General features: G+C 43.4%; 1 protein-coding gene across 2 annotated transcripts; it reads left to right on the forward strand.

Moving 5' to 3' along the window:
* Positions 1-17,671: 17,671 nt before the first annotated feature.
* Positions 17,672-115,198, forward strand: Rerg (RAS like estrogen regulated growth inhibitor). 2 transcript variants are annotated; one of them, XM_035448851.1, is made up of 4 exons: positions 17,672-17,732; positions 103,443-103,499; positions 113,016-113,089; positions 114,470-115,198. In XM_035448851.1, exons 1-4 carry the CDS (start codon positions 17,672-17,674, stop codon positions 114,875-114,877), a joined length of 600 nt encoding a protein of 199 aa, XP_035304742.1. In that variant the 3' UTR covers positions 114,878-115,198. The 2 variants fall into 2 exon arrangements, with proteins under 2 accessions (XP_035304742.1, XP_035304743.1); XM_035448852.1 differs by lacking the exon at positions 103,443-103,499.
* The last annotated feature ends 26,963 nt before the right edge of the window (positions 115,199-142,161 follow it).

Genomic DNA, 142,161 nt, shown 5'->3' on the forward strand with positions numbered 1-142,161 from the left:
CCACTCTTTACCTTTAGGATGCTAGTGAGGTTCTGTGGCTCAGTTCAAGTCTTTCTCACAACTGCGTGCCTCGCCATCCATCTGTGGTAAGATTTATCCTAACCCATGTACACAAGACTGTTAATGAAACTGCAAGTAATTTAAATGTGGTTTAATCTCTGCTTCGGGTTCCAAAGCCATTGCTTCATATCAAAATGTAGACATGGCTTAATGAGGCTTATCTAATGTCGGGATAACGACTGGAGACTGGAGAATTCTGTATTCTGTCCTTACTTAATGCTCTAACGAAAGAATTCTCTGTTCTAAAATCTGTTGTCACAGAGCTTTAAAAAGAAACCCCTTAAAGCAACCCAAAGTGCCTATTTATTGCTCATGTAGGATAGTCCCGAGGCTACAATAAGAACCTAATCAATACCTGTAAATTGAAGGTCCCCTCACTATAACGTGGACATTCTTATCAGTAATGGATGGTATGTTCCAGGGAGCACCTGCGTCTCAGACTTCTGTTAACTGAGTAAGGTCACTGAAGGGTTTTACAGCAGGCCAAAGCCTCTCTTGCTGACAACAGGAAGGGTAATGGAAGACCTCCCTCACTCAGCAAGACAAGCTTTGAAGAGAAGGAACACACTGACCTCCAAAGGAAACGGTTTGTTCCTTGAGGGATGGATGCCACAAGAACCCAGAAAACTCATCTCTCGTGTGTGTTACTTGACAGGGGCCTGTATTGTGGCTTTGATCTGACCTGCCACTCTGCATTTTGACTATTTGACAGTCCTCTAGAGTTTAATATTTGCATGTTTTCAGTGTGGCTTCTCCCGTCTTTCCCAATGTTCTCTGGTTGGGATGCAAAGTCTCTTAGTATTTGATAAACAATCCTCCTGTCTTGCACCAGCCCTCAAATGTGTCCCAGTTTGCTGTGTGTGTATCATATTATACGAACAATGTATCTTTAACTGATTCTTGAACCTAAGGTGGTTTGTTAAACTGCCGGCTTACTTGGTTTGCAAAAAACGTTCCATGTAACGTTTGGGTGGGCTTTATGTCATCTACATCTTTAGAGGAAGCTCTTTATACTGCATGATTTGTGATGAAGATAATGTCATCTGGGAAGGACCTCATTGCACTGTGGACTCAGGAATAACTCCATGTGTTTGCTTGTTCTTCACAGTAGGCTTTTCACTTTGATGACAATTCAGTTTTGTTAGCGAACCTGTGGGAGGCTCTGTGGCAGCTTGGTGAGCGGAGAGCGCCCTCTTGTTCATTCTGGATTCATTTTCTCACACAGTTCACATTCCATGGACCTTCTGCTAGTGTGTGGTCACTCTTGTTCCCTTCTTGTATCTGAATGGATGAGGTTTCAGTTTTTTCCAGGTCTGGCAATAGTTAAAAAATGGCTAACTATAGCTCTGTAAGCTACTAGAATACAGGAGAAAGTTGGTTGCTTTTAACATTTCCAGGAAAAATAAGGAAATGGTTTTCTATCCTGTTTTCTTATGCCCATGCTTGGATTTACAAAAAAAGTTAATTGGGACTATTTTTGTTTTTAAAAATAATCTCTAGTGGTCCTATCTACTGATGTTATCCTCTAGATCAAAGAAAAAGGAAAAGCAGGGATCAACCATTTCAAAATGTAGGAAAAGGCGCTGACAGCCAGCCACCTAATGATGACTGGTGGAGAATCTGGCTTGGATAGAAATGAGTCCTTGGTGCCTCCAGCGCCTCCGTCCCATAAATAATCCACAGAGCTGCATGATTGACAGCTTCATGCCTGCCACACTCACTTGCAGAGTGAGACAGGGATGACAGCATCTTTTAATTTCCATTCATGCCTGCCCATTATCACCCTTCATGAGCAAGCTGTTAACACACCACACAGCCACCAAACAGTAGATGAGGCCTCTTGGCAGTGATTATGCAAGAAATATAATTGCAAAATGCAGCCATTCTCCGTTCTTATGCTAAGGAATTTTGCTACAGATGCGCCAGTTTTCTTGATCAGCTTTCCCAGCTATCTCCAATACGCATGTATTCCCTCTATTTGCTTGTTTTTAAAGGGGGTAATGTGATCTTTTGTTTTTTTGATTTTTGGGTTTTTTTGTTTGTTTGTTTGTTTGTTTGTTTGTTTTTTGAGACAGGGTTTCTCTGTGTAGCTTTGGAGCCTGTCCTGGCACTCGCTCTGGAGACCAGGCTGGCCTCAAACTCACAGAGATCCGCCTGCCTCTGCCTCCCGAGTGCTGGGATTAAAGGCGTGCGCCACCAATGCCCAGCTGGGTAACATGATTTTTAAATTTTTCCTACTGATATAATTCATATACTCTCATCACAAGACAGAAGAACTGAAACAGACAAAGGAAGGCATTCCGGGTAAGCCTGACTCCTGTGTGTCTACCAGTACTATCCCTAGCCACCTCCCGACAGAGACAATCATCTGTTTGCTTTGTAGCTTCATACATGTTCTGTGTCACAATGCATACTTGCACACAGAAATGACATGGATTCTTTTAACATGGATTACATACAGTTTTAGACATTGCATCTTGTTTGGTGTTGGAGATACTTTTCTGACAGCATATGTGCAGCTATTTATATTTTAATACAAAAGCTTACATTGAGCTTCAAGTTGGTTGATTTTTAAAAAAATATTTTAATATGACGTTTTTATTATGAGAATCCCATACAATGCATTTGACCATACCCACACTCCCCACCCCTCTCCCTAACTTTCTCAGCTCCAACCCCCGCCTTCCTTCCCAATGCCAACTTCATGTCTTCTTTTTTGTTTGATTTTTTAAAAAGAGGTTTATTTATTTTTATGTGCATTAGTGTTTTGCCTGCATGTGAGGATGTCAGGTCCTTTGCAACTGAAATTATGGACAGTTGTGAACTTCCATGTGGGTGCTGGGGATTGAACCTGGGTCTTCTGGAAGAGCAGCCACTGTTCTTCACCATGGAGCCATCTCTCCTGCCCCTTCATAATTTCTTTTTTGTTTGTTTGTTTTTTAAATGATATCCATCTAGTCCGAAGTGTGTGGCCATCTACTGGAGCATGGCCAACCCACCAGAGACCACACACACCCTTACGGAAAACTCATACCCCTACCAAGAGTCCACAGCACCTCAGTCAAGGGTGGAGCCTCAGGAGCTCCTCCCACTGCATGCGAGGGTGCTGACTGGCCTCGTCTTGTATAGGCAACCACAGTTGCCTGACGTTCATGAGTGCAGGGGTTCCCTCACACCCAAAAGACACTATTTGCCTCTGATTTTCCCCAGCATCTGGCTCTGATTTTTCTGCCCCTTCCCACCCTTACAAGATGGTCCCTGACCCTGTGGCAGAGGGTGACATAGATGTCCCACTTGTGGCTCAGGGCACCCTGATTTGTTGGGAGTTTCCTCATTAACCACCCTCCACGGCACATAGAAAGTTCTCCGGATGATGTCTGGGGCTCTAAAGATAAACATTTAGAAGCAGTTTGATACCGTGTTCATTTACCAAAATAGCAGGAGTAGTTTCACCTCGTCCCTATACGCTTCCCCAACCATGGGTTCTTGCCCTCAAATTTATTTTTGACATGTTATTTTGGGTTCCACAAACAGTCAAAATGTTGAGATTGTGTTTCAAATTCACTGTCAGTTTATCACACAAAGATCACTCCTGCCATCTGAGCATATTAACACCCCATCAAACGTACACTTCCATTCGGATTGATTTCCTCACAATTCCAGGTGACGTGGCTAAAGTGTTTTCATAAACATAGTGGTTTCTAAGTTGACTGTGTTTGTCTGTCCCCCAAAACTGTTCTATTGCCTAACTAAAAGCTGACACAATCCATAACAATATGAACTCAGTAATTCTATCGGAGAAATCTAATGTCTGGCGGCCTGGGAAAGCGAGATGGACTACTGAGTACTAAGTGTGACACAGGTTTTGGCTCCAAGGCTTTCTCAGCAGCAGCTTGCTTTTGTGGCCCCATGCAACATGAGATGTCTACTCCATTTATGTTTTAACTTTAAATTCTTATTTCTTTTTAGAGAAAGAGAGAACATGCCATTTTGGAGAGGAGTCTGTTCTCTCGTTCCACCATAGGAATCTAACAAAGGTCACTACAATTATGACAATCCTGCCTACCAGGTGTTGAGGGCCAGGAAAGGCTCAGAGTGAGATTCTAAGCTAGAGAGACACAGAACATTAGCCACAGGTTGTGTTTCTCTAAACACCTTTGTTCCTGTATTCTTGTGCTCCGTACAGAGGAAGGACAAGGAAGATGTCAACCTTGTCGAAGGTCAAAATGGTCTTAGGGGGAGAGGAGCTCATGTAAAATATAAAAGTCATGAGTAGAAGGGTCAAGAGTGTGAGGCTGTGTGTTCAGCTGCAAATTAGGCATTAGACTCCCTCCCTGCCAAGGCTCAGGGGACATCTGTAGGAGTGTGTGGGAAGACTGTTGAAAGTGACAGGGTGAGGAAGACCAGAGAAAAGCCTAGTCATCTGGACATGAGAGGAGGCTGCATTCACAGACTCACAGCAGCCATGGTTGCCTGCACAAGAGCCCCACAGATCAAGCCAATCAGCATTCTCACGTGGGGTGTAGAATTGGGTGCTCCTGAATTCAGCACCATCATTTCCTGATAACCTACTGTTGGCTTCTGAGGTAGGGACAGACAGGTTTGTTTGTTTGTTTTTATTGGTGTGGCACTTGGTAGTTCAACCATGCTGATAGTCGCAGACCTAGGAGTGCATGGTGAACAAAATTTGGACTCAGCGAGTTATCTGAAAACATAAGAGGACATGAAGTTGAGAGGAGATGGGGAGACAGGGGCTGGATCGGGGAGGAATTAGGGGGAGGAGTGCGGTGAATATGACCAAAATACATGGTGTGAAATTCTCGAATAATTCATAAAACTATGGTATTTTAAGAAGAACACAAGTTTCTGGAGGTAACATATATAATAGTGTAAAAAGAAATTGTTTCAAAAAATTGCTCCTTCTTTGTGCTTAGTTTTTCAATGGCACAACCTTTTTCCGTTATGTTCCTGTGTCTTTATATTTTTCTGTGTCAATATATTGGAAGTGTTTCTTACAGACAGCATATGGTTAGATTATTTTAACACAATCTGAAAAGTCTTATTTCTTAATTGGAGTTTTTGGTACATTTACATCTAATAGAATTACTGAGATAACCGAGCATAAGCCTATCTTGCTATTTTCGTCAAGTCACTCCCAATGTTTCTTCACTTCCCCACTATTTATTTATTTAATGTGTTTGCCTGTGACCACATGTGTGCCTTATCCCTACAGAGACCAGAAGGGAATGTTGGATCCCCTAGAACTGGAGTTATGGATTGTTGTGAACTGCAATGTGGGTACTGGGAGCCTCCGAACCTTCTCTTCAGCCCCATTCCTCCTTCCTTCTTTCTTACATTGCTTTATAGTAATGAAATATTTCATTTTATCTGCCCCATTTGCTTTTGCTTTTCAGGGCTGAGTATTGAACCATGTCCATAGATGTGACAGGAAAATGCTCCACCATTGAGCTACATCCCCAGCCCATTGTTTCTATTTTATGCTTGGATTTTCTAGTATTTTCCTAGAAATAATCAAAATGCATTCTTAAATTATTTGTCTATTTTACATTAATAATCTTTTCACTTCTCAGAAACTTACATCCATATTATTTGGGCTTCTTACTAATGTCATAGGTTTTTGCCTACAGGTGTTATTTCATACCCTTAGGACATTTTAATGCTGTGGCTTTAATTGATTAATGTTCATTTATTTTGACTTACGTACTGACATTAATTGAAGTTGCTAATTATTGCTTAATTCTTTTCTTTCTATCTGAAGTCATAAACTTAAATAAAAATTGTTCTGCAAACGATTAATGAACTCTCCCAAATTGTGTTTGAGAGAATGACCTATTTCAGCCAATGTAGAATCCTGGTATGGAACTTTAATAACGTCACTCTGTCCTCTTACATCTTCCATACATTATGCAGAGAGACCTTGTCATCCATTCTGATGGGTTTCAAGATGATATCTCCCTGGTTCTTTGAATACTTTTCTCTCCATCTTTATTTCTGCAAGTCGGTCAGGCTGTGTCTTTGTAATATTCTTCTGTCATTGGCCTGTTTGGTGTTCGTGGGGTTTCTTACACTGGAGCATTCCCAGTTCTCAGTAGACTTGCAAAACATTTGCAAAAACGCCTTTCAGCCATTGAGTTCTGAGATCCCTCCTCTTGTCTCTTTCTCACCTCTTCTCTGAGTAGGATGATGCTTGTGTTGGGCTCTAGCATCTGAGTAGGATGATGCTTGTGTGAGGCTCTAGCATCTGAGTAGGATGATGCTTGTGTGAGGCTCTAGCATCAAGGTCCGAATTCATCACAATATTCAGGTTTTCCCATTCGTTACTTGCCTTTATTGTTTCTTCCAGATATTTTCTAATATTGAATCTTTGAATTTACTAATTCCTTCTGCTTTTAAAAATTTTACTTTTTCTGGTAATTTTATATATGAGAATTGTATTTATTTCGTCTCTTGGATTCTTTCTTTTAATCCTGTATTCCACAGGTGAACTTATCCAAAATGCTCTTAATGTAAGGTATTGTATTTATAAGGGTTCCCCTTAGCCAATTGCATTCTCTCCATTCGGTATCTGTTACTTCCCTGCTGCTGTGATAAAACACCATTGACTAAGGCAACTCACAGGGAGAAGGGTTTATTTCAATGTACAGTTCCCAAGGGATAGGAGTCCACCACTGTCATGGCAGAGGGCATGGCAACAAGCAGGCATGGTGGCTGGAACTGAACGCCAAAAGATCACATTTTCAACCACAAGCAGGAAGCAGAGAGTCAGCACAGAACTATCTAAAGAGTCCACCCTCAGGGACACACTAAGCCTGCCTCATTGTCATAGTTCCTGCAGCAAGGCCACACCTACTGAGCCTCCCCCAAACAGTATCACTAACTGGGGATCAAGTATCCAAACTCCTGAGACTATAGAGCAGGACTCATTCAAACCAATGCAATTTCTTTGTTGAGATAACCACACACGTGAAAACATTACTTTATGGTTTTACTGGGTTTTGTCCATTATTTCTCCCATTGTCTTCAGTATGCCGAGCCACCCCAGCAACCCTAAAATTGTACTTAAACTCCAGCTCCAGATTGCCTGTCCGTGGTAGCATCTCATTAATGTTGTTTTGTCTCTTGGGCTTTGTTACTGTTTAGTAAATTTTACCAGATGTGTTATGGATGAGTGTTTGTGTGCTCATAGACATCATACACTGATGCCATGACTCCCAGAATGAGTGTATTTGGAGAAGGGCAATTCCCCCATGGTCAATATGATTTCTGATAAAAAGAATGAGTCATATAATAAATAGGAAATAAATAATTGTATCAGTCAGGGTTCTATGTAGGAGCAGAATGAATATATACACATATATGTACATATATGCATACACCTGAATATGTATATAGACACATATGTGTAAGTATCTGTGTATATGTATATATATATATATGCATGTATATATACAGACTTTTATGTGTGTATATAGACTTTCAAGCTGTGGTCCAGCTAGTCCAACATTGGCCATCTACCAACAGAAGGTCCAAGAATCCAGTAATTCAATCCATGAGGCTGGATGTCTCAGCTGGTCCTCATCATACATCAGAATCCCAAAGATGTAGGCTCTAATGCCAATAAAGAAATGAATTTGCCAGCAAGAGCAAGAAGGAAAAGAGAGCAAGCTTCCGTCTTCCATGTTCTTTATTTAGGCTGCCAGTAGAAGGTGTGGCCTGGATTAAAAGATTGTACCACTGGAGGCAGATATTTCATTGGAAATGTCAACTCCCCAATAATGACATGGAGACTTATTATTAATTATGAAACCTCGGACGATAGCTTAGGCTTGTTTCTTATAGCTCTTCTAACTTAAATTAACCCATTTTATTAACTTACTTTGTGCCTCGTGGCTTTATTAGCTCATCTCTATATTGCTCATCCTGCTTGTTCTGCATCACCTGGTGTCTCCTCCTTTTTTCTTTCAGCAGCTTCCCTGCCCCCCCAAATTCTGCCCAGCTATTGGCCATTCAGCTTTTCATTAAACCAATCAGAGTGACACATCTTCACAGTGAACAAAAAGGGTTAGTCCACAACATCCCTACCTAAAAGATCTGGATTAAAAACAGTTCTTCCTATTTCAAATGATTTAATTAAGGAAAAAAAAAAATCCCCCACAGCTGCGCCCAGACACTTACATTTTAGTTAGTTCCAGATGTAGTCACAATGACAACCAAGAATAGCCATCTCAACTGTACAAGAAAAGATGATGGCAGTATCACTGTAAGCAAAAAATAGCTAACAAAATAAGAACAAAAGGAGGCAGCCATTGTCAGATATACAGAGGCTTGTTGTAGGGCCTTCAGGGAAGCACGTAATGAGTCATAGCAAAGAGCCAATAATAGAAAAACCATGAGAATAGTTACTAAATGAATTTCTTCCAATTAAATATAGAACTACATTTAAATGACTGGGAGATGGAGACTTTTAAGTGAAATGCAAACGAGGTGCATCTTGACAATGAGTCGGTAACACCCCAGCAAAACTAGAGAGGAGGCTGGGAGGGGCGAGGGCACCTAAGAAAGCTAGTCTCCCCATTTTTAAATAGCCAGAAGCCACTAGACACTGAGCAAAGCTGAAGCTAGCTTAGGCACCACGAAGACAGAGCTTCGTCATGTAATCATTTTGACTTGGAGGAATTGTAAGGAAGGGAAAGCTGGTAACAAGCGCCAACCTCTTCAGTCCACTCCTCTGTGCATTCACTTTATTTATCATCTGCTGGCTAAGTGTAGTTTCTTTTTAATGGGAAATGTCATTTTCGGTACTTAACAGATCTTCCAATGAGACTATGCTCTATGGTACCTGGCCTGACAGTGAGTATAACTATTGTCCCTTGGGGTAACAGTGGCCATTTCCTCCATGCTATGATCTTGGGTTTCTCCTTCTTTGTGTTTCTCCACCTGCTTTGATTATTTATGATGACTCTATTTTGCAGCTTTCACATACAATTTCAGCTTGGATTGTACTTTGTGGTTTTATTTTCTCTCTATCTGTTAACGCCCAGTTAGAAGTTTAGCTTAAGTCTGTAAGCCAGGGAGTATGTATGACAAAGCCCATCCCCAGGGGAGAGAATGCCCAGGCATCAGGCATCATGGGACCCCACCTGCTCCTGTGACTGATCCCTGAGGTAGGTGGCATAGGAGGAGTGGGCAATTTTTGCGGCTTTTGGTATAGGATACATTCCATAGAGCAGAGGACAGTACGGCACAGCACAGTAGATGTGAGGCTCCAATGGAGCTAGCTCATCTTTCCTGGTCCACGCATCCGGAACTGCGTGTGTGACATTTGTTCACCCATGTCCAATTGTGTTCTCCTCATAGCAACAAGGACATGGACCCTGCCTACATGCCTACTAAGAGAAGAATGGATCTCAAAAATGTGACTTCACGGGCAATGGGATTTTAGTCATCTGTCAAGAAAAGTGAAATCATGAATCTCGAAGGAAAGTGGATGGAACCAAAGGATCTTAAGAGAGCTGGCTCAACCTAGAAAGGTGAAAACCATGTGTTGTCTCATAGGTGGCTCCTAATTCCTGACGCTCATATGCATGTAAATAAGGGGTTGTGAGAGTGTGTGTAGACTATGAAATTAGATAGGAGACCATGAACAGGGCAGCAGAGAGGTGTTTGAGGTACCAAAGGGTGGTGATGTATTATTTATGATTTATTAAAGCTTGCCTGGGATTCAGAAAGCAAAGTCAGCGTCAAGCTATAGAGATCAGGCAGTGGTGATACACACCTTTAATCCCAGCAGCCAGAAGCTAGGAAGTGGTGGTGCACACCTTTAATCCTAGGACTCAGGATTAAGAGATAGACGAATCTCTGTGAGTTCAAAGCCACCCAGATCTACACAAGATTGATCCAGTCCTAAAGAGAAACAGTTCACACAAAGGTGATCTCAGCCTCTGGGATCACACGCCTTTAACCCCAGCACTAGAGGGGTATAAAAGATACCTGAGATTCATTCAGCCATACTGAGGATAGGAAGACATTGAAGTCTCAGGATTCTCCAGCCACCCTGAGGAGAGGGTACAGTCTGAGGTTTGGTGGAGCCAGGGTCACCTTTCAGTCTGAGGTAGAGCGAGAGCTAGTGCCCGGATGCTTTACTTTTCTGATCTTCAGCTTGAAGCTTGAACCCCAATATCAGTCTCTGGGTTTTTTATTTATTGAGCAACACCAAAGGTCACATGTGACATGAAAGCGGAAAGGTATTGGAGAGCACAAAGGAGGGCGGGAGAATGATGAGGGAAGAAAAAAACAACAAAAATTTTGTTTGAAAAATACCACCCAATTCTTTGTAGGCTAATACAGAATTTGAAAGACGTGCAGGAGTGCACACTAATGTCTCTCGTATTGAGTGATGAGCTCTCTTTTATAAGGGTTATCCAAGAGAATAGAGAGAAACAGCTTCGGAGACAAGATGATAAAGAATTGTTCACACGAAGCCTGCTGGTGGGCTTCTATCCTCTTCAGTAATATCTATTAGGTAGAAGTGGTAAAATGGGAACCCAAACTTAAGTCATTGTAAAATACTATATATAAAATCTAAGTGTTATGTTATATGTGAAGTATATATTCATAGTACTGTATGTATCATATATTCAAAGACATTTTTATTAAATACTGGTCAACAAAACATTATGGGAATAGAAATTAGATTGAAACTTGATCATATTAACGCTATAAAATTCCACACAATTTGAATTTTATAGGATTCTGTATTATCTACATAATTATCTTCTTACTGTAGGCCTTTTAAGATATTTTGTATTCTGAGATGCTGAAATCTCCACGTCTCAAATATGGCAAATATGGCACCCATTTCTTCAATCCCACACTCTAGCCAAATCAGCATATAAACAATTCAGATGTATCTTGTCTCAAGTTGTCTTCTGGTGGTATTCATTTCATCATTGTGTGGCAGGGCCTGCAACAGAGGAACGGCACACACACATACACACACACCACACACATCACACACACACACACATTCACACACACCACACATACATCACACACACATATCACATACTCACATACTCACACACCACACACATACACGCACACACACACATACAGAATACACACATACACCCCCCACACACAGAGAATACACACACACACAGAATACACACACACACACACACACACATTCACACACTATATTCCCCATTTTTCTGGCCTCTGGAATTTCAAGGGTTAGCAGAAGACTGAGAAAACTAGAGTGAAGGCAAAGCAAGCCCATGCTGGCCGGGTGGTGTGAGGCGTGGAATAGAGGGTCTGATGTAGGTCAGACCAGGGGTCCAGGGCAAGGTGGGGTACCCGGGAAATTCACTGTGGATGAGGTGTATTAAGCTTTCTCAGTGAGTTATCATGACACATCTTACTGAAGGAGACACATCCCAGGACTGTCACAGACCCAACCGTTTTATCCAGCCTGCCTGCCAAGTCCTGCCTCACAGTGACCTTTCTTCTGTCGGCTTGGCCTACTGATGGTTTGCATCGCCCTGGGCCCCTGCCTGCTCGTGTTGCCTTGCTTTCAGTAAGCCACCAGATACCCTGGTAAGAAAGCCCGGATTTGGAATGAGGAAAGAGACAGGCATAGACATTTCCTGTTGCTTTGTTCATGCATATCATTCTTTGGGAACCCTTTGACCTCTTTGAAGTTCCCTTCCCCTCTGAAAGACAGCAATTACAATAGCCATGCTTACCTCAAGGGAGGTGACTATCAAAGGAGATGAGAGATGCAAGCCGTCTTTGCATAGCTTAGCATAGCATGAATGTTAATTATCTTTGTTGGGGTTTGAACTCGGTGGGTTCGGACGCCAAGGCAAATCTCATAAATGCTGGTCTTGCGGAGAGAACTTGAGCGCGCTGGGGATTTTTTTTTTAAACCATATATACAAACACGAATTGGAGTTGAATTTGTTGTTTATATCTTTCGAAGTGTATTTGTTTCCGATCCGGTCCGGATTTTCTCCCAGCTATTTATTTATTGGCTTGGACCAGTTATCTCTCTGTCTCTCTCTGTCTCTCTCTGTCTCTGTCTCTCTAATCCTCTGCTTCCTCTTGAATATCATGAGAATAACTGAACAGATTCCCAAGGCGTATTGGCAAGATCCTTTGAAACAAGGCGCAGAGAACACTGCGTAAGTGATGCTTTTTAATCAAGAAAGGACTTAGCTGGAGCCTGCAGGCCTGGCGCTGGGCAAGGCTGGGTTGTGGGGCGCTCGGCTGGCAGACTGGTCCAGCAGGGGACGCCCGAGCGCCTCACTGCAGCATCCCGGCGGCGGAGCGCGGCGGCGGCGGCGGCCGGCAGCAACTCGCGTCCTGCCGCAGTCTCTCGGCAGCTAGTCTGGGCGAGCGCAAGGAAGGAGGACCCCCACCCGGAAACCACCCTCGCAGCCGCGGTGACTTCCACCCGCGATCGCGGCCCCCCGGCTCTCAAACACCTCCCACAGCCTGGGTGGGTCAGCGTGGGAGGGCTTCCCGATCTCTTGGGCCGGATTGCGAACTTGGAGAGGACCGCGGCTCGCTCTCTCCGGCCTGGAGAGTGAAACAGGTGAGTGACACACACGTGTCCAGGTGGCTCCCTGCGGACAGGGTGCAAGTCCCCGAGAGCTCAGCCCCTGGATGCGTCCTCCAGGGCTCGGGGGTCCCTCGCCAAAGGCGACTTTGGGGTTCTCCGAGAGGGACGTGAACGCCAGCGCCAGGCTTGACAGCGCGTCCCGAGCTAAGGGCGTCCTTCTGATGTAGGGGACATCCGCTCCCTGCTGTGGAGCCTGCAGTCTGCAGGAGCTCAAGTCCACCGTGGGCTTGCTCCTGGCTGCAGACCTGTTGAATTCAGGGTAACGAGGTAGCCCGGGGGCTTGCACAGTTACAGCCTCTTTGCTGTGCGTGTTGCGTCGTGATAAGACGAAGGAAAATTCCTAGCGGAGAAACTGAGTGATCTTGATTTCAGGAGAGGGTCTGGCCCGGAGGGAAGCGATCTCACTCCCACCGTCGGCCTGGCCCCATTGTTGCCCTGCACAGCTTCACTTTGTTTTTGTTGCTGTTTTTTAAGGAGGCCATAAAAACATGAAAATGTGGTTATACAGATGCCCCCACCCCCATCAGAGGAAGTGGAAAACCCTGACCTTGATAAGCGCAGTCTGGGAAACGATTTATTGGGAGCAAACCCTTTTGATAAGTAAATAAACAGATGAATGAAGCTGTATGAATGTCAGCCTAACAGAATCCCCACAGGTAGCCGCCTTGGTTTGTATATACTTGCGTGCAGCCAGTCAATGAATTCATCAGTAGTATCAAATACAACAACGCCTTTCTTTCCTTTACCCTAATATTTGCTCCAATGACTTTATGCATAGAAAATAAAAAAAACCCTCAGTATTTCATCTTCTAAATATTTAGGTGTGACTTTATGATTGGGAATGCTAGGAACTTGAGTCGTTTGTTTATTCGTGTTGCCCCCACTAAAACGCTCTGCTCATAGAGTGAACTTCTGGCCATGGTAGGAATACTTCCATGTGTTAGAACCAGTGAGTTTTCTCAGATTTGAGGGCTAGAAGGTCTCCAGTTACTAATTCAACAGAAACTTGCCTGCAGGTTACTATGACAACAGTTGACATGTTGATGGTTTCTGTCAAATTTTCATGTGGAAATAAAATGTGAAGGCATCTCTAGGGGTCAGTTTTGCATCTTCCCTTTGGTTTTTCTAAGCATATTACGAGGCTGACAGTAGCCAGCTGGATCTTTATTCTGTTACAAAGGGGGGGGGGGGAAATTAATCCACGTAATTTCTCTTTCACATATGAAATCCATGAGCTTCACGGGCTAATAGGAGTTGCTGAAATATTTGACTTGGTTTAAAAAAAAACAAAAAACGTTTGACAATTACTTTTACAAAGCATTAATCAAGACTATAACCACATTTTAGACACATGGAATGACACTTTTACATGAAATAGCAAATTATTATTTATGGATGCTCCTCTTATGAAGATGCTCTGTTCCAAAGAAATGCAAGCCAGCAGCTATTCATAAGTTAAAAGACGCTAACAAGTTTAATATGCAGACCTTAAATATAAGGTCATTCCTTCGTGGATGCATATAAAATGATGGATAAGGAATTTTGTATTATTTTGGCACACTGCTTAGATGACCTGGAATAGCCTGAAACTTGTGATGTAGCCCAAGCTGGTCTTGGATTCAAGGTCTTGCCATTCCAGCTTCCTAAATATTGGGGACACAGGCCAGCACCTAAGGAAATACATATCTTTAGCCAAAAGAATGGGGCCAGACCTGTAAGATCTTTGAGGATCACTGAAAAGTTCTTATCCTCATTTCCTGTTTGGAGTTGGAAGAAAAGGCTGGAGGAAACACCCACCTCTTCTTCGCTTAGAAGCACCCACACTTTAGAAACCTGCTCATCAAAATGTGTTAGGTCCACATTAGCGGCTCAAATACATGAGCGATAAGAGGGAAATGGAAACTAACTTCTCTTTGTGGGATTTGCATTCAGAGGGAGCTGTTTTCTCTTTCCCTTTCTTAAGGCTGTTTCTTAGAATCTGTATATCCAAAGCACTAGACCAGACAGGATCAGTTAACATATTTAGGAAACAGATTGTGACATCGTGGTTGAGAAAGGTCCTGTCACCCAGGCTGGCCTCAAGTTGGCTCTGCCGCTTCGAGTGACCTTGAACTTCTGAACTTCTTCCCAAATTCTGGGATCAGAGGTGTGTGCCACCATGCCTAGCACAAACATAACTTTACAAAGGAGAACAGTGAGTGAATTCTGAACACCGGTGCCACCGAGTTTAACACATACAAAAATGAGATTTTGAGTTTATGGTCATAGTCTGATGGAGGAGTTCAGACAATGGGAGTCCTTAGCCCTTAGCCCGTGGGAAAGCTGTAAGGCTTCCCATGATTGGCTGTACTAGAGGGCAACCACAGCGAACATGTCAGAACTTCTGTTGTGACAGTTTGTCAGGCTGTGTGTCAAGTTGTGAAGACCGGAACTCCATGTTTTTAGAGTCATTAAAGCAGCCAGAGCCTGGGGACAAATGTGCCTAGGTTGGGGCTGGGGGAGGGGAGTCAAGAACTTAAGCAAGGTTTTTTTCATTTGCTGTGTGTCCCATGAAGAATGTGTGGACAGCTGGCCCTCACTTTCCTAGAAAGTGGAAGCCTAGGTTGGGAAAGTGTCTTAAGGGCTGTCAGGCTGCACAGCCCCATCTGAGTGAAAGAAATGACTTGTTTTGATGGAGAAGAACCAGGGCATCACAGGCACAAGGGACAAGAAGACACATCATAGCTCAGTACAATAGGTGAGGACGTTCTCCTAATTAGAAAACGCTGCCTAGGAATGACACTACTTACAAAGGAAATAAACGGATCTTGAAGACCCAGAATTGACCAATCGGACACAGAATGGTTAGCTAACAGAGGAAAATCTACAATAGCGAGGAGATTCCCTTGACTGGTCCCCTACCCAAGGCCTTTCCCAAGTTTACATTTCTTTGGGTATTAGGAACCCAGATGCTGAGCTGACAGTGTAACCTGTGACACAGATGCCTGCCTACCAGCATGAGTGAGGCCGTAGATTCAATTCCCAGCACAGCATAAAATTCAGTCAACAAGAACCGCAGACGCCGTGACTAAGCAGCGCCCCGTGTACAACGAGCAAAGGCACATGCTGGTGTGTGTGCACCATTAGTGTTAGGACCTGGTTATAAATGGACGTGCCTGAGATCATCTTTAAAGAGGACTTGGAATGTGCAGCCCACCACATTCCTTTTGTGTACTAGGGTATCACACCCAGCAAAACCTAGAAGTATAATTTGGATATTATGTATGTATTGACTTTTGAATCATGTGTACCTGCTATGTGGCTTACCCTGTGATCCAGTGTGAACGGAGGTGAAATGTAACCTTGAAATCAACAGCTGAGTTGCGTGGCGATGGAGTTGACTGATACGAATGTGTATGGTTCATTGAAGAGATCCCAAAGTGCCTCTCCCCATTGTGTGGTTTTGTGTGTCAACTTGACATAAGCTAGTTTCATGGGCTAGGCAGGAGCCTCAATTGAGGAAATGCCTCCATGAGACCCAGCTGTAAGGCATTTTCTCAATTAGTGATCAATGGGCTAGGGCCCAGCCCATGGTGGGTGGTGCCATCCCTGGGCCTGTGGTCCTGAATTCTGTAAGAAAGCAGGCTGAGCAAGCCAGGGGAGGCAAGCCAGTAGCAGCACCCTCCACAGCCTCTGTATCAGCTCCTGCCTCCAGGATCCTGCCCTGTTTGAGTTCCTGTCCTGACTTCCTTCAGTGGTGAACAGCAATGAGGAAATGCAGTCTGAACAAACCCTTTCCTCCCCAGCTTGCTTTATGGTCATGATGTTTTGTCAAGGCAATAGAACCCATAACTAAGACGATGTGTATTTATGTGTTGAGAATTTCTAAGCAGTAGTAAATGCATTTATTCACATAGCATTTATTATCAACTATGCCAAACAACAATCTATTCATAAGAACATAGCAGAGGAAGTATTTTAAAGGAGATGCCATTGCCGGGCAGTGGTGGCTCAGGCCTTTAATCATAGCACTCAGGAGGCATAGACAGACTGATCTCTGTGAGTTGGAGGCCAGCCTGGTCTATACAGCAAGTTCCAGGACAGGCTCCAAAGCTACACAGAGAAACCCTGGACATGCTTGATGGTCTTTGTGTCTCCAGATCCATGGCTACCAGCTGACACTCCTGTAACAACATTATGTGTACACATATTTTAAAACCAAACAGTTCTAAATTATTTTTTAAAGATTACTTGTATTTTTAATTATGCATTTGTGTGTTTGGAGCTGTGTTCCCATGAGTGAAGTACCATGGAGACCTGAAGAGTACTTTGGATTCCCGGGCAGTTATGAGCCACCCAATGGGGTGCTGGGAGCCAAACTCAGGTCTCTTGAATGATCAGTGTTGCTCTTAAGCATGACACTAACCTATGCCTCCTGCCCCAGCTCTAAATTCTTAAGTGCCAACTGTACCTTACTCCGTGGTTTAGAGTGAGTTCCTATGGCCCTCTCACAGGGCAGTGGTGAAAACCAAACTAGAAGATGCATACCTCATGTGGTTTGGTGGTAACTGACAACCGGATGGAATTCTGGAAATCACCTGGGAGATGGACCTCTGAGCTTGTCAGTGAGAGGTTAGCTTCGTGGTGAGCAGCAGCAGGCTGTGTCTTCTGGTTGTAGGTGTGATGTGACCAACTGTATCACACTCCTACTGTCTTGACTTCCTGCCTGCCATGAGACTATACATTGCTTTTGCCACCGTATTTCATCACAGCAACAGGAAAAGAAACTAAGATGAAGGGTGACTGGTGTGTACCTGGTGTTTCACACATGTTAGTTTCGTTTCTCACTTAGAATCCCAAATCTCTTTTCTTTTAAGGACTGTGGACCCTTTGGTGATTGACAATGACACAGTGAACCTAAGGCCTGCCAGCAAAGCCATCTTCTCACATCTTGAGTCTGATCAGTACCTCCCGTCATCACCAACCATGGCTAAGAGTGCAGAGGTCAAACTGGCCATATTTGGGAGAGCAGGCGTGGGCAAGTCAGGTGAGCTCCTTCTTGTGGCATTTATAGGATCTGTGAGTTTGTCACGGCTTTGGGAATGGGGTAGGTAAGTAGCCCTGCTGTCCTCCCTCTGTGTCTACAAGTCTTATTTTTCACAATCAGCTCAGGAATTCTTCTACTTACTTATGACAAAGTAAATTTGCCGATAAAGTACAAGGCACTGAATAGGTCATAGACAGCATCCAAAGAAGTCAAATTGTGGAAATTTCATAAAATATCTGTTCTTTCCTCATTATGGAAGACCTCAAGGGGTCAGTTATATGTCTCGTCTATTTGTATACTCTCAACAAAATGGTCCAAGGTCAAGCAGATGTCAGGGCCCCAGTAAGTGCTTGTTGAATGAATCTATCTTTGTCGGTGACAGAATTGTTTTCTTGCCCAGTCTTCTATTGAGGAAGAAGGACACTTGAAATTAGGCGTGCAAACTTCCAAGCCAGAGGGCTATGGCCAGGCCTCCAGAGCGAATTTAAATTAGCAATTCTGATTAAGATCAATAATTGAGAACCCTCTTTTATTTGTGGTGCTAAGAGAATGTTCAGAGCTCTCTTTTATTTGGTAGTGCTAAGGGGGTGAAAGCCAGGACCCTGTACATGTTAGGGCATCACTCTATCCCTGAACAACAGCTCCAGCCCTGGGTTCCTTGAGACAGTCTCATAAAAGAGACCAAAAATCATCACTTACTTCCAATGCTTAAAATTAAGCATCTGCTAAAGGAGATGTTCCCCCACTGCCCAGACAGACACCTGCCCAGAAATAAACGGGCTAATCCCCACACAGGTAATCTAGATGCTCTTAAAGAAACACACACACACACACACACACACACACACACACACACACACACACGCCTTCCTTCTAGTTCTGTGGCCGGCCTCCTTCTAGCCATCTTCCTGGCTGTCTCAGCAGCTATCTGCCCTGCTGTTAAGTCTTGTCTCTGTTGGGTTTTTCTCGGCTCTTTTTCTGCCACCTTGCTTCTCCTCCACTGTTCTTGCCTCTGGCAGAATCCAAACAAGGGAAACAGCAGGCCAGGACTGAAGATGCCCAAGCTCCTCCCCTTTAATCTCCTTTGGTTTCCCAATGGCGTGAGAACCTCAGTCTGTAGCTGGTAGAAGGAACTGGAGAATGAGGAAATTGCCCCAGGGAGTGTCTCTGGTGGAAGGAATGGTGTACGTGGGATGGAGAGAAAGAGAAAGGTGCTCTGGGAGCGGGGTGGGGTGGGGGTGGGGAGTGGGGGGCTTGGGAAGATTGTGTTGTTAACAGTGGCTTCAGTTTGTGTGACTGAGGGGTTTGGACATCCATTTTCCTCCCTCCCTCCCCCTCCCTCCCTCCCTCCCTCCCGCCCTTCCTTCCTTCCTTCTTTCCTTTCTTCCTTCCTCTTCGTACCTCCAATAGGAGAATAAGAGGAAGAGTTCTTCCAAGCCTTCCTGCATGGTTTGAAAAGCTGAACATAGGGCTGGCAACATGGCTGGAGGGTAGGAGGGCTTGCTGCTCAAGCATGGGACACCTGAGCTGAATCTCCAGCACCAGCGTAAAGAGCTGGGCGTGGCTAGCACATGCCCTGCCTTAGCTATAGGTGATGGAATAGGATTGCCTGGGCTTGCTGGCAGCCAGCCTCGCTCCAGGCTCCATGAGCCTTTCTCGGGGAAATTAGACAGTGAGAAAGCAGAACACCTAAGGCCTTGCTGCTGCTTCTGCACACGCCACACCCCACACATCCCCGCACGGCCTGCACACACACCGCTCCCCCAAACACGCCACACCCCACATATCCCCGCACCGCCTGCACTCACACCGCTCCCCCAAACACGCCACACCCCACAATCCCAGCACGGCCTGCACACACACTGCTCCCCCAAACACGCCACACCCCTCACATCCCCGCACGGCCCACACATCCCCGCACGGCCCACACATCCCAGCACGGCCTGCACACACTGCTCCCCCAAATAAATACACATTTTAGTTTCCAAGATAATACAGGCATGAGATGCAGCCTCAGGGAAGAAGTGCCCGGTTTGTGAATTCAGCCCCTCAGAGTGAACCGGACCCCCCCCCCCCCATCCAGCCGGACTCACTCACTACCTGAGATTCCTTTGTGGATCTCCAAACTACTTTCCATTATTGTAGCACCTGGACCCATCGTCCCCTCCCTGAGCCACCTACCATCTGGGCATTGTGTTCCCATCTTATCTTTTTGCTCATTCGCTGTTTAAACATGTTGACCTGCTGCTGTAGCCATTCCACAGAAACTGCTCTGCTGCTGAGCTCACTAGACATCAGTCTCCAAGAAAGTGATTTAACAAACCTATCATCCTTTTAAGATTCTTTCAGTGACTCTTTGTGACCTCTCTTCCCCAAGGTTCCTTCCCAGTGGGTTGGGGCATTGCCCTACCTTCTGGCTTTCTGGGTTCTTCTGTTGACTCTAACTAGCTGTGCTCTGCCTGGCTCTGACCTTGGGTCTTCTGGGGGTCTGGATGATAACTAAGACCCCAGACTGTTCCTGTTTCCCATGGGTGATTCTCCATGTCCCGGGAGAAGATGGTGCCCGCTCTAGGGGAACAAGTTTGGATAATCTGAGCTTTTTTATTTTTCATTTTGAAAGCAGAGGCTGAAACTGCTCGTGAAGGTCCTTACCAGATGTGTATCTTGATTGTGAGTAAATAAATCTTTTCGGATCCACTTCTGTGTCCTCACTGCAGATATGTTCCTCACTGTTCTCACACAACATTGTAGGGTGTGTGTGTGTGTGTGTGTGTGTGTGTGTGTGTGTGTGTGTGTGTGTGTGTGAGAGAGAGAGAGAGAGAGAGAGAGAGAGAGAGAGAGAGAGAGAGAGAGAATTTGTGGAGATCAGAGTATTTGTGGGACATAGTTCTCTCCTAAAGGAGACGTTGAAGAGGGGAGTTGAACTCAGGATGTCAAGTACCCATTGCCTTTGAGTCATCCTGCTGGCCCAGTCTCATCCACTTTTGTTTCTTCCTGTTGCAGTGAAAATGACAAGGACAGACAACCTGTCTTTAACATAACTCTGTAGGCAGACTAAGTGTTCTTATTTCAACATCTGAATGCTTCCTTGAGACCTGAACCACGCCCCTCATTGAGAAGGCAGCATAGTCTAGATGGAGGCCTGGGAGACAATTCTGAACTTTTCCACAGCTGGGTGGAAACAACCACAGACTGATCTATCAGTTTTGAAAATACAGTGTAGCAATACTGAGCTCATGTTTACTCTCCTTTCTTAAACTGTCCCTACCTGATTTCTGCCTGGTCATGGTACCATATAGCTACCCTCCAGCCTAAAAGACTGATTGCATTTGTCTTGTAAGTAATCTTAGCTTACTCTCCTCTCTCCCTCCCCCTCTTCTCTCTCTGTCTGTCTCTCTCACACACACTCTCCCTCTCTCCCTCTCTATCTCTGTATGTGTGCCCACGTACACTCTTGTACATATGTGTACATGCATGTAGAAGTAAGAGGTCAACCTCAGAAATCTTGTTTTTTGAGACAGTTTCTCTTGTTGGCCAGGAGTTTGTTATTTGGCTAGGTAACTAGCCAGTTGGCCCTAGGAATATGCCTGTTGCTAACTCCCCAATGCTGGGATTACACCAGCATGCCATGGGTTTTGAGTTTGGAATCCGGGGTCTTCTTCCTTTGCAAACCAGGACTTCATCAGCTGAGCCATTTTCCCAGGCCAACTTTTCCTTGTTTAAATCTGTAAGAAATCATACATACTGCAGTGTCCTCCAGTCATGACTTACTCAGGTAAGCCTGCAGAGCCTAGCTTGATCCTCCCCTGAGTCCACACAATCGAATCTTTCTCCAGGTGACTGGAGTACCTCCCAGGGAGCCAGCCTTAGAGACTGAGCATCTCTGATTTGACTTGGTCTGAATTGTTTCAGGGGCTTCAGGCTCACTTCACCCCTGTGCTTTCTCACCCACTCCCTGATGTCTTGGTACCCAGGGTCTGTAAACCACGTTGTCTCTGTCTCTGTACTGTTTGGGATTTATATCATTCTGAGTCTTGAGCTCTGGGCATGTGCTATGATGTTCGACTTCTAAGTCCCCCCTGTATTTGCTCTGCGAACTTGGCAATGTGAGGCAAGCCATCCCTCAATTCTTTAAGCTACGGGAAACACAGTGTAGTGTCTATGTCCATCTCTGTGATCAAAACTGAGCCATTACATGCAAGTGTTTTAGTGCAGACATGACACACAGCAGGTGTGTGTGTGCTATCTCATATTATTAGGATGTTTCATGTATGCTTTTGATTTCTAAGTTCCATGGTGAATAAATTATATCTAAAGTAAATGTATATTCTACTGGGTATTTTGTTTTATCGCTGAAAACCAAAAGTCTAGAGTAAGGTAAAACTATGTCCTTACTCAGCAATACCAACACACACACACACACACACACACACACACACACACACACACACACACACGCACACAGAGAGGGATGGGGAGAAACAGACAGAGAGACAGAGAAAGATGAGAGAGAGAGAGAGAGAGAGAGAGAGAGAGAGAGAGAGAGAGAGAGTTCTCTTTTATGAGTCCAAGACCTGGTTCATGTCAATTACAGCTTGGCCACTGATGGTTATAATCCTACTTAATAGCTTTATATTAAACCATGGGAAAATAATTAGAAATATGAAGTTTCACCAGTATATCAACAGTCTTGCATTTGAAAGTGGAAGACTTTCTAGTCCCAAGTGATAGACAAGTTTTGGGTTTAAAAAAGAATTGAACAGAACTTCCCAATTGACAGGTTGACCATGGAAGCGTCAGCAAGGGCACAGTAGACCAATAACAGAAGTGAGGATTGCGTGTATGACCCGTATGTGACAGCATGCTCGTGGCCTAGCGGGGGACACAGACTCTTCACCCAGTCTAGCTTCACCATGCAGGCTTGTCTTCATGTGAGCTTGCTGGCTGAGGGACAGCATGCTGAGCACAGTGGGGGTGTGACAAAGTATAGGCTATGGTTTCCCAGCCTTTCCAGTCTTCTGCCCCAGCAGGGTAAACATTTCCCTTCACTAGCCAATGGTAGACCATGAGTAATGTGGCTTGCACACTTCCCTCCTGAGTGTCTCAGTTTATATTTTGACAGGTTTCAAGTAATTAAGCAAAAAGACATGCCAAACCCCGAAAGACACCAGACATACACTTTATTAAATTCTTCCTAGATGTATTCAGATTTTAGTAAGTGTGGGAAGGGTTGATTAAAAAAAAAAAAGCTGGAAATTTAAATTTGGTTTCACAGTTGACACTTTTGTTTCAGAACTGAGACATTCTGTGCCATCACAAAATGTATTTCTTGAAAGGGCCAGGCTAGTTGATTGAGTTATGTATACTTTAACTCAAAAGGCAACTGATGCACTCATCCGTGCAAGCTTAAATTCAGATTTCTGAGCCATAAACTGGCTGCCAAATCAAAACAGCTTGTGATATTTTTGTCCCTTGGCACGAGGGTATTTTTCTCCTTAGTCTTGTCTGCCACTTTTTACTTTAATGGAACAGCAACACATTTTTTTTTTCTTTTCTTCTCTTTTCTTTTGGATATAGGGTCTCTTGTAGTCAAGGTTGGCTTCAAATCCATTGTCTAGCAGAGGATGGATGCCTTTGAACTCCTGATCCTCCTGCCTCTGACTCTCAAGTGCTGGAATGGAAAGTGTGTGCCACCAGGCCCAGTTCTATGTGCAGTGAGTGTTAGGAATGAAACCCAGGACTTGATGTGAGCTAAGCAGGGATTCTGCCAAGTGAGTCACATACCCCATCTCAACGATTTCGGGTTTTAGATGGGATCTTTTGCTATACACACTAAACTCTTTTAAAATATGTGTGCACATATGACCAGAATTTACTTGTGAGTCTAGGTGCAATCAGGTCAGTCTCCTTCCGCTTCTGAGAAGGTTTTGATGGCCTAAGTGGCTATCCCATGCTGATTCTTGGTCTTTTAGACTTTTTGTTGTGTAGGGTGCTTCTTGAACAACATTGTCAAGGCACTTGACAAAAAGAGAGAAAGATGTAGGGGACTGGATGGCTTGTTAGCCTCTCATAATCTTTTTATTCTTTTCGTATTTCATATTTTATAAGAATATGCATGCAGATTCATAGTAAAATAAGGTCTAGCTATGTTTGTACTGCCCAGGAAAATTTAACAAGTTGATTTTGGGCTGCAGTTTCACCATGGAGGCATCGGACCCTCTATATCTTGACTTGTGAGTCCCCTAATGTGGATGCTAAGAGCTGAACTCTCTGCAAGAGAGTATGCTATCTTAATCACTGAGCTGTGCCTTCAGCCCTCCACCTTAGGTTTTGAAACAGGGTCTCTCACTCACTTTGGAGATCAAGAAGACTGGTTGGCCTGTGAAGTGCCTAGGATCCTCCTGTCTCTGCCCTTGGCCCCCAGGGCAGGGATTACAGGTGTTTGCTACCACACTTGAGTTTTTAATCTGAATACTAAAGATTCTAACTCTGGCCCTCGTGCTTATGGAACAAGCACTGTGAGCCATGGTCACAGCCCTTATCCCCTCAAATAGTCATCATTCCTTTGTGGTGAGAACATGTAAAATGGCCCTTCAGACATTCTGAGTTATATGTAATTAACTTATTAATGAGTTAGTAATAAAGTCACCATGTTAGTAATAAAATATTGAAGTCACCGTGGTGGGCAATATGCCACCAGAACTTGTGTCTCCCGAATAAATCAAACTTGGTGCCTTTTGATCAGCACCTCCTCTTTTCCTAGCCACACCCCTGTCCTGACCCCCAGTAAATGCCATTGCTTCTGTTCTGAGTATGTGCTTGGCTCTTTTATATTTTCCATGAAGATTGGTTGGTATGGCCTTTGCCCTTCTGTGGCTGGTATTGGTCTTTGCATAAAGTCCTCTGGCTGGCAAGGTTGTTGGAAGGACAGGATTCCTTGACACTTGTCAGGCTGCAAAGCATTCTGTTACGTAAATAAACCCTCTTTTCTTTAGTTGACCATTGATGGTTAGTTAGTTTGATTATTTAATATCCTGGTAATTGAGAATAATGCTGTAATGAATTTGGGATTGCAGGCACAGATTATATCATTTTAGTGATAATTTTCTAACAAACATTAGTCAGAGTAAAGAAAAGGGTAGATTAGATTTCCTTTTTCCTGTGTAAGAACTTGTAAGGTGTGTGTGTGTCTGCGAGCGCGCATGCTTATACATACATGTGTATATTTCCTTTCTTTTGCTTTGTTTTTGTTCTTGTTTTGACATGGGATCCCTTTACATGGCCCCAGCTGTCCTGGAACTCACTATGTAAACCAGATTGGCCTTGAACTCACAGAGATCCTCTTGCCTTTAGAAGAACGGCTTTTAAAAGATTGCCTCCAGACGTCTGAGTGGGACTAGAAAAACTGCCTCCTGAGCTGTCAGAGAGGCCTGTCTCTTCCTACATCCACACAGACAAAAGAGCAGGAGAACGAAAATGCATCTTTGTTTTACCCATCTGAATGGCACCCAAAGGACATTTTCAAGTCCCAAGACTCACTTACACATGGGTATAAAGCCAGAGTTCTGTATAAGTTCAAGTAGTGCTTGGCTAGTCTTGCACGCCCAAGCAAGGGAAGAGAATGAGTTTCTTCTCTCTTTGCTGTGACTTAAAAACCTGACCAGAAGCCATTTAAGGAAGGGCCAGCTTCTTCTGGCACCCAGGTCCAGGAGCTGCAGCTCCTTCCAGCCAGGGTGGTGTGGCAGCAGGAGCTGCAGCTGCAGGGCTCTGACAGGAGCTAGGGCAGGACCATGAGACCTGGGGCCTCCCTCCTCCAGTGAGGCTCTCCTACTGCTTCTACAACCTTCCAAACCAGCACACATGCTGGTGATCAAATGCTCAGACACAGGAGCCTGTGGGGCAACAGAAAGACACTTAACCTGTAACAGGAAGAGGGGTAGGGAATGTGCCTCCAGAGTCCTGGGGGAAGAAAAGCAGCAACAGTTAAGTGGTGAGCCAGCAGCCAAGCGCTTTGTCTGCCTCAGCCATCAACTGCTAGCTAAACTTCCGTCTAAGAACTGTTGCAATATCACATGAAAACAGCGCGCTCTCTCTCTCTCTCTCTCTCTCTCTCTCTCTCTCTCTCTCTCTCTCTTTCTCTCTCTCTCTCTCTCTCTCAAATAATAAAGGCAAGAACATGAAGGGGGCAGAAAGATACATTCTTGGAAGAAACAATACAGGGAAATAAAGCCAAATTAAATCATGAACCCTTTTTAAAAGTCAAACGTGCATTTTCTGCTTCTAGTGATTCTATTGTGATATATAATTACATTCAGCCATCTTTTACTTTTAATTGCCATCTACTTTATTCATTGGAACACCATCTTGTCTCTGTAGTTAAGTGTCAGGCTTTTGTTGCTTCTCATTCAACTTGACCTTTTTTTTGTTTTATTTTTTATTTTTTTGCTGCTGCTGAGGGCTAACTTTTGAATCATCTCTTTTATTCTCTTGTTATTCTTGGTATCTCTCCAGCTTATGGGTTTGGGGAAATAAGCCAACTTTTCAAGGTGGTACCGGCCTTGAAGCCAAAATTCCAGGGCAAACGCATCGCTCTAGCCCCAGCTGCCTTTGAAAATTGATGTGGTTTCTGAAAAAAAGGAGCCGTAATTTCTTCCATCCCATTAAAAATAGGAGTGCAACATTGCAGAAGCAAGGCAATCTGAAGTAGGTGATTGCCGCATACATAAACGGATATGCAAAGCTGGTGTGCGTATCCATGAGCTGCAAATAGAGAGCCTGGCGGTCATGCAGCTTGCTGGTGCTACAGCTAGCTAGCCCGGAACCCCAGTTTAGGACTTTGCAAAGCTCTTGCGGATTGCTTTCATTTGGCCCCATCTAACTCTTCTCCACATCCTCTCAAACATTTTCTTACGAAAAGAAATGATCATCAGAGTTTCACAATACGATCTTCATGAAAGCTAATGTTTCATTTTAGGAGGACTTTCCCAGTGAATAAGTGGTGTGTGCCAATGATTCCTGGGGATGCCAGGTATGTTGTCAATCATTTGGAGTGCAGACCTTCCAGTAATGGGATGAAGACCACCCACTAGCAAGGTCCCCTCCTTTCCTCCAAGTGCCCGAGTGAGTGCAGAGTGGATGTTTGACATCTGTGTAGCGGTCTGGATCAGCACAACTTTGTGCTGCATGACTGCACTTGCTGTTCGCGGCTTTGGGATCAGAGATTTCAGCCTCTGCTCATGGCATCGCACAGAGCGTGCTATTACCCTCTTCCATTTGGCAGTCCTTCACAAATAGTCCTTTCTTTCCTAGTCTAGTGACAGTCACTTCATTCACTCCCCAGAGAGCATGACTTTTGGGTCACAGCCTGCTGACCTGCTCAGCCTGGTTTCTCTGAAGTCACAGGTCTAGGATGGATTGTAGCCCTTAGAGAAGTTTGCTTGGTTTGCCCCAAACAAACGAGAGTGAGACAGTTTTGCCTTCTAGATACACACTCTGCTAAGACATCCTAAGGTCACAGCTGATCTTGGGGTAGATGTGACGGTGGCTTATGGGGACTTCACTGCAAATGAAGGCTTTGGGTTTGCTGTGTGTGGTTTTGGTTTTTAATGTATACCCTTGCTGAGCTAAATATTCCCTAAGCAGGGTGTGTGCCTTTAACCCAGGTGGAGAAGTTTATTTTCACCCTCCTAACTGTTGTTTTGCCAGATTTAGTTGGTTCTTCTGTCTGTCAGGAGACCTTTGATCTGAATATGTGTCGGCCCTCCCAATTTTCTATCATCTGTATGTATGTTTGTTTGGGAATATTACAGGCCCGTGTGTGTGTGTGTGTGTGTGTGTGTGTGTGTGTGTGTGTGTGTGTGTGTAAAGGCCAGAGGAAATCTCAGGTATCATTACTCCCATGCCACCTACCTTTCTTTTAAAACAGGGACTCTCACTGGTCTGGAACTTGCCAAGCAGGGTCTGCCAACGGGCCAGCCAGCCCCAGGGATCTGCCTGTCTCCTCTGTAATCCCACTGGTGGGGTTGCAAGCTCATACCACTATGCCTAGGTTCTAGGCGCTGACCCCTAGATCTTTGTTGATTGACCAAGCTATCTCCCCAGCAGTCATCAGACTTCCTACTTTGATATTACTTGACTTACTGAAATGATGAGAATTCCTAATGATATTAGGCCATTGCACATCTACACAGTTTTTATTTATTTGTAAAAAAAAAAAAAAAGAAAGTTTATAGATCTTTGACTCTGTAGACAGATATTAGCACCATGTCACATTATTTCCACATCTTTTAAATAACTTCTGGTTGGGAGTTAGTTATAGCATTAAAAAGTGAGCTGTGTAGGAACCTTACATTGCTAAGTCCTCGTTTATTATTGTCCTCAACCTCTCTTGTCTCTGCAACACATGCTTTTCTCAGGAGTCAAGGTCCACTGCTGTATAAAGTGCCCACATGGCCCAATGAGATGAGTCCCAATATCTCTTCTAGCTAAAAAGCCAATTTTCAGGGAGCCATGTATGTGTATGTCTATATAAAAACAACCCAAACTTGCTTGATTGAATGAAATTGATGCTGCAAACCAGAGCTGAGTATGGGCTAGAATGTTCTTTTCTAATTTACAAGCTATCGTTATGAAATCAACCCACAACTCAGAACCACCTGGAGGGGTTAGGTCAGTGGGTTTCCAGAAACCTCTGCCAGACCCTTGATTTACTAGGGGGGTGGACTCAGAGAATTCAAAGTTGTAGTAGTTTGCTACAAGGCTGATTCTCTAAGTACCTCATTCTGGTTTGGGAAACATGGTGCTGCTTGTTCATGTTTAATTTCCGTTTAGAGAAGAGAATTTCAACTTAAAAACAAAAATAATAAACCTGTGGGCATTAACCAGCTGCATTGAGTGGCAGACAGGCAACATGGTAGGACATATGACAGCACTGTAGAGAGAGCAGCCCAAGGAGTCAAGAAGAACCCTGTGAAGGAGAGCAAATGTAGCGCTTTTCTCCTGCTCCCACAAAGCAGGACTCTCTCTCACATGGTAGGAGAGCAAGGATGGCTTTCTTTCCGAGAAATGCACACCTCAATTACTCTGATATGAGGAATTTTGACTTTTAGAAAATGAGTTACTTGGCAGTAGTGGGGACAGATGGAGCTATCATGTAGTGTGTCTAGAAGTCAACCAAGTGGGTCAACTATGACACAGGTTAAGCACCCCTAATCCAAAAACCCAAAGCTGGAAGTGCTCTGAAATTTGAAATGTTCTGAGTGCCCACATAAAGCTCAAACAGTCTCCAGTGTCAAGATAAAAGGTTCTCACCTGATAGTCGGTGTAAACATTCCAATAGCAAAAACCACCTATAACGTCTGAAACACTTCTGGGGAACGCATTTCAGATAAGGGACGGTCAGCTTGTCCCAAGTTTTCCACAAAGATCACACAGGAATCGAACCCAGAACTTGGATCTTAACACCACATTGCATAGTTAAGTCTCAGAGAGAGCCAGACTAACAAAGGATAGCTAGAGAGTTAAAGCAGGATTTTACGTTGCTCTTTGGTAAATGGTGTTTATAATACTTATTAAAAGTGATGTCAAAAGAACTGCCTACATTTTAGGGGCATGAGTAACATATTTTCTTCAATGATGCATTTCCTGTCTCCTTAAAAATACTTTTAAATATTTCTTTCTATTTTCTATCATGGGGCAGTAATTTAAGAGGGAGAGACAAAAATAAAAGAATTTTCAAAAATTGTGAATATTTGTCTGAAAAGTCACTGATTTCTTTTTGCATCGAGAGCTCTATAAATTATAACTGAAACAAACAACAATACAACAAAGCTTTGTACTCACTTGGCTACAGGTAGTGGGATGATTTGAAGGGTGACTCAGCTACATACGGTAATAGAATACAGATTGTTTGCTACAGTGCCGAGAAGTCATCCCATTACAATATTTAATGTCTTACCTTTTTTTTAAAAAACTTTGTTTTCTTGTTTTGTAGTTTTTTTGGATTTGAGGCTCACTACTTAGACCTGGCTGGCCTGGAACTTGCCATGCAGACTAAATGTGCATCAGTCCTCCTGCTTTGGTACTTGCTGAGATTACAGGCTAAAATATTTTGTGACTTGTCCATGTATATTTGAGACAGGGACTCATTGAGGTTGGACTGGCATTGAACTCACTGTTCATTCTAGGATGACCTTAAACTCTCGATCCTCTTGTATCCACCTTCAGAATTTCCCAATTACTCCGGCAGTGCCACTGTCTCCAGTTGTATGCAGTGGTAGGGTTTGAACCCAGATCTTTGTGCATGCTAGACAAACACTCTACAAACTGAGCTACGTCTCTAGCCCAATGATAGCCTATTTCTTTCTTCTTTCCTTCTATTAATCACAACACATTACTGACACGGATCCTGTGTCAACTGTTTGACCTGTTATACCACAAAGCTAATCTTGAAATGATTTATTCTTAATGCAGTTCATTCTCAGGTCCCATTTGAAGAGATAATTGGGAAGGAATGGGGAGTATCTTGAATAAAGGATAGAGCTTTGGAATTTTTGAAACATGAACTCCAATAGACAGATTGCTAATAACAACAACAACAAAATTGTGTTAGGCCAGCAAGATGGCTCAGAAGGTAAGGGTGGTTGATGCTAAAACTGATAAGTTCTAGCCCCAGAATTTGTGCAGTAGAAAGAGAGGACAGATGACTACAAGTTGTTCTCTGACCGTCACATTTTCACTGTGACACAGAACAAATAAATTATTAACCTTTCTTTAAGGAGATTTCAGCTCCAGGAATGTATGTGTGTACACTCACTGCTGGGATCCTTTGGGTCACGAATGCTAAGGATGGAATTGAGGAAAAGAGTGCTGGGAGGCTTTAGGGAAAGGCTAAGTCCCAAATCCCATCATCCCTTTTCTACAGCTGAGCTGACTCTGGTTCAGGTGAGTGGGTGGCTAGGGCTTCCGCTTGCTTACAGCAGGTCCACAGCACCACCAGCTGGGAGCCTGTGCTAAAACACTGGAGCCTGTGAGGACATTTCGCACAACCTGAGAATCCTGAGCCAGGCTCAAACAGAGTCTACCAAAATGTGTTTTTACTTTGTTTGAAAATTGCTCGAGGAAATGGGAACCCAGAACAAAGGAAGCTGCAATTAAACTAAGAGATCTTAGAGCCTTATTTTTTTAACATTCAGCTCTGTTTTAAAAATAGTTTTTTCTGTTCCAAATCCCACCTATGATTTCATGCTAAAACCTCTTATTTGGCTTTGGAGGCTGCACAGTAAGTGTGTGGCTAGGGAAGGAAGATGGAAATTATATATATATATATATATATATATATATATATATATATATGGAAAAGCAGAACTTTAGTGTGCAAAAATGTGAAGCTTGTTAAATATTCTCACTGGAAACAAAAGAAAGCATATGCTGAAATTTGACTCTAAAGAGCCCCAGAAGCAAAAGTAGGCGTCTCTTCAAAAACACGAGAGACCATCCTTTCAATATTAAGGAAAATATGTAGTCATATCAAAGATTTTAAAATTATGTTCAACATCAGAGAAGGAGATTCCATTCCCTCACTGAGGTGGGAGATGGTCTTGTGAGCTGGGGGAGGGGAGGGGGTGAGCTGGGGGAAGCAAGCCTCACCTGGGGAAAGTGCCAGTGGATTCCAATAGCTGATAATCGGGAGCCTATCAGATAGCTAGCTAGAGATCTTCTATCTGCCGTGAAAAATGCATGGTTAATTATTGCTGGAGCCTTGGAGTCAATATGTACTTTAAAAAATTGTCATGATTCTTATAAATACCTAGGATCACTGTTTTTATTGATATTAATATTTTATTCTACAATGTAATATTCAAAGTTATGTGGACATTTAATGAAAATTTGACATGCAGATCCTTGATGGCAAAGTGGAAACTTTACTACTTTGGGGACCCTTCCCCACTCCCCCGTAACATGGAAAGAAAATTTTCTTCACTGAGATGACATAAGCTATTGTGAATGGATTTTAAAAAAAACTTCAAGTCTCATGAAGCAAGGGTTTTAAAATTGTATCTTTTAAAAGATTTATCTTATTTTTATTTGTGTGCCTGTGTGTATGGCATGCGTGTGCATGGGTGCCCATCCAAGCCAGAGCTGCCCATCAGTTCCCCTGGGGCTGGAGTTGGCTATGAACTGCCCACTATGGGTGGTAGCTTCTCTGCAAGAGGCTGAGCAATCTCTCCAACCCCTTCACAATTAAATTTGTGCAACTAGTATTCCCATTGTTTTCAGTATATAAGTACACGGTTTCTGTCTTCTTTGATCATCTGTAAAGATACCCAACATACCAGATACCATTGTCTTTGTTCAATCAAGTTCATTGACAGACCTGTGAACATAGCTTGAAGTTAAAACACCATTGCCATAAGCTGTAATTTGAATAGTTCCACTTTTAAACATTTTTATTATGATGATAAAATTTTCCTTTTTACTGAAGGAAAGGAATTGTTAAGAAATGGCACGTTTATTTTTACACTAGGATGCTTGGCTATGGAGACATGCTGATGCAGACCAGTAGAATTAAAGCCCAACTCCTCAGGTACAAGTTCAACTAGCTCCTAAGTTAAATTCACCACTTTTCAGCACTCCAGTGTTTGGAGGCTGGAGGCATGGCCCAGAGAATGGGCCATCATGACACTTGATAGCAAACTTGACAAGATGAATTCAATCCCCAGAACCCACATGGTAGAAGGAGATAACCAACTCCTGAAAACTGTACTCTGTACTACAGACAGACAGACAGACAGACAGACAGACAGACAGACAGACACATAGATACACAGACACACAGGTGCCCCCTCCCATGCACACACAGGAGCAAGAACACACACACACACACACACACACACACACACACACACACACACACACACACACCAATTTTTTTCTTTAATCCCCAGTTTGTGATAAATGGATATGTCTAGTGTGTGTCTGTGTGATGGTTAAAGCTAAAGTTCCAGGTACTCCTAGCCAAGTAGTTTGTGAATTAGCATGCTTTCCACCTTGTAAACTAATAGAAGTTTTTAAGATACAAAGAAAGTCAATACTTAGTTTCACATTTTGTTTTGTTCCTCCATGCAAGGCAAATCCTGGCCTAGAGAATGGGGACGTAAGAAGAATGTGAAACTGCCTCTATCCTGGATCATGATAGCCTGATACAAACAAAACCAATGACAAGAACAAAAATTACTCATGAGCATTCAGTAAAAATGCCTGGGAGTGGCATCACACAATGGAAATATCTCATAAAATGTGTGTGCTATAGAACTCACAGTAACTCAATTGTCTCTCAACAGCCACACTGGGAAAAGATAAGATAAACGGCGTTGCTGCCCAGGGCCTCACATGTCTGATGTCATGAAGTAGATGCTGAAATTCTGTACATTTGAGCTGGTGACATTTTGGCCAGACTTGTGAATGAATATGTTGCCTTCCATGGCAAAGGGGGCTTTGCAGATGGGACTGAGGCTATGGATTCAGAGATTCGATTTTCCTAGGCGTGTCCAGGGGAGTTAATCCTAAAAGTCAAAAAATGAAGGACCCTTACAGACTGAGGTCAGAGGCCGGGCCAGGGCAAGCTGGGACTATGATGTAATGGACCTGGGAACATAGCAGTTTCAAAAGACTTTTTTGACTCTTGAAAGGGCCTCTGACAGTCAGATGTTTTGAACAACTTCCCCAGATGTTTTGAACAACTTCCCCAATGCATGACTCTAGTAAATGACAAGGAGGGAACCCAAGTGAGGTGTGCAGCTCACATGTCAGATCTTTGTAGTTTAGGTCCATCTCCCGATACCTTATGGCAACAAAGCTCAACTCAGACACTCTGCACCGCAAGTGTCTCCCAGTTGTCTCCCCTCAACCTGCTTATTAGTTGTGAGGTTCTCATTGGACTCCCAAAGAGCCTGATCCTATGATACCCAATCATTACGATAAGGCTATAGCCCAATAGCCAGACTGGGATCTAAATCCTGGTCTCACTGCAGCTCTGGAATGTGAGTTACAGAGGTGGATAAGTGTGCAAAAGCTGACCTGGTCAGTGATTGTCTTGTTGAAGTACACAATAAATACCTAGAGAAGAAAAGACTGCCTCAGATTGATACCGTGAATGTCCTGTAGAATAACCCATGGAAACAGTTTGGGGAAGGCAGCGCAGGCTGTTCTCATGCACATGAGTCCTGTGTGTCCGTGGTTGGCTGGACCTGTAGTCCTTGGGATGCTCGCATTCTGGAGTTATGGTTGTTGTGTGATCAGCACCTTCTCTTGTTCTTGGTCTTTCTCACCTCTCATTCCCACCAGGACTGTTTTGTTTCAGTGGCAACATTTAAGTAGGATTGTACACTGCTTATAAAATGTAAGCTCAGTTATGAATGCTTCAGAGTAACTTCCCTCTTCCATTATAACCGTGTATAGAAAATGAACTGCCAGCAGTAGCTTAGTAGGAATCGTCCCTCTTAGAGGTCTCTATAAATGAACGCTCTGCCCGGCGAGGTGACGTGGTCTTGCTTTTCGTATTAACTCCCGTGCTTTCCCTGGTGATTGCTCTGCACCGTCAACCCGGCTAGATGTAGAATCACAACGGAAAGACAATTTGGGGTGTCGGTGAGGTTTCTCAACATGGTTTAACTGAGGTGGATAGTCCCACCCTACTAAGGGTGGCAGCATCAAACAGGTTGTGGACCTGGACTGGAAGAAGGAAGCCAGCTGAGTGCCATCATCCATGTCTGTCTGCTCCCTGACTGTGGATGCGGTGTGACCAGGCACGTCCTGCTATTCCCATGATACGATGGACTGTACCCTCCAGCCACAAGCCAGCGTAATCCCTTTCTTCCTCAAGTTGCTTTTGTGAAGTATTTTGCCACAACAATGAGAAAAACAACTAAAATCCCACAGGTCAGCAAATGCTTTTCCCTGCTCCAGTGTTTGTGTTGATCCTCAGCATATTTTTGGTGCAAGATCTAGTTTTTCCAGCGTGGACCTAATTGACGGTGACATCAGGCTTTTAGATGCGAGCACAAGTGACGGTAGGAAGCCCGAGCTTGAGGTTGCTTGTATTTGAGGCTGCTTTGTCGCTAGGACAAAGTATGACTGAGACTTGGTATCATTTTTTGGCATGTTTATGCCAGTTTTTTAAATAAGCTAACAGTGTTAATTATGTCTGTTCAGGAAGCGAGGGTCATCTCTTCAGTCAGCAAAGCTTTGCCTGAACATGACAAAGGGCTCCATCTTCCTGTTCTCACGAATAAAAATATCCTGTCTATACTGTTTCACAAGACTGTACACTGTTTAGCCCTACATGCTCCTTACTGCTCCATCTTAGGACTAACCACAAATTCTAGTAAGAAACCATTGCCCAGTGAGGGCTCACACATGCTAACTTGTGTGGCAACACAGTCTTATTCTCCTGTTCTAAACGGGTTGGGGAGGAAGGTCTTTTGTCTCACACTCTTCAAGTGGCCAAAGATCACATAAGTATTTGGCTTTGGAGTGCTGGTAGAATAGCACACCCCATGGGTTCCGTGTCGGGTGTGCTAAATGGTTTGACAGCTCAGCTCCTTTCATATGCCTCTCCATCCATGTTGTGTACCACTTAGGAACGTGAAACAGGGACCATTGGTTGAGCTCTTATTGTTTGGGCACAGGCTGGACCTTGAAGCTGTCTGTTTTCTGGGGAGGAGAGTAGCACATTAACTATGTATTTATTGTGAATGATGCAACTTGGTGTCTCTACCAACCTTGGTTTTGTGCCATGCTGCTTTCCACCCACTTGCCCGATGTGGTTTTCATTTGACCTCCGTTCAATTCTAAACAAATGAATGCTAATGGCTTTGGGTAATTAATGAAACAAACTAGGAGAAACAAAACCAGTTAAGCTTGCTATGCTTTAAGGAGACCAGTGGAAAATTTCCATAGGTTACAGAAGGGGAGTACATCATCATTCACAGAGCTGTGTGAGGCCACCTACTTAGCAGGAAGAAGAATGAGTGGGCAGGAAAGAAAGATTAGTGGTGACCTTTCTCTGAGCTCCCACTCTGCTTCCTAAGCAAGCTGAGAAGTTGCCCTTGAGGGAGAGAGGAGTAGCCTTAGTCTGTTACAGCACGTTAGTGGTGTTGGACTTTACCCAAATCAACACTCCTAAAGGCTGCTGTGGAAATCTCAACACCCCTTACCCCACCTCTCCATGGCTAATTAGACTCTTCTCCAGTCAAGGTTATTTATTCATTAGTCGTGATTTGAGTGGTGTTCACGAAGACTCTTCGTCTCAAGACTTTGCAAACATTGATTTGACGAGCTCCTCAACTGTGGGGGTAGTAGGTGGGAACATTTTAAAGGATTTATGTTATTTTTCTTTATAAGTGTGCATAAGATTATGTGCACATGAGTGCAGGTGCCCACAAAGAGTAGAAGAGGGAGCTGAAGTTAAAGATGCTTGCAGACAACCTAATGTGTGTGTTAGTGAAAGGCCTAGGCTCTCCTGATAGAGCAGTGTGCGCTCTTTACCGCTGAGCTTTCTCTCCAGCCCTACGGGTTCAATCTTCCTACAGATTGTACACTGGGAGATAATTAATGTAGATATTAGCAACACAAAAGTCTCCACTTCTGAGGAGCCATGACTGAATCCTTAGTGTAAACTACTTTGTGACTGACGTTAGGCAAGCTGAAAATCAGTTTTACAGACACAGTGGACACCAGGGTGGTTATAAAAATGATGCCCAGAGGTTGCGAGGCAGAGGCCAGCCTTGTCTACACAGAGAGTTCCAGACTCTCTTTGAGTGAGAAAGAGAAAAGGGAGCATGTAACAAGTCTTCCTCTGTCCTGCCAGCCAGCTCCTGAATTGCTACACGGAGACTTAATATTTTTAATTGTGAAAGCTTGGCCTTACTTAGGCTTGTTTTTAACCAGCTCTTAGAGCTTAAACCAAACCACTTCTATTAATCTTCCACCATCCTGCTTCCTCCATGTCGCCCGTTGTTTCTCTTTCGTGCCAAGATTCATTTATACTTCTTGTTTCTCTGCCTCCTTGCTAGCTAGCTATTGGCTGTTCAGCTCCTTATTAAACCAGTCACAGCAATACATCTTCACACGGTGTATAAATACCCCACAACAGGAGTGGGGAGAGATGGCTACTCTTCTGGAGGACCTGGGCTCAGCTCTCAGCATCCAGGTCAGGCAGCAGCTGTGGGCAAGTTACTCCAGAGGATCCAGATCTCTACTCTGGGATTTGGACACCTACATTTATAAAAACAAAGGAAACCTGTTTTTAAAATATAATACCCAGGAATGTGACACTCCTCAGTAAGACCCCCCCCCCAGCCCCATCTTAGCAGGTTCTTAGCGCTCAGACACAATGAGCCCAAACTCAGCAACCAGAGGGAAAAACCAAGGCCCTGCTGTCTTAGCTGGAATCACTCTGAACCAGTAAAGCCAAGAGATCCAGTTTCTGGTTTCTTGGTGACTAGAGGAGACATTGAGCATTCTTGGGGGAGATGGGCTCCAGTCTTTTAAACAGCACCAAGATTGTATACACAGTGTGTGAATCTGAGATAAGGGCCTGCTAGCAAAATGCACAGGGTTGCTTTGTAACAAAAACTCCTGCATTAGGGCGGCCATGCTCCCTTCAATTTTAAAATCATAAATGATTAGTTAGATAAAGCTGATATTTCAAAGCCTGTGTTCAGAGGGAAGATATTCCTATTTTTTTTTATTGGAAATGGTTTTATTTCGTAGAATATATTCTGATTACAGTCTCCCCGCCACCACAACTTCTCTGTCCAGACCCACACCCTTTCTCTCTCTCATTAGCAAACAAATATCTAAAGGACACTAACAAAATAAGATAAAGCTAAAAGCCTACAGTTCAGAATAGGACAAAAGAAACAAACAGAAGAAAAAGCTAAAGGAAAGTACAAGAAACACATAAACACACAGAGACACACACACTGGGACACATAGGGATCTGCTTTTAAGCCCTGGGAAGCTGCAGCGGGGAGTGAGTGGCTAGGACTAATGTGGTTCCAACCAGGCCAGCTTTTAGTGACTTCAGTGTGATCCTACCAAAAGGCCTCCGCCTCCCCTCCCACCCTCCAGCCCCCAGCAGCCAGCCCTGGAATGCACTGCAGAAGGAAGTCTGTGTTTGTTAGACAGAGACCAGCCTGCACCCTGTGAACATGTGCTGGGCAAGCCATGACGTCCCCTTCTGAAACCAGCCACGTCCTCTCCACCCTACCTGCCTGTGATTCTGCATAATCCCCTACAGGTTCCTCACGAGGGGGAAATAATCTTAGAGCCTGTGACTCACTGTTTTCATTGTTCTACAGGGACTGGCTTTTTACTTCTTCTTTTCCTCCTCTTGCAGCCAAGTCTCAGATTCAAACTCTTTGGGGGAGGGGTGGGAAAAAAGAGACTAAGAAGAATCCCACTCCACCCCACCCCCTTCCCACTGGCTCGATTTCCTCAAGGTGACAATAACCAGAAGTATTGCTAGCACCCAAATTTAGGGACAGGAGGAGACAGTTAGTGAAACAGTAGTCAAAGGTTTGGGAAAGTTTCTGTCGTTTGCAATTATACCCACATTTTTTTTTTCTTACTGACAGAAACGTTTTTTTCATTCAAACAAGACAGAGTCAAAAATGCCAAATGATTGGGGACATTCCTTGCTTAGAGAGTTCAGCACACATTCAGCTGTATTATGTGGTCGTTATTAGGTCATATATGTTCATAAAACTCAGCTTTCTGGCTTGTTTTTCTTTACGGGGAGCCTAGGAGTGAGGATGGAATTGAGATTCTCACAGTCTTCAGAGGCAGGCGTAAATTCTTCTGTAGTCTTCCCAAGGGAGGCGCACACCAACTGGTTGTCCAATACCAAATGGTCAGCCCTAAAAACATATTTACAAGTAACATTATACAGACTGAACTGTATAATGGGAATATATACACACATGTATGGAACAATAACTAATACAGAAAGAGCCTTTGAATTTGAAAGAGAGCAAGGAGGGGTATATGGGGGACTTGAGGGGAGGAAAGGAAAGGGGGAAGTGGTGGAATTATAATCTCAAAAAATAAAAGGAATAATTAAACGTGTTTTTAAAGTTTAAGAGTCAGACTTCCATGGAGAATTGGTTGCTTGTAAGGGTGCTACATGGATATGAAAGCTTAATGTGGAATACCTTGTGATAGCAAAAGGAAGTGTAGTGGAGGCATCATTACAAAAGAAGTCTGTTGTTTCCTTGACAGCAGCCTACCAATGTTAATTTCTTGTGATGTGATGAACATCCGATGGTTACCTGAGATGTTGACATTCATGAAGCCTGGCGAAAGGCAGATGGGACTCTTACACTGTTCCTACAACCTTTTCTAAGTCTAGAATAGTCTGAAGTGAATTACTGTAGGTTGATATTTTGTTATCTTTCTACACCTTTCAACCCTAGGAAGTAAGTGACTGCTCAATACCCAGGTCAGGGCCAAGGTAGCTGCATCCAATGCAACGTGTCATCCATCGGTCATTCAGCAACCACTCAACAGTCAACAGATCAATTGCTCTGCCAGTCTTCTGGGCTAAAGGGCTCACAAGTTAAGCAGACCCTGGCAAAGCTATAGGTACCAGGGTGAGGGAGGTGCATGGGCTGTCAGAAAACACACAAGAAGCTAGCTAAGAAGACCAGATACTCCACAGCTGCAAATGAATATGATTAGCCAAGATGACCCTGACTGAAGAGAGAGGAGAGGTGGGGTAAGAATGTGTCTGGAAGAAATAGCCCAGCAGAGATGAGAGATAGATAGAGACGTGGGGTTGGGACAAAGCGAAACAACAGTGTCTAGATTATGGAATTCAGTGGGGGGAGAGATGAAGCCAGAAAGATAAGCAAAGTCTAGATAACACTAAGAAGTTGATGGTTTAACTGAAATGTGATGGGAATCTAAGGACGAGCTTAAATCAGCACCTGGGGAGAGGGCTCTGCAGGAGGATGCTTCTACACATGATCCCTAGCACTCACATGCAACGCTGAGTGTGGCAGGGAGCACTCCATACAACACTGAGCATGGCAGGGAGCACTCACATGCAACACTGAGCATGGCAGGGAACACTCACATGCAACACTGAGTGTGGCAGGGAGCACTCAATACAACACTGAGCATGGCAGGGAGCACTCACATGCAACGCTGAGTGTGGCAGGGAACACTCACATGCAACGCTGAGTGTGGCAGGGAACACTCACATGCAACACTGATCATGGCAGGGAGCACTCAATACAACACTGAGCATGGCAGGGAGCACTCACATGCAACACTGAGCATGGCAGGGAGCACTCACATACAAAGCTGAGCATGACAGGAAGCACTCACATGCAAAGCAGAGCATGGCAGGGAGCACTCACACTGCTGAAGTGGTGGAAACAGAATATTTCCACCTAGATAGTGTGGCAGATTGGTGAGCTTTAGGTTCCGTGGGAGACCCTGTCTTAAAATTGTAAGTTAGAGTAGCAACTGAGCATGTTGACCTCTGACCTGCACACACACACACACACACACACACACACACACACACACACAAAGATTGAATCAGGAAGTTTAATAAAATATTTCTGTTTGGGCCAAAGTCAAAACCTCTGGCTTCCCTAGGAGAGAAATCAATTGCTTGGGGGCAGGAGAAAAGGCCAGTGAGAGAGCGGTTGCAACTGTCTTAGTAAGTGATGTCAGAGCCTTGGCGCCCTGATAAAGGATTGGAATTGATGGGGACAGATTCAAGGAGCCCCAGAAAGCACAGACAATGGAGGCCGACGTTTGATATGAGAAGAACCCATTCAGATAACTCATCTCCACAGCTAAGGTCTGTAAGTCATTTAGTCTATACGGTAAATCCAAGCTCCGCTTGTGGCTGTGGCGTGTGGCTGACATGCGGCTTTCTAGAGATGCACATGAGTATATGGAGGTGTGTCAGACATACCCTAACAGGGCCCCTCATCAGTCGTGTCCTCCGCCCTTGAGTTCAAGCAGAATCTGTAATTAGCTTCTAGCCAGTAGAAAATGACAAGGCCGGTAGAGTGGCACTTCTGTAATTAAATTGCATTATATAAAACTATGACCTAGCTGACAGCATGAGAAAGACCTTTCCTGCTCTCTTGGAAGTTTCTGCTGTATGAAAAGGTGGCTCCATGGCAAGGGACTATGGGTAAGATCTTAGGTGTGCAAGTGGCCAAGGGTGACCACCTTTACGAAACTTTAAGCCTACAAAATCACTTTGAGGTATTGAGTTCTGCTATCCATGTGAAGAAGTTTGGAAGCAACTCTTTCCCAAGTCAAGTTCCCAGGGCAATGATACTTTCAACAGATGCTTTGGTTGCTTGGAGCTGAGGACCTCTGGCTACAGAAACCAAGATGCTGGGTCTGGTGGTGTGAACCTGTAAACCCAACACTTGGGAGGTGGAGGCAGGAGGATCAGGAGTTCATGGACAGCCTTGGCTACGTAGTGTGTTCAAGAGTAGCGCAGCATACATGAAAGAAACACTGAGATAAAGTGTATTTTTCTGAGCCCTGAGTTGGTGACAATTTGTTATGCAACAACAAAAGGGGACATTCTGGATGGCTCTGTTGCTCCCTTTTCTACTGCCTCCTTTCTGTCTCTGTGTATTATCAGAATCTTAACCCGAGGGCTCTTCCCTTTGGCTTTCACTTACCCTTTATGTTTTCAGCAACCTGCATAGTCTGGATATTCTAAGAATTGCAATTTCTCATCAGCTGTATTTATCAGAACTGGCTGATTTACAAATTAAGAGACATCTTTGCCACTATGGCACAAACCTAGACTGCTGGTGTCAATGTGGAATATTGGCTTCCAGGTGTTAGAGCACTGTTGTGGCTTCCTGCTGCTTAAACCCTGGGAGCCCATCATTGACCAGTGCTGGTCCCCATCTTCTCTTTGGAGCCTTGGCACAGCCCCGTGCACCTATGGTGCTTAAAGGCTTTATGTAAACCACCGCTATCCCTTAGTTTTTGTGCTTCAGAAAGCTGTCTTTAACCCCCAGCAAACCCTCTGACTGGCCCCTATTCCCATGCCATTGAGAACAGTGATATACTGTGAATTAGCCCTGGAGAACTGATAGGAAATTGTGAAAACAGCATGTTTGGGAATGCACAAAGTCTAAGAATCCATGAACCTCCCTGGTATCCATGTCAAGCTTTGCCTGACATTGGTGATAACCAGGCATTGGCTTTTGGACTTTTCCATGGATTTATGAGGGCAGATTTAACAAGAAACTCCATAGCAGGGGGAACCAAAAAAAAAAAAAAAAAAAAAAAAAAAAAGCCCCAAAGCTATTTTTGGCTCTCACTTTTATTGAAGGCCATGTGAATTTATCTCCCAGCAGACCCCTTTTCTAATCCTCTGGTTGTAGAATAATTTTCAACTAATGTTTGTCACTTTCTCTAAGCCAGTCTCTGCCTAGGGCCTTTGGGATACAGCAATGAACAAGCTGGTTGAACTCTGAGGAATTTGTCTTGTAAAATGGAGATATATATCACAAGAAAATTAATAGCTACAGCACATAGCGTTTCAGAAGGGATGGCTGTAATAAGCAAAATAAAGAGATGGGACTAGAAATAGAGCGTGGACGTTTATAAGTTTAGACAGAGTGGCCAGAAGATATTTCAGTGGCAACAGCGTACTTACTGAAATATATGAAGAGCAAGAAAGTGGATGGTTAACAGCTGCCCCACGTGAAGGGAACCCCGTGGAGAGGTCCTCTATCTTCAAAGGGGAAGACCAGCTGAGGGGACCAGAGTAGAACAGAGAAAAGGGGAGATGTCAGAGAGTGTCTTTGGAGTGTTTGGACTGTGCAGATGTATAGACAGCAGTGCAGTTGGCCTAGAACAAGATGAAAAACCACTGAAAAATTGCAAGCAGAAGAGTGAGAGAAATGGCTTCCATCTGATGGCATGCTATGACTTCTGAATGTTTGATGTGTTTGCAGGAGTGAGAGTGAAGACAAAGGAAGAAACAGACGCTGTCTAGGAGACTACTGCCATAATATACAATAAATTCAGAATGTTTCTGTCACCACAGAAGGTCCTGTTGGACTTCTGGGCAGGAGGGACATGGGAGTGTTTGTTCTTTTTGAAAGATAGCATCTCTCTCCCAACTCTATGAGGACATGGTGGTCTGGAACATTCTCTTCACTACTACCAATGGAGTAACGAAAATGATGACAGGAACAGTAGATCCTTCCTTTGCTCAAGAAGGACGTCTCTATGGGCTGCAATTTTAGTTGAAAAAAAAAAACCTTTAAAGGAAGCAGAAATAAACTGCTCATTGCTATGTGGGAATACAACTTTCATATGCTTTGGGTATAAGCATGCAATATGTCAACCAATTCAATGTTAACAGTGCTTTCGCTTCTGTCTTCACGCCAATCGTGTAAACTGCAGCTCCATCTGTACCAAGTGACTGCTCAGCAACGAAGGAAATCTCAGGGCAGGAACTGGTTCCCAAAAGTCCCCCCTTTTGAGGGGTGTCCTTTACACTGCTGTCTCTGAGCATTCCTTCATGCCTGGTAGGTTAAAGGAAAGTCAAGATTAAGAACACTATGCTTTTGTATAACCACATGGATATAATTGTAGAGACCCTGTGACCACCTTCAAGTAACTGGTTATTCAAGCGTGGATCTCTGGCCAGGAGAGCTTTCTTCTTTTCCCCAAACCTAACCTAATAGAGTACAGGGTAGGTCTGTACCAAGAAGACATGAAATAATGGTGGAAATATGTGAACCCTGGGCAGGGTAGCTGTGCGGGGAAGTTATAGTCTATTTGACCACTAATTAAACATACGCCCTTAATGAAGGAAATGAACTTTCTACCTAGATGTTTCCTGCTCATCCCTCAAGTATTTCTTGTTTAGGGACCCAATACAGTTCTGGGTTCTAGCCCTGGATAGCTCAGCATGATGTTTTCTGTTCTATTATCCAGGCTGTCATTATACTGTTGTATATGTGTTTTATGCAGAGATCCCTAAGCAAGTCTTATAAAATTGACCTTAAAATTCATTCCCATGGAATTCACCTCACAGAACTCAGTAAAAAGAAGCATCAGTGCACTTAGTTTTCCGATTGAAAATAGTCAAATGGTCAAGAAAAAGCAGTGAATATTCATTCGCTTCATTTGCATTTGTGCCTGACTCACTCTTCAGGGTTAAAGTATCAGTGTTCGCTTGTCACAGGCACCTTAGCAATAGTATTTAGACCCTGGCGCTGGCTTCCAGTGCAAGCCCGCTTGGTCTGCCCTGGATGTGGCTGCATGGGTGCAGTGAGCATTGGCTTTTGTTTGGTACTGCATTTACTCCAGGGCACACAGTGAGATTTGCTCTCCCAAAGAGTGGTGCCTTTTACTTACTATTTGTCCTTGTGCCTTAATCCAATTTGTTGTCCCAAGAGCTGGCTTCCACCACCTCTCAAAGGTCAATTTTTAACAGTCTCTGTTCTCTCCTCCTGTCTTCATAAAAAATGATCTCGTCCTAACTCCCAAGTTGGCCTCAGATAGTGGAAAAGTTCTCCAGGCTTGAGACTGGAATAGTGAGAACTGACCCAGACAGTCTAACTATCTCCTCGGGGATCTTAATTGAAACCAAACTCCTTCTCCATGTTAATGTTTTCCTAGTAGGAAGAGAAAGAGGAAGCCAGACCCAGTGCCCAAACCCTCCTCTAGTTTCTACTTAGCAGTGAAATTAACAAGCAACCTTTCCTGGGTATTATGCATTGGCTGGGAATCATTTGACTGTCCCCAGAGCCATCCACTCGTCCCAGCTGCTCCATTAATCTCTGGGAAATCCCCAGTGCTGCAACTGTCACTGTATAATTAAATGCTTTGTTATTTTCTGCATGGCCCTGTACTTTGGCAGCATATTTTTATTAAGAGCAGGGCCTGTTGTTTGTCATTTGTTCCATATGGCTAAGAAGAGGTAGCATCCCAAATGTCCTCTTTGTTCACTGTTTCTTCTGAATTAGACAGTTTTCTCATTTTCCTTCTTTTCCTCCTTTTCTACTTCAGTCTGTTCATATGGAAATATATACATATATAGATTTCAGCACACACACATATATATATATTTCAAAACACACACATATATGTATTTTAACACATACACATATATATTTCAAAACACATTGCACATATATTTCAACACACACATATATACACACACACACACATATATTTCAAAACATACACACACACACACATATATATATATATATATATATACATATATATATATATATATATCAACACTATACATATATGGGTTTTTGGGTTTTGAAATGAGGTCTGGGACTCATGATGTAGATCAGCCTGGCCTTGAACTCACAGACATCTGCCTGCCTCTGCCTCCTGAGTACTGGGGTCAAGGTGTGCACACACCTTTACTGCACACACACAGTACTGGTTTCATAACAACATTTTAGTACAGGTCTATGATGTACTTTGGCCACGCCTTTGGTCTTTGTGTCTTCTTCATTTTCTTACTTAAAAGCCAGATTCTCTTATGCATTAGGTCAGCATCAACTGTCTTCTCCCTTCTAATCTCCTCAGAGAAGGGAATGAAGTTTAAAACATTGGAATTAAATGTCACTGCCACCCACAGGTTAATCCTTAACTTAAGCACACAACCCCCAAATATCCAGATACTACAAACTGTGACAAATTCTGAATAGGGTAAACCACTATTTGACTTCGTGATGTTGTCATTATGCTAGTGTTTCTTAACCATCACAACAAATGTCATATCGTATGATAATACAGAAAGAACTTAACATCATTATTTTTACCTGAAACAAGACTTTCTCTTGTGACCTTGAATTACCAGAAATGATGCAGCTGCTTCCACAGGAGGAGAGATTTTCATATAAAATGGGTTTCTTGGCTTGGTGGGAGGTTATGTATCTCAAGAAGCAAATCGTCAGGGCTGGAGAGATAGCTCAGTGGTTAAGAGCACTGGTTGTTCTTCCAGAGGACCAGAGTTCAATACCAAGCACCCACAAGGGAGCTCACAAACTGTGTATAACTCCAGTTCCAGGATAACTGACATGCTCACACAGACATGCATGCAGGCAAAACACCAATGCATATAAAATAAAGATAAATAAGTTATATAAAAAAGAAGCAAATAGTCCTCCACTCTGGATTAACAAGAGCATTCCCCCATACTAAACCCCGTGTTCATTAATTCTCAAGCTTTGAGGGTATATTGCAGTTGAGTTGGAACCACACCCAAGGCTGATGTGAGGATGGGGGTGCTGTGCTGGGGAGACAGTGACAACAAAGGAGACAGTCACAGGAGAAAGCACTAAAAGCTCCCGCTGCTGTTAGAAGCAGTTACATAGCCAGCCGAGGATTTGATATCTGTCTGGAAATCTCATTTTTTAAAATGGAGATGGCATAGAGGAACAGATATACCTGTTCTCTGGGATCAGATCTTAGCACAGTGTGACCCTGCTGATTCTCAGGCCTCGGTTCTCTTTTAAAAAAACATCAGAATAATGCCATTCGTTCCATATTTATGTCATCAAGTTCAAGAAAACACTCATGAAGCATGCCACAGAGTGAGGCACTTCCTAATAACCCCACAAGTGGGTGGTAGTTACGGTAAAGGTCCTGTCTAGTACGACATGGTGGTTTGAAAGAAAATGGCCCCCAAGGGAATGCCACCATTAGGAGGTGTGGCCTTGTTGGAGGAAGTGTGTCACTGTGGGGGAAGGGCTTTGAGGCCTCTTCTGCTAAAGCTTCCCTCAGCGTGACTGACAGTTGACTTTCTGTTCTCTGCAATCCAAGGTGTAACCGGCACCACATGAGCCTGGGTGGCACCATGCTGCCCCCAATGATGATAATGAACTGAACCCCTGAAACTATAAAAGAGCCACCCCAATTACATGTTTGCTTTATAAGCGTTGCTGTGGCCTTGGCGTCTCTTCACAGCATTGAAAGCCCTGAGACTCAAGGTAGCTGCTAAAGCCTTCCTCTCTCTCTGCCCCACACTTCCTCTCTACCCACACAGTTGCACCAGGTGAGCCTGTTGTTCCTGTTCTCTTCCACACTTTCGTAGTTTTACATGGTTTTCCCTTCTAATTACAAGTGTCTTTCCCTTTGATGGATTAATTGGTAAAAGTTTATCCAGTGGTTTTTCTCTTCCATTCTATGATAATAAAGAGAACCAAGTAGGTAATCAACTCTCCTAGTGAATTAACTGATGAGAACATCTTGCTCTGACATACACTATGTCTGTTTGAAAGAGTCAGGTATCCGAAAAGGAAGATGCTGAAAACCAGTTTTGAAAAGGCTGAGTTTGGGTCAAATAAAAAGAAACTTGGGAAATAAGGAAGGATGGAGGGAAGGAAGGAAGGAGGCAGAGAGCGGGAGGAGGAAGGAAGGAAGAAAAAATGATAAATAAAGAAGAGAAAGATCTCTCAAGTGCTGTTAGTCTCTGATGGAAAAGCCTTTGATTGTTGAGAGTTCCCTACTGACTTCAGCCAGGGGCCAGGGTGGGGACGCATTGCCTAGCACAGAGTCTGTCTTAGGTTCTTGCCCACAGGAGCTGAGCATTGCTTCTGACTGCATGACTAACCGAACCTTTTATTCATTGCCCCACCCCCTTATCACGCTGATAATAAGAGCAAATCACAGTGTTTCCCAAATACTGAATTAATCATTCCTACGAGTCTTCAAAAACAGACAAGAGAACTAACTTGTAGCTTCAAGGAAATGGATCTTTGTTATCCCTATTTTTGGTGTGAACTAGTCTTTGCTGTCAATCTTTAAGTTCTTAAAGTTTTTAGAAAAATCCTGATTCTGTGTGGGGGTGAGGGGCAGAAAATGATGCTGTAGACATGGAAACAGAGTGATGTTCCTGCCAAGTGACTGTTGGGATGTCTTGTTACCCTAGCCAAGGAAAAGAGATGGTCCATAACCATCCCAAGTAGAGAGTAGCTATTTGGTATTCTAAAGATAGGTTCTAAAAAGGCCCCCAAGGGCCAAGTAAGAGGTATGCGGGAAATCACTTTGTCACCAAGCAGACTCTGCCATATTCATCTCTCCATTCCCTCCTCAGCTGCCTGGAGAACACACCCTCTGTCAGCACGGTTTGCTACCATTGTTCTAAACCTAACTGTTGGTCTCAGTGTGGAACTGTGTGACACTCACACAATGAAGGAAAGAATTATGCTAGGTTGATCATGATAGTCTTCTCTCCTAGATATGGCAGTGTTCATGACGCCCTGAGGATGGGGGTGAAGGAAAGGGGAGAGAGGAGCTAACTTTAATTCCATCCCTCTTTCCTATCTTGGAAGCTACGGAATACTGACTTTATCCGTATTGCTTCTTTCATCGCTGTACCACACTGGACAAAAGGTTTCTTTTGACTCATGGATTGGAGGAATACATTCCATTGTGTTAGTGAAGATACAGGCATGAATGGCTAAGTGGCAACAACAACAGGGGAGCAGCAAGCAGGTCAGGTCAGGATACAGAGCCAGGCTCTACAACTTCTTCCAGATGGCCCCAACTCTCAAACACATCAGCCTGGGGGAGCATTTTACAAACCAAACTCTCACCCAAACTCCAGAGCCTAAGGATTCTGGTTGAGACAAGAAAGGCCAACACACTTGCTGTGTGTTTCTGGAACACTGGCACACCACACAGAGAAATCTCTAGAACCTCATCTTTCAGCAGTATTTCTCAAGCAGGTGGAAAGGATGCTTCTTATAGATTGACTCTGAAGATGATCATGAAGCAGATGACTGCCCATGGCTCAGGAGTGATTCCCTCAGAGGAAACCGTCCCCTTCTTCCCTTTAAGGACGCTTAACTTAGTGCCGAAGACCCATGCAGTGCAGAACATGGCGCCATTCATATTATATTGTATTAATGTATAAGAAGTTACCCCTAATGTAGTGATGTGTTCTCTTGGACCAGGAGTCTGAACTCAGCTTTGATATGCTCTATGCTAAGGGACTCGTAGGGGGTCAGCTGGTGTTTACTCTTCTCAAAAACCTTGAGTAAGAAAAGCTCTGGAGCTCCTTTGGAGTCTTAAAGATTTATTTTTTGTTTGTATGTGTGTGGGCCCGTACACACCATTAAATGAGAAGAGGCATCAAGAGTAAATCCTTCTTGTGACTCAGTGGTTCATTGTTTGCTTTATCTGGAAACATCACTTTGTAGTTCGTTTTCCCTGGAGTGTGAGCTCCTATAGGCAGGGTCAGGCCAACCTCCTGCTGAGTCTTCCAGGACTGGGTTATGGAGAAAGGAAAAGTCATCAAACAAACAGAGTTACCATAGTTACTATAAACCTGGCCCCTCCCCAGGAAAAGCATGAAAGAGACATTTGTATCAGTGTGGAGAGATGAAGTCTTAGATGATGCTAGACTTCTTAGACTACGAAAGAGCACATCGCAGACTCTCATCCCAGCCCGAACTGTCCTCTGGGGACTCTGCTTGAGGTTGGGGTATTCACAAGCAGTATTTCAGGAATGTAGACCACCTCTTATTTACAAAGAAGCTGTGTCGTTTGTGTCTGTATTCTAGTTGTTGAAACATGGAGAAATCGGGACTAGTTTGTGTGTATCCTGGAAATTGTGGTGATTCTCATAGGACTTGTCTTAGGGTAATGAATGTCATAGGTATTTAGCAGGGTGTGTGTGGGCAGAGGCTGGGGGTGCACACACTTTCCTGTGACTTTGATGGCAGGGAACGAGACTGAACTGGGAAAATGACATGGAGGCAATTTATGCCACGCTTAGTCTGTGCTTGACAAATTGCTGGGGTGGTTTTCTGTTCATTTCCATCAGAGAGCTATATTAGGTTAAGGAAAAATAAAGTTACCATAGAACGGAATGTCCTGTTCTCGCCTGCTCCAGTTCTGATGATGTGTTACATAAGGCCATCTAAAGACCCCCTAAGTACCATACCGAAGATAGGTTCTAAAAAGGCCCCCAAGGGCCAAGTAAGAGGTATGCGGGAAATCACTTTGTCACCAAGCAGACTCTGCCATATTCATCTCTCCATTCCCTCCTCAGCTGCCTGGAGAACACACCCTCTGTCAGCACGGTTTGCTACCATTGGATGCCATTAAATCCATCATTTCAAATACACTGTGTTCCTGTGTTTAAAGCTTGAAATAATGATCAAGGTTTCTGCATTCTTGATAAATAAGGTCATCACGATCACGTAATATGCACTGGGAAGGTTTGCTGGGTTAAAAAATATTTAGATATTCTAGTTTGATACATAATGCTAGTGTTTCTTCATTGGGTATAGTTTTCTTTTCTGTCTTAAATCAGCTAACTTTGAAAAGCAAGCAGTATCTATTGCAGGAGCAAGACTGCCTTCCACACAAGACTAGTCTCACACACAAAGAAACATCTTTGCCTCTTGTCAGAACTAGGTGCATTCAGAATTTCCCTGCCACTCCTGCACATTATAAAAATATAAAGGACTAGAGATGGAGGGGAGTTGGTAGAGCGCTTGCCTGGCATGCAGAAAAGAAAAGCTCGAGTTCAGTCCCCAGCACCTCATAAAACTCAGAGCTATGCACATCTGTAGTTCTAGCCCTTGAGAAGTAGAGGCAGGAGGATCAGAGGCTCAAGGTCATACTCAACTCCATAGCAAGTGCAAGACCATGTTGGGATACACGAGGTCCTGCCTCAGCTTCCACCCCTACCCCTAATAAAGTACAGAAATTTCAGAAGGATGAAGTGCAAATCAGTGGGAACCAACTTGAATAATTCCTACCTTATCCCTTTGGAGACTCACAGTGAGATGAGGAGTTGGATTTTGGTTTGTTTGTTTTGTTTTTCCCAGTTGCGTTCTGTTGCCTTCTGATCTGATACATGTGCTGCTGGTTTTCTGTAGGATCCAGGTGGTTTTTCCTAAACTCACATCACACATTTCACTTTTAGAAATGTTACAGAAATATCCAGTGTTTGCTTCCAGGTTCCTCCTCCTCTGCATGGATGGTGAGGAGATGCCTGGCTCTGATAAGGCCGGGCAGTCATCCCAGCTGAGTTCATGGCAGGTCAAGCCCCAAACACCGGACTCTGGGATGAGTCAGACTGTCCCTCTGTCAAGCACCTTGTGCCTTTTCTGATCTGAGATACATCAAAATTGTTTCTCTAAAGTAACAGGAGGCCTGTTCTTAAGGAGAAGGAGAAATGCTAATAGATTCCAGTTTCTGGACATCTCAGAAAAACAGATTTCGGAATAAACACGCAGTACACGTCAAACTTTACAGTCCATCATGAAAAACATTCTCTGTGACCAGGAAGTTTGGGTTGAGGGCCATATTGCATGTCTCCATTGATTTTTCTTTGGATGAAAATTTGAGATAAATGTCTCCTTTTTTTGGGGGCTGCCAAAACAAAGACTTCTCATATTCACATACATGTGTATGTATGAGATGAAAAAAACAGTTTTAAAGTTAGTTTGATTTCACATCTATAACTTTTAAACTTCTAAACTAAGTTGAGAAGTCTAATTTAATATTCTTCAGTACTCGGGTACCTAGTTGATCTTGGTGCACTCAAGTTCTCCTGCCTAAACACAGTCTCAGTTTGAGATTCTAACGATACCAGGTATCAGAAGGCATTCCCTGGACCATGAACACTGACACCATAGCGGCTTATTTTTTATGACATCTCAAAGATGTGCCACAGTTCAGGACTTGAGTTCTCCTTCTCTCTCACCCCACCTTTTTATAATGTTTGGGCCAGAATGTCTGACTAATACTTTCCAAATGCGATGAACGTCAGTTAGTGTTCTCAGATCTCTGGGGACTCAGTCAGGTTGTGGTAGATGTGACGGTGATGTTGCTGCTTTTGTTGCTCTAAAATCAACATGACTATGGAGAAGGCAGATGCTTTGCAACCTGGAACCTCACAACTGAAATAAGGGTGGCCTTCTCTCTCCTAGAATCCTTGCTGGTTTTTGTTTGTTTGTTTGTTTGTTTGTTTGTTTGTTTGTTTGAGACAGGGTTTCTCTGTGTAGCTTTGGAGCCTATCCTGTCACTCGCTCTGGAGACCAGGCTGGCCTCAAACTCACAGAGATCCTCCTGCCTCTGCCTCCTGAGTGCTGGGATTAAAGGCGTGCGCCACCAACGCCCGGCCCTTTCGGTGTTTGGTGGTTTTAAATGAAGATGGAAAAGATAACACATTCCCCTCCTGTGTGTGTTTCCAAATTCAATTATTTTGACCTTGGAACCCGTTCTTTGCCTACTGTTGTCCCTGGGTCCCTTTAGGATTAAGGCTTGAAGAGAAGTATCTTGATAAGGATGAAGAGTTCTTTTGGCGGAAAATTAAGAGATCCAACCAAAAATTTACTTTAGTTTTATTTATATGTATGTGCATATGTCTGGGTAAGGGTGTGTGCATGTGCCCTTGCAGGCCTGAAGAGGAAGTAGAGCCCCCGGAACTGACGTTATGAGTGGTTGTCAACTGTATGATATGGGTGGTGGGAACCAAACTCCAGCCCCCTGCAAGAGCAGGAAGTGCTCTTTAGCACTGATGTGTCTGTAGCCACAGATGATCCTTTTCAAACATTCCTTAGTTGGTTTCCTGTTGCTCTGACTCAATAGCCCAGACAGGGGAAATTAGAGAGAAGACAGGTTATCTCCTAATGAGTCTGGTTCTGAGAGGATGGAGTTGACATCTGGGAGGGTGTGGCTGGCACCTGGGAGGGTGGGGCTGGCACCTGGGAGTGTGGGGCTGGCAACTGGGAGGGTGTGGCTGGCACCTGGGAGGGTGGGGCTGGCAACTGGGAGGGTGTGGCTGCCACCTGAGAGGGTGTGGCTGGCACCTGGGAGGGTGGGGCTGGCACCTGGGAGGGTGGGGCTGGCACCTGAGAGGGTGTGGCTGGCACCTGGGAGGGTGGGGATGGCACCTGAGAGGGTGGGGCTGCCACCTGGGAGGGTGTGGCTGCCACCTGAGAGGGTGTGGCTGGCACCTGGGAGGGTGTGGCTGGCACCTGGCAGAGTGGGGCTGGTACCTGAGAGGATGGGGCTGGCTTCTGGGAAGGTGCGGCTAGCACCTGGCATAGACGTTCTTGCTGGACCTAACCTGGTGGAAGAACAAGTGAGCTGGAAAGAAACAGGGAGAAAAATGTGTCTGAACCCCTGTGGTAACGAACCTACTCCCTTAATAACTGTGTTGCTCTCTTCATGCCAGCAAAGCCTGAATCCACCAGTGTTCTCTGAAAGATCTCCCATCTTGATACCCTCACAATTGAATTAAACTCCAGTACAAATTTTAGAATTCAAGCCATATCAAAATTTAATGTGTTGCAGGTTTTCCCGCTCTGGGATAGAATTGTGCCACAAACTGTAATTTGATTCTTCAAGGTATGAAAAACAGAAAATGAGTTTCCACATGGCTCCTGATGGTCGTTGTCAGGATATTCTTCAGTTTACTCTAGAAGGTCATATGTGACAGTGACCTCAGGAGACATTTCACCTGGTTGAAATGTGACTTCACATCTTGATTTCTCACCTCTATTTTCTTCTTTCTCTGTGTTGATGTCAACTTACACAGCACCCCAGGTGTCCAGGTATTGCCTTTGGTCCTACATGGATGGAGACTAGGTTTACACATGGCTAATGATAAAACCTCACATTTACTGAATTCTTAGGATGTCCAGGAATGGTTCTGAAGAATTTACATACATTCATTAGCAGTCATAACAGTATGTGAAAGAGTAATATTGACCCCCACACAGGTGGAGAAACTGAGGAGAAATAGGTTAAGCATCCTATCCAAGGTTACCCAACTAGTGAGTGGCAGGGCCCGGACTGTACACCAGTAACAGGTACTGCCGGTGCCCTACACTAACTTCTCAACAATAACTTAGTCTTCCTCAAGTCTGCGGAGCACAGCCATCAGCAAACCTGATGGATGAGACATCTGCAAACACAAATAAAGGAATAAACCCAGTCTCGCTTTTCAATTAAATATGGAATTTCAGAAAACTACTCTACCCTTAGTATTTTGTCCCTTGTTCAACTTATTAAGATTTTCTTTCTCTCTCCCCCTCCCTTATGAAAACAAGCTTGCCAACTGTCGAGTTCTTGGAGGAAATCCACGTGACTTAGTCATCATGAGACTCCCTGGGGGCCTCTACTGTTCTGGGTAGACTGAAGGTTTTCCACGGACTGCCATGTTGTTTGCTAACTTGGAGTGAAACTGGAGTCTCAATGGCAGAAGGAGAAGCAAAAGCGTGGTCTTAAAAACTCCCGATGCCTGTGCTTGCTTTTTTGCAAGCCAAGAAAGTTTTGGTGCTTAGGGGAGGGGGAGGCAATTGGAAAACAACTTTGTATTTGTCTGCAGGAGCCTGGCTGCCATTAATCATCTGTGCATGCTGCAAGAATTGGGATCCAGAGCATATGAAATATCTTAGCAACTGGAAGCAACCTGGCTGTGTGGTCTTTCTCCGGTTTGGGGAAAGGATTTTAGGAAAGTCTGCTTTCCACTCATGAAAACCGGGAGAAAGTACATCTCTGGGGAGCCAGGAGCAGGGCTGGCAGATGAGCCACAAGGCTTTTTTTTTTTTTTTTTTTTTTTAAATCAGTAAGTCATGTAAGGGGTATGTAATGTCCTTGCTGGTTCCCAGCAGAAAAGAGGGTTTCCCATTTTCCCAGTGCGACTTCTGTCTCGGGGCCAGGGAATCCAGTCAGAGGGGTCCCATGGATGATTTATTAGGCCTGTCTCTTGGGTGTGGGTGTGGCATTTGAACATTCTTGGCCTCAGTGCTAAGAGCTACTGCTTGCAGCAAGCTGGCCTCTGGCTGCTAAGCCTGTGAAGAGAGGCCAGGCCCCTCTACACATGGCATCCATTGCCAGTTCTCAGCCTTTTCAACCGAGGTCCCTGCTGCCTGCCTCTTACTTCAAGAAGGCTCTTGGGGCAGTAAATGACACAGGGCATCCTCTCCCAGAGTCTGTACTGGATGTGACTGGAGGGCCCCCTTCACGACGGAAATAGGGTACATCTTTCCTTTTGGCTTCCCAACGGCAGTTTTTGTTGATTTCACATATCAATCTTTTATAGTAAAATTCCAAGTCTTCAGTTGCTAGCAGAATGATGTTTTGAGTTTGACAGGGATTTACAGCGTTATACGCTGTGACTTTCCGAGTTTAGAAAAAGTTAGGTTTTTAGGGAAAGACTTTTATTTTCTTTCATCTTCTTTTGTTTTCCTAAAATAGATTCAGATGAGTGAGTGTCATGTTTCGGCAGCCTCCATCTCAAATTTCTAAATTCAATCCACTGCCTTTAAGCTGTTCACCTTTGGCCTGGCCCTAACCCGAGTGGTCTGGGTGGGAGCATGAGACGCCCTATTTGGTGTCCTCCATAAAAACTTGGGTGGACTTTCTGAGCTCCCGGTGCTTGATGGGTAAGCTGCCCACTCCATCTTTGCTGTCTCATTTTGCTTTCTCTGTTGATTGGTAACTTTGCCCATGACAAGTGGTGAATCACACTGTTGTCGTTTTCAGGAATGGCAACTGGAATAAGAAGCCCCGAGGGCATTTTCTCACACATCTCTTAATGCCTCGGTATTTTGGGATGCTACATGGCAGCCAGCAAATGTTTCCTAGCAAAAATTTTTGAGGAGAAAAATGCAGTCTACATATGGAAGATAATGTATTCAAAAAAATAAGCCAGAAACTTTGAAAGGGTTTGGTGTAAAATCAGAAAATCTATGTTTTAATTGGAGCAATTTGGGGAAAAATTACTTTGGACCAGGTCCAGACCCTTCACCCTGAGTGTCAGCAGTGACTGTTGACAGGGACTTTAATGCATTTCTGTGCCCCAGTTTAGTCAAGTACAAGAGATTTGGACTTTATTGGCCTTTGACCCTTTTGTCTTCTGAATCACTTTTAAGACTTCAAAACGTCATGGCTGATGGCAGGAGAATTGTCTCTTGAATGCACCGTACTGAATAAAGGGCAGTCATAGAGTTGAGCCTGCCCTTGGATAGCTAGGAAGTACCCAGCCTGAGCACCAGGCCCAGCATACCAGCTCGCACACTTATTCTAGCCACTTTCCCTGCCCCTGAAACACGCTTCCTTTCCTGTTCTGCCCTTTTCCTTTAGTTTCTGCTGCTGGTTTCCAAATAGAACAAATGTGCAACTCTAGTAACAAATCTTTTTTGACTTGGGCAGAGGGAAGCAGTCTCACGCTGGGCGCCTTAGTAGCCTGAAGAAGCGGTAATTTATAGTATCCACTCAATCTGCCAGAGAGCGGATCTGAAGTGGCTTTCTGGAAGGTTCTGTCCTCAACACTTGATCCCCAGCAAGGCATGATTGTGAGACGGCAGAAACACGCAGAAGGCTGTGACACTGGGGTCATTGTTTCAAAGGGCTGAAGGCGACTGTTCTCTCCCTCTGTCTTTCTTCACTACATGGTGAGCAGTTTTATTCTGTCACACTAACTCATCATTACTGGGGGACACACCTACCCAAAAGCAGTGGCTCTAACTCTGGTTCTCAGCCTGCCTAATGTCACAACCCTTTAATACAATTTCTCATGTTGCAATCCCCAACCACCAAGTCGTTATTCTTGTTGCTACTCTTCCTAACTGTAATTTTGCTACTGTTATGAGTCATAACATAAACATCTGTGTTTCCCAGTGGTCTTTAGCGACTCCTGTGAAAGGGTTAGTCATTTGACCCCCAGAGGGGTCACGACCCACAGGTTGAGAACTGCTGGCCTAACTAATCAGGACTGAGACTACTAACTCACTACGTGGCTGAGGATGACCTTGAATTTTCCTCATCTTTTGACTTCCAACCCCAAAGTGCTGGGGCTGCAAAAAGAACCATCTTTCCCTGTACTGACCAGACACTTTAAAAATCATTTTTATTTTTAAAGTGTATGTGTATGTGTGTCTGCATGGGTATTTGTGTCTGTGACTTCAGTGCCCAAGGAGGCCAAAGGAGATCATCTGATCCCTTGGACCTGGAGTTACAGGCAGTTGTGAGCTTCCCGACGTGGGTGCTGGGGATTGAACCTGGGTCCTCTGGAAGAGCACAGTGCTCATAACCATTGAGCCATTTCACTAGCCTGGCCTGATTCTCTAAAGCACAGTGTAATTGTAGAAATGAAAATAATTATTATAGTGACTGAAAGAATCTCTTCTGGTGAATGCACCTTTCACAGTCCCAGGGACCCCTTTCTTGGATCTACACACAGGATGAGGACCCTGGAGGATGTATTGGCCGTGTGTCCTGGGTGGAAGTCTTGGAGGCTTACAGATGTTAAACTCTCCTTTCCATGCAGTCATTTAATTTGTCTTTGTCACTGGGTCCTCATGGAATGTTTTATTATTCTTTATTTTTCAATGAAGGAAATTTAGGTTTAAATATAAGAAGAATATATGTAAAATTGAGCTTGTATGACGTGAAACTAAAATGAAGAAATTACAACTATAAAACTAAGGGGAAAGAGAGGTGTTGCCTTAGACCTTTTCCTAGACTGCATCTTGTTTATTTCTGATGCTTTATTTTACGTGGTATGTCAATTCCATTCATCAGTCACAAGGTGTTAGTGTTCACATTTCTAGCAGCAACTCAAATAAAAAGATAGCATCAAATAAGGCAGGCAAACCCAGGAGTGCTGTTTTTGGTGGGATTGGAGGTAGCATGCCTTAGTTATGAGAATGGCTGAAATGAGGAAGAAGAATGTGGCCGTCTGTAGAGGGCAGATCCCCTCTCAAAAGTCAATTTCAATGTGGAATGAAGTTCCTCTCAATGCTTTAGTGACACAGTGACAGTACTGTGTAAGAGGAGCTTCCTTCCCTCTAGGGTCTGTGTTTGAGACCCTCCGCCTGTAGGTGGAGTTTTCCAGTGCCGACAGCCACTTCCAATTAATGACTCAGAAACTTCTTTGTAAATGCTCGGCCAATAGCTCAGACTTGTTACTAGCTAACTCTTACATTCTAGTTGACCCACATTTCTTAGCTATGCCTCACCATGTGGCTTGGTACCTTTTCTCAGTATGGTATGCCCATCTTGTTTCTCTCTGCATTTCAAGACTTCTCTGACTCTGCCATTCTTCCTTCTAGCATTCTCAGTTTGGCTTTCTGGCCTAACTTTACCCTGTTTAGCTATTGGCCAGTCAGCTTCTTTATTAAGCCAATCACAGCAACAAATCATCAAGGTGTCCAAGGGGATTATTCCACAGTAGCTGCCTCTCTCACGTCCACTGTGACTATGGCTCTGCTGGCTCTCAGGGCTACTGTAGAGCTGGAGAAGGTTTGATAACAGCCGAAGAAATTCAAGTGCCTCAAACAGTCAGCAGTTTGTTTTAGTGACTAAACACTTTTAAGATGGTTACAGAACTTTAGTTAATTCTACGGGTCTGAAACCCTGTCACGAAAGCCTGCTTTATAGTCTGCAGCAACCTCATTGAAAGGGTATTGTTGCAGGGGTTGATTTGTAACCTCAGGAGAAGCCCTGTCCACAGGGTACTCATGAGGAATAATGAACTGTTTAACACCACAGACAAACAGAGCATGGCTAGACTTGGGAGAGGTCTACAGAGGTTTCTGGAAATCTTGGTATATCATGGGCATGTAGTAGGGTGCATCCATGTTCGAGGCTGTATACATCCTCAACAAAGATGTGACTCCAGGATGAGGACTCCAGGATGAGTAAGAAACGAAGTCAAATTGGCTACCTGCGCACTAAAGGAATAACCCAGCATGCACACTTAGAAACAGACAGCTGACCTTGTGTCCTCTGCTAGGGCAGTCTTCACTTTCAACTGGAGAGCCGTCTCCTGAGCCCCATCGCCCTACATTTTCAAAACCCCCAAGACAATCTTAAGTGTTATTAAAAAATCTATGGCCCCAGAATATGTAAATGATATTTAAGAGAATGACTAAATTTGGAGATGCATACACCTGATTCCTAAACTTTCTACAAGGACTCGGTAATCAAGATAATACAGTACTGGTGTGGGGACTGCCATATAGCTGAGTGGGACAGAGTGGTCCAGAAACAACCCTCTGTATTAGAAACCAGTTATCTCTTGAGGTGCTGAATACGTTAGTAGAGAAAGCATACTCTCACCAAGTGGCTCTGTAACCACTGCCTGTTCACGTGCAATAAATGAAGTGAGAACCATGCCTCACGTGTATACAAAATTTGGCTCACCATAGGCTTAAGTAGAAATTCTAAGAAACAAATCAATGAGTTAGAACTTGAGGCTGACTTAAGTATGTTTCTTACATATGAGACGAAGTAAACATAACAAAAGAGATAGTTCCCCTTGGAAAAAAGTAAGACTTCATGCATCAAAGGACACTATTAAAAAAGAGAGCTGGTATAGCATACCCCTCAACCCAATCTGTGGGAGTTTCTGAGCAAGAGGATTGGGAGTTGAAGTTGTCCTTGTCTATACAGAAAGTTTGAGGCCAGCCTGGACTGTGGCTATGTGAGACTTTGTCTGAAGAGAACAGAAAGAAAGGAAGAGGGAAGGGGGGAGGAGGAAAGGAAGGAAAGAAAGTGCAACTCATAGGATAAGAGAAAATACATTTGAATGAAATATTAGTTAAGGATGTGTATTCACTTAGGAAAACACTATGACAATATCCATAAATAATGCAGAGAAGGGTGTGAAAAAAATGATCTCTGGATGCTGAGAGGATGTAAAATAGTGGAGCATCTTTGGGAAATAATTTTACAGTCTAAAAAAAATGTTGCATATGACTAAAGTGTACTCTCTCTCTCTCTCTCTCTCTCTCTCTCTCTCTCTCTCTGCCTCTCTCATCTCCTCCCCCTTTCCTTCTCTCTCTCTCTCCACACACACATAAACACAAAAACAGTATAAATAAAATACCTACACAGAATGCTCCATACGTATATATAAAAGAGAATGTTATCCCTAAAGTAATAAGCATTGGCACATGCTGTAACATGGATGAATCATGAAAACATAATGCTAATCGAGGCAAACCAGTTGAAACAGCTGCATGTTGTATGACAGCATGTAAGCGGAATGTTTGGAGAAGGCGAAGCAGAGGCAAAGGGGTTAGTAGCTGCCTGAGGCAAAGGGGAGTGAGGGTGGAATGAGGTCTGACAGATAACTGGGTATGAAGCTTCTTGGGGGATGATGGTTATAAAATCAGATTCTGTGGATATTGCACAACTGTGGGTACATTAAAAACATTGACTTGAGTAGGAGAACTTTGTGCTCTGTTAATTATGTCCGCTTTATTCTATTATTGAGACAGGCTCTGTCTGTGTAGCCCCAGCTGGCCTTGAATTTGTTATGTAAACCAAGATGTCTTCCAGGGATCAACCTGATGCTGCCTCATGAGTGCTGGGAATAAAAGATGTGTGCCACCATGCTAGACCCACCATATCTGCTTTATAAAGCTATTCAGAAAAACTGTATGTGGGTCCAAAAGGAATAAGAGGCGTTAGTATTTTGGGTACCATTATTAAGACATTTTAATTGTGCAAGTCAACATTAGGTGCATATGTTAAAATACTAATTATACATATATGGTGATTTGAGTGAAAATGGTCCCTATAGGTGTGGTGCCCACGCCACAAGCAAGTCCGAGTATTGGTGGAAAACCTGAAGATTTTGATGAACGACAAGACGTTGGGTGGTTTTCTGAGAGAATGTCTCTCTCACCTTTATTATAAAGCAGCCTTATGTACAGACTTACAAAAACCCCAGGTATAAGGCTTCACAACAGGATGCTGATGCTAGTGGGGCGAGGCTGGGAAAACAGGAGGTACCTGTGGTTTTGCTGGAAAACAACTCACGGAGACCCCCTGGGGGCTGGGTCCCAACAATAGGTACACAGGGAGTGGCACTATTAGAAGTGTGGTCTTGTTGGAGGAAGTGTATCACTGGGGAGGGGCATTGTGAGGTTTCAGAAACTCAAGCCAGGCCCAGGGTCACTCTCCCTTCCTGCTGCCTGCCAATCTGGATGTAGAGTTCTCAGGTACTCTCTAGCAACATGTCTGCCTGCATGCTGCCATTCCTCCTACCCTGATGGCAATGGGCTAAGCCTCAGCATCAATTAACCTCCTTTATAGGAGTGGTCGTGGTCATGCAGTCTCTTCACAGCAATAAAACCCTAACCAAAACAACACATACCCTATCATTTGTGCATACTAACTGTGCATACTAATGAAGTCATTGTATTTACTTATGGCATCTGGGACAATTTCAGACATGAAGATACCATGCTTCAGTCACACCGTTTGCTCAGCTTCTCCCATCCTCCCCTTCCTCCTCACTTTAGGTTCCTGGTACTCACACACACCTGTGTTTTGTGAAGGGGCGCCCTTCTATACCACCTGTTTTCTTTGTGCTGTGAAGCAATGATGGCTCTTACTGTAAAAAGTTTATTCTGTATCTCCCGGGATGGTTGTATGGTTTCCACCCTTGGTTCCGTGCCTGAGCTATGTTGCACTCATTGATCTGTGTATGTTGCCCTAGCCTTCCACCTCCAGACTGAAGCCAACTATGCATGGAATATGATACTTTTAATATGTTTTTTAAGTTCAATTTTCAAGTATTTTAATTATGATTTTCATGTCTGTGTTTATCAAGGCCATGAGTCTGTTTCTTCTTCCTCCGTTTCTTTTTCTTATTGTTACATCTTTGTTGATTTTAGACATTAGGTAATGTGGACTTTGTAGACTGAGTTTGGAAGCATCCATCCCTTTTCTACTTGATGGGATAGTTTGAGAAATATTATTGTTAGTTCTTCTTTAAAAGTCTAGAACAATGCATTTTGAAATCACCTAGTCAGGGATTTCCCTTGATGGAGCATTTTTATTGCAACTTTAACCTCATTATTTATTATTGGTTTTTTACTTATTTAGATGTCATATATTGTTGGTTCAATGTTTGTGAATCATCTTGGTCTAGAAATTTCTCTATTTCTTCTTGATTTTCCAACTTATTGTCATAACACTTTTTAAAATATTCACTAGCGATCATGTGAGTTTCAGTGGTGTCTACAGTAGTAGTCCCTTTTTAATCTCTAATTGTATTTATTTCAGGCTTTTCTCATTTTTTAAGAAGAGTTTGGCTGAAAGTTGGGCAAGTTTTACTACTGTTTTCAAATCTAGTATTTGCTCAACTTTGCATCATTGAACTTTGGCATTTTTCTTTTCATTTCTATTTTTGCTTATTATCTAACTTTTTCCTTCTCCTAATTTTGACTTCATTTGTGCTCATTTTTCTAAGCCCTTGAGCTGTATCATTAGGTTATTTATTTGAGATATCTGTTTTAAGTATAGGCACTATTACTATAAAATTCTATCTCTGAATAACTTTGTTTGTTCCTTTTAATTTTAATGACTTTCTCAATTTTCCCCACCAGCACAAATTGACAAGTTTTGTTTTGTAAAAACTGGAGGAGTAAATATGATTAATGATTGACATGCTTCATTTTGAGGGCGTTTGGTCAATAACCTCTATTATTCTGATGGATTATACTTTGTATGTCAATACTCTCTATATAACACAAAATACCCTTGTGTGTGTGTTCAAGGAAACTGAATAATTTTACTGAACACATGACTAGGTAAAGAAAATTTGGTATATGAAGCAGATAGAATTTTGGCATTCTTGGGACAAATAGATGAATTACAGATCCATATGTTAAGTGAAATAAACCAGCCTTCGAGGACAAATCCCACGCGTTTTCTCTTATATATGGGATCTAGTTTTAAATGTATAGATGTGAGAGTGGAAACTTGACTAAGAGAAGAGAGAGGAACTTCTAAGTGGGGGGAGAAAGGGAGAATGTGAACAAATACGCATGAAATGAAGGCCGGAAGGGGTTGAAGGAGATGAGTGTAGGAGGCACGAAGATGAGAGGAAGGAACAAAAGAGCATGGGAGAGGGTAGGGGTAGGGCGAAAAGCTACAGCACACAAGAATATGTGCATGTATGAACTGTCATAATGAGATTTAGTACATGCCCACTCATGTTTACTCGGTCATGGTGAACACCATGACGGTAAACATGGAGAACAAGTGTATCTGTGTGTGCTGACTTAAATGGAGTTTTTTTTTTTGTTTTGTTTTGCTTTGTTTTTTTTTTTCATATTTCTAGGTGTGGTATAGCTGTGTCTTACTGTGGTTCTAATTTCAGGGTTTATTTATTTATTTATTTATTTATTTATTTATTTATTTATTTATTTATTTATTTTAGGAACCTCCGTAGTTATTTCCAGTAGGCTGCTTTAGTTTACATTGTAACCATAAATTCCCTTTAAGATGGGGGGGGGAGGAGCCAGGTTTTGTAGAACTCATGTATAATCTCCAAGTGGGGGATAGAGAAAGAGGCAGGCAGGTTTTGGAGGCTCAGTGGCTAGTCAGCCTAGACTAATTGGAAAGCCAGTAACAGACTCTGCCAAAAATAACAGATACAACTCCTAAGGTGTCTGTTTTCTGGCCTCAATAAGCAAGCACAGAAATGTATATACACCCCCTGCATGTGCACCTATAAATACACACACACACACACACACACACACACACACACACACACCCCTAAAGTGTCCTCTGGCCTCCACAAGCAAGCACACAAATGTATATACACTCCCACACACATGCACCTATAAACATACACAACACTGACTCACATACTCACACACAGATATAACACACATGTGCAAACACAAAGCAAATTGCAAGCCTGGCTTTACATATGATTGTTCTGAGTTCTTGCATTGCGGATCTCTGATTTGACCCACACATTCATACAGAATCTTCGGTCAGTGATACGTACCTTCTCTATGTGGGTGCATTCCTGTAGATGGCTTCTTTTAATATCCTTGATCCATGGTCTCTGTAAGGACTGTGAATTAATCATTTAGAAGGGAAGAGTCTGGCAATGACCAGGAACCCGTGTCACATAATTGCCCAGCTAGGAGCTCATAAAAATAAGAATTCTGTATACATAGGGATTTGCTGTGTTAGCATTCTCTGGAGGAATAGAACCAATAAGATATACATTTTAAGTGAGATTAATTACAAGGAATGGCTTACATAATTAATTCCATGGTCAGCTATCTGCATTTGGAGGCCCACCAGGGAGTCTCACGAGCTGGTTCATATTCCAGCACAAGCCTAAAGGCCTGTGGACTGGAAGCACCAAGAACAGGAGTTGAGTGTCAAACTCAGAGACAGACAGAAGAGAAAATCCCCCTTTCTTGTCTTTCGTCCTAGTCAAACTCAAATGGACTAGATGATGCCCACCTAGATAGATGAGGGTGATATTTTGTGTGTGTGTGTGTGTGTGTGTGTGTGTGTGTGTGTACACATGTGTTTGAATCTGTGTCTAAAATCCAGCAGTCAACCTCTAGTTACATTACTAAGGTCCCACAGTAATGACTCCAGTTTTCTTAAGGAGCTCTGTGGGACTGAGCTAAGGTCTTCTTGCTTGCACAGCAAACACTAGCTGAGCCATCTCTCCAGCCCAGTGATGGTTTGTTTTTGCTTAGGCTCTTAATTCAAACCCCGAGTCTTTCTGAAAACAACGTCATGGACACACCTCAAAATACAACGTTTAACCGACTATCTGGAGACTCTTTAACCAAGTCGAGTTAATGAATGAAGTTAAGCACCACACCCTTGTATAGCCAGAAGGAACACTGAAGACCTGCCATTACAGGGCGGCTTCTCAGAACTGTCAATTTCCACTTGCAGAAGCAGAGCACTCTCTCATTTGATTTTATTCTTTGCCTTGGTATCTCCTTGATTTAAAACCTTCCCCCAGATGTCATTAAAATAACGCCACTTTCAACGGACAATGGTTAAGTGTATTAAATAACATATCCTGAGGTTGGGGATGTAGCTCAGTTTGAGGAGTGTTTGCCCGGCATACACAAAGCTCTGGGTTTAGTGTCAAGAATCAGAAAGAAGAAATAGGACTATCCCCTTTAGTTAGTTATTGTCCTAGTTACTTTTCTAGTTCTATGAAGAGGTGCTATGACTAAGGCAACTTACAAATGAAGCATTTGATTAGGAGCTTGCCCACAGTTTCAGAGCGCTAATCCATGACCACCATGTTGGGGAGCATGGCAGCAGACAGGCAGGCATGGCTCTGGAGCAGTAGTTTAAGAGTTTACATCTGATCCACAGGCATGGGGCAGACAGGGGACTAGGCTGGGCTTGGTGAGATCTTTTGAAACCTCAAATCCCATTCCCCAGTGACATACCTCCTCTTAACCAAGGTCACTAATTCTTCACCCTTCCCCTCCAAATTCTACTAACTAGAGACAATGGGGACCAATCTCATTCAAACGGCCACAGGTATCTGTCTTCCCACCTAACTATTTGTTTGTATGTTTGAATATGATTTCCAAACTGAAAATGATGCTAACACATACCTACAGGTCCAGCTCTTGGGAGGTAAAGGTAGAGTGGTCAGATGTTAATTCCTAGCCTGGACTACATGAGATGTTGTCATTTGTGTGTGTGTGTGTGTGTGTGTGTGTGTGTGTGTGTGTGTGTGTGTGTGAGAGAGAGAGAGAGAGAGAGAGAGAGAGAGAGAGAAGAGAGAGAGAGAGAGAGAGAGAGAAGGAGGGAGAGAGAGAGAATATATATACATAACAACATACAAGGAAAGACTTCTATGAATCCATATCTGCATTTTGCCATATGAAAACTAGGTGAAAATACTAACTAATTAGTTTATCAGTTGCCACGCAGCACGCATCTGGAAACGTCTTTGTACAGCAGGGTAGTGTGAGAATCTGGAAATGTCTTTGTACAGCAGGGTAGTGTGAGAATCAATATCATGATGGTAAATCAGTGTGGGACTGCCCGAATTTCTCATCAGTCTCCAAGTCTGAATAGAGAATTGCATGCTTGAGAAAATGCCCCTGGAGAGTGAACAGCCTGTGTGCACCAGGGCAACCTACTCACCCATCATAGAGAATATGCCGTACTCAGAACAGGACAGCAAGAAGGCCACACTGACTCTTTGAAAGATCAACAGCCTGAAGTGTACTTGCTCGTGTTATCTCATCTCGTTCTGGTCAGTAAAACAGAAGCAGCCCCCCAAAGTGATGTACTTTATTATCGGTCTCATCATATGATAAAAATACCCTGGGGAGTCAAGGTGCTGCCTCCAGGTTCTTGAGCCAGAACGTATCAGAGCTGAGATGGAAGCTGAGTCTGTAGGCTTGCGCTGAGTGACATCCTGGGATTCACGGGGCCAACTGAAGTATGCCAGAGGCTAAGCATGGCTTAGAATAATCAGGATTGTATTGTAACTGAAGCTACAGGAACTGGATCCAAGTCATTGTTAACGAACCTGGGAATGGCACATGGCTCTTGGGAAACAGGAATCTTTATTGAGAAAGTTGGGTGCTGTACTTTCAAAGAGAAGCTTTAAAGACGCCAGTGGGAGAGTAGAGAAGTTCAGAGGCTCTGGTGTAACAGGAAAAGCAGTCACAAGGCAGACCTACAGGTGTCATGAAGGGGAAACCGAGGATAAAGAGGATGTGGATCTCACTTCTCTTGGGGACATATTTCCCAGTTCCTATCCAGCTTTCAAAGGACAGTTTGTAAATCTGTTATCAATCTGAAGGTCTTTGCCTTGATTTGGACAAAGAACCAATTAAAACTTTGTTAGCCCAAGGGAGAGTAAAGACAGGGGAAGGACCAAAGCAGTGTGACTTTGTGTCTTCTGTGACAGATGCCCATATACACAAAATGCTTTGTTTTGCTGGGGTTTTCATAACTAGCCTATTTTCTAAGTTAAAATCCACTTCTACCACCTCTTAAACGTCATCTAGTCTAGGTCCCATGAGACCCAGCTGATAGGCCTGCCTATTTCTGTGGTGTATTTATGGCTTACTTTAGATGGTAGAATTTAGGGGCACTCCTACAGAGACTGCTCACTACAGAGTGATCCTGAGTGTGTAGCCTGATGACCTGTCAGTAGCATTATCAGTTATTAGATACCCCCCCAAAGACCTGCTAAATCAGAAATGGGTTCCCAGAAGTCTGCTGCACTTTGAGAACACTGTTCCAGGAAAGGCAGGCCTATACTACAGTTTGGATAGAGATTTTCAGTTGGAGAAATCTCTGTTCCCTCTGTTTTCTCTACAGAGTAAATAGGGAGGGCCAGTTTGGAGGTTGAATCCTTCCCAGAGACATGCTCAACAGAGAGGAAGTTTAGTCTTTGGAAGGTTCTGATTTGTCTACCTGGCAGTGGGAAAAAACCCCAGACATCGTTATGTGTGCTCTACACTCAGCAAGAAAATCTTTCTTCTGCACCAAGGCTTGCTTCACATTGTCTCCTTAGTAAGACAAACCTTGTTTGCATGACATTATTTTGTCATCAGTGTTTTGAAGTTAGAAGATGAAAGGGCTCATGAACACATAGAGCAGGCTGAAAAACCATCTCACCAGCCTTTGTCAGGAGTATATCGGTTGAATATAGCATTCATAACAATAATGACAGTAATAACACTCTCTAAACGCTGTATCTTTTATAAAGTTATTTATACATGTTAATGTGATTCTCAAACAGCATGTGCATTGGGAAGGTGTATGGCAGAGATATTACCCTTGCTATCATCATGAGTGCCACCATCAGGAGGCAGGTCCAGAGCCTGCATGAAATGGAAGATAAGGCTAATTTTGTTTTCCCAGCCCTCTTGTACAGCATCTTCACAGTACCCTGGGATGAACCGGATTATGGAGGTTTTATTTCTAAAACATCCCTGTTGATCACTTTTGCCATCCCTCATGCTGCCAGGAACCCTGGACTCACTATCGATCCCCCGTCCTTTCCTGTCACCCTCCTGTGTCAGTTCTACCATACCTCATTGCCCAAGCAGCCAGCAGGGCCATGTGCCATGCTGATAACAAAACGAGCCCCTTTAAAATCCCTTCACAAATGAGAAGTTACAGTCTCCCACAGAGTTAAGTCCTTCTTCACTCTGTGACTACAAAAAAAAAAAATTAGTCTTTCAATTAAAAAAATTGATTTATTTGGCACCTGAAATGATGGACTTCCTTGACACTTTAGTCCACAGGCACCACTAGGCTTTTCTCGTGTTTACCGCTGCCCTTTCCACCAGTCCCCTTTCTCCTCCTCAATGGGCCCCCTCTGCTTTCATGCCAGACATATTTGAATGGTTGAATCTAAGCCCGCTTGTATGAGAGAATGAGGTATTTTTCTACCATCTCCACTATCCTGGCCCTCCTCCCACCCCACCCCCACTCCTGTTCTTTCTCGTCTTTTAAAACAGGTTCTCCTGAAGCCCAGGCTAGACATCATCTTGCTTAGTAGCCAAGAGTGACATTCAACGTCTGATCTTTCTGCCTCCACCTCCCTAGTGCTGGGATTCCAGGCATGAGAGGCTCAGAGGTGGGGGTGGGTTAGTCAAAGCCAGGGCATCAAGTGTGCTAAACAAGCACCCTCCCAATGTATCCCCACCTCATTAAGTTCTTTTGTTGGGAATTTCACATATGAGATCGCCTCTGATCAACAGCAAGCTGATGACCAGTCCATTTTAGTCGGGGTGTGGAGGTTACACTGCAGCTTCAGACAACCGGGCATAGTGGTGACTTTGCAGGACCGATTGGCTTCTTGTTGGTACCTCCTGTCTGTGACTGCGACAAAAGCGTCTTTCTCACCATTGCTGCTCCCAGGGGCCCAGTCAAGTCCCTGTGCCAAAGGGAAACAGAACGGAGGACATCTATCTGCAAAACCTAGCGGTAGTGACTCAGTGCTTGACCTAGGACTTGAAACTTCCGCCCCCATCTCACTGGCCCTGAAACGCATTTCTTCACTGTTTTCTGTAGTGATAACAGCACAGATGCCCTGCACACAGATGCCTCTGGAGTCTCCTGTAAGAAGACTTCTACCTACTGGGTAATTGTGGGGCTCCTCATAGTCACCCTCCAACTGTGATCCAAGCACGCCCAAGTTTTGTCCACCTCCCACCTCTACAGTGTTGGTGATGGTAGCATGTGAGTTTGTGCATGCGTGTGTGTGTGTGTGTGTGTGTGTGTGTGTGTGTGTGTGTGTGTGTGTGTGTGTTAAAGAGGGTAAAGGGTGACCATTTCTACGGGGTAATATTGGGAGTTAGATGGGTGGGTTGGGTCTGAAAATGCTGCCCTGGGAATGTGACAGTCATCATCACTTCACAGACGGTTTGGATCTTCCTGGTACATACTCCAGGCCACCGTGACCCCAGTTTAAAAATGCATCCTGCCAGTGAAAGCTTGCCAGACGCATCTGAGTAGGGCTGTTATTTCAAGCCACTTCAGTCACTGCCTGCTGCAAATGAGTGTAACTTGCATGTGGCATGTTTTTCCACCTTCTGTATCAGCTTAAATAATCTGCCCAAAGGCAGTTGGTCTATGAAATGGCTGAGCCCTGGATTACTCCTTATCCACTCTGAGTTCCCCAAGGGAAGTACAAAGTGTATATTTTCTGGAAGTAAAGTTTATTATGTTGTTTGAAAATGTTGCTCTGAGCAACAGATGTTATTTTTGGAGCCCGTGCAACTTTATTTTAGAAAAAAAAAGTCTTGGCTGGAGTTAAAAGCTCTCTGGCTGTAAGTGATTGGTATACAGGCTCCCAGTCTGCTTTCTTTAGTTGTGCCATGACCGCTTGCAGGCAGAGGCAGCAAGTAGTCTACTGGTTTCCACCGGTTTCCAGACTTAGAGTGGTCACCACCCTGCTGTGACTAATGCACCAGGGACTCAGAGATGCTCCTAGACGCTGCTCCTTGCCGTAACTTTCACTTTGAAGAACCGCAAGGAAAATGACAGAGAATCCGTTGGTGTCCTCAGAATCAGTTTGGATTCGGTACAGTTCGTTCCTCTTCATTTGGCTGTGAAGAACAGCAGTTTGGAGCCTCAAAGGGAGAGTGTGTGAGCCCCTGTGCCAAGAGGATTATTCACAATTTCCTCTTACGTGAAAATTCTCAGAGTGGCACTCTGGCTTAATGAAGCCAGCACTCCTGGAAACCTTCAATAAGACATCTTTGGATTGTCTCCAGGGGACAAAGGTCAAGCTTCCAATGGAAACCTGACTTCATTTTTGCTTCATTCGCCTAGACCTTTGACTCTTTCATGTTAGGCATCACTCTCTTGTGGGTGGCTCATTACCGTGAGAAAGAAAAGGAAGCATGAACAGTTGGAGATCAAGTGAGGTCCATGCCCAGGGAAGTGACAGTGGCCCTTCTAGTCCAGGACTAGGTCTAGAGTACAGGGCAGGGTGGTGCTGGTGGCTTCTGCTGTTGACTGAGAGCCAGCCTGTGAGTAAACAAGAAGTCTAGGGACACTTGCCGCTCGGATAGTGGGCTCCTATTAGGTGGCTGCCCTGAGGACCCAATGGTCTGTTGTGGATTCCTATTTCCTCTCCAAGGAGAAGGTTCAGTTCCTGCTGCTGGGTTAAGCACGTCAGTGAGCTTCACAGACTGCTGTGGGTGCTGGCAAGCAGAACCTTATACATAAGCCCCCATGGCGAGCACAACGGACAGTCTGGACACCTGGGCTGTGGCAGAGACTCAAAAGTGTGGTGACCACATTTTGAGCTTTGAGCTTACTTTCAAAAGGAGGGGAGAGGGCCATGGATGAATCCACGCTCAAGGAACAGTGGTGGAGCCATTCTCGTGACCCTTTTTGGAATCACATTTGGATCATAGATCTACAGGTCCTTTAGGGTCAGACCTGACTGACTAAGTGTGCCACGGGCTGGCAAACAGCCGAGCAAGTCCCTGCTTGGTTCCCAGCCTTGCAGCGTCATCCCTAGAGTCCTCCTTCCAAGTGTGCTAGCTGGGTAAGAGGCAGACTGTGAGAGGCTGAGGGATGACAGAAAGGAAGGAGAACCAGATGTTTCTCTTGATGCTTCCTGCAGTGGTTCCTGCAGCATCTGCATCTTGGCTAATTCTCTTATAAAATTAAAAAAAAAAAAATCTCTGCCTCATGTGTGAATTCCTCTGACCCCCGATTTTGGGAAAGTTCCTCTGGCTACCCCACCCCCTCACACCGTCTTCCCACTTGTCATGCATCAACCCCCTTCCGCTCTTGACTTCATGTGATGGTTGATCGTCACTGCCAACTTTATTGAATTTAAAAACCACCTAGGACATCCGTGAGGTGCTCTTGTAGATGATTTTGTGCTAGGGCGTTTCCCCAAATGGCTAACCGAGAGAAAGACTCGTGGTGAATGCGGGCAGCACCATCCAGCCGGCAGGAGGTCTGGACAGAACAGGGCGGGGCTAGTCACCTGAATCCCAGCATTCCCCCCAGCCTCACTTCCTGTCACCATGATGTGAGCAGCCTCGTCTGCCGCATTCCCGCTGTCAGCGATGACGGAACCCTGAGAAATCAAGAGCCAAAGCAAAAATTTCCTTCCTTATGGAAATTTCCTGTTAAGTATTTTGTCACAGCACTGAGGAAAATGACTCGGGGAACCTCCCAATCAGGGGCTGGGCCCTCAGGTCTTCCCTTACTTTAGATAATAATGTCCCTTTATCAAGTGGCCTCTATTTGGAAGACCCAGAGCCATTACCCTTTCCTGGAAGATCTCAACTGCAGGAGATGTCATCCGCTAAATTACTTCTTTTCTTCTAACAGACATTTGTGCCTCATCCCTTCCTCAAAATATTCCTCCTTCTCACCCCTTTGTTTTCTTCGCACTCCTGCTGAATTTCACTTCTTTGGGGGCATTTTGCCTTTCCACTCAAATCCCTATTTTCATCTGAAAGTTAACAGGCACCGTTTGATGTATTGTTCAGGATGCATGATTCGAAGTCACGGAATGAAATTAAAAGTCTTAATTGGCATTCTTTCCTCTTCCCTGCTGTCTGAGTCATCTACTTTTCCTAGTGTTCCTTCTCTCTCTCTCTTTGACTCTCAGGCCACCTGCTGGGGGTGACCTGCCTGGCTTTTATGTGCTGCTTCTGATACTATTGGCTTGAAGCCACGGAGACAGCTCATGATCCCTGCCTTATTCTCAATCATTTTGACAAAAGGCAGAAATGGGGCCTCATTAGCAAGAGCAAACAATGCGTCCATCTGGCCAACCAAGTTTCTCAATTCTTAGCACAGCTGTTGTCTTACCGATGCTTTAAAGTTGTTACTAACAGGGGAATGCAAGGTAAGACACCAAGGTCTGATGTATCATTGTCAGGAGGTCCAGGCTCTTCATCAACTGTGTGCTGAGAGGCAGGGGACCACTTTCAAAATAAGAGCTGGGGAGATAATCTCTAAGAGTCCATGAACAGAAACTGTAACTGTAAGGAAAATATGGTATATGGTTTTTAAAAAACAATTTCTTGGTGATTTATTTATTTATTTATTTATTTATTTATTTATTTGTCCTTGAGAACAAAAGAGATGTTCAGGAGCCCTGGAAAACACATGTTCTCTGCTCCTTGTCTCACCGAAATACTCCCATCTATGTCACTCTTCCTGTTCTCACCCATGGAGAGGTAAAGTAGGTACTGCCGATTCTCTCTCACAGGTAATGTGCTTGAGATGGAAGGATTAGCATAGCTAAGATCACACACACCTTCTATTATGTTATTTTTTTTGGTTTCCATTAAGCATGGAGCCCCTATAAAAGTTCCCAATGCGTGGACTTGAAAAAGCCATGTTTCCATGGAATCTGCACTGGCCTTCCTTCCTCAAGCCCTGCCCACTTAATCTCTGATGTCAGCTGGTTGGCACCTAGACCGGTTACTACAGCCAGTGAAAGAGCTTTGACCCTATCATCAGCAAAAATCACAGTCTAACACTACTCCTGTGTTTGCTGAATATGCATCAAGAAAAGGGTTTAAAATAAATGACCAAACTCTGATTTAGAGAGAGACGAACACACACTAACACACACACACACACACACACACACGCACGCACGCACGCACGCACGCACGCACGCACGCACGCGCACACACACACACACACACACAGTGTACTGACCAGTTACACGGAACCGTACAAACCATTACACTGAAATACACCTGCAGTCTTGTACCAAACCAAGTTGGCTGTAGATGGTATGTGGTTTGGTTGATCTTTTTCCTCTTCTGTTCTCCAACATTTGCAATGATCCCTGAGGCCATCATTAAGATGCCATCAGCAATGGGTCAGGGGGGTGGCTGATGAGGATCCAGACATTTGCCAAGCATCCTAGCATCTCTCCTAGACCCTATGGGGAAGTTTTAGAGTTAGGGGATCATAATATTTTCAACACACCTTCAAATGGTACAGAAAAGTGTAAATAGTATAGAAAGTCCGTGTGTGCAAATGCATGTATTTCATATCATCTGTCTAAATTTGTGCACATGTACACATATATGTATGGATAATTGTTATCTGTGTGGCCAGTATATAGCCATACAGCTATAAGAAATAAAATAGTAGATAGATGTTGAAACAAATGGAACAAATGTAACATTTAGACAAACAGAATATGAGAATCGTCTGTTCTCTTCTCATAGACTTGCTTGAGAGTACATCAGAAAAAGAAACAGAAAATGCTGGAAATCAAAATGGCCATGTGTTCCATCTCAGTGCAAAGGGAAAGAAATGCTCTATTTCCTGAAGTGACCAGCTGGAATTCCATTTCCTGGTCCTTCATTACCTTTGTGCATTTTTAGAGCTAAAATTCTATTTCACTTTTTTCTTTATTTCATGTTTGCTATCGTGTCGCTTCAGGGACGGGGAGACATTGGCAAGTTTTAGGAGCACATCCTCAGGAAACGGGGAGATGGTCGTTTCCAAAAATGGCCATGAATTCCACCCTTCAAGCTGGTCTCACATAGTGGGAATTTGTTTGAAAATGACTTGCTTCTCAGGCTTCTTGCATATCCCATGTGACATTTTAGCATGGAAACACTCAGGGTGGGTGGATTGTAAAATATTTCCCCAAATTACAAAATATTTGAAAGCTGATACCAGACTTACCCTCTTATCTGTTGATTGCAGATAGTTGGGAGCTATTTTGGTACGCCTGTGGGTGCAGTCTGAGTAGTGTCCACTCCCTGGGCCTTCTTAAACAGAAGAGTCCTGGAGTACAGAGTGGGGGACACAGCCGACCCATGAGCAGATCATCTAGAAGCTCCAGAAAAGAAGCTGATGGGAAGACAGGCCAGAGAAGTTTGACCCCTCCTCCCAAATGGGCTGTGGATTATTTCCAGCACTTTGCAAAGTCTAACACCTCTTCAAGTGTTATCTGGCTTAATCCCCTTAAAAGCTCCATGAGATAAATACTATTTTTATGCACATTTTGTGGCTCAGATACCTGAAGCTTAGGGAGGCAGCTTGCCACATGTGTGTGGTGGTTACCAAGCTTGGGCTGCCCTCTACCTTATGACAAGTCCATCTCTCCACCCGGCTTCTCTCTCCTGGGGACTCAAGAGGCAACAGCTGAAACACACCCTGCATGCCCAGTTTGTTGTATACCCTAGTTTAGAAATAAAAAAGCCAATAGCAGCCCATACTTTTCTGAACCCACTGATACCTTTACCAGGCTGCAGGGCCATCATGTTTGACTCTCATGGTCTCTTCTTTCTGAAGCTGCTGAGATGAGACCTCCAGTGAACTCTGACTGCAAAATTGGTACTCAGTGGATGCAACTGAAAGAGCTGGTGTGGGATCCATGAGAAGCTAGATGAGTGTGGTGGTTTGTGAAGACGGGGTTTCTGTCCCACCTGGTCCCACAGCCACTTAGCCCCAAATAAACAAACAGAGACCTATAATAATTATAAAGTGTCTGATGGCTCAGGCTTCTTATTAGCTAGCTCTCTCTTAATTATTAACCCATTTCTATTAAACTGTGTATCTCCATGTGGTTTTGGTTTTTCGGAGAATGCTCTAGCATGTTACTTTTTCAGCCACTACATGGCATTACCCAGGCAGTGCCTCTCTGCCTTCCTCTCCCCAGAATTCTCCTGGTCTGGTAACCCTGCCTACACCTCCTGCCTGGCTACTGAACAATCAGTGTTTTATTCAACAACCAACAAGCAAAACATATATATATATATATATATATATATATATATATATATGGACAGCCCCCATCAGGTTTTAATGTAATTGGCCCCCATAAACTCATAGAGAGTGGCACTGTTAGGAGGTGTGGCCTTGTTTAAGTAGGTGTGGCCTTGTTGGAAGAAGTGTGTCATGTGGGGGCGGGCTTTGAGGTTTCTTTTGCTCAAGCTTCTCTCTCAGTGTAACATAGTCCACTTCCTGTTGCCTTCTGATCAAGATATAGCCAGCACCGTGTCTGCCTGCATGCCACCATGCTCTCCCACCATGATGACAATGGACTGAACCTCTGAACTGTAAGCTGCCAACACATCTAAATGTTTTCCTTTATAAGAGATGCTAGAAGCTGGGCAGTGGTGGTGCACGCCTTTAATCCCAGCACTCGGGAGGCAGAGGCAGGTGGATCTCTGTGAGTTTTGAGATCAGCCTGGTCTACAAGAGCTAGTTCCAGGACAACCTCCAAAGCCACAGAGAAACCCTGTCTCGAAAACACTCACCCAAACAAAAGAGTTTCTAGAATCATGGTGTCTCTTCACAGCAATAGAAACCCTGGGTAAAACAACAAGGAAAGACAAAGCTCTTCAGTGGGTTCTGAATCTGAAGTCTTGATTTACTCAGGAGCCCGTGGACAGTTTCTAAGGGAGCATGCTCTGTTCCTGCTAACCTCTCATGACTTATAGTGTGCTCTGCACTGTGGATGCTGAAAATCATTCCAGTGTTGTTAGCAAACCTGTGACTTTGTCGCCAAGAAAAATCTATTAATTTCAATCATAACTGATGCTACCTTAAAATGTCACTTATACTTCCCTTGAAGATAAAATTAATGGTAGCTGTTAAATTCAAACCTAGATTTCCATTTAAGAAGCTAATAAAGACACAATTGCTAAGTTGCATTTTAAAATTATTTTTACCATTATGTCAGTTTATTACCATTAAACAATGGATGTAATAGTGATATTTCAACATAGCTAGTGCTGTCTGTAATTATACATAATATATCCTGTAAAATATTATTATTATAATATAAAATATTATTATGGTATTTCAACATACTGGTTTATTTGTAATTATGCATGTCACACATATTATAAAATATTACTGGGAATATGAGTCACAGGCTCTGTAAAAATGACCCACAGCACAAAAGTAGTTGAGGATTCTATAGCAAAGACCACATTGTTTTTTTTTTGTTTGTTTTTTTGTTTTTTGTTTTTTTGTGAGGGGTGGACATTCTGGCTTAACACAAGCTGCTTCAAGAGCCCCCTGAGAGCTCTATAGTACAAAACATTTGAAATCCCAGATGAAGGTAGCAGATAGATAATGATCACACATCCAGGTATTTCCCAGCCACAAGAAGGAAGACACCATCACAGTGCCCACCTCCTTCTGGGTCCCAGTTTCTTCCCACCCCCAGTGCCTCCTCTCCTGCCTACTCAGTTTTAATGCAGGTATGTCTTCTGAAGCCCAATGAGATCCAGTGTTGTGGAAGCCGGGCCTGTGTTAGCAGGCCCAGTGGGTGGATGGAAGCCAAGACTTTTGTGACTCTCTCTGCCCTAGTTTTCCTGTGGAAACAGCTCAGGAGGCCTTTGCTGGAGGGTTGATCCACCAAGTTTATCTACTCACTTTACTGGAGACTCATGTCCTTCTGTGTGACGTTTTCTCCAATTTCACCGGTTGTAATCATTTATTGTGCAACAGGCAGAGTTTGGTCGAATCTCCACAGGTTGCTCCAGGTGTATGTATATTTTTTCTGATAGCTCTGACACATTATAAATACTTACTGGGAGCGGAGAGACCACAAGCTGCACAGATGGTGTTTATAAACACAACTTCCAAGGATCGTTGGGGTAACTGCTAACTGTTGTTTACACTGTCTGACAGGGGACCGATGAACTGCCCCATGTTCAAAGGAGCAGAAGCCTTTCTGTGCTCTGGAACCACCAGTAAATGACCGTGACAGCTGTTTGTAATTCCCCTGTGGTGGTTTTTTTTTTTTTCTTTTTTTCCCTTTTGACCAAATTATTAACTAGGCTACAGAGCTATTTGACCAAAAGACATCGCTGAACTCTGAATCTTTTCTGATGATCAGGTTCCCCTTCATTCTACTTTGATTTATGTTCAAAGCAAAATGTACTTGGCTTCATAATGGACTGTGTGAGTGTTTATAACAGATTCTCCGTCCTGGTTGCTTTGGTCTGGCAAAATTTGGAACTGGCCTCACATAGATGGCCACATGGAGTGGACCAGGTGGTCGGGTACAAAGGCAGTCTGGGCAAAGCTGCTGTTCTCCTTGGAGTGCCAAGGAGACATGGTGACCAAATTGCAACCTCAAAGACACATATTAAGAAGAGAATCTGCATGTAGTCCTAGCACAGCCATCACAAAGAACCATGAGCTAGGTAGCTTAAAAAATCAGAAATGTATCCCCCTGTAGAGCTGGAGGCAAGACTTCCAGAATCAGGTGCCAGCACTTGTTTTCTTCCAGAGATGAAGGGAGAATCTGTGCTATGTTTCTTTGCTGGCTTCTGATAACCCTGAGTGCACCCTGGCTTTGGGCTTTTAGATGGTATTCCACCCATGCCTATCTTATTAATTTCTTCCATTTGTCCATTTTTGCATATGTTCATACATGCACATTGCATAGGCACATTGTGCATGAGCCTGGAGGCCAGAAGAGCCACTGGGCATCTTTTCTACCACCCCCTTCCGGTTCTTTGGAGGAAGGGTCTATTCTTGAACTTGGGGTGCACATTTTTGTCCTCAGCTCTGCTGGCAACCAGTAAACCCAGCTATCCTATGTCCACCTCTTGAAACTGGTGTTATGAGCATGCACAGGGCACCCAGGGTGTTTACAAAGATGCTTCGTCAAAACTCCGGTCCTCATGATGCCGTAGCAAGTGCCCTGAAGTCCTGAGCCACCATTCTAGCCTTCTGTTTATGTCTTAGCATCGTCTCTTCTGTATGCTTCTGTTCCTCTGACCGAATTCCCCCTTTGGAAGAGCACAGTCGTAATTGATAACAGCCCACAAAGCCATCTTAACTCGGTCGAGTCTGCAAAGGTTCTGTTTCTAGATAAGGTTACATTCATGGGGGTGAAGACTACGCTGGGGAGGATACAATCCAACCTGGAACATTATCCACCTTGAAAAATTCCCAAAGATTTTTGTAGCTGGGAGTGGAGTATGTAGGCTCAAATAGTTTTGCATTTAGTGAATATTTTATTCTAGATGCCTTATCTTGGTAAGGAGATTCTGAAAGTATCAAATTATAGACCTCTTTTTCTCCCATAAATTATAAATGTCCTTTAATCCCACATATTCCAGGGACTGTTTTTTTTTTTTTGCTAGTTCTTCCTAGAACTTGTTGGCATTTTTCTGAATGCTATTGTTTCCCTTTCTTTTGTAAACTTTAGAATCTCTCTTGCTCTTTAAACACATGTCTGAAGATCAGGATAAAGAGTCTCTTTTGTGAGCAAAGTATGTATCTCTGGCCCTGTTGTAAGGGAAATTTAATGAAGAACATTCATTTGAAAAAAGCAAAGCTCACACTCCAGATGAACAGAGCTCACACTCCAGGGGAACAGAGCTCACACTCCAGGGGAACAGAGCTCACACTCCAGGGAAACAGAGCTCACACTCCAGGGGAACAAAGCTCACACTCCAGGGGAACAGAGCTCACACTCCAGATGAACAGAGCTCACACTCCAGGGGAAACAGAGCTCACACTCCAGAGGAACAGAGCTCACACTCCAGGGGAAACAGAGTTCACACTCCAGGGTAACAGAGCTCACACTCCAGGGGAACAGAGCTCACACTCCAGGTTCCTACTTGACACTTGCCAGAGCAGCAGCCTTCACAGTGGTTGGCTGTGTTGTTTATAAACAGCAGATAATTTTAAAATTCAAGATGAACACATATCATGGTGCCCCCTTCCTTCAAGGAAACCCTGGGTGACCCCAAGACTGCAGAGTGGCTGAGAAAACACTGACCTAGAAAATAAATGTGTAACACGTCACATTTCTCCCATTCCTTAAGCTGTGGTGTTAATTTTCATTCTTAATCTATCTGCTAAGTGTAAATCTATGAATCACTGAACTTCGTCCCTCCTACACCATAAATATTAAGACTTACAAAGAGGTTGAGTCCACACGTGATGAGCAAATACTTTCCTGTGGTTATTCACTCACAAGGGAGGGGGCATTTTTCTAAGCACCAGCAGAAACTTCAATGTCATTAAAAAAGCAGTATTACTTTCAAAGGAAAGTTATACTAATAAAAGAATCTTTTTTTTCAGATAATAATGTAATTACATTAGGCTTTCATACCTAAAAGCATGCAAACTAGATCTGGATCTAATAATAATAATAAAAAAAAAACAGCTCTGTTAAACTTCAATACTATGTGAAGGCAATTAAAACAAATGTTTGATTCTGGCAGATGTCTGTTCCTAGCAACAGGGAACCATGCAGCAGAAATCCCACCTGAATTGGCTTCCTCAGGTCAAGTCATCACACTGCATCTAAGGCACATCGGAACTTGGGCACAGTGCCACAGAAGGGACGGAACACATGTCCTCTGTCCTTCCCCAGCAGCCTCTTCTTTGTCCGACCTAGACCAAGGAGCATGGAATAGTAGTCTGCCATCTCCATGAGGTGCCTACGCTGTCCAAAGCAGGGGCCTCTGTTTCGTTTCTCTCTGGGCGTTTGAAGTTGGAGGGGAGGGTACCCTGTGCACAGTAACTTCAGAAGATAGCCCGCATGCCTTGGTAGAGGGGGCAGAAATGCCAGTCAGTGTCTGAGGTGGGTGCACCCATATGTTTAAAAGCATCCACGTCCTCTTGGGACGGAGGTACGAAAGGAAAGGCTTCTTAGCCATGTGATTTCAACATCATTGCATCTTTGCTAACAGTTTTCCGCTCCCCTTTCTGCCCACCCTAGGGTGCCAGCCTCTGTGCTTTCAGTCAGAGGGACTATCATTTGCCGCTATTTCCTGGTGAAACTCGCTGACTTTTTTCAGAATCTCCCTGTTTCCTTTTGTTTATAGAGATTAGGTTGTCTCCCCTTCTTTGGTATACATTGCCAAGACTGTAGCCACTGTTCTCCCAGTGGATAGCAGTGGTAGTTAAAGCGCAAGCCAGTCCCCACCTTCTGTATTTTATAATCCCAGAGTCAAAGCGCAGGCTGAAGATGCTGGTATAGTTCATTTAAACCATCACGGGACAAGTCAGAACTCTGAGATGACACTCAGCATTTATCGCAAAGGCACAGATTTTGCAACCAAATGGTTTCAGCAATTGAAGGGGGACCTACCAAAAAGGGTAACACAGACCCCAATTTCCTGTAAGTGGGGGGAAAGATCTTACCTGACTCATACAGTAAGGACAAGGGCAATAAAGGGGAATTCTGGTAGCACCTCACTTGCTTCCTTTGCACATAAAGGAGGAAAGTGGGGAGGGCTTTCAACACGTCTTCAGACAGCTTCGTGCATTCTGGTGGTGCCCTCTGGTGGATGGATGGAGGGCTCAGCTGACACCCCTTAATTTGGGGGCATTTGTTTCATCTCGGTGTGTATGTCCTTTGCTACCATACAGGACTTGCCCCTGTATCTTCTCATCCCAGGAGTTTTCTGTGATAAGATGGACTACAACAAATGTCCCCGGTTCATGGTCTGTGGGGAACGTCTATGGTAAAGTCAGCCAAGGAGGAGAGCAGGTTTTTACTGTTGCCTCAAAGTAGCCTGGTCGGTGTGGGTGCGATTTGGCTGTTGCGTGCAAGCATCGGCCTCCATTATGTTTTTGTAAATGGTTCAAAGCTGTGGCCTGTGTCTCTGGCAAACTGCTTATGAGGAACAAAGGAGAAATAGGAATGTTTTTCATTTAAGAAGGCATGTGGTTCTTATTGCCTTCCTGAGATTAGGTTTTGTTTCTCGTCCCTTTTATTTTTAAAGTTAGTTTTCCACTGTGAGATGAAGTGATTTTCGTCGGAAATGTTGACAATATAGAGAGAGGGATCAGCTGCAGTAATTCCAAAGCGAGGACTGATTTGGGATGTAGCCAGTGGTGCAGGCTACTTCTTGGAATGTGCCTGGGAATTGAATGGGATGAGCTTGTTTACCTATCTGCAGCACAGCTGCTTCGCCTGATTTAAAGATACATCAACAACATTGCATTTATGCATTTTCTGACTCAAATTTGCAATGGTATGGTTGGAATACTAACTACAGAAGCTACCTAGTCATGTCAAAGCCTTACCTCTTGTCTCCCGGGGAGCATCCTTCAGACCATGGCTAGCCATTTGCCACAATCCCTGCCAGAGCCTGTTCAACTTCTCTGGTTCTTATCACACCAGGATTCGTTTGTGTAACAGTAATCAAATATAGCTTATTTGGTCCCCACCCCATAAAATCATACACAGCCTCCCCACCTAGTATCTGTGACTTCTTGGATGAGCAATGTACGGACTAGGTTCCAGATTATTCCTTTTATGTCAAAAAGAGGTCCTGAGGCCATAGGAGAACATAGAGGAAAGTATGCTGTCATCAGCTAGTGGTGCCTGGCACAGGCACAAATGGGGATGGTGTCGGTCCGCAGGCTCTCGTCAGATGTCACAAATATACTTTTGCATGCATACTTTCTTTCAAGTATTTTGTTTTCTAAATCCGGCCTTTGAGTGCTGCATATTGGAAGCGGAGGCAGGAGGATAGTGAGTTTGGCGGTCGCCCGGGCTAGTAGCAAGACTCTGTCCAAAAATAAGTAAGTACATGAATAAAGAAACAAACACCTCTGCTATTAAAAGACTCTAAAAATGGGCTGGGGTTGTAACTCAGGGATCGTGCAACTGCTTAACATGTAGAGGGGTCTGTGTCAGTACACAGTGATAACATACCAAAACACATAGCTGAAAGTTCCCATGGCTGTTAGGAAACAAGCAGGAGTTAGTGAGATTTCTCAGGAGGCAAATGTTACGATAAATCTTTCTGCCAAAAGCCACCGAGCCCCATCGCCACATGTACGCTTTACGCAAGCTGCCCGCCCGAGTTAGACCCAAATGAATACACAGAAACTTGTATTAGGTTTAAAGCTGCTTGGCCAATGACTAGGATTCTCATCTGTTAGCTCAGTCTTAACTATCATAATCTATATATTTTATAAGACTTATCTTATCGGACGCCTTATTTGCGTCCCTCCTTGCCGGTGGATCACATTGTGCCACTGGAGCAGGAGCGGAGGGGAAAAGAGGGCCCTTCCTGTTTTTCCTTCACTTAAATATGAGTCTCCTTGCTATGTCACTTCCTGCCTGGATCAGCACTTCTCTACTACATTTCCCAGAATCCTCTTTGACTCCTAGTCCCGTCTACTTGCTGTCTCATTGGCCAAATAGTATTTTATTCAACAATCAATAAGATAAACATACACAGTACATTCCCCATCAGGCAAAGACACTTGTCACAGTCCTGACCACCTGAGTTCCATCCCAAGAACCCATGTACAAAAGAGCTGAGTCAGTTCTAGCCGGTTCTTCTCTGCCACAAAAATGCTGTGGTGGGTGTGCCTGTATGAGCACACACACACACACACACACACACACACACACACACACACACTATAATAAAACATCTAAAATAACCAACGAGCAAATAAACAGAGCCCCTTGTCACAGTCGTTATTAGAAGCTAACATTACCAACTAAAAAAGTAACTGTCTATTAAAATGGGCACTGTAGTATACATCACATCTCAGCACTTGGGGGTTAGAAACAAGGGGATCGGGAGTTCAAGGCCAGACTTGTGGTAAAATGAAGGGACGGCTGGGTTTCAGAGTGAGACCCTATTTTGTTAAAAAAACAAAACAAAACAAAAACAAACAAACAAAAAAAACAACTAAAAACTAGAGGAAGGAGATGGCTAATGGCAGATAAAGCTGGCGTCCACAACACTGATGCTCATAACCTCAGGTCTCAATAGACATACTAACACAGGGCTGCCGCTCAGAGCTCACGCCTGCAGACTGCTGTTGCCCATCAGGTCTCACAGGTTGCTGTCCAGTTCTTCATTTTGACCTAGCAGAAATGACCAAAGCATTAGCTTCGGTTTAAAGGAAGTATCTGTTTTTCCCAAGCGGAAGGCAGTTCGGCGGTCGCTCTTCCTGGAGCAGCATAGTAAGACATGAGCTTGTTTAGTTGACCTGAAAATGCATCCAGATCTCAGCTTTCATTCATCTGCTCAGAGTGACGCTCTTCTCGTTTGCTGCTGAGTGACACCAAGCAGTTCCTCTCTCCCTCCCTATCTCCCTCCTTCCCTCCTTTCTGTCCCTCTCTCCCTCTGTCCCTCCTTCTCTCCCTTCCTTCCTTCCTTCCTTCATTTTGGGTTTAGATGTAAGTCTAGAAAGCAGACGTTCCAGGTTCTAGGGTCTCTTTCGGACACATTGTGCGTAGACATGTGGACACTTGTGGGGAAGGGTATCGTTTATTACAGGGGAGACACAGAGGGAGACACCTGAGGCCTGGCTCCAGGAGAGCAACAAGAGACAGAAGGGATGAAGCGAGGCCCCAGTGACTTTTTCTGCATCCTTCACAGAATTCTCACCTCTCCCAAGTCCCTGTGCTGCAGGATTTTCCGGGAGACGCTGCTTTGGCTGAAGGAGGCTGGGGACTGGCGGGGGCTGCCAAGCTGCCAATCCTTCGCCTGCCGCTGTCCTTGTGTCTTTTCTGGAATTTTGCCCTTTACTGTTTCCTGCCTCATTCTGGACCAGTGGACACAACCGTACCTTTAGGCTGTATTTATGTATGTGTTATTTTATTTTGCACTTATGTACTTTGTATGTTTGTGTGTGTGCGCTCATGCCATGGTACACATGTCATCAGAGGTTTACCTATAGATATCATTCTTTCCTACTGTGTGGAGCCTGTGAACGAGCTCCGTTAGCCTTGGGAGCAAGCTCCTTTACTCGGTGACCCACTGCCATCCACAGAATATGGGTATTAAACCCAAATTCCAGTTTTTCTTGTCATTTATTAGTAGAAAGGGGATTTAATCTGTGTCATCACTCTCCTTAAACATAAGCCTTCAGAATCGCAGTGGTTAAAAATAACCCCACTCTCCCTCTCTGTATTTAAATTGCTTCAGCCTGGATTGACTGAAGATTGTTCCTACCTTCTGCCTCATTTGGCTCTTAAAGGTGCAATTTTAATGAGAGAACACTATAAAATGCTCTTTTTTTTCTGAAAACAAGTTTTACAATAGGCATTATGCCCACTATAGACACAGATTCTAATCACTTGGATTCATGATGCTAGAGTGTGGGTCACATAACTCTGTGAACCCAAGCCCAGCAGCCTCTCTGCTCACCAGTGTTTCATTCCAAGTTTACAGAGAGACAATGAAATCTTTCTTTTTTTTTTTTTTCTAAATAATACCCGGCATTAAATGTCACCTGAGCTGAAATAAACATCACCTTAAACCAAAGAAAGAGAGAAGGGGAGAAGGAGGTTGAGGAGGGGAAAAAAGGAGAGGGGAGAGGGATGACGGTGATAGGGAGGGGGAGGGGAGAGAGAGAGAGCAGTTTCAAGTTTCAATAACTTAGTTTTAGAAACTGGACCCAAGATCTTTAAAATGATATGAAAAGGGCAGATTTAAGGGAGATACGGGCTTTCTATTTAAAAATATTTGAAGAAAACCCAAATTAAAAAAAAAAAAACTAAAGCAAAGGGTCACGCATGTAGTGTTCCTAAGGCATTTCCCGTCAAGTTCATCTGTCTGTGATTGGACTGTTTGCCAAAGCTTCGACCAGGTCCTTAGAGTAAACAGGGCCAGGAAGCTGCCTGCTCAGGAATTCAACACCCAGGCTTCACCCCGCTCTTAGCCTGTGAGGCCCAGTCAAATGCAGCCCTTGCTTTGCACTTCAGAGAAAGAGGCCCATTCCACACTGTAAGGTTCTAATGCAATGGGAAGAGTCACACTGGGCCTTGTATACTGGCTTCACAGTAGAACAGTCTGGCCTTCCACTCACGAGACCAGACTTGCTTGATCCTAAAGCAGTGTGACCAGCTGCAGGCTACTAATTCAATCTGGGTGAGCATTGTGACCCTCGCTTTTGAAAGGGAAACAAACATTTGCGTTACCTTGAAAGACAGAGAACGAGGAAAGGATATCATAAAACTTATTACCCCAAGCAAACTGTCTGCAGATAAAACAGTAATTATTTAAATTATCCCAGGAAAATATCAGTCAAATAGCTCCATCTCAGTCAAGCCAGAAATCAAATAAAATGGTGTAATAAGATATAGGACTAGAATACCACAGCTCAGGGTGCCAAGGCCAATGAGTAGAGGCAGGAACTGAGGTTTCTGCCGCCATACTTTCTTCAGTCAGCATTCTTAGAAAACAAAACATCTGCTTTGCATCTCATTTCCAGCCAGCAGACCCTGTAAAGAATGATGGGCTTGGTGAACAAAGGCAGCCAGTCAATGCCCAGTCACATGTCTGACACTTGTAGTGTCTGTGGCCCTCTTGTGATCACTCCGTCCACTCTTCCCTTGTCCTCTGGTCTGGGCTCAGGCTCCTGAATACTTGCTAGTGTCAACCTTGTGCTCCTCCAGGACAAATGGCTGAGGGAGGGGCAAAGTAATATCAAACAACCCATCAACACTCTGTACACCCTTAGCTATTAGCAACATGTACCTGCAAATTCCTTTCTAGAATGTGGAGTAAGCACACATATTTCCTTATAATATAGAGCATGAAAAATGCCCATACCTGTTGTGCCTGTCCCTTACCATAATACATAATATATCTGTCCTAGTTAGAGTTTCTGTTACTATGATAAAGTACCATGACCAAAAACAACTTCCCCTTCCTCATTGCAGCCCTTCACTAAAGGAAGTCAGGGCAGGAACTCAAGGCAGGAAACTGAAGCCAGGATGTAAGAGACACAGAGGCCCTTGTGCTCACAGATAAGCACTAGGGGAACCGAGTGTTAACACATAGGTTGTTTCTTCAAGGGAAGGAATGTATGACCTGTTAAATGCCCAGAAGGCTGGGAGTGGATGTGGTTAATACTTTGAACCTTCAGATGCCAGCATGGCCTCAGGTATTTGCATATCCTTCGGTGGTAGTAGGAATCACAGACATGGATGCAGACCCTGGGTGCTGTAGGGCCGTGGACCCAGATATGGCCCTCGACAGCAGCTTGGGCCCAGACAACACCATGACCCTGGGTGGCAGTCAGGCTGGCATGGCCCTACAGTGGCATATCATCACTTGGACCCCAACATGACCACGGGTGGCCTTTGGTGGCAACACTGGCCATGGACATCAACACAGACCCCAGCCTAGGTAGGACCATGGACCCAGACATGGCCCTAGGCTGCATGCGGCTTAGGCTAGAATGATACCTTGGTCCTGGGTGGTAGCACAAGGCACTCAGATCTACATGGCTGTGGCAGCAGAATGGCCCTTGGACACCAACATGGCTCCCTTATGCAGTTCCCCTCCTATTCCAGGCAGGTGGCTCAGTCTAAGGGAGGAACACAAGACACCATCACCGTTTCTCTCTGACTGTGCTTCCTTCCTGGTCTAGCGTGTTTATCCCAGGCCTCCAAGTATGAAGGGTCCAGACACAGAGAGGGCACAGAGGTCTCACTAGAATCTGGCTGTCAGTGCACCTGATACTTTCTCTTCCCTTTCATATTTGAGCTCGGGGTGCAGAAGTCAAGGTCTCATGTCAAGAGGAAAGAGAAAAGTGGAGGAAAAGCTACAGAACTCTTTAGTTGAAAAGGTCTCACCTCCCTTCTGTAACCTCCACTCATTTTATTCTAGTCTTGTTTCCACGGCAGTGGGCACTTATCCTGTATTTGGTACCAGTGAATAATAGCTAGAGAGATCATTAGGTTTGGATGGATTCAGTCTTATGGTTGAATAAGATAATTGGCAATGCATGTTTAAAATGAGAACTGACTATTGTAATTTAAGAAAAGCAGTGCACGAAAGACTCCACGAGACAGGGTTCAAGCAGAGTTTTTTTTTTTTTATTTTTATTAGGGAAAGGGATCCTAAAAAGGAGAAAGGGGAGCGGGGAAACCAGCCTCGAGAATGAGAGCAACAGGAAAGAGGAAAGGGGAGAGATAAGGAAGAGGGGGGAACAGACAGAGAGAGAGAGAGAGAGAGAGAGAGAGAGAGAGAGAGAGAGAGAGAGAGAGAGAGAGAAAGAGAGAGAGAGAGATGTGAGTGGGCAGTACCCTTTAAAAAGGGGACATAGCGAATGTGCACAGGTTGTGCTCTTAGTGGCTGCAGCTGAGGGCGTATCCTGTCAGAACTCCAAGGCCAGGACAGTCCAGATACCTGAATACTAACAACTGTGATTGAAGAACAATTTGATAACGGTTTGAGGCTGAAGTCCACTGACAATTTAGCCTCTACATTTCCCAAGTTCACTCCAATGAAGCTGTTATCCATACCAATCCATTGCCAGTGACCTCACACACTGGACCCAATTCTGAGCCCTAGTGTTATCTGCAGTACGACAAAAGGGTGTTGAATCTGTTCTCTGTAGAGAATGATCATCCAGCAGCTTCCAGGAGTCTAGACTCCTGGTTTTCTTCTTGCTTCACCTTCCCAGCCACCCCTGCTAGTTACCCCCTCATTAAAAGTGTACCATTGGCACACAGTATAGGATGTTTCTCCATCCTGCTTTCCTAGTGACCTCATCCAACCATGAGGTTTTCAATATCGTGATTATACTAACAAATATCAAGCATGTATGTATCTTAGGTATCTATCTACAACACCAGGCTTTTTTCTTTTTCAATTTGGTGTATATTTGCTGTACATAGCACTCAGCTCCATGAGGACATTTTCATGAAATATATAACGTACTTTAATCCTATCCTGTTATGCTCTGACCCTCACTATCCTTTCCCCCTCACTAGCTGCTTTATCCTGCTTAGAAAATTTCATTTCTACCTTCATGTCGTATGTTCGTGAGTTTATGTCTCTGTATAAAATCTAGGGTCCAAAATAAGAAAAAACTTTGCCTCTTAGAGACTGGATTAATCCACTTAATGTGATAATCCCCAAAGATGACATCATTTATTTTTGTCTTTACAAAGGATTAAAACTGTATGGTGTGGATATTCCACACCGTTTTCTGCCATCCCAGCCATAGGCACACCTAGGTTGTTTCCATAGCTTGGTGTTGAACTGGATCCCACAGTAGATCTAATTTGGTTTCCTTGGGAAACTGACATGGATTTCCACAGTGGCGAACTAGTTTACATCCCCAGGAGCAGGGTGGAGGAGTCCCCTGTCTCAGTGTCTTCTCCAGCACTTGGTGTTACTCTTTTTTGTAATGGTTGCCATTCTGGCTGGAGCAGATGGAATCGCCATACATCGTTCCTCTGATAACTAATGATCTAATTCCAGACTCTGAATCCTTTTGCCCCTGCATCTCTATTGCTCTTCTAAAAGATGCTGCCATCTTGTAAAGATTTTCCCTACACTGACTTCTCATTTCCACCCACACCTTTTCTCTACTTCAGGGCCAGGATTTCATTCTCCTACTTCCTTCCCTCATAAAACTGTTCCCCACTCTTCCCTTACTCTCCGTGACTGGTCCTAAACTATCTGCTCATTTCCCACCCATGGCTGTTCCCTGGTCCATGCGGCATTCCAGTTGTCATAGTAACCTTCCAACCCTTCCTCCTCCACTTCCTTGCTCTCGCTGTCGTCGGTTGTCTGAGACCCACAGGAAAATCAAATCCTTCCTTATAATGACCAGATGCTTCCCACCATCAAGTCAAAATGTTTTCATTCATCTGCGAATTCTCTGTGGTCTCACAGCCTCTGCCTGGTCGCCTTCATCTCCTCCTACCTTTCCCTTTGTTCTCGCTCCATTTTCGGTGTTGCTGGCTGAGTCTCTTCCTTACACACACCAAGTGCATTTGTGTATTGGGGACTTGGCACACAAGCTGCCTTCTGCTTTGTATATTCTTCGTTCTTCTCCCAGATATGTAGATAGTTCAGTTCACTGCCTGCCTTTAGTCGCTGTCAAGGCACCTTCTCCGCAAAGCCTTTTGCAGCCACTCCCCCTCCCATAATGCATTGCTGCAAGTCTCCCTGCTCCTCTTCCTTTTCCTTTTCTGCACTTGTCACCATGAAACAAGTTAAAGCTTATGTTCTGATTTAATCTGCGTTTTCCTGAATTCTAAGGATCGTGAAACACCTGGGGTGGACCTTTTGTCTGTTGACACTTCTAGGACCCAACACAGCCTGGTGTATGACAGTTGCTTGAGAAATGAATGAATGAGTGAATGAATGAATGAATGAATGAATGAATGAATAAGCAAAATAGACTCAGGGCCAGTAGAATTCCTCAGCAACGTCCCGGTGCCATACACTCAATTGTTACGTGTAAGACTGTGTTACATATTGAATGAATGGATACAATGGGTTAAATATGTGAGCAGTTATCTTGGACTGAACAGAACACATGCACACATACACAGAGTACCTCATTTATATTTTCTGTAGGGTTTTTTTTTTTTGTCTTTGTTTTGACTTTTTTTAAAATAGAAAGGACCCATTCACTTTCATGGAATTAGTCTTTACTGTGTTTAAACACAGCCTTGGTATGCCTACCCGGCAAGAGGATTTGTGTTAGTTGCCATTGGCAGCTCATGTATACACCCCAGCACAGTCTGAGCTGGTGCTTACATGAGGAAAAAGGTCCCATGGTACTCTCCTGTGTGTAAACATTCTCCCTCAGTGCAATTTGTTTTCCTGCCTCATAGTATAAAAAGAGTGTTTAGGACAGTCAAAAGAAAAGCTGGGGAAATAAATATAAATATAAACTCCAATGGATTGTGAAGGTGACTTAACTACCTTTAAAAGAATCTGATGAGCTGGGTGTTGGTGGCGCACGCCTTTAATCCCTGCACTCGGGAGGCAGAGGCAGAGGCAGAGGCAGAGGCAGAGGCAGGCAGAGGCAGAGGCAGAGGCAGAGGCAGAGGCAGAGGCAGGTGGATCTCTGTGAGTTCAAGGCCAGCCTGGACTCCAGAGTGAGTGCCAGGATAGGCTCCAAAGCTACACAGAGAAACCCTGTCTTGAAAAAAAAAAAAAAAAAAAAAAAAAAAAAAAAAAAAAAAAAAAGAATCTGATGAGAGAGATCAATGTTACATATTTATTTTCGCTCTCATTTCTCTCTCCCTTGAGATCCCAAATGGTCTTATTATTCAGAGAAATGCTAAGGAAAACAGATGCAAAATAACTCAGAGACTAATTGACAAATCATCACCAACTAACTAGATTGATATTTGCACCACACCACATGAGTCTCATCAGCCGCATATCTGTGTTAGGATCCCATAAATGATTGATTGATATTTGCATCACACCACATGAGTTTCATTAGCAACATATCTTTGTTTGGATCCCATAAATGAACACAACAGTGGCTTGATTCATTTCAACATTCCATTATAGGGGAATGGTAGGAGGGAAACAGACGAGGCACAGTTTTAAATCTTACAAAATACTCCAGAGAATCCACAGGAAACACACCCTTTGAAGATCGGGCTCTAGCTGTTAAATCCTGGAGATTTACCCTTGAATAGATCTGCTCTCTGAGTTGCTAGAAGGAGAATCTTTAGTGTTATTTGTGTTGAAAAGAAAACGAGACTAAGCATGTGACTGTGAAGTGGAGCTTCCAGTTTGAACAAAACAACAGTCTGGTTGTAAGGGCAAAAGGCAACACACATTAACAAAATTTTAAAAGAAGACGTGTGTTTTAGGTTAAAACTTTGGAGAAGATGCAGAAGAAAGCATGAAATCTTTTGTGTTTTTTATTCTTTGAATGATCTTTTATGACCCTTGTTCAAACCATGATAGTAACAATGTGTACCATTGAAACAGTGACAAGGGCCAATGACAGGCTACGCTTGAGGAATTGCTTCTGGCACAGAAGCTGACCGAGGTGTGCTGTATATTTATTGCAAGCTCTAAGAAAATCACTCCCTTTTTAAAAGTGTAGTAGACATGCCAAAAGAGACTCAAAAATGTTTAAATAGGCCTTTACTTTTATGTGCATTGGTGTGAGGGTGTCAGATCCCCTGGAACTGGAATTATAGACAGTTGTGAGCTGCCATGGGGATGCTGAGAATTGAACCCAGGTCCTCTGGAAGAGCAGACACTACTCTTAACCACTGAGCCATCTCTCCAGCCCTGAGAATCAAAGTTAGAAAGGGGCAAAATGTTCAGGTAAACCAAAGACTCCAGGAAAAGGGGGAAGGAGACATGTACAGGAGAACGAAACAGACAGATTACACATGGACACTGCAGGAGTGAACGAGTGTGGATCTGAGCGGGACGAGCCATCCAGGGAGGTTGTCCTTGGTAGCACAAGCACACCCTGGCTATAAATAATGCTGCTTGGACTGATCTTCAACTAGCAGCAATCCTCCTGCCTCAGATTCCCAAGTGCTAGGATTACAGGTTTTAGCCATTTTGCCTTACTTAGATAATGCGATATCCTATTGATGAAAAGGCTATAGACATAAGAGTGCTGTCAGCCACAATCTTAGAACTGTAAAATGGTGCAGACACATTGGAGAACACTGGGTAATTTCTTACAAGACTAAAGGTATAGTCTCACCATAATCCACCAACTGTGCTCTTGAATATTTATCCAACGGTTATGATGCTGTCTCTCTATATGATACTTGTATGTATGCGAAATCCCTTTACTGAGCTGTATCTGCCCCCAAATGGGATCAATTAAGTTATTCATCAAATAGTGGCTGGTTTGAAAGGCCTAGGTACTCATAGACTGGAGTATCCAGCAACAGAAAGATGTAAGCTATTGAGCCACACAGTGAGATGGACGAACCCCCAGCGTTGCTGCAGAGTGTCAGAGTTAGTCTGATAAAGCCACCTATGACTATTTCTAAGTCTGATTCTGCACAGCTGCTGAAGGTGGAGGGAAGCGAGGCACCAATCTGTCTTAACTTTGTTGTCCTTAATGTGGTGCTGGGGACATTTTAGTCTCACCTGCCCCACCCAGTTCACTTTGGTGGTGAAACAGCAACCACATAAATTAAAAACATGACCTTTCAGCTCTATGTTTATGATGCTTCTATTTACTTTTATAATTTTAATTGCCATATATTCAGTGTACATGGAATGGACTTTGTGGCATTTTTTGCAAACACATGATATATTTTTGAGCTTACTGTGGTTTGTCTTACAAGCTCCTCATGGGTGGTTCTCTAGCCCAGTTGCCCACAGTTTCTCTACGTACACTCTTAGATTTGTGAGCAAGCCCTAGATACCTTTGGATCCAATTTTTTAATGGAGCTCTGAAGACAGCTTCAGGATCGGGTTGAAGCTCACGGAAGACTCCTGCTGCCTACAGTTATACCTCATCACTAGTTGTAATCATTTAAACCACTAAATGCCACATAGACAAGAAGCAAGACCAGAGTGGAGCAAAGGACTTCTTTGGCCAGAACCCTATGAGGTCCATGGGCTTTTCCATGACCGGTGTCCCCAAGAGCATCATGCCAGTGTCTCCTCATCTTCCTTGGGACACTTAGTCCTTCAGAATCTCTTTTATGCCCACAATAAAATCCAAATGTTTCCAGCTGTCAAGTTCTACTGCTATGTAGCTATAGACACAAGGAGGAAAAGAAATAGACATGAATACCACATGTGTTTCCTTTTCCAGCAAAAAGTATAAATTATAAACACAATTTTTATTTAAATCCTTTGATAACATAAAAATGCTTAATTCCGTGCAGATAATTTTGGTGAAACCCATTGTCTTGGAATGAAATGTTGCTTTTGATAAGCACACAACAAACTGGAAAATTGTAAATACAAGTCCCAATGTTGAAAAGTTGTCATTTATTTCTTAATTGTCATTCTTATCATTAAAGCAAATAATTTTTGACTTGTATGAAGCTAGTTGGAAAGTTTGGACCAAGAATGTATAGATTAGCCAAGTAGTGGTGGCACAGGCCTTTAATCCCAGCACTCGGGAGGCAGAGGCAGGAGGATCTCTCTAAGTTTGGCGCCAGCGTGGTCTACAGAGTGAGTTCCAGGACAGCCAAGGGCTGTTACAAAAACAAACAAACAAACAAACAAACAAACCTGTCTTCAAAATAAAAAAAAAAGAGGAGATGTGTAGATTTTGATTGACATTTGATGTATTAACCTTCAGATTCAAAGGCAAAGCCTGGTGACCTCATCACAGTATTCCAAACTGGTCTCTACTTGTTTGCTCTTTCAGTTTCAATTGGGCAATAATAGATCACCAGACAACCATACCTATTGATTTTGCTCTTGAAAAACATACTGCTTTCATTTTATAATCTTCATTAGCATCCCCAATCGTCTTATCAAACATATTGGGAATTTTAAGCCATGCTCCCACAGTCTTTCCTACTCTTACTTGTCACCCGAAGACAGTCACCATTATCAAATTCATCCTCACCTAGACACTTCCACAGCAGCGTGAGTCACGATTCATGATTTGAATGTACGGAAGTGAGACCCCATAGCTAGGGGTTCGGAAACAAAATGTTTCCTGACAGCTCTTGGAAATCATATTAAGAGAAGCCTTTCACAGAAGGCTCCCATCACCGTGGTAACTCTTCTCCCTCAGGGTGATAGTCTTCTCAGAATGCCGGACAAGTCCACATCTTCGGGCTTAAACAAACAGTCATTTCAAAGCAATTCTTCAGCCCCATCTGGATCTAATTTCCCTTGCATTTTCACTCCTAGCTTATAAAGCGTGCATCGTTAAGCTGCATTCATTTTACACATCCATTACGTTACTCTGCTTCTGTTTTTTTTTTTTTTTTTTTTGAGGCTTAAGGATCTTTGTGTCAATTTGTTTTGACCTTCACAAGAGAGACAGCAAGGGTTCAAAGTGATAAGGGGTGGAGGTTGGGCCGCTTCTGAGGGTACAGCTATAGAAACAGATTGTATGAATACCTGCCTCGACCGGTCCATTCATTCTTTTGGTGCAGCTAGTAATCTGAGATTAGGAAGGGAACACAGGAAGCAGGAGAGGCTGCCATAGTTATGAGAAGGCGCTGTTCTGGACAAAGTCTCCGCTTTCTTGTATGTAAGTGGGGAGTATGAGTACATATCTGTGTGCATGCACACGTGTGTGGAGTCTAGATGGAAGCCAATGTTAGATGTCTTCCTCAATTGCTCTTCAATTATTTTTTATTTTAATTTTTATATGTAGGTATTTTACCTTGCATGCATGTCTGGGCATCAGATCCCCTTCTGGGTGCTGGTAATGGAACCCAGGTCCTCTGGAAGAGCAGCTAGTGCTCTTAACCACTGAGCCATCTCTCCAGATTGACCCCCCACATACATACACACAGTTAGGGTTTGTCACTGAGCCTGGAGCTCACTGATTAAGCTGGGCTGGTCGCCAGCAAGCTCCAGTGATCCACCTGCCTGTGCTTTCTCAGGGATGGATCTACAGACACACACCACCAGGCTAGCTTTGCATGTTGGCGCTGGGGAATCCAAACTCAGTCAGGTCTTCATCCTTGCAGGGCAGGCACTATACTCAGCTGTCTCCCCAAACCTAAAGAACCTCTAAAGGACTGAAGTCAGTTATCAGGAAACACATCTGAAATTTGATTTTCAGGTCTATATCTTTTCGATGAGCCTTTCTCCTTAAGTCCTGACGTTTCAAAATCGTGCAATGGTTTCATTTTATCTCCAGTCCAGCAAGTGTTTCCTTCCAGCATTGTTACAATAAATCTTTCCGCCAAAGCCGCCCAAGCCCCACCACCACGTGTGCGCTCTACGCCAGCCGCCCACCCGAGTTAGGGCCCAAATTAATACACAGAGAGACTTGTATTAGGTTCAAATGCCACAATTCTTATCTGTTAGCTCAGTCTTAATTATCATAAATCTATATATAAGACTTATTTTTATAGAGGATGCCTTTTGCTGGCACCCTCTCTTGCCGGTGGCTCACATCCTGCCGCTGGAGGAGGCGAAGGGGAAAAAGGCGGCACTTCCTGTTTCCTTTTCTTAAATATAAGTCTCCTTGCTATGTCACTTCCTGCCTGGATCATGACTTCTCTACTACATTTCCCAGAATCCTCTTTAACTCCTAGTCCCGTCTAACTTGCTGTCTCATTGGCCAAACAGTATTTTATTTAACAATCAATAAGATAAACATACACAGAAGTACTTCCCCCATCACAGCATGGTTCATCAGTTCAGAAATTATTTATGTTTTCCTTTGACAAAAGTCGTATCATTGGTCTAAACTATTGTCAACGCCTGATAAACCAAGGCTTCAAAGAGCTGTCCTTGCTCTTCATGGAAGGCCACACCAGGCTCTGTGCTGGGGCATCAATAATTCTGTCCTTCCCCGGAGGCACAATGGCTACTGTAGGAGGAAAGACAGCCACAGGAAGTCCCACCCAAAGGAAGAATGTGCACGTAGAAGGTGGGGTAAAATCAAGACCCAGGTCTGGAAGAGAAGAACTGTGGCAGGCCCAAGCATGCAGGGGCAGGGACCTTACATTTGGAGCTTTGATTTGACCTGGATGGACAAAGGAGCAGGTGAAAGGCGGGGAGGTGCCCACAGCTCATTAATCTGTAGTCTGTGGTATGTGGGGGTCCTGAGTAAGAGGATGGCTGGATGTGAGCTGGTCCCGAGATGTGCACTAATTTTATGTGAAGAGTAAAGCAAAGAGATAGGCGTATGTGTTCCATAGGATGAAAGCCAGCACATGCCTGAGATCCCAGTATGCAGGAGGCTAAGGCAGGAGGATTGCCACCCCTGAGTTTCAAGTATGACCCTGCCTCAGAAGAGAACAGAGGATAGGAAAAGGGAGGGAAGGGAAGGGGAGGAGACGGGGACAAAAGGGGATGAAGGGAGCAGACAGGAGAGAGAGGGGAGGTATTTTATTGTTATTGTTATTCGAGGAGGAATATAATAAGGAAATTAAGTCTCTGAACTTGAACATGTGGCATTTCCAAAAGCTATAGCTTGGTAGAGAATCGCCAGTCACCCCCCTCTAACTCTAAGCCAGAGCAGAAGCATCAGGTGGGCCTTCAGAAAATGTGACTCCAGGTCCGTCTCTCATGTTTCACACTCTGGAAAACACAAATGCTATTCCTCTAGGGCACCGAAGTGAGCCAGGCTCTCCACCGTCTGCCCTTGTTTCTTTTTCTCAGTCCTTGCAATAAGGACACCATGACAGCAGGACTTGGGTTATGGTTTAGTTTGGACTTGAGTCATATTCTAGATTAATTATCCCACTACCTTCACCCCATCTTAGCTTTTCCCAGGGCATGCAAGAGAGCAGATTCTCAAGTCTTTTAAGAAAAAAATTCATGTGTTACTTTCTTTGCTGAGGTGGTTGCCTAAGATGGTTCCTGGCATTTTTTTTTTCCTGAAAGAAACTGGCCAGAAGACAGCAGCTCACCACACCCTGCCTGATAGCTGCACCATTACTTACGCATTTCCTGTCTGCCTGGTCTGTTGCATAAATAAAAAGCCTTTTGAAGAGAGAAACAAAAAATCTTACTTATCTTAAAGTTTCCTCTTTGCTTCTCAAAATTTATAATCTCTCACTGTGTTGCCATGGTTTTGGGTCATGGTGATTTTCTTCAGTAAAGAAGAAGTTGAGTCATCAACCAAAAATGCCATTCCCAAAGCCTGCTCCTCCATAGGGTGTACACGAATATAGAACAAAAAAATCTCAACCATGTAGAATTAAGTCATGTGTGGGAATATTAAAATATAGTAGTATCTATTGCATATTGCTAAAAGTTTGTGCTTTGAGATTTAAAGTCACTGGATTCTTTCTTGGCTCCTCCGTTTAACTGCTCTGTGAAATTCATCCAATTTCTGTTCATGTTCTTTCTGTATAAAATAGGAACATTAATTCCTACTTTCAAGAGTTTGTGTGATTAATAAATATACCCGTGATCAATATCCATTATGTCATTTGGTCCCCTTTGAATGCTCAGAAAGTGCCATTGCTATCGAGGGTCTAGGAATGACAACCGGTGGAGACGATGTACACAAAATTTCATCTCTGACCTCTGACGTAATAGGATCAACACTTGAACACTTGTGAACACTGGATAGGACATAGGAGCAATAAATATTTACAAAGTCGCTGGGTATATTCTCTAACAGAGAAAAAAATGAATGACAGTGTCATGGCACAGTAGAGGAAGTGATGTCCTGGCAAGGCCAGGGAAATTTTTAAATGGGAGATGACTGCTTCCTCCTTTACTGTCGATAAACACGCTGTCTGCTATATAATGACGTTAACTATGAGTCTTCTGTGTCCTGTATGTCCCTTGTCTCCCCTTCACTTGGTGATGTTTCAGTCTTTATTGCCTACTTACTATGCTGATCACTTATTAGCTTGTCAGAATTTTAAGGAAGCCAAGTTCAAATAAAATTGTCAGGAGAGGACGCTGGAAGCAGCCCCACATCTCCCCCCGCTGCTGCCATGGCGCTCCTGAACCAGACTTAAAATATTCAACCCCAAAGGAAACAAATAAAGTCAACTAAGTGAAGATGATGAGGCGACGCCGTGTGGAAGGGTTGTCAGAACACCCCCGTGTGTGTACCAGTGCATTGTGGGTCACAGAGGTGAAAAGCACATCTTAGCTCCACACTGAGAAGTTATGGGACAATAGCCAACCCTCAACCTTATGTCTAGAGGAGTAATTTTTCTTAGAGATATTCCAGGTTGTATTTTCATCGTGGGTTTGACTCTTTTGTAACAAAGGCAGTGCTGAACAAAACCATTGTTTGGGTCTCCCCGCCCCCAAGATGGAACAATGCAGTTAGCGTGTGGGTAAGAGCACTTGTATGTGTAGCTTACATACGGCATCCTCAGGAAAAATTTCCATCTATAGAACAGTGACCGTAGGGGGGTGGGGCAGCCTCTGAGCACCTTCTTTATCTGAACCCCCGTGACTGAGCAACCAAGGACAACGAAGCCGAAGGTCCTGCTTTCTATGAGAAAGAAATGTGGGGCTATTGAAATGGCTTGTATGGGTAAGGGCACTTGCATCCAAGACTGAAAATCTGGGTTCAATCCCCAGGCCCCACATGATGGAAGGAGAGAACTGACCCTCAAAAGTTCTCTGGCTCCCCCTCGTGCGTGTGTGCATACATAGGCGCATACTTGGGCAAGCCAGAGAACACATACAAAAATAAATAAATAAATAAATAAATAAACAAATAAATAAATAAATAAATAATCGGAAACTGCAAAAAAGAAATGTGTAGGTTATCTGAGCTTTAATTTCTTCGTGTTACACGGGGAGGAAAGACGTGCTTGCAAAGGCCTAGCACGGGGTCTGAGCTCCCAGGGCATGCTCAGTAGGTTAGAGTAGGTAATTCTAACACGACTACCTCCTTTTCCCATTACAATTTTTATGACACTCAAGGCTGTGCTTGGTGAAATGAGCAAACAATTCAGGGTGATATGAAAACTCATCTGTCTGGCATGATTTTTAGTACTTGCTTTATTATGACATTGTAACTACAAACCACAAATTCAACTAAAAGCAATCTCGTATTGATTCTGCAACCCATGTAGGCTTGGCGATGGGTATCATAGCCTAGGGTGTGAGTTGGTATTGAAGTCAAATAATGATATTGTGGGTGCTGAGGAGAAGGAGAGTTAGGAAGAGGATACAGTCCCATCTTAAGAAGCTCTACCTTTAGGATATTATCTAAATGTACTAAAATACCCTCAGGTGGTTTCAAAATTCGGACTTTTGTTGAGGTAACAAACTTGGTTGTAAGATAAATTGGGAAAAAAAATTGACAAAAAAATGGTAGAGTTCTTACCCCAAGACTAATGGACAACAAAGGTGCTATGCAACAAGTTTCCCTTCCATTTTGTGTAACAAAAACAATTGTTTTTCACAGAACAAGGTTTTTACGACAGCAGTTAATAAAGTGTGTAAAAGTCATCGTAAAGTGATGCGATTTTATGTGGTCTTAAAATGCCGAATGTTTTCACAAAGGTCTTGCAGGTTATAGAATGAATACAAGAATTCATTTATTTATAGCCAAACCTTTCACTATCGCATGAGTTAGGAAGGGTAAGCACTAGGTTTGAGCCTACATTAAATTAAGAGTTTCCACCGAGGTATGACCAGGATGGAAGACACAACTTAGGTGCGTGGTGACCAGGTGGGAAGCAGGAAGCAGCGATGGTTATGAAAACTTTGACTTGGGGGCTGACAAGATGGCTTGGTGGATGAAGTGCTTTCTGCCAAAGCTGAGGATCCGAGTTCAGTCCTCAGAAACCTACATGATGGAAGGGGAGACCTGACTGCCACAAGCTGTACTCTGAACTTCACATGTGTTCCATGGTACGTACACACACACACACACACACACACACACACACACACACACCACATAAATAAATAAGTGAAAGTATTCAAAACTTGGTATCTTCAAGACTTACAATGTAGATTTTTCAGCCCCATCAGTGTGTGTTATTTTTCTCTGCTACTCTATAATAAATGCTTATTCCTCCCCTACACACTGCTGAGATTTGAGTCAATTTGTTGCATCGCTGTGACTGTGTGTCTGAGGCCCTGCAGAGATGAGCAATCCCATTTTTAAAGTAGAGTGCCTGAACTTAGGCATCTTAACAACATACAATGCAAACGCTGCGGATCACAGCCACGTTATGAACTTACTGCTTAGCAGGAGCCTAGACAGTACTATCTGGAGGTTCTGTCTGTGATGCTGTTGCGTTGAACTCTTGTAATTACCAGTGTTGAGTTTGCATTTGACTGGATCAGTTTATTTCTGTCTAAAAAGTTTTATCATACAGAACACAAACTGTTAGAGGAAGAGTCTGTGAGACTTCTTTGGGCAGGGAAGGTCGCAGTATAACATTGTGCTTCAGAAAAACAAAAAGCAAACTCAAACTCTGCCTGAGTGAGATGGTGGGGATAGAGAAAGCAAGAAGGTTAAACTGATGGATCCTTTTAGTAGCTTTCTCGGGGAGGAGGCAGTGCTGGGAACTACGTCCAGGGCTTTGCATGTTCCAGGAAAACACTCTACCCCTGGATCACACCCCCAACTCACTCACACACACATTTAAAAGATGTTTTCATCATTATTTATTGTTAGTGCATGCACACATGTGTGTCAGGGTATTCCTGTCACAGCACGCATGTGGAGGTCAGAGGACAACTTCATGGACTTGGTTCTCTCCTTCCACTTTAATGTGTGCGTTCCAGGGCTCTAACACAGGTCATCAGGCTTAAACAGCCATCACCTTCACTGGCTGGCTGCCCCTCTAGCTCTCAACAGTACATATCAATAAACGGTAGAATAACAAACTTTATTGTGACCATAAAAAAGACCTTATATGCCTCCCCCATGCTGCTAGAGTTCTGCCATTATATATCCATATCTCTCGTTTTTTTTTTCCTTTTATTTTATGTGCATTGCTGTTTTGCCATGGGTGTTGGGTCCCCTAGAACTGGAGTTACAGACAGTTGTGGGTGCTGCAAATTGAACCTGGGTCTTCTGGAAGAATAGTTAGGGCTCTTAACTGCTAAGCCATCTCTCCAGTTGCCCATGTCACTTCTTAAGGGAAGGTTTTTACAAAAACGCGTGGTACTATTGGGAGTTCCCTCAGGCTGTTTTTTTCTGCTATGTCTTTCAATGCTTGGCTGTTAGTTCCCTGTTAAGAATGAGTCATCATTATTACCATCACTGATCCTTTTTGTCTTCCTAAAAAAATAATCTCTAAGAAAAAAACAAGGCCACATCTCTAAATGATGCATGCCACTGTCTCTGTGTGCTTTCCCAGCATTTGGGATAGATTAGTCTTTTAAATGCACGCTCCTATTGCTAGACATAACCACTGTGTGCAGCTTTGTAAAAAGAAGACTGACATTGCTTGGATTGGTTACACTACTGGAAGTAGGTTATTTTGTATAGTTGGCGGTAGGAATTCAGCCAGTGTCCCGGGAGTCAGCAGAAACAGTTTACCAACAACAAACACGATGTCTTGAAGGTAGATGAAAGCTGCACTTCATTACTGTGGTTGTGTTGTATTTTGCATGTATGTGAACATGTGCATGCCACGGTGTACTTGAGGAGATCAGAGCACAACCTTGCAACGTTGTTTCTTTTCTCCCACCGTGGGATCCAGGGATCAGACTCAGGTCATGAGGCTTGGGCCATGAGATGTTTCATCCACTGGGCCATCCTGCCAGCCCCAGTTACGTTTTTATGGATGTAAGAAACTTCTTTGGAGTTAACACATCCAAATTCTTCCTGTATTATATACAAGTTTCTTAATAGGGTGACAAATCTTTGCTGTGATAACAGTGGCAGCATGGATGAGCAGTGTGTCATTAAGAATGGTCCCAGTGACCACAGCTGAAGGACAAAGTAACGTTAAGTAAAATATGTGTGTACATATTCAAAGCCTCCAAACGTTCCAAAGCACCAGCATTCTGGATGTCTTTCGCACATCTTCCTTATAGCTTCAAACCATATTGCCAGACCCAGACATCATCAAATGATGCAATTATGCTCAGAATATTTGATTTTGAAAGGCAGTGAAGTGTCTAATACAGTTCAGAAATATTTTGAAAAATGATTAAATTTTAAATGGTTTTTGGATTTGAGAAGCACCAGTTACATTTTTTTAAGTAGCTTATTTGAATAAGTCATTCCTTACAGATACAAACACTTCTTATAGAATGGCCTTTAGAGTTAAATTAAGCATTCCAACTAAAGACGGGGACCTTTAAAGCCCTTGGCCAGCTCTGTTTACTAACATGGTTTTGTTTTTGAGACAGGGTCTCACTATGTGGCCCTGGTCAGCCCACAACTCTCAGAGATCCTCCTGCCTTGGTCTCTCAAGTGCTGAAATTAAAGGCATGCACCACCATACCTGGCTAACATTGTTTACTTTTAAAAGAGAAAAGTGTCTGTCTTTACTTATTATTTCATACATGCAAAAGAAACTTTAAAAATGGAAGCCTTATTCTCAAGAGAATTTCCAGTGACAGACTGAGGGCACAGCTGAAACCACAAGCATACTCCCTGTGGGAAGGTTGACAGGGTCAGTGGCCGTGCTACTTCGGGCTCCGAGTGCACATTGGCTCCAATTCATGCTCACCCTCTGCATTTAAGAAAGAATATTGCTGTTTTCCCTCTTTTGTCATCAGCAGTGATGTCACATATGGCTGTGGCCTATCTGACAGTGTCCACGTGGCACTGTGCACTGTGACAGCTCACAGGAGACAGGAGGGAAGAAATGGACAGGCTTCTCTGCTGTTCCTAAAAGTGACGACAGACACAGCGACCATGGCCTTCTACCAGTTAGCTTTGTCCCTTCCGGGAATATCTGTGAGCAGCTCAGGCAAGGCATTTTTGTAAAAGTTAAGATATAATTGGTGTTTTAAACCAGTAGCCATGATTTTTGAGTTAAGTTCAGTGGAGTCTGAGAGACCACCCAGGGTCTTCAGGGAGCTTCTGTGCTGCTGCAATTATTCACCAAATAGTATGAATGTGCTTCTTTTTTTTTTTTTTCTTTTTTCAGGGAAAGGATCCAATATTCTTTGTCTATTTTTAGCATCCATGACAGCCTCCTTCAGAAACTTTCTCAAGTTTGACAAGCACTCTGTGAACTGGAAAGGGGTGCAAAGGGACTCTGACATGAGCCGTCAACTTTGAGGACAACTGTGTCCATGTGTTTAAGTGCATTTGCTTTGTTTTTTGTTTTGTTTTTTTTGTTGTTGTTGTTTTGTTTTGTTTTAATACATGGGCCAACTATTTACCTCAGGATATCCTGGAAGTTGCTATATAGCCCAAGGCATCCTCAAACACACTATCCTCCTGCCTCACCCTCCCTGTGCTGGGATTACAGGCTTGTGCCATCATACCGACCATCACTTCTCTTTTTCCAAGCCTGTATTTCCAGCCACAGATCATCCAGATTGCCTATGACTTAATATCGGTGCAGAACAATGGAGAGACTGTAGGCATTTCTTTAAGACAGGTTCTATACTGAACAAACCTGGGACAAGACAGCCAGCAAACCCCCATGATCTTCCTGTCTTTGCTCCCCTTCCCCTCCCAGCACATCTGGGGATACAAACTTGCATGGCCACACCCAGCTTTGAGCACTTTCTGATGAGCGGTCATGAATTCCTAATCCAGACTTTCAGGTAGCTGCATTACTATAGCCTTGTCAGCTTGTAGCTAGTAATGGTGATGTCTTTTATTTTAATTCACCTTTGTCAATCTCTGCTAATACTCGAATTCCAGAGACTTGTAATGTGGTACTTTGCATCTGAATTAAAGACTTTGTAGACATTTTTTGTGTGTGCATTTTCACACTGTGCTGGTTCGCTTTAAGCCTGTCACTAGAAGACTAAATCTAAGCTGTAAATTTGTGAATGACAAGCATATTAAAACACCGCCCAAGTTTGAGGCCACCATCTGAATCAGAAGTGCACGGAGATAATCACAGGTGAACCGGGCCTTTCGCCAAGGAAATATGGGTGGTGTAGGAGCCTCTCCTTCTGTAGAAGAATACGAAGTCCAGCAAGACCTCACTTTTGACATGTTGTTCTTTTTCTTCCACAGCTATTGTAGTGAGATTTCTGACCAAACGCTTCATCTGGGAATATGATCCAACCCTCGGTATGTCACACGTTATATCCTCTCTTCCTTCTCCAATATGTTTAGGACCCTCAAAACGGGACAGCATGTCTGTGGCACCCTTGCTAAGCCCCTTTTGACTGTTTTGAAGGCATAGTGTTGAATTTGTCATACAGGAAGCCCTCCTAGAGGCCACCACTGGGCATCACCGCTTGTGTTTCGAGCCCTACAGGACTTAGTGCAGAAATGAAGAATTTAAGTCCATTATCAGAGAAGAACCAAATGGCTTCCTCTGGACAGATTTGCCTCTACTTTCATGCCATATAGACCCACACAATTTTATGCATCTGTATAAAATCTGTGACCCACCAGTGAGGGGGAAAAAAAACAACATGGATCTATCTCTGAGGATGCCTTGATTTGTTTAATACAATCATCTCCAGTTGCATCCATTTTCCTGAAATGGCATATCTCTGTTCTTCTGGGTTAGTAGAAAGCATTCTGTTACAATAAGTCTTTCTGCGAAAGGCCGCAGAACCCCACCACCACGTGTGCGCTCTATGCCAGCTGCCCGCCCAAGTTAGGGCCCAAATTAATGCACAGAGAGACTTGTATTAGGTTCAAAGCTGCTTGGCCAATGACTAGGATTCTCATCTGTTAGTCAGTCTTAATTATCATAAATCTATATATGTTATAAGACTCATCTTATCGGACGCCTTATTGGCATCCCTCCTTGCTGGTGGCTCACATCCTGCTGCTGGAGGAGGCGAAGGGAAAAAGGGAACACTTCCTGTTTCCTTGCTTAGATGAGTTTCCTTGCTATGTCACTTCCTGCCTAGATCACCACTTCTCTACTACATTTCCCAGAATCCTCTTTGACTCCTAGTCCTGTCTAACTTGCTGCCATTGGCCAAACAGAACTTTATTTAACAATCAATAAGATAAACATACACAGTACATTCCCCATCAGCATCCCATTGCATGTACACACATTGCTTTGTCTGTTCTTCTGCTGTTGGACAGTTAACTTGCTTCCATAACTCAGCTATTGGGAACAGTAATGAGCTCCTTCACCAGCTCCATGCTGCACTTTGATGAATGGGAGAGTGTATTGTCCCCCTCTGCTCACTGTGGTGCATTTTTCTAGGTCAGTTTCAGAGACTGGGACAGGATTGGCATGACTGATTGTAATTGGCTGAAATTACGAATTATTTCGAAGCCTCGTATTTTATGACGTTCAATCTTTTAGACAGGAGTTTGGCTTATATCCATTTGAAGGATCCTCCTCTGCCTTTGCTTTTTAAAAGACTATCACAAGTGACTTTATTAGTAAATACATAACCATAACTTTCCAGGTTTGTATCTGGATGGAAATATCATCAAATACCTCTGTGAAGATGCACAGAAAAATGAAAAGTTATATGTCAAGACAGTAATATTAGCTATTGAATGAGATGAGAATACAAGGCAATATTTTCTGATTTTGCTTATCTATCTTTCTAACACAAACAGGAAAAGAAAGACACACAAAGACCCACATTTGGAATATAATACGTCTTAGTTAGGATTTCTATTGCTTTGAAGAGAACCACAACCACAACAACTTTTATAAAGGAAAACATGTCATTTGGTTAGCTTACAGTTCAGAGGTTCAGCCCATTATCATCCTGACAGGAAGCATGGCAGCGTGCAGACAGGCACGGCAGCGTGCAGACAGGCAGACATGGTGCTGGAGAAGGAGCTGAGGGCTCCACATCTTGACCCATATGCGGCAGGGAGTTGCCAGTCTCGTTGGGCATGGCTTGAGCATATGTGAGCCCTCAAAGCCACCTCCACAGAGACACCCTTCCTGGAACAAGATTGCACCTACTCCAACAAACAGGCCACACCGCCTAACAGTGCCACTCTCTCTGGGGGGAGGCATTTTCTTTCAAACCACCCCACAATACTTCCCTGGCTTAAGTTTAAAAAGAGGAGTTAACTCTAATATTTAAAATTTCTAAACTTATTTTATAGGCATGCATTATTGAACAATTCTGTGGGTAGGAACATACAAAAAGTACCCTTTGATTTTGTAGCTTTCTTCTCAGTATATTCTCTGATATTACCACAGGGTTAGGGAGAAGAGTGATTAGTGATTATTTCCTGAGAAAAGACGTTTTCAAATATTTTGTTCATCAATTTTTTTCAGTATACCAATACTCTATATCATTTGGACATAAAGATGAACCTGGCTTTTAAAGGGCACAATTATCTCTTGTCTTTCCCAGCTGTGTAAATTCTCTTGCATTTTTCTCATTTACATAAGTTTTCTAATTGTTATTTGGAACTTCCCACAATTTACGGGAGTTCAGTTGAAAGCTACTTATTCTCCATTCTATCCACACATCACAACAAAGGATGAAGCTTAAAAAAAGACGCCTTTAACTTTCTCTGGGCGTGTTCTAGTAAGGAACGTAACTATTTTTAATTAGTCTTTGGTGAAGCCTGTTCCTTTACTTTTATTCATTCTCAATAGTCACAGATATAAATAGGAATGAGCCTGTGCTGGTTATCTGCAGGCATCCTTCCCTAGGAGGCAGAATGCCACACAATAACCTTGCCCTGTGCTGCTCAGCGAGGACCCTGGCTGCTAAGCAACCAGAGCCTTCTTCCACCTCCAGGAGGAACAGGTGCTTAGCTCACTGGCAGGTGAAGCTGTCATTAACTCACACACTGCAGACTGGGTCTGTGTGGGCGTGTACATTGAAAGCCCGTTAATTTTCTAGCACTCAGGAAACCTCAATCCAGGGGATTCAAGAGAAATTAGCATTTTGGGGCTTAACTTCCCACTCCCATGGGGAAAGATTTGATGTTTGTGGAATTCATGGTTACTTTACAAGTTTCAAAACAACCAGCAACCAAAATAGCTACATTTCAAAGCAGAGTGGCATGTTCTTGAAGGGGAAAGATTAGGGAAGATGGGGGCGTTGTCCTCTTGAGTTTCTGAGTTCAGTCACTTCCTCAGAACTTGAGGAAGTGGGTTTCTTGCTTTGGACTTTTGTTGTTGTTTCATGAAGATCTGGGAACTATGAACACCATCCCACATATTAACAAACGGAATAGAGCCTGCTTTGCTCTTTGTCCTAGATTGGTGTTCTTAAGCTGCGATAAACACTATAACCAAAAGCCACTTGGTGAGGAAAGTGTTTATTTGGATTATGTGTCCCAATCACAGTCCACCCTGAGGGAAGCCAGGAAGGAAACCAAGGCAAAAACTTGAAACATAAACCTTCCCCATGGCTTGCTCAACTATCTTTCTAACCCAGCTCAGGCCCACCTACCTAGGGATGGTGCCACCCACAGTGGTCTGGCCCCTCCTGCATCAATTAGCAATACAAAAAATGCCTCACAGACATGCTTATAAGCCAGTCTGATGGAAGCAATTCCTCAACTGGGGTTTCTTCCTAGAGACAGTGGCCTTGTGTCTACTTTATAATATCCAATCAGAAGACAGTTGTAGTGGCCGGGGAGTCAAGGCTGCTAGACTTCAGAGCCAGTGATTTTATTTGTTTCTTGTTGCTGTTGTGTTTTGTTGAATTTGTTTATAAGAGGGTCTATTATGAGTATTCTAATTAGAGGTACAAGCAAGGGATGGAGGGCGGGTGAAGGGAACCGCTCCTACACTGGGCACCAACAGACTTAAGCTCCCTTTTTACAAAGAGGGTTTTGTTTTGTTGTTGTTTTTTTTCTTTTTCTTTTTCATTTTTAAAATGCAAGTGTTTTGAAGGATGGAGTCTCAGAAAATCCCACAATCCTTTATATGGAATGATTTTCATTTCCCTCAACTTCTTTTCATCTCATTAGCAGATTCTTTGCCAGATTGAGCCCTGGTTTGTTGATAACACCGAAAACTACCCCTGAAATTCATCAGATTTTGGATGTGGCCCATTAATCAGGGAACAGCCTCGAGGGTGGGTAGTGGATTATGGCTTCGGACTAAACAAAATCCATAAATGTCTTGTCCCAATCAAGAGTTGAATCTGTCTTCCAGAGTCATGTTACCCTCAGGGAATGCTGTGAGACACAAGAGTCCAGAGAAAGGCTTCTAACCACACTGAACTGTGTGCATGTCCCTGCTCCTGGGTGTGTGCTGGAGGCCTGGAGAAAGTCAGAGACAGGGTGCTTCTCAGTACTAGTACTAGTGTCCTGGGACAAACAAGATGATGTCCATGGTGTCTGAATGCAGAGTTGCTGTCCTTGTGCACAGCAAAAGTTCAGCCCGGAACAAGAGAAGGAGTCTGGAGACAGAGTAAACCCACTGGCTCATTAATTCTGTTCTTGGTTCCTCTTGCCTGCCTTACAGCCTCTCTGCTTGGAAAGGCTCAGGCAGAGAGACAAGTTCTCCTGACTGGGTGCCGAAGCAGAAGCGCTCAGGCATTGCCATAGAACTATTTAGTACCAATACTGCAGGAAAATGGGAGATAGGCATTCCACGAACAAGACCTCATACAAGATGGCATGATGGGCTTGTAGTCTGGCCAGAACATAACTCAGAACAATTTCCACTATAGCATCAAGCCATGTTGCTAACTGCTGCTGTCACAGCACCAGCCAAGAGGCCATCCTAACATGTTGAAGTGTGATAAAACAGTGTAGTCCAAGAATCATATAAACAGCCACATATAAACAGCCGAGTGTCCAACCTTGCTAGAGTGTGCAAAATACACTCTGTACACGAGAGTCACGGGATGCATGTTTTTCAAAGGTTTACGTTTATTATTTTTGGTTGTATGTTGGAGAGGGTGGAATTCGAACATGAGTGCAGGTGCCCATTGAGGCTAGAGACATCTGGTTGACCTGGAGAGGAGGTTTTCAGCTGCCTGAAATAAGGGTTTGGTACCAAACAGGGTGCTCTAACTCTTAACCACTGTGCCACTTCTCCAGGCTACTAAAGATGTTTTACGTTGTGTTCCTTCATACATGGGAATCTGAAAGATAATTTTAATATACAAAATTCAATTATGAAACTGATGTTTGTTTTAGAATATAAATTTTTGGGTGCATTTGGCCATAGATCAATCAAACATACCCCCAGCCCTCCAAAGAAAGTACTCCTGCTACCATTCTTGTTAACATAAAGAAAACAGAGCATATGGAAAAAGTGCACACATGCACATCATTTGGTTGTTTTTGTTTTGTTTTATTATTTTTGAGACAAGGTCTGTCTAAATATCCTTGGCTTTCCTGCTACTCACTATGTAGACCAGGCTGGCCTCACCACACCCAGCTTTCTTTTGAATTTTAAAAGGAAGAGTAGAAATAATGTGTTTCGTTAGAATTATGTCAGATAGGCTCACAAATTCATATCCAATACTTTATCTCTTTTGGTAATGTTTTTGATGTCTCGCATGTAGAGAAAATGAGTTCATAGTTAGAGAAAGACACATGAAGGGAAAAATGCTCAAAACAGTGTGAAGACAGTATTCATCTTGGACGAAATTGGTTCACCACCACCCGCTGCTATGTCTGCAGCAGACATTCCCTCATTTCCTGTATTTCATCCCTTTCGTTTCAGTTAACAAACAGCCAAAGAATTGCACAACTTCATGCAAGTTTCATTCTATTCTGTTGCCCCCTGTGGTGGCCTTCTGCAGTTGAGACCTGAGCCCATTTATCGAGGGAGCCACAAAGAGCAGCGCCCTTTCCTCTAAGACAGATTTTGGTGCAGAGCTGGATGGGAGTGTGGGTTTCTGTTTTCCAGGCTGCAAGGCTGATGCCAGCCATTTGAAAAGGAGAGTCAGTACAAAAGGCACAGAAGAACAGCCTGGGGGAAAAACCAGAAGGGCGTGGATGCCCAGCATGTGTGCAGCCAGCTGGACTTCTCCTCGGGCCCAAAGGCTCAAGAAGAAGAAAGGAAACTATTGGGAAAACACTTGCAGAAGACTGGCTGCTGTAAATGGCATTTCAAAGCATTCAGTCACCAAACTAGAACCTCTCATTTAATATAAAAGAGTGCAGGCCTAGGTACTCTTGTTACGTGAGAAACACACAGATGCTACATTAGTTATAAAACTGATGGCCGCTGGCTTGGGCTTCTTATTGGCTAGTTCTATCTTAATTATTAACCCATTTCTATTAATCTATGCATTACCACATGGTCTTATCTTACCGGAGAAGGGTCAGGACCTCTAACTCCTTTGGTGCTTCACATAGCAACTGTACTGGCGGGCCCTTTCTGCCTACCTTTTCCAGAATTCTCCTAGTCCTGCCTGTCTTCCTGCCTCATTGGCCAGTGTTTTATTCATCAACCAATAAGAGAAACATATATACAGGAGGACATCCCCCATTACACTCTTCCCATGAGGCCCCCACATGCTCTCAATGTGTGCATCGAGACTTCCAGGAGTAGGGGGAGAAGCAAAATACATTTATTTAAGTATATTGAATGTAGTCTCATTTTAAAATGAGTTTAAAGTTTAAAAAGGCTTGAGTTATACAGGTTCCGGTGGTGCCCATTCACAGTATTGTTGCTAGATGGCTAAGTCTTGCCCATAGCAAGCTTCCTTTCTGCATTTCATGCCTTAGATAGGCAATTGTTTCCTGTAAGAAAACAGGAAAGTGGCCCCCAAATGCTGCAAAAAGTAGGTGATAAGAAATGAATGAAGGCTGGACGGTGGTGGCACAGATCTTTAATCCCAGCCCCATGAGGCAGAAGCAAGCAGATCTCTGAGTTCAAGGCCAGCCTGGTCTACAAAGTGAGTTCCAGGAAAGCAAAGACTAAATAGGGAAACCCTGTCTTGAAACATCAAAAACAAAAAAAGGAAGGAAGGGAGGAAAGGGGGAAAGAAGGAAGGAACAAAGAAAGGGAGGAAGGGAGGGAGGAAAAGCAAGTCTGGAAGGCAGTGAGATGTGCTGAAGAAAGGAACAAACAAAAACACTGCTTTCTAGTCTAGTCCCCACGAGAGGCAGGCAATGCCAGGCTCATCTACTTGCTTGACTAGCTGTTTCCGAGATCTGCATGCACAAATATGCACTTAGTAATTGTGTTAGACACCTTGCCATCTCTCCAGCACCCTGAATGGAGAGTTTTTAAGTTAGAATTCTTGGTTTTATGAGCCTACAATTTTCCTCAAATTTTGTTTTCTTGTTACTGCTTTTGTACCACTGGCCAGTGGGTTTGGCACCTGTGTCGTGATGCCTTTGTGCTCCCTCCTCGAATCCTTTTTTAATTAATTAATTAGTTAATTAATTAGCTAATTAATTAATTCTGGTTTCCCTCTCCGACTTCGTGGAACTGAGTACTTAGCTCACTTTTCCTAGGCCCCCCACACCCCTTTTCTTTCCTGAAGTGTTTGTTAGTTAAACTTGCCTTTGATCTTTGCCTCAACTTCGTCCTGAAAGGACACACGAGGATCGCCTAGGATGCATTACAATTCTGGATTGCTTCTGATGTAGTTTCATTGACTTCTCTTGTGCCACCAGTGTCCTGAACTCGGTTTCACGGAGGGCTTTTCTCAGAGGGCATCACTTGCTGATAAGACAGAAAGCACAATTTGAAATTTTAGTAAGAAATGCGTATAATACATTGATCAATCTTGTTCTTTGTGAAATAAGCCTCGGTGGAGAGAATCAAAGCTACAGGATTGTGGAAACAGGTGAGGTTGTGATGGCTAAGAATTTCCAGGAACAAGAGACAGTAAAACTCTTAAGATAAAAGTATCCAACAGAATGTACCCATTACAGTAAAGGATATTGATGAGGAGTGGGGAAGCCGGGCAGAGTCAGAGAAAAACAGTACACTTCCCATGAAAGGGCGTGGCTCAGTCAACTGGGAGGGGGAGGGAGGGGAGCCCCCAGTGTGACCTCGCCCAGCTCAGTCAGTCACTCTTGACTCCTCGGTCTGCGCAGCAGTTTTCTTATATGGCAACAGTGGCTGATGGTGCTTTGTTAGTGACTCCACTTACACGATGAAGGGTGTATCCGTGACTATCCAGGCTTCAAGTACCTGGCACTGTCTCATCCCTCGGGGTTTTTGGGGACCACTAAGGACCCAGCAACTGCAGCTGGTACAGAACGGCTGTTATGTTCCGCTTTGATCAGGCAACAAGGAGGAGGAACCTGCATTGTTCCATCTCCCCGCCGTCTGCTCGGACTCTTTATACTTTGGGTTACCACTCTTTAACCACCAAAACAAGCTCCGCTGCCTCCTACTGTCTCAAGGCCCCTGGTACTTTCTCATCACATGTTCAGCCTGTTCCAGCCCAGGGGCCTGATGAGGTTTGGCTTTTTGTTTGTTCATCTGTAAGTTAAGGAAATAAACGGCCCAGAAGCTCAAGTGTGACAGGAAGCAGTGGGGGAATTCTCAAACCCAGCAGACATACTCAGCTAGTAAAGACAGGCTTTTATTAGCGGTGGGGAAATATGCACAATAAAGCAGACATACAACAGTCATCTGCATCCCAGAGAGGGGACTTCTCAAAAAGGCTTTGAAGGGTTCCCCTCCCTAATCTGGAGTCGGTTGGTTTGAACAAAGACACGATGGCTGATTAGACCACAACTGTTATGTAAACATGTCCTGATCAGTCTTGCCTTGTCAGGTCCATCAGCCAGCAGTGGCATCCTACTGGTGGGAGAAAAAAAAAAGAATGTTTGTTTTAAGCTGCTAGACTTTTGCCTCACTCAGGCCCGGGAGATGGGGACGAAGCCAGCATCTAGGAAGTTCACCATCTTTATCTGTCTGCCTACCATGAAATCTGTCTAAGACCTATCTCTCAATCCTACCCACCTCCCTCTAATGTCTGTGATGTTTAGAGGGTTGAAGTTAGGAAGAGACACCATAGGGTTTTCTGTTATTCTTTTTCGCTGCAGCTGCGGGTGCACAGAAAGAAAACTAGGGATGAACAACCTACTTGGAGTTTATTTACAGGAAGAGGGGGCAGGATGGGGTTGGATTGTCAGCCAACCCAAGAGGAGACAGAGAGGGAGAAGCGGGGAAGCCTGGACCTTTTAAAAGGAAGGGTGCACCTGCGCACTGGGGTTTCACGCATGCGCAGAGTCCTCACGCAGGCTGTAATGGGTGGCAGGTGACGTGGTGATGACTTAGCACATTTTCCTGTGTGTGCCCCGCCTATCGTTAGGGGGGCGGGGTAATCCAGGTGTATGTTCTTACATTTTCTGTAAAAAAGCAAAAATGAAAGCAAAATAAAACAAAACTGGATTTTAGGAGTATCAAGGCTGAATATGTTTTTGTGTAGAAAACGCCCTTTTTGTTTTAGAATGTAGATATCTCGTCCAATATAAGTAGAAAGAAACACTAGGGCAATGGCCTCATAGGAGAACAAGATGCAGCCTTGAGGAAAGGATAGAGGACTGGGGAGGAGACAGCTGGAGTTTGGGCCCGGATAAAGCTCTGGCGAATATTGTGCTGCTTCTTTGTCCTTCCCCTCTTCCCTGGGCAGCCCCACCCCCACCCCTGCATTGCTACAAAGGCAGAAATGCTCCTCCCAGGCCTAATTTCTGACTCCAAGGATCAAATTAAATAGCATATGTGCCTTCTTCATGTTCTCATTCTTTTAGAGTCAACCTACCGACACCAGGCAACCATCGATGATGAAGTTGTTTCTATGGAGATCCTAGATACCGCTGGCCAGGTGAATAGGAATTCAGCTAAGTATTTTCTGCATCAAATAAAAAAAGAGACATGTATGATATGCATAACATTTAAAAAAAAAAAAGCTAAGGAATTTTTCTGGGCGTGACTTTTACATGCCTAAAACCCCATACCTTCCATTATCCCAGCACTTTGTATGTCAATGCATGTATACTACTATCTTTGTGCGGATGACCCTGTGCTTCAAGAAGGTACTAGAAATACTACAACATTCACAGACCATCTAGTGTAGACTTCCCCTCTATATTTGGGCGGGGGGAAATGTATTCATATGCTTTTAAAATGCTCAGATGAATTTAAATAAGCTTTCTCTATTGAAAAGAATTACTAATATCCTATTGTAAGGGAAGTCGTTGAGAGAGCACTCTGGTCTGCACTGCTCTCCAAGTCTCTGTGGCCACACATAGGTCTGTGTGTTTCACACTACAGTGTGGAGATGCTTACTTGCTCATTTGGCTGGCAAATTTCCTTTGACATTAGTCAGATCAAATCTTACCAAAGTTTTCGCAGTCTCAGTTCCCAACTATAGAAATGACTGCAAGGGTGAAAGTTAGCTGGCCAGGCATGTCCGTGGAGCTGTAACAATGACCTGTGACCGCCAAGAAGACTTGAGTTAAAGCGTTTAATCCAGGAATTTGTCCTGAAATTAATTATTCCCCTTTCTTTCTCATGAGTCCCTCCTTGTGTATGGACCTCTGTACAGTACTGAACACAACAAGAGGCAGAAGCCTCTAAAAGCAACTGAGCCTATGAAAACAATGCTTTCTTTTCTCTCCTTCCCTTTCATCTTGTCTTTTTCCTTCTCCTTCTTCCTCCTCCTCCTCTGTCTCTCTTCCCCCCCCACACACACAGTCTCATCATCTCACCACGTAGCTCAGGCTAGCCTTGAACATAACCTCCTCTCATCTCTGCTCCCCAAGTACTAGGATCACAAGTGCATGGACCTCCAGACCCAGCCAGCAACCTTTCAGGCAGACTGTGCCAGTTTTCTCTTCCTGGAGAAGTCACCACTCTGACAGTCACTGCAGGAGGAGTCGTTGTTACCACTACTGTATAACTCAGATTGGGGCATCTGGGTGTGTGGGTGGGGATCCTAATCCCCAAGTTTAAGCAGTGCAGTCTATATGTCATTGGTTGTTTTATCTCTAGGGTTACCAATCTTCTACCATCCAAATAGAGAGGATGTTAAAACAATGGGGGTGGGTTGTACTTACTTTCCAAACTAATTAAGAAAGTAAGCTCAACCAGGAAAACAGCCAAGACATGTAATGATAAACAGATACGAGGAGGTGTAATTAAGGGATTATTATGGCAATAGCAGTGCCCAGGTCTCCTGATTGCGGTCTTTCTTTGCCCACAGGAAGACACCATCCAGAGAGAAGGGCACATGCGCTGGGGGGAAGGCTTCGTGCTGGTCTACGACATCACGGACCGAGGGAGCTTTGAAGAAGTGCTGCCGCTGAAGAATGTCTTAGATGAAGTCAAAAAGCCCAAAAACGTAACTCTCATCTTGGTCGGAAACAAGGCCGACTTGGACCACTCCAGACAAGTGAGTACGGAAGAAGGGGAGAAGCTGGCGACAGAATTGGCTTGTGCGTTTTACGAATGTTCTGCCTGCACGGGGGAAGGGAACATCACCGAGGTATTCTACGAGCTCTGCCGAGAGGTGCGTCGCAGGAGAATGGTGCAAGGCAAGACGAGGCGACGCAGCTCCACCACACATGTCAAGCAAGCGATTAACAAGATGCTCACCAAAATCAGTAGTTAGAGGCCCTGCCAAGATGTGCTGAAAATTGAGAAGTTCTTCCTGGCTCTTCTTTTGCCCTTCCAAACACAAGCAAAATATTCTTCCCCTAGTTCTGACTTTGGGAAACATGAGGGTTTCTTGTCTGTTCCTGGTCTGTTACATGCCGGGAAGTTCTCCAGCGTCCTCTTGGTCCTGATGCTGTGACAGTCTCTCCCTTTCCTGCTTGCGTAGGATCCGTGCTAATGTAGTCTGAAGATGTAACCACCAAAGACGCTGAAGTGGCTGGGTTCGCAGAAGCTAATTTTAGGCATCCCTGCCTTGCTTAAATAAGTTGAAGTCTTTTCAAAGGCATTTTAAGATTCTGTTTCTTGTAGGATACTGCAAAGGTCGCCATAACATTTTGTGATGTCTAGTGAGAACTTGAGAAGGGTAGCTGAGCGATTACAATGGGAATAGAACTCTAGTTCCCATTCGAAGTAAGGATTTTTTAAAATTGCAATCTTACTTAAATTGTACAGTTTATCTTTAACCCTTAATTTCATTTTTAGGTTAAAATGTTATCACTGAGTTTTGTTTTGTAATGTAATGGCCCATTTCAATTCAAAATGGTTCTCTCAATGATCTCTATTGGTCCTTACATGCCCAATTCCATTATAATTTCCTTCATAGCAAAAGAAACAAGACCCACAATTCACATCCCGCTGTGTCTTTGCCCCCTGAAGCCTGGGGTGATGGAAAACACCAGGAATCTTTGTACCAAAGCTTGACGTCACTGCATGTTAGTAGAGGAGTTAGAATTAGTGACACCTGGTTTGCGTATTACTCTATTAGCACTGTAGCGGGAAGATAACCCTCTAAATAAGAAAATTATGCTGCCTAGTTATCATTCCCTATTGGAAACCAACTCTGAATCCCATGCAGTCCGCAGAGTAAAACCTCTGATGCAATGAGTTGGCCACATGCGTCCTTAACCTTTTAGCCTTTGGGTAGGATTAATTCCCTTGGAAGAACTGGGGAAAAGAATGGGTGATGAAAATCCATTGTACCTGAATGACCACATAGAACATGGATGCTCAGCTGGTAAAAGGAACTGTGTAACTGCCAAGAGTTTATGGCCCTTTTCTCCATTTCCTGCCCCATATATTAAGATTTGGGCACTTTATTTTCCAAGAAAATATATATCTTTTACATATGTATGTATTTATATGTATACATATAAGCGTGTATACAATTTGTAAGCATTGGAGGCTTTAATTCACCAATGTATTTGAACAATCTGGTGTAACTGACTGTTTTATGTGACTGTAATAAAAAGTATAATTTTCAGATTCTGTCAAAATTTTTTCGTGACTAGCTTGTAAGTTTAGGCGAGGTTTGGGAAGCATTTGAATTGCAGAAGGAAAAGTCAGTGAGCCCGATTTGAAGAGAAATTAGCTCCTGCTAATAATAAGAGCTGCTACTTTTAGAAAACTTGGGGGTTATTGGGGGCGTTTTGTTCATTTTCTCTCCCAGTCGTCACAATTATCCTAAGACAGTAGTGCTGTGATAACCATAGTGGAGGCACAGCTATTGACATGAGGGGCCATGATGTCACCAAGCCTGCATTGGTGTTTGGAGGGTAGAGCCAGAACATTACCTGAAAGAGAGTCCAACTCCATGGTCCACGCTGTTAGCACACTAGGCAGTTCTTAGCCTTGACTGCAAGCATGAAGACACAAAATGAAGTGATTAAGGGAAAACTTGCCTTCTTATTCTCATCCATTCACTGCAAATAGGTTTATATATGCCAATTATGTAATTTATATAGCCTGCTTGATGATATATGACCCAAACTTGAGGAATACATTAGAACAATCTAAGAAAGATGATCAAAATCTTCTAAGTAGTACAACCAGCATGGAATGAAAATATGGAGATATGAATGTTACAGTGATTGCAGAGTCCCAAGGGAGTTGCGTGGGGGGGGACATATTATCATTTTAGAGGAAGACGGGACAGAAAGGTGAAGGAAAGAATTAAAAGTGTGCAAAGAGTAGGAACCAAGAAAGACATAAAAAGCTCATATTTCATCAAGAACAGCAATTAAAAATGAAGCGTTGTTTTCACGCATGCGCATTTGGACAATCCAAAGGGAAAGGAGACAGGGAAAGTTACTGTTTGGGATTCCTAGGCCCAGTCTCTTTCATCCTCACATGTCTTTACTAGGAAATGTAGTTCAGCCAATCCCTGCTAAAAATGACTCTTACGGCAGTGAAAACATGAATGTCAGTTTTGAGTAAAAAAATTAAGGAAGTGGAGCTGGAGAGACGCCCCAGCCATTAAGAGCACTTGTTGCTTTTTCAGAGGACCCCAGTTTGGTCCCCAGTGACCACATGAAGGTTCACAACTGCCTGTAATTCCGGTTCCAGGGGCTCCAAATCCCTCTTCTGCCCTCCAGGGCCACCACACATATGTTGTGTACATGCGTGCAACCTGGCAAGTACACAACACATAAAATAAAATAAATAAAACAGCAGTAATGAAGTCAAGTGCACAGTCAGTGCAGTAACTATGATAGACATGGGCGTGTAAATGCAGGCGCATATAAAAGGTCAATCTTTTAATTAAGAGCATGAGAGTTCACCACTACAGCTTAGTTACTCCTCATATCCCAAGCTTCTCCACAAAAAAACCTACAAACAACCCAAGGCTTTATTTTGATGACTGCTAGTGACCTAAGCTTCATTTGCTGGTAAAGATGACTTTCCACATCAAATGCATGCCATTCATGCATTTGATGAATGCCCTATTTATTTTTGCATCTCACACCACTGGAAAGAACTAGAGAAAATAGATATAGTGATTTTCCTGACATTGAACAGTGAGCAGTAAGGTACTAATATTCCTGAATGAATGAAGAGTATCAAGGTGAACGCCTGTGACTGTACCAACTTAATGTCAGGTGGCTGACTCAAACAAACAAACAAAAAACAGACTATGCGTCCAATGATAGACTAGATCCTGGGAGCTCGTTGATAGAAAAATCAGAACTTGAGGAGGCCAAGTTCATCAGAATCTGTGGCCCAAGAGATCTGCTAAAGACTGATGTGCAGACTCAGGCTGAAATAAAGGATGACGAAGGTTGTCACTAGTTACTTCCCTCACCATTGTGACCAACACGCAGGAAGAAACAATGCAAGGGAGGGAGGGTTGAATTTTGGCTCATAGTTTAAGTGAATACCGTCCATAATGGCAGGGAATGTGACTGGAAATTGTTCACATCTGGGCTTCAGCCCTTGGGATGACACTGCCTACATTTAGTGTCTCTTCCTCAGTTAATCCTTTCTTAATCTTCTCTGGGGACTCCGAATTGCTGGCGGGAACACACCAAAAGGGATGCCCTTGGTGTTCCTTAATCCAATCAAGTTGATGGTGCAAATTAACCAGAAGAAGAGTGATGTCTCAACGAATGTTGGGAGATGCATAGGCAGGACTGGAAACAGTTCACGTTCACATCAGCCACTCTGAAAGGACCTGATAATATACAAACAATACACAGGAGCGTAGAAAACCATTGTGTCAATACACAGGGAGTTAGAAGAATGTTGTGTTGGCTGTGAGTCTAAATTATTCCTCACTGCTCACTCCTTTAATAAAACTTTAAAAAAATGTGTGAAGCTGATCAGACTGAATCCAGATAACATTGTTTTTGTTGTTGCTGTTATTGTTCTAGAAAAATATCTAACATCCTATTACAGGAGTATACAAGCAAATTCTGTGTTTGACAAAATTGAAACTCAAGATGGCTGACATCTGGTTTTAGATTCTCTACACAAAGAGGCAAGAAAATGTGACCTCGAAATAGGATTAAAACCCAGTCAATAGAGACAGACCAAGGTGAAAGCAGCTGTCGCCATCCAGCAAGGAAATGAAGACAGCTTTACAGATGTGCTCCGTGTCTTCCTGAAGGTAAAGAAAGCTCTGAGCATAACAGGGACAGGTGAAAAGGACCAGCACGAGATGAAAGTGATTTCCATCTGAAAAGATAAAGGACTGAGTTCGGCTGTCATCAGACTGGATGCTGAAGAAACGCCATCCAAAGAGATGACGGAACAATTGAAGTGAAACAATGAGGAAGAAAGGTCATTGACCCTCGACAGACTCTCTTAGAGAAAAGCAAGCAGAGCAACAAAGGATACGATTGAGCTCCCAGAAGTCGAGGTTACTAATGGCGGGGCAAAAACTAGTAGCAGGCTGGAGAGAAGGCTCCGTGGTTAAGAGCACGGGCTGCTCTTCCAGAGGATCCAGGGTTGATTCCCAGCACCCACATGGCAGCTCACAATTGTCTCTAACTCCAGTTCCATGGAATCCCACATCCTATTTTAACTTCTGTGAGCACCAGGCAAACAAGCGGTACATAGACATAAATGCAGGCACAACACTCATACATGTAAAATAATTTAACAAAAACTCTAACGAGTAACAATTGAAAAAAATAATCACTAAAAAAAAAAAAAAACAGCAACCTCTAAACTTTCAGATCTAAAGAACTGGAAAGACTCTAGGAGTAAAATACTCAAAGATATTAATAACGTAATTGTTGAAATCAAATTGATGAAAGACAACGATAAGGAGAAAACTTTAAAAGAAACTGAGCGAGCAGGAGATAAGTATTACCTACATAGGACCAAGGATAGGAGTGATGGGTAGACTGGGGGAGATTAGAGTGGAATACTTTATTTAAACTATTGGAAGAAAAAATAGCTTCAAATGACATTACAAGCTAAAGTATTTTTCACCAGCAAAGGTTAGAAAACCCTAACCCATGAAAACCCTAACCCATGAAAACAAGACCAAAGAGAATTTTCTGTGGACAGGTTTATTCTATCAGGAAAGTCAAAGGTGTGCTTAGGCAGGAAGGAACTACCCCAACAGCAATGCACATCTGCAGAGAAAACGAATTGTACTGGAAATGCAGTTGCTCTCTGTCCCAGTGTCTTTTCTGTTGCTTTAATAAAATATTCAGCCAAAAGCAACTTAAGGGAGATTTCAAGTTAAAGGCCATTATTGTGGGGAAGTCAAGGCAGCAAGAGTGGGAAGTGGTTGGTCACATGACATCTACTGGTATGAGCAGAGAGAAATCAATGCATGCATTTGAGGTGCTAAACTCGATTTCTCTGCTCATAGAGCCCAGGGTCTCAACTCCACAGAATAGTGCCACCCATCTATAGGCTGGGACTTCTCATAGCAATTAAGGAGATCAAGACAATCCCCATAGACATACCCGAGGGTCAGATTGATCTAGCCAATCCTTTACTGAGACTCAGCAGGTGGCGATTCTAGGTTGATTCAAACTGAAAATTAAAAAGAACCATCACGATGTCTGTGCTCAGAGCTGAGAGGCCCAGTGGCAGCTTCTGTTCATTGAGGGCTCCAGACAGGGTACCTGCTGTGAGGCCAGCTGGATGAGCCACCTCATGACCTGCCTAAAAGAATGGTTCCTCATAGGTTGCCATCTTACATCTTTCTGATCTTAAGAAAGTATCAATATTTTATACTAAAATAATAATTTTACTTAAATCCCCTGTGCTGAAAATAACTTTCCTTATTCTATAAAGGAGCTGTGTGTGTGTGTGTGTGTGTGTGTGTGTGTGTGTGTGCATGTGTGCTATGGGTACACTCACTGGTGTATGCTGGTTTGCAGGCCAGAGGTTGACGACAAATATCTTCTTTCATTATATCCACTTACTTTTGAGACAATATTTCTCACTAAATCTGAAGCTGATCATTTTAGTTGCAGTGCCTGGCCAGTGGACCCCTAAAGTCCCCTAGTCTCCACTCCTCAATACTGGGGTTTCTGGTGCTGTGGTTGTTTGAATGACGTTGGCCACCCACAGGCTCATATGTTTGAATGCTCGAGCCTGAATAATTGCAACTGTATGGGAAGGATTGGGAGGTGTGGCTTTGTTGGAGAAGATGTGTCACGGGGGTGACCTAGGAGTTTCAACAGTCCAACCTAGACCCAGTCTCTCTTCCTCTCTGCCTACAATTTCCAGCTGAGATGTGAGCTCTCAGCTACTCCCCCCAAACCATGCCTGCCTACCTGTTACCATGGCCTCCCACCAGGATGATAATGAACTAAGCCCTGAAACTGTAAGCAAGCCCCCAATTAAATGCTTTCTTTTATAAGCTGCCTTGGTCTTGGTGTCTCTTTACAGCAATAGAACAATGACTGAGACAGATGCATACCCCTGTGCCAAAATTTTGTTTTTTATATGAGTGCAAGAACTCCTAACTCAGGTCCTCATGCTTGAACCATTTTATGCACGGAGCCATCTCTCCAACCCCAAGGAAGACTTGAAGGATAAAGGTCACCAGTGTAACCTAAGTGAGATTCTTGCTGAGGGCTACATGGTGTTCCTCCATGAAAGCAACATAGTCATAAAAACTTTCATCTTGTCATTATCCCCATCTTCTCAGAGTTTGGGGAGCCAAGGGATTGTTGCATAGAAACAAATATAGAATGCTGACTGAATTGCTCCCTGAGCTTCAAAGTCAATCTATGTGCCAGTGACACCCAACCTACAATTTATGCTCCTAACATTTGCTGGCAAATTAGCTTTTTGGAATGCTGAATGTAATTTCACCAGAAAACAATATTGTAAATCTCATCTAAGTTCCCACAGAGAGTCCGCAGTGGCATACTTAAGCCATATAGAGCACATTGCTTTTCCTCGGGGTATACATCAACAACAGCATCTCAGAAAGAATAAAAATAAGTTTCGTCATCCTCTCCCCTATCCTTCAGTTTTATGCTGACATAATCAGGTCGCCCTTCTGAAACTCTTGACTAAACACCTTCATTTGGGAGAGGTTTCGGGTTTGATCATGGTTGATAAGACAAACAAAGCTAACTGGTGCTATTTCAAACAGTATAGGAAAGTAGAGGAAAAATATATATTTAGAAAAGATGCATATAGACACAAAGCAAGTATTTAGGCATCTGTCCTGGCCTGCCTTTGGAGCTCTGACAGGATACGCCCTCAGCTGCAGCCACTAAGAGCACCACCTGTGTGCATTCACTTTGTTCCCTTTTAAAAGGGCCTGCCCATGTCTCTCTCTCTCTCTTTCTTTCTCTCTCTCTCTCTCTCTCTCTCTCTCTCTCTCTCTCTCTCTGTATCTGTCTCTGTCTCGCTCTCTCTCTCCCTCCCCCTCCCCCTCTCCCTTCCTCCCCACCTCTCTTTCCTCTTTCCTCTTTCCTGCTGCTTCTTTCTGTCCCCAGAGGCTGGTCTCCCCCTCTCCTTTCCCTTTATACAATTCTTTTTTCCTAATTAAGAAAGTCTTCACTTGAACTCTGTTGCATGGTGTCTTTCTCTCTAGAGCCATATTATTATTATTATTATTATTATTATTATTATTATTATTATTATTACATTGGTTCCCTGATTGGGAATTTTTCGTGGCTGGGTCTGTAAGGTAACATGGTGAATATGCACAGGTGGTGCTCTTAGTGGCAGCAGCTGAGGGCGTGTCCTGTCAGAGCTCCAAAGGCAGGCCAGGACAGATGCCTAAATACTAGCATTCCTCCATTTTTATTTATTATAAAAAGATAAGGTGTTAGAAAGGGGTAACAGGTGAGGCAGGGATGAGGACACCATGTTCTGGAAACTACTTCCTGCTGACCTGGGGGGGGGGGTGTGGTGTCATTCATCTTTGGGGGACCTGGAAAAGCTGGGGTGCTAGCCACATCCTAGAGTAGATGGCTGTTTCACTTTACTGTCCAGCCTCTGTGGAACCATCAGCCACCAACTGGATCTGGCAAGATGCTGTTCAAGGTGGATCCAAGTCAACTCCTAAGGCTTAAACCACCTGATCCTTTCCCAGCACAGTAGCATCACCCTGACGTGTTTGGTGGCCTTGTGCCTTCAGCTCCATGGCCAACAGCTGGTAGTCCTGCAACAACAACTGATTAGGAATGGTCAATGGGTCTCCAAAAAATACCCCAATGGGAGCAACGAGGTATAGATGATGACACAGCTCCCATGAGTGAGGCAGAGAAGTAAGATCCAAGTGTCTGCAAACCCTAGCGTCCCAGGAATTCAGAGAGGGCCGATTTTGAGACAGGCACAGACCACCCAGTGAGTCATCACTCAACGAGTGGAGGCCTAGGGCTCTGAGCCCAAGAGAGACACAGTTGCCTGGTACCAGGACTTTGAAAAGCCAGAAGGCGAGGAAAGCACTGTGCTCAAGAAAGGAAGCCTCACATCCAGGGGAGTGGTCGTAAGTGGATGACCCCACCAGAGACCCAACTGTTGGTATTAAGTGGAAGCCATCAGAGAATGAGAAAGCAGATTGGTTGCAGGTGGAAGAGGGCAAATCTATTGAAGGTGAGGCAAGTGGGTAGGATCCCAGTGTGAAGTGATTGCAAAGTGCTGGGAAGCAGACTTTTGCTAGGCTTACTCCACATGAGTGAGGCAGAACGAGATCCAGTGGCTTTTATCAAGAGAGGATCCAGTGAGAGAGGCACAAACTACCTTGGTGCTTCCTCAATCAAGGGGCCAGAGGGTCCGAAGTTGGCACAGGCCACCCAATGGGTCATCACACAAAGAGTGGTGGCCAAGGGCTCCTGGAGAGAGCTGTGATCACCTGCCATCAGGAATTAACAAGACCAAAAGGTGAAAAACCACGCTTGAGAGATGAGATGAGTCCTCACTCATGGGAATAGCCAGAGTTGGGGAAGGTGGAGTGGCTCACCAGTCATTCAGGTTTTGGAACGAGGAACACAGCCATCTCGAGAGGTGATGCTATTATATGTAAACCATGTTCCAGGGTTCTGGGATGCCTCAAACTGCCTGGATATGAAATTAACTTTTAAAAAAGTCAGTAGCCTCCTATATACAAATGATAAATGGGCTGAGAAAAAAATCAGGGAAACAACATCCTTCACAATAATCACAAATAATATAAAATATCTTAGTGTAACTCTAACCAAGCAAGTGAAAGACCTGTATGACAAGAATTGAAAGTTTTGAAGAATGAAATTGGAGAAGATAGCAGAAGATGGAAAGATTTCCCATGCCCATGGATCAGTAGGATTAACATAGTAAAAATGTCCATCTTACCAAAAACTATTTACAGAATTGACAAAATCCCCATGAAAATTCCAACACAATTCTTTACAGACCTTAAAAGAACAAAACTCAACTTCATATAAAAAAAGCCATGATAGCTGAAACAATTCTGTATAATAAAAGAATTTCTAGAAGTATCACCATCCTTGATTTCAAGCTCTACTACAGAGCTATAGTAATAAAACCCGAATGGTATTGGCATAAAAATAGACAGGTGGATCAATGGCATTAAATAGAAGAACCAGATGTAAATCCACACACCTAAGGACACTTGATTCTTGACAAAAAAAAAAAAAAAAAAAAAACCCAAAATTATACAATGGAAAAAAGAAAGCATCTTCAGCAAATGGTGATGGACTAACTGGATGTCTGCATGTAGAAGACTGCAGATAAATCGACATCTATCACCCTGCCCAAAACTCAAGTCCAAGTGGATCAAAGACCTCAACATAAAATCATATACAATGAACTTGGCATAAGAGAAACTGGGGAATAGCCTTGAATGCATTGGTACAGAAGACAACTTCCTGAACAGAACGCCAGTAACTCAGGCACTAAGATCAACAATTAGAAAGTGGGACCTCATGAAACTGAAAAACTTCTGTAAGGCAAAGGACACTATCAAAGGGACCAAAAGGCAGCCTACAGAATGAGAAAAGATCTTCACCATCCCCACATCTGACAGAGGGCTGATGTCTGAAATATATAAAGAACTCAAGAAACTAGACATCAACAAGCCAAATAATCCAATTTAAAAATGTTGTACAGATCTAAACAGAAAATTCTCAAGAGAGGAATCTCAAATGGCCAAGAAGCACTTAAAGAAATGTTCAACATCCTTAGTCATCATAGAAACGCAAATCAAAATGACTCTGAGACTCCACCTTACACCTGTCAGAATGGCTAAGATCAAAAACCCAAGTGACAGCTCATCCTGGAGAGGATGTGGAACAAGGGGGAAACACTTCTTCACTGTTGGTGGGAGGGCAAACTTGTGCAGCCACTTTGGAAATCAATATGGCAATTTCTCAGAAAATTGGGAATCTACCTGAAGATCCAGCTATACCTCTCTGGGGCATATACCCAAAGGATACTCCATGGTACCACAAGGACACTTGTTCAACTATGTTTATAGCAGTTTTATTCATAATAGCCAGAAACTGGAAACAACCTAGATGCCCCTCAACTGAAGAATGGACAAAGAAAATGCGCTACATTCACACAATGGAGTATCACTCAGCTGTTAGAAACGATGACATTTTGAAAATTTCAGGCAAATGGAGGGAACTAGAAAAGATCATCCTGAGTTAAGTAACCCAGACCAAGAAAAAAATATGGTATGTACTCACTTATAATTGGCTACTAGCGGCTATCAAGTAAAGGACAGCCATGTTACAGTCCGCCAACCCAGTGAAGGTAAGCAACAAGGAGCGCTGGGGGCAAGGGGGGCACTTGACTCTCACCATGAAGGGGAAATAGAGTAGGCATCACGGATGTATGGGGCATCTGAATGGGGGGTGTGTGGGAACAGGAGGCATAAGGTGGGGGAGGGGAGGTAGAGAGTACTGAGAAAGAAAACTGGAAGGAGCCGCATCTATGGGAGGAGCTAGAAACCTACTGCAACGGATACTCCCAGGAATCTACCTAGCTAAGACTCCTAGTAGTCGAGTAGATATAACCTCAACCCGTCATCTCCAGTGACCATACACGACTTCCAGTGGAGGGCCTGGGACATCAATGCAGCCACAAAACCTTCAACCTGCACTCTGTCCTGCCTATGGGATGTGCTGAGGGTAAAGGTGGCACAGAAATTGTGGGAGTGGCCAACTAATGACTGGTTCAGCTTGAGACCCATGTCATATGAGGGAGCTCACCCTGAGGGCCAGGACCCAGAGACAAGACACTTCAGAGAGCAGGATAGAACCAAATACAACTGGCAAAAAAAAAATCATGAAATGATTTCTAATGATATTCTGCTATTAGATTGGTGCCTAGCCCTACTGTCATCAGAGAGCCTTAACCCAGCAACTGATGGAATCAGATGCAGAGACCCACAGCCAAGCATTAGGCAGAGCTGGGGAATTCTGAGGAAGAAGGGAAGGAAGGATTGTAGGAGCCGGAGGGATCAAGGACATCCCAAGAAAACCCACAGAGTCAACTAACCTGGGCTAACAGGGGCTCACAGAGACTGAACTGCCAACCAGGGAGCCAGCATGGGACTGACTGACCTAGGCCTTCTGCTCATATGTTAAGTCGTGTAGCAGCTCACAATTGTCTGTAACTCTATCTCCAGGTTTGGGTATGGTTTGAGCAGGGCTGAGGTTCCACTGTGGCAATGTTGAGAGGTGTGGCCCTTTAAGAGGTAACCTCGAATGGAAAGTTTGCTCTCCAGGGTAAGTACCCCTGGGGCGATTAATGTGTTTCTGGGAGAACCTTAATTTTTATAGGAGTGAGCTGTTGGAAAGTTCCCTTGTCTCGAATCTTTCTTCCTGTCTTACCAGGAGATCTCTCTTGCATGCACCCTTGCCGTAACATTGACTCTGAGCAGATAGAGACATTCGAGTAAGGACTTACAGTCTCCAAACTTGTTCGCTAAACAAGTCTTGTTTATTTATACTGCATCTAGTATAGTTTCCTGGTACCTAGAACTCCCTTTTTACCCCAAGATTGTCTTGAACTTGCAGCAATCTTCCTGCCAGACTCCCAGGCCCTGGTGTTACAGGTATGAGCCACCACTTTTTCTTCTGAATATAGGTCTCCTGGTGGCCTGATTTAAGAACTGGTGTACCAAACTGCTTTTATATATTTCATTTAAGACTAGAGGTTGGGGTGGGGGATATCACAGAAGAGGGAACAGGAATGTTTGAGAGTCAGGGCACTGGGATGCATGCAAAATTTGTCATCCAGTCATGACAGTGAAGCTGCACCTATCAAATCTCAACAATATTATTTTCTAAACAAGACATGCATAGTGACACCAGAGGACTTTCCCACATGGATGTGGGAAATCTTAAAACCTGGATGACATCCTTCCCTAGTTGAAGAGCTATAGGTAATCAATGGCCACCGAGAGAGGGAAAATCAGGTTCTCCAAGGATGAACGTAATTAGTTAAGCTACCCAAGCACTAAATATATGTACATAGAAGCAACAATAAATGGACTCACTAGGCTGCAAATGTGTGTGTGTGTGTGTGTGTGTGTGTGTGTGTGTGTGTGTGTGTGTGTGTGTGTAAAACAATAATAATTAAACAGGAAGATGCCATGAGTAGAGATGAAGAAGGTGGGGTGTAGGAAGAATTAGAGGATGAAGAAGAGCGAAAATGAAGGGAATATAGTACTCAGGTATGAAATTCTAAAAAGTAAAATAAATTAATTAAAAAAGAAACGAGGTTGTTCTGCACACGAAAGATGTGAGTTTACGAGAACAATCTCTAGCTTGCTTCTGAAAGGTCAGTGCATAATTTCTCTTAAAAATCAATAACATCCAGAAAACTTACCATCCAAGACTTTTTACAGATTTTCAGTTTACAAATGCATTTTCCAGACTGTGCCCAGTACAGAGTGATGCTGTGTGCTTGTTATCAGTGCCAGTCTCCAAACAGAGCGGATGTTATAGCTTAAATCCAGCTTTTGTCTATAGATGAAGTAATTAACTTGATAAACTTGGATGCTAAAGGAAATCTTGTTACATAGGAGCCTCATGTCTCCAGAGAGAAGGCTACTCAGCCTCAATCCATCTGCTTAAGTCATTCACAAGTCAATGATACCACTTACAGCTCAGATTTCCACATTCACTCTTTCCCTTAATCTATTTTTCCTGAGCTTAGTAAGAACTGAAGGAATTGAGGAGTCCACTAGGTCAGTTAAGATGTGAATAGCTACACTAGCTTTATCAAGCCACTTTTCTGCTCATGATTTCATTTCACATCTATGTTGATATTTTGCAAAAAGTGGGTCTGTAGTATGTGAGTGTACCATACTACCCAACGTTCAAACAGTACAAATGTGCACCTGACTCAGGTGCTGCACAGAAGCAAAGCGTTTTGTTGTTGCTGGAAAAGTCTTTTATGAGCTGGAGGTACAACTCCCTGGTGAAGAGGGAGTACTGCTCTTTTAGAGTTTGGTTCCCAACATCCATGTTGCTCTCAACCACAAGTAACTCAAGCCCATGGGATCTGATATCTGCTGCCCTCATCTGGCCTTCCTGGGAACCTGTACACACACACACACACACACACACACACACACACACACACACACACATACGCACACATGCCCACACATATGCACATGCATGCATGCACACACACACACACACAGTACTTAAAAATAAAATAAAAACCCATTCAAAGGACAGGTGGAAACAGGACAAGGAGACACCATCCAGGTTTCTCAGGCAACGACCAAATATCAAAGCAAAGATGCAAAGCTTTAGTGATCTTCCCAGATGAACTAAATTAACAGTGAGTCAACTTCCTGTCCTTATCAACCATCCTGACTATAAGCAATCCATTAAACTCACAGCCGCAAGTGGGGAACAGACATTATGCTGGTCTGCCTCCAGCTGATGAGCGGCTGGGTTGTGACCAGAAATAACATGAACAATGAAAACAGCATGGAGCGCTCCTCCCTCCCTGTAACTACAGGGCAACAGCCCACTACATACCGCTGTGCCTGAATTCTGCTTAGTAAACCCCGGCGGCACACCAGATGGCAGGGCTGCCATATGCTTCCTCCACACAGCAAATCATGTCCTTGCTAAAAGGTCAAGGGTAAGGTATGGAGAAAAGCCACAAATCCATCAGTAAGTAGTTCTTTGTCTTGGGACAGCCTTGGTCAAATCTTTCTGGCAGCATACTAGAAATAAAATGTCGAAATGCCGTGTCCCGTTTCTACCCTGCTTAGGAATGGGGGACTTTAAGAGTCTGTCCCGACATAACCGACGCCCCTATTCCCTGTGGCAATGTTGCTCCATATTGGGCCCCTGGGCCACTGTCAACGAGTTATCTTGGATGCTTGTTTCAGATTTAAACCCTGGACCCGTTCCAGAACTACTGAACCAGAGATGTGGGCTTGATGCCCAGAAGTCATCCCTGTAACAAGCTGGCCTCGAGATGATCATGAACACCAAATGATGACCGCCAGAGAGAGAGAACAGGGCACACATATCAAATGTCTGTTTTCTGGAAATCTTGTGAGTTGTGAGGGCCAAGAGAGATCTCTAAATTGTGCAAGCTTTAGTCCCCCATTCCACTGTAGAGCAATGATTCTCAACCTGTAGCAACCCCTTTGAGGGTCAATGAACCTTTCCATGGGGGTCACCTAAGACCATTGGGAAACACAGATATTCACATTGGGATTCATAGTAGTAGCAAAATTACAGCTCTTAATTAGAAACAAAAATACTTTTATGGTTGGGGTCACCATAACCTATTAAAGGGTGGCAGCATTCGGAAGGTTGAGAATTACATTAGACTATTTAAAAACAATGGTTTGTTTAAAAGTAGAAGTCTAGGGGGCTGGAGAGAGGGCTCAGTGGTTAGGAGCACTTGCTGCTCTTGCAGAGGACCTGGGTTCAATTCCCAGTACCCACATGGCAGCTCACGACTGTCTATAACTCCAGTTCTAGGTGATCTGACACTCTCTCACAGACATACATGCAGGCAAAATACATGAAATCAATCAATCAATAAAAAAAATTTTAAGAAGAGTGTAAGTCTAAGTAAATAATTTTCCCACTGTCCTGCTAGGTGTCCATCTGTGCTTCTGCTGGTGTTGGGAACCCAGGAATCCAGTACTTCCTAACAAGTCAATTCCTGTCTGATTTTGCAGCTATGATCCTGAGCCCTCACACTCAACTACACTGTGTTAATATGAATGCATATTAGGGGCTGGAGAGATTGCTCAGTGGTTAAGAGCACTTGCTGTTCTTGCAGAGGACCTGAGTTCAGTTCCCAGCACCCACATGAGGGCTACTAACTGTATGGAACCAAGGCATCTGATACCCTCTTCTGATCTCCTCAGTCAATACGTGGTGCCCAGAGAGATACACGCAGACAAAACACTCTTAAACATAATAGTCTGTTTTTTAAATAAAATCAAATCAACCTTTGCAAGCACAGAGTTATAGCTGTAGGTTTTTGTTACTAGCCCCGCTACCTACAGTATAAATATGCTTCAAGGATGATTGGCAGCTTAGGAAGAAAATAACTATAATAAAGAAATCAAGGCACCTCACCAGTAACTTCGAGGAGTCTGCTACCTTGGTATAAGATCTGTGTCTGGCTAAAAACTCCCGCTGTTTCCAAGGGCTAGTGACAAAATGGGACAATGTACCAGAATGAGACCTTCAGCCTACAGCAGTGCCAGTTTAAAGGGCTGGAGTATGTAAAGCGTGGTCTCTGCCCAGCATGACAATGGCACCTGTTGCTCGATGTCTCCCTGGCTGACTCAGCACCAAGGAAGGTTTGGTTTAGTTCCCTGAGCCAGGCTTTAACCACACAGAGCCAAAACTATAGCTTAACAAATCTTTAGTTAGTAAAGCCAGTGATTTGTATCTACAGGACCCAAAAGAAAACCATTGTTAAAACTTCTAAAATCTGGCATTAACCAATTGATCTGTGGTCCTTCCTGACCCGAAGTGACTTTACTGTAATTGAACTTGGACACAATCACTCCTATTGCAGGGTTCTGCTTCAGTCACACCTTTGAAATAAGTGGCTTGTCTTGCTTGTTAGCATCTTGTTCTTTCTACCTGCTTGTCTTAATATAAACTTTCATATTATAATGAAATGCCTGAGGGGGAATAATTGATTAAGTCAAAAGAATCACTCAATCCACAGTTCTAGGGATTAAGAACATGGCACCGACCGTACTGACAGCATCAGGCTGGATGGCATCACGGTGGGCCTGTATGGATGAGGGAAGGAAAGATGAGAGCAAGACAGGTTTACTCCATGACACCAGTTTTAATGTCTTCCAAGGGTGGTGTCTATGGCTTGTATTAGACCACTCAGTTAGTCCAAGATAATGGCCTCCTTACTGCACTTGGTGACATCTTAAAGTGAATGCATAGTCCACAACAAGGACTTTTAAAATTCTTTTTTACACCATTACAGAGTTTGGGGGAGGGGACATTATTTTGTGCTTGTGCCTATGCTAGGACCCATCAGACCAGACCAAATTAAGATGAGGCTATTCATGTCAGGTGTCAGGACAGTAAACTGAAACACAAAGGCAGTTGTTCCTGAAGGCAGGAGACTCAGAGCAACAGATGTGAAGTCTCCAAGCCTAATTGAGTTAGCTTTGCAAGAACACGGCCGGTTTAAACTTCTATCAGAAAAGCAACCGTAACAAACTGATGTTTGCCAATAGGCTTTTCCTTGTTGTTTTCTCGCTCCAGCATTATTAAAACCAGCTGTTCTGTGCCTCCCAATGCATTCTAAAACTGCTTCCTTCTAGAGTAACAAATGAACCAATTAGACCTTCACACTAAATGTCTTGTCATTTGTCCTCGGATAGGCCCTGTAGCACCGCAGAAATGTTTCCACTCAAATGTTTCCAGAAAACACACCCGTACCCTTCCTTCCCAATCTACAGATTTTTTTTTTTTCATATTCTGCATTGTTAAAGCACAAAGGACAAACTCAGAAGCAGCATAGCTGTCATTCAGTGGGCATTAAAGATGAAGAACTAGAAGAAAAGAAGAAAGGCTGAGATCTGTTTGATAGTAGGAAATTTACTCGGCTGGAAGCAGCTGACATTTTTAGGGAGTCTACCATGTTTACCTCCTTAAAATGTATTTGGATCTTCATACAAGAAAGGAAAATCTCTGGAGATGGAGAGATGTCTCAGTGGCTCAGAGCACTGTCTGCTCTTGCAGAGGACCCAGGTTCGATTCTCAGCACCCACATGGCAGCTCATAACCATCTGGAACTCCAGTTCCAGGATCTGACGCCCTCTTCAGGCCACCACAGGTACTGAATGCGCATGACACACAGATCACATATAGGCTAAACTTACATACACATAAAATAAAAAGTAAGAAAGGAACAGGGCGTTGGTGGCACACGCCTTTAATCCCAGCACTCGGGAGGCAGAGGCAGGAGGATCTCTGTGAGTTTGAGGCCAGCCTGGTCTCCAGAGTGAGTTCCATGACAGGCTCCAAAGCTACACAGAGAAAGCCTGTCTCGGAAAAAAAAAAAAAAAAAAAAAAAAAAAAAAAAAAAAAAAAAAAAAACCCAAAAAAAAGTAAGAAAGGAAAAACTAATTATTGTACATCTAAATTGTGTTCCTTTCCTGTTTCCTTTATATCAGACACTAAGAAAATTGACGATAATATATAATTAAGGATGTTAATAAATACTGACTATTCCGTGTGTGTTAAATGTATTTCTTAAATCATTTCATTTAATTCATAAATCAGGTCTGTATGTTTGATATTATGTGATAACATTCAAAGGTAAGGACAAGGCTCAAGGGAAGTAAAATTCTCCCGTAGTCACTGAGCTGGTTAAAATAGCAGAGCAACTGATAAACCTCAGAATCTTGGTTGTAAAGTACATCTTCTGAAGCCTGTTTTTATGTTGTATGACACTAACTCTTATATTATAAATCACACACACTCTCAGATTAATCATCAGTTCATCTCAGAACTAGTTAGTTACCTTGAGGGTTTCAGAAAACTTAGAATACAGCAGCAACCTCAGTGTAGATTTTAGTATTTAAAAGACACAGACTGTCTAGGTTTGGGGGTTTTGTTTGTGGGACCTCTAAGAAATGAAGTGTTTTGTTTGTTGAATTGTTTAGTCTTAGGGGTACATGGACAAAATAAGAATCTACACTTGATCTTAGAAGGTAAGGGTGAGCTCTCAGAGAAGTCCAAGGGACAGTAGAGCTAAAGTTGGGTGCAAGGGGGCAAATAAAAGACATTTGTCACCAACATAATGTCTCCTAATGGCTCAGGTGATTAGGTTTAATTTCTCATTTAGTTACAGAGTAGCAATAAGAGGGTCCCATTCATCACAGCACTGCTAGTCTCAATTAGAGAATAATTAATTCAGTTTTCTCTGTAAACCTCGGTCAGAAAGGACAGTGGCAGCAATGCAGCCTTGTAATTTTAAAGAGCTCTTTCAGAGAATATGTGTCCAAGAACACTGAGGCTGCTGTGATCCTGGGCCTGTGTCACCTACACAGAAAAGGAGTTTTGCAGATATAATTAAGTTGAAGATCTCAAGAGGTGACAATTGTCATGCACTGTCAAAATAAGTCAATCACACAGATCCTTAAGAAAAAAAAAGGGGGAAATACTGTTACATAGTCAGAGACATCACAAGGACCAAGCAGAGTGGGAGCAATGAGAATCTGAACAAAACTGTTGGCTACAAGGATAAAAGAAGAGAACTAGGAAATAGGAAATATCAATGGGCTCCCAGAGGTGACAAAGGACAAGGGAAAATATTGCCTCCTGTATCAAGGAACACAGTCTTGACAACACTTATGCTAGGCCACTGGACACTTATCAGAGTTTTCACCTCACAGCAGTAACAGAAAGTTAGCTTTGCTTCAAGTCAGTATATCTGGGATGGCTTGTTACAGCAGCAATAGGCAATTAATATTAATGCACAGAGTGGTCTGGAATCCTATTAGTATTACCTGAGTGCTGCTGTCAGTCACTGCGTTAATCAATTCTGACGTAATTGCAATTATCTACAAAATAACCCATAAAATATTACTCTTAGTACTCAGATAAGAAAAACCAGGTTTGGCTTGAGCTAGAGACATGGCTCGGTGGTTAAGAGCACTTTTTGCTCTCCCAAAGGGCTTGAGTTCAATTCCTCCAACTGCCCCAAATAACTTACAACTGTCTGTAATTCCAGTTTCTGGAGATCCAGCACCCCCTTCTGGAATCCACAGGTACCGCATTCACATGGGCACACAACCAAACATGACAGACACATACAGAAACCCAGTACCCAGACCTCACCTACACCAAGTAAAACCCATCTCTTGGGGAAGAGGCTAGGGCCATGTTACAGAGAGCATGCTTGTGAGTTTGGTAGGCCATCATAGCAAACACACAGATGGGGTAGCTTCAACAACAGGGGTGGAATTTCACAGGTCTAGAGGCCACAAATGAAGATTAAGATTTTATCCGGTTTGGTCCATCTTTGGATCCTAGATGACCATCTTCACTCTTCACACATGCTCAGTACTTCATTTGTTTATTAAAGCCTTAGGTTGTCATGATCGTCTTATGAAGACACCAGTCACAATAAGTTAGTTTCTACTAAGATGATATCTTTTTATCTTAATTACCTCTTTGAAGATTCTGTCTCTAAATACAGACACATTCTTAGGTACTGAAGATTAGGACTTCACTGTGTGAACTTGGGGAAGACAGAAGAAAAACAGCATACATGAGTTAGATACATTGCTTCAGAGACTTTCTGGGCACTACAAGACAACACATACAAGTTGGTTACGATAGCTATCATAATTTTTCTGATAACATGCTATGTCTTGACTGCAGTCCCTATTAGAAGTCTAGAGCACTGACTTGTACGATATATAGGATGTTGAAAATATTCAGACTGTTAATGGCCAAAGTGGTGCTTTTAACTGATAGCTATGTGAATTTACAAGTAACTGAACAATTCCAAACTTTCTTGTTCTGTTGTTTTTATTTTAACAAGTCATTTTTCTTGTAAACTTGGTTCCCATGTGTGGACAGGAAGTCAGAAGAGGGTGTCAGATTCCCAGGAGCTGGAATTATAGACACTTAAGAGCTTCTGGGCATGAGTGATGAGAACTGAACTCAAGTCTTCTGCAAGACCCCTAAGGACCCTTAACCCCTGAGCCATCTCTCCAGGCCTAGGCCTCCCCTGAGTCATCTCTTCCTCCCAGGCCTGTTGCTTTGACAGCACTGAGATGCTGCTGTGAGTAGTTTCTGCCCTTGGTATATGCTGCTCCCTCACAGACACTTGGTGTAAGTATAAGCACAAAGACGACTTTTCTCACTTGAAGACCCAGCTAACAAGTGAATTCTGTTGCCAACTAAAATGCCTTTGCATTTAACCATCATAGGTTTCGGAGGATCCTTCTGTAGAAAGATGTATCTTATTTATTTTGGCCTTACATTTTTATAGTTGTCTTTTCATTCCTCTTTTATTGTTTTCTTTTATGGAACAGGCCTTCCCTGTGTAGCCCATGCGATGGTCAGATTCCTGGTCCTTCCATCTCAGCCTCTCACATGCTAAAGCTATAGCCCTGTAGTACCACATCCAGCTTGTCTAGTAGTTTTGTAATAAATTTCAAATTATTTCTTTATATACATTATGGCTTAAGATACTTTGAAATATTTACTTTAAGGTACAATCATTACTTGTTAGAACATAATTTTTATGATAAACATGTTTATTGATAGTATGAGTGGTGCCCATAGCTTAACAAAAGCTGATCATGACCAGCAGAGTGGATCCCCTACCCCAGTAAACTTTCTATCCTCTCACACCATGGAACATCTTACTAATAAATATCACTGGTTATGATTGTCTCTGTCTTCTTGATAAATGGCTGCTGGGACCATTTACACTACAGAAGCCAATCACAATGCCTTAAAACTCACTTAGCATGATGGCAACTCTTGTCTGAGAAACATACATTAATTATATAGTTATAAAATGAATGCTTATAAATTTCTTGTCACCACTAGGGAAGCCATAGTGTCACCCAGAAGCCTCACCTTCAGGATATCCGTTAAGGTCCCTCTTTGAATGAAAGACCATTTGGTGAAATAAATACCTGGCCTTTGACCCAATATTTTAGAAGTTATCAGTGTTTCAGAAATCATAAAATGTTTAGTTGACTTCTTCGATAAACATACAGAAGTTATCATTATAATTGAAATTGTTGACTTTATTATCAAATTATTAAATTTACTCTTATTATGCTTACTGAATTATCACTTTTTAAATTGAATGTTTAAGCTGTGGTTTACACTTGCTAATACATAAGGGGATCCCATTTACCCTCCAAACTTAAAACACTTGGGTACAAAGGAGAGCACTGTTAGTAAATTTCCTTTACCATGAAACATATAAATCATATCTGTCTCATGCAACATGTCACCTGTGGCAATGTCACTAATAAATAAACCTTTTCTGCCATAATATCAAGGAAAGGGTAGTTGATGTCTACTAGTCTGTGTTTTCCTCTGAGGGTACTATGAGTTTAGGGCTGGGAAGATGGCACAGTTGTTAAGATTCCTGCCTTGCAAACATGAAAACCTTAGTTTGGGTTCCATCATCCACACAAAAGCCAGGCCTTGAATGCTTCTGTAGCCCCTACAGTGTTGGGGAGGGAATAGACATCCTTGGAGCTCACCGGCCAGCTATGCTAATTGATGAGCTTCTGTAAAAGACACGGTCTTGGAAAACTAAGGTGGGAAATGATGGAGGAAGGCGCATCAAAAAATGACTTTCACACATTTATACACACACATCTGTCTGCCCCTGCACCCACGTGAGCACATCCACAGTACACACACACACACACACACACACACACACACACACACACACACACACACGTGAATGCCATGATTTTCATTAAAAATGTATTGCCATCTTTGTCATTTTCTCCTTCCAGAAAGAGTCCAAATGTAGATCCAACATAAAACACATATTATAATGGGGCACAGAGCAGAAAACTAACTCCAGCTCTCTTCAGCACCTGCACGTGACTCCCTGGTACTGCACAGATGTCTTCTGGGAACCCAACTCCTTTCAAAGCTCTGTCTACTCTACATTACATGGAAGAATGGAAAGTAGAATCAATTATTTTGTCTAGACTCTGTCAATCAATGTCACCCACCAAATTAAAACCAAGCCTCTAGCACAATGATAAACGAGAGGACAGATGCGGTCACAGTTAACCCGGAGACCTGTCCCCATATAGAACTCATGAATAATGTCTAGCCTTGCCTAAGCCTTCAAATTCTGTGCCGTGTAGAAATCTGAAAAGCTAACACCTACGTACACAGAAACGCAAAAGGGCATCCTGATTGTAAAAGTAATTTGAATCGCTTCAGGAAAAGAATGGGATAAAAATATCTTTATCCCACACAGCTAAATTTAAAACACATTTTTGTTTTGTGACAGCATGAAATACTAAATTTGAAGCGCCTTTGCTTCAAGACCTCGGAGTCCTAAAGATTATGATCTTGTTCGCTTTGGGTGGCTGCCATTCAAATCACTGTGCACAGATTCAATAGTTCATATAGTTCTAGAACACAGACCAAAAAAAACCAGGCAGCTAATTCTGTCTCCTGCAGAGGCTGCTTTTCTCGTGTGGAAGGACAGAGACAAGACCCCAATCTAAATCAGGCATATTCAGCATCTTCGTGCAAGAGAAAGAACAAAAGACAGACCAAGGTCAATTTTTGTGTTTAGTTAAGCACAGTGTTACTGTGTTGCTTTTGTTGTGGGGCCGATGATAGAACAGCGTAACAAATGCTTCCGGAAAGAGAAATGGAACTATCACTGAAGCCTAGTGAGTGTCATCATCAAGGCTTGTATATTCTCAGTTCTTGAGTGAGAATTAACATTCTAGACATTCTGGAAAGAGCTTACAGGGCATGAAAACTACAGTGGATGCTTTTACAAGAAGCAGCTGAAACAAAGGGTTTGCCTAAGGTCATCCTGGTGGGTGGCAGAGCCACAGATGGACAGTGTGTCTCCTATCGTGTGGTGCAAGGCATTTTAAGTATTTGAGAACTAAGTGTTCTCATGATGCTTTAGAGGGAGAGAACTCATTAGGAGTTAATGATAAAATAGACTTGGTCTTTGGTTTCAAGTGTGAGACTAATTCCATCTGGGAGAGGTACATATGGAGCCTGTTAGAAATCCAGTTTCAGGCACCACCACAGGTCAACCTACAACCAGAAAGCCAGAGAGGGGACAACAGCAGAACAAATGAGGTACCTAGAAGAATACAAATGTGCATTGGATAGATTTTTTTTATGGGACCCGAGAAATCAAACCCTCTTGTTGATATGTTTTTCTCTGTGCTGTTTACTCTTAAGGGACTCACCACCAAGCTCCGAAATAATCACACTGAGGTTTATTCTTTCTTATGAATGTCCAGCCTTGGCTTGGCTTATTTCTAGCCAGCTTTTCTTAACTTAAATTATCCCTTTTGCCTCTGGGTTTTTATCTTTCTCTATTCTATATACATTTGTTTACTTCTTACTACATGGCTTGCTATGAAGCCAGGTGGCTGGCCCCTGGAGCCTTTCCTCTACCTTTTCTTGCTCCTCCATCTTTTCTTTCCAGATTTCTCCTTCCATTTATTCTCTATGCCTGCCAACCCCTCCTATTTTTTCTTCTGCCTTGCCGTTGGCCATTCAGCTCTTTATTAGACCAATCAGATGTTTTAGACAGGCAATATAATACAGCTTCACACAGGTAAACAAATGCAACATGGAAGAAAGCAACACATCTTTTCATCATTAAACAATTGTTCCAGAGCGTAAACAAATGTAACACATCTTCAACTAATATTCCAAAGCATACCTACCTCCCTTTGTACAGTGTGATCAATGCAAATGCTGAATAACCCATAACCATGAAAGTGCTTCCCAAGGTTTTTATGTTATTCTGTGGCCCCATCTGTCCCCTGATGCCTGGTTTCTGGTTTCTATATCTTTGATCTTTTGGCCGAAGTGTCACATGAATCTTCTCCAAAGGAACAAAGTCAAGGAAAGCACAGAAGAATTGCACAAACTATTCATGAATCTGGTCAGACTGGCTGGTGATTTGTCAGTGGTGGGAAGGCTTCTATACTGAAGCAAACCATCTTGATGGGGGAAGTGCTTCTGTGTATGTGTTTGTCTTACTGGATGATAGATAAAGTACTGTTTGGCCAACGAGGCATCAAGTTAGGCGGGACTAGGAGTCGAAGAGGATTCTGGGAAATGTAGTAGAGAAGTGGTGACCCAGGCAGGAAGTGACAGAGCAGGGAGACTTATATTTAAGGAAGGACAAATTGGAAGTGGCCCCTTTTCCCCCTTCGCATCCTCTAGCAGCGCAATGTGATCCACCAGCAAGGGAGGGCATCAATGGAAGGCGTCCGGTAAGATAAGTCTTACAAAATACATATATTTATGATAATTAAGACTGAGCTAGCAGATGAGAATCCTAGTCATTGGCCATGCAGCATTTGTACCTAATATAAGTCTCTGTATTATTTTGTCCATCCACATGGTGGGCAGAACTTGGGTGGCTGGCAGAGACCGCCCATGTGGCGGTAGGGCTCAGGTGGCTTTTGGTGGAAAGATTTATTGTAACCAACTCTAATCACAGAATGGAATTCCCTGCCCCATAAAGTCTCTATGCTTGACACTCAAGTGCTTAGTTGATTAGTACATAACTCACTGCTCATCAGAGAGGCTTCTTCTTGATGGACATTCATACAGAGAACCACAACTAGTCAGAGTGCTGAGAATAAGCAACTCATAGAGCACTCATCCCAAATGGCGATCTGTGTCACAATCCATGTCCAAAAGGCTCTGGAGACACCAAGGAAGAGGGAACAGAAAGAGAAAAGCTAGAGGGCCTCAAAGGTTCCTGTCAATACTGTCTTCTGGAAATGCCAGGTATGTTACAGCCAGGAACTCTCAAAAATTGTGCTATGCTATACAAGATCTGCACAGGACCAAACCTGCCAACATTCTAACAAGAATAAGGAAAGTCTCCATGGCTCATTCCTGTTAGATGAGCCACAGACTGTCAGTGGAGGCTGATGAGGAGTAGACAGTTTTCTTCAGAGGTGTGACCCCAGGTAGGTTATTCATGCCCTAGTGGACAGCCCTAGCCTCATGCACATATGGGTAGTGCTAATTATACACTACACTGAGTTGGCTATTTTTTTTTTAAGGAGGAGGCGAAAGCTAGAAGAGAGGAGGAGGGAGACCCTGGGAAAGTTGAAGGGAAGCATTGGAACCGAGTTCTGCCTTCTCCTTAGGACCCAAAAGTAACACATAGAGTCTTATATTAGTTACAATGTTGCTGGCCAATGACTAAGGTTTCCTATTTGCTAGCTCTGTCTTAAGTATTAACCATAACCATTAATCTACATATTTTATAAAGACCTATCTTTTTGAGGACGCCAGCAGCATGTGTCCTCTCTTTTCGGGATCACATGGTGACTCTCTCTACTACATTTCCCAGAATCCTCCTTCTCTCCTAGTCCCCCCTATCTTGCTTCCCTATTGACCAACAGTGCTTTATTTATCAACCAATAAGAGAAACACATACACAGAAGGACCTCCCCCATCATGGAGTGGATATGATGATCCAGATATATTATATCCATTATGGAATTCTCGAAGACTAGTGTTGATGCTTTCCCTGTGATTTTGTCTCTCTCTGGAACTCAGCCTCCCAGGCTGAGCCTCCTCTCATCTCTCTCTTCTACAAAGGCGGGTCAGAATGCATCAGCATCCATCTTGCCTGGGGTTTATGCTTCCTAAGCCCCATCAAGGCTTGATTTCTCCTCTGAGTAACTCAGGACTGCTTAGGACATGATGGGTGTCAGGTGTTTGTTTATAATAAGATGTTAAGCTCATAAAATGGCAAAATGATGCATTCAAATCTTGTCAATCGGAGGCACAATAAAAGCCCTGTTTGAAATATTAATAAAACCTTCAAACAGACATGACTGACAAGTGTTTACTCCGAATAATATTTACAAATGTTTCCAAAGCACAGAGGAAGTCTAACACACGAGTGAGAATCTGGTCTTGCTTTCACGGGGATATTACCTAGCAAGTGTGTAGCCATCAGGCAGGAATGAAGACCCCTAGTGTTCTCTGATGACATTACTAGCTTTGGGATTGGTGTAAGCCAATAGTTCACTAAAGTAATACATCCAAAATTTTATCTGAGAGTAACAAAGATATTAGGTCGGGGGTGGAGGGAGGCAGGGCAATGAATGGCTTTTAAGGGGGAGAAAGATATCCCAAGATAAGCATAATTAGGCTCTGGATATGCAATATAACATCCCAACCTCTCCATAATCTTGAAGTTCTAGTCAGTTATTCAGCCTTTCTAGAAGCTTTAATGGACTATGAGGCTTTCCTGCAGGAAATTTAGTTCACAATGTTGATTATCTCAGATGTTTCTAATAGTGACAAAAATGTGATTAAACATTCTTCAGAACTTTATTAGTTTGGAGCCACCTAGGTTATGGCAAACACACCAGGACACTGGCAATACTTCACTAGTGCAACTACTTTACATTCTCTGTATCTGTGTGCAGGGTTTCTCCCCTGGGACCATGCTCCCTCTTGTCACTCCAACTTATTCCAGTGGCTTCAAAGAGACTGTTCCTTCAGCCTATGGTTACATCCCTAAACTCTCTGTCTCAGGGCAATGACTTAAATGTGTCTATATTTTTGAAGATACATAATTATTAAAATAACATTGGGTTGTTGTTCGTTTAACCAACAATTTACTCAACTTCTGTAGAATTTGGGCCTTCTCTGTATCCCAAATTCCTTCTCAAAAGTCACTGGTTTCCAAAGTTGTTGAACTGTTTGTTTATTTAGCCATTTTAGAGCTATAGATGACACATAAATTATTATTAATAGCTGTTGTACATTGACTAAATCATAATTATAATTCTTGAGAGGAGGAAGAGATACCAGGTAAATCCTGGATTCTGATTTGTTCTCACCAAAAGCATCTTCCAGACTTCAGAACAGTGATATGGAGTCCAAGAAACAAGCCTTGATCCTATTGGCAAGAAGATAAAATCATTATATGAGGCTGCCAAGACAGATAGACTTGAAAGGCTGGTCCTAGAAATAAGAACCACAGAATAAGAAATCCAAAATCTAATCGAGAAACCCCTGCAGGTTTGGATGTGACCTTAAGACATTAACTCTCAGGATAAAATTCTAAGAGGTTTAGTAAAGAACCCTACATAGCTCTGAGAAGGCAGAGGGCAGAGTTTGGGCTCAGGCAGAGGGCAGAAACATCAGTATGGATGCCAGCCTTTAGGTTACAAAGTCCAAAAGATGCACCCTAGACATTAGATGCAGACCTGCCATAACAAAGCCTAAAAGGTGTTGTCATGTGACTAAAGTGACTTGTTAATAATTCTCCTGTCAGAACAACATTCAGTACTTGTGA

The sequence above is a fragment of the Cricetulus griseus genome, chromosome 8 (genome assembly GCF_003668045.3).
Source record: "Cricetulus griseus strain 17A/GY chromosome 8, alternate assembly CriGri-PICRH-1.0, whole genome shotgun sequence".
Classification (NCBI taxonomy): Eukaryota; Metazoa; Chordata; class Mammalia; order Rodentia; family Cricetidae; genus Cricetulus; species Cricetulus griseus.

Excerpts from the sequence above, each read along its gene's own strand:
- Rerg (XM_035448851.1), top strand. The coding sequence starts at position 17,672 with ATGGCTAAGAGTGCAGAGGTCAAACTGGCCATATTTGGGAGAGCAGGC. Across the intron at positions 103,500-113,015 it reads GGAATATGATCCAACCCTCG|AGTCAACCTACCGACACCAG; the intron begins GTATGTCACACG and ends TCATTCTTTTAG. Across the intron at positions 113,090-114,469 it reads TCCTAGATACCGCTGGCCAG|GAAGACACCATCCAGAGAGA; the intron begins GTGAATAGGAAT and ends CTTTGCCCACAG.